The 113,299-nt window shown below is 41.1% G+C and overlaps 4 protein-coding genes across 17 annotated transcripts; 2 read left to right on the top strand and 2 right to left on the bottom strand.

Annotated features, from left to right (window-relative positions):
• Positions 1-21,982: 21,982 nt before the first annotated feature.
• RFESD (Rieske Fe-S domain containing) lies at positions 21,983-26,587 on the bottom strand. 6 transcript variants are annotated; one of them, XM_049795902.1, is made up of 5 exons: positions 26,300-26,587; positions 24,385-26,046; positions 23,381-23,561; positions 23,256-23,290; positions 21,983-23,026 (listed from the first exon to the last, which is right to left on the bottom strand). In XM_049795902.1, the coding sequence occupies exons 2-5, from the start codon at positions 24,460-24,462 to the stop codon at positions 22,733-22,735; spliced, it is 588 nt and encodes a 195-aa protein (XP_049651859.1). In that variant the 5' UTR covers positions 24,463-26,046; positions 26,300-26,587; the 3' UTR covers positions 21,983-22,732. The 6 variants fall into 6 exon arrangements, with proteins under 6 accessions (XP_049651859.1, XP_049651862.1, XP_049651860.1 ...); XM_049795905.1 differs by having other exon boundaries at positions 24,385-24,663; positions 25,766-26,587; XM_049795903.1 differs by having other exon boundaries at positions 24,385-25,618; positions 25,766-26,587.
• A 353-nt stretch (positions 26,588-26,940) lies between these two features.
• Positions 26,941-28,892, top strand: GPR150 (G protein-coupled receptor 150). Its single transcript, XM_049795411.1, is given in 3 exon segments — positions 26,941-28,015; positions 28,018-28,091; positions 28,266-28,892. Coding segments are annotated over 3 exon segments (1,314 nt in total). The 5' UTR covers positions 26,941-27,016; the 3' UTR covers positions 28,507-28,892.
• A 3,762-nt stretch (positions 28,893-32,654) lies between these two features.
• ARSK (arylsulfatase family member K) lies at positions 32,655-57,356 on the bottom strand. Of its 3 annotated transcripts, none has more exons than XM_049795566.1 (9): positions 57,093-57,199; positions 55,967-56,234; positions 51,779-51,908; positions 49,611-49,770; positions 42,872-43,154; positions 39,533-39,704; positions 37,919-38,143; positions 34,699-34,923; positions 32,655-34,613 (listed from the first exon to the last, which is right to left on the bottom strand). In XM_049795566.1, exons 3-9 carry the CDS (start codon positions 51,846-51,848, stop codon positions 34,339-34,341), a joined length of 1,410 nt encoding a protein of 469 aa, XP_049651523.1. In that variant the 5' UTR covers positions 51,849-51,908; positions 55,967-56,234; positions 57,093-57,199; the 3' UTR covers positions 32,655-34,338. The 3 variants fall into 3 exon arrangements, with proteins under 3 accessions (XP_049651523.1, XP_049651524.1, XP_049651522.1); XM_049795567.1 differs by having other exon boundaries at positions 55,967-56,178; positions 57,093-57,128; XM_049795565.1 differs by lacking the exon at positions 55,967-56,234 and having other exon boundaries at positions 57,093-57,356.
• A 155-nt stretch (positions 57,357-57,511) lies between these two features.
• On the top strand, positions 57,512-110,932 carry SKIC3 (SKI3 subunit of superkiller complex). Of its 7 annotated transcripts, none has more exons than XM_049795218.1 (42): positions 57,512-57,589; positions 57,869-57,979; positions 58,914-59,011; positions 59,518-59,661; positions 60,723-60,814; positions 61,470-61,545; positions 62,713-62,850; positions 65,983-66,081; positions 66,177-66,285; positions 68,099-68,239; positions 69,939-70,040; positions 75,271-75,404; positions 76,060-76,146; positions 76,236-76,339; positions 76,450-76,576; positions 77,770-77,949; positions 78,775-78,899; positions 79,345-79,598; positions 83,700-83,802; positions 84,597-84,773; positions 85,722-85,866; positions 86,034-86,112; positions 86,232-86,293; positions 86,416-86,472; positions 87,604-87,672; positions 88,621-88,695; positions 89,313-89,454; positions 90,633-90,726; positions 91,312-91,389; positions 92,706-92,830; positions 93,687-93,810; positions 96,035-96,253; positions 97,074-97,146; positions 97,878-97,931; positions 98,043-98,154; positions 99,447-99,575; positions 100,216-100,337; positions 102,174-102,332; positions 104,963-105,115; positions 106,862-106,992; positions 108,702-108,825; positions 110,339-110,932. In XM_049795218.1, exons 3-42 carry the CDS (start codon positions 58,922-58,924, stop codon positions 110,414-110,416), a joined length of 4,686 nt encoding a protein of 1,561 aa, XP_049651175.1. In that variant the 5' UTR covers positions 57,512-57,589; positions 57,869-57,979; positions 58,914-58,921; the 3' UTR covers positions 110,417-110,932. The 7 variants fall into 7 exon arrangements, with proteins under 7 accessions (XP_049651175.1, XP_049651174.1, XP_049651177.1 ...); XM_049795217.1 differs by having other exon boundaries at positions 57,869-57,974; XM_049795220.1 differs by having other exon boundaries at positions 57,869-57,974; positions 58,917-59,011.
• Positions 110,933-113,299: the final 2,367 nt, after the last annotated feature.

Consider the following 113,299-nt stretch of genomic DNA (forward strand, 5'->3'; position numbering starts at 1 on the left):
GCAGCAGTCGATGCAGTAGATGCAGTGGTAGCAGTAGCAGCAGTAGCAGGGGCAGCAGTAGTAGCAGCGGCAGGGGCAGCAGTCGATGCAGCGGCAGCAGTGTCAGGGGCAGCAGGGGCAGCAGCGGACGCGGCGGCAGCAGCCCAAGCACTGGCGGCCGCGTTACTCGGCGGCTGCCGGTGCACTCGAGGAGTAAGGCGAGCAGCCGCCCGCTCGGTCACAGCCATCGTCTCCTGACGTCAGCCAGCAGGAGCACAGCACACGCAATGGGCAGAGCGAGCTGACGTTGCCGCAGAGCCAACGCGGAGCAGCCAGGTCAGCAAAGGCAGAGGAAGGGCGCTGGGGCAGAGAGCAGAGCGCCACCCGCCGCGGGGGGATAAGGGCACGGCACGCCACGCCACGCCACGCCACGCCACGGCACACTGCTGCTGCTCCTGCTCCTGCTGCTGCTCCTGGTCCTGCTGCTGCTGCTGCTGCTGCTGCTGCTGCTGCTGCTGCTGCTCCTGGTCCTGCTGCTGCTGCTCCTGCTGCTGCTGCTCCTGCTGCTGCTGCTGCTGCTGCTGCTGCTGCTGCTCCTGCTGCTGCTCCTGGTCCTGCTGCTGCTGCTGCTGCTGCTGCTGCTGCTCCTGGTCCTGCTGCTCCTGCTGCTGCTGCTGCTGCTGCTGCTGCTGCTGCTCCTGCTGCTGCTCTTGCTGCTGCTGCTCCTGCTGCTGCTCCTGCTGCTCCTGCTGCTGCTGCTGCTGCTGCTCCTGCTGTTGCTCCTCCTGCTCCTGCTGCTGCTGCTGCTCCTGCTGCTCCTTCCCTTGCTCCTGCTCCTTCTCTTGCTCCTGCTGCTCCTTCCCTTGCTCCTGCTCCTTCTCTTGCTCCTGCTGCTGCTCCTGCCCTGCAGAGCACAGACCAGCCACAGCTTGTCTGCACCAGGGGAGAGACCGCGACCCCAGGGACCGTCACAGCTGAAGGCGAGAGCAGTGTGAAGACCCTCTGTTTTACAATATTTAAACCTCCCCCCCCGCCCCCCCCCCAGTGAAATAGTATCTACCTTTTCAGTATTAGGCTGATAACTTCTGAAATGCCACATAGATTTCTTACCGTTTAAAGCACAGTTTTCAAAAAGGGCAAGCTCTAATTATAATAAAATGAACAAAAATACCTGGATCCAAATCCACTCTAAAATGGCATGCTCTCCGTCAGATACCACGATACACACTAGAGTAACAAAAACAGAGTAAAAATACTTTGGACGCACTAAATGATAGATAAACCCTCTCTATTACACGAACGCATGCTGCTGTTAATCCCACAGGCAAGAACTCTTTCAACACAGGTCTTGATACAATTATCAACAGAATAATTAATAGACTGTTGCCTGCAAGAGAGAAAGGTACTATTCCACTATTGGCAAATGTGGAGATGACAACTGATGTCACTGCCAAAGTTTTATACCAATCTTGTATTGATTGGCCAGGCCAGTTTTAAAAATCAGAAGCATTAGTATCTGTTGTACGCTAATAAAGTCAAATGATGTTTATATTTTTATTATAAATTCTACAGGGCCTACTGAAGGGAAAAAAAAAAAAAGCAAAACCCAACAAAAACCCAACATAAAACAACAACAGATAATTTACCAGAACTTTTGTTTCCCCATGTTTTATCACATTCCAGCTTCTGCTTTTCAATCTAGCTTTGCTTACAAAAGACAAATGACAGGTGGAGGTTTTGTTTTTGTTCCCCCTCCCCCAAAAAAGTTTGAATCCATGATTCTTAGGTGAGTTAAAAAAAGTAGACAATCAAAGGAAGCCACTGGGTTTTCCCCAGATGATCCTCAGACTATGATGTATCATCCTCCACATCCAAATCCTCAGTCATGTCCAAACACAGGGTGCATGAAGTTTGTTTTGTGATAGCCGACATACTCAGAGCCATCACACTCTTGCAACCGTGTCTATTAGTGTATTTTTTCAAGGGCACTGAATATCCCTTGAAATCCTTAAATTTGAACTTGTAGTGGTCTAGATGTTGAAAATGAGGAAACCTTTGAGAGAAAAGTTCCTTACAACACTACTGAGCGTAACCTAGTGTAGCTAAATAAATAAATAAATATGCACACACACGTATATATGCATGCATGTGTGTATATATACATATACACACATATTTGCATACATGTATACATACATGTATATACATATACACACGCAGACATGCACAGACATAGAGAGTTGTAGCACCAAGGAAAAACTGGGCTGGTAAATAAGGCAGCCCTAGTGAGAAGTGACCCAATTAACCCAAACTCCAATTAGCATAGCTTAGTCATTGCTGCACACCTAGCCCTGCCCAAGGGTGCGAAGGGCAGGGGTACTAAGAGAGATGGAGGGTGACAAAAAACACTTGTTTTTCTCTCACTCTTTTCTTGAACCATCTGGGAAACTAATTAGGACTGCCAGAAGCATCAATTCTGGCAAATTACGCAGATGGTGGATGTGGCACTCATCTCACCTGATGAACAGCACTTAAAGCTTACAGACTAAAATACCATACTGTTTTAGTAACACTTCAGCAATCAAAAAGTTTAAAACAACATTTAAAAAGCAAGCATTAATATTGGATGAAAAATGCTGTCTGTTCTGTGAAAGTCGGTCTGTAACCCCTGTAACAACAGTTTTGTCTGCATTGCTGAGGGCCTACGCAATGCATTTCAAACAAACAAACAGAAAACAGAAAAGGAAATTAGTTCAGTTTTGCAGGGTAATTAAACCATAAATGGAGGAGCTGCTTGGTACCTCTAACTCAGATGCATTCTGCAAGTTAGATAGGCACTGCAAGGGAAAGCCATAAAAGATTGTTTAACTGAGAGAAGAGGATTATAGAGGATTGCTTGACTGTTCCCTGTCTGGCAATCTGGAAGGTAAGTATCTTATGTTCAGCAAACATTTCAGCAGCAGGCGTTTGCCACTGCTGCTGACATACAAAGAAAAAACTGCAGAAAAGGGAGTCTTTGACAGGGTTCAGGAAAAAACTAGCTTATTTGGCCTTGTGCACTTTACACTGACACATTATTATTTTGTTTCAAATTATTTTTCTTGAAGGTTGCCAGCGAGTATCTCAGATAAAGCAATGAAAACAAATACGCAGTCTTTGCTGACAAAGGGTAATGATACTTTCCACGGCAAGGGCATAACTGCAAAAAGTCAAGGAGGAAGATTTTTTCCTTGTGGAAGCTGTAGCTTCATTTGCACTGGTCCGTATATGACTAACTAATATGGCCCATATTTTCAGGGCAGTGAGGGGATTTACTGCACTTGCATTCAAAGCTGTTGCCAAGCCCACTCATTATCTGAGTCTGCATGCTGGTGATGTTCTGAGCGCTTTAGGTGCACAGGAAATTACGTTGCTCTAGGTGAGGTAAATTTCCAGGTTTGTTTTTGGGTTTTTTTTCAAAGGTACAAGATGACTCCAGGTAACAGTAATACGTTTTGCTGAATAGATCTGTTTCCTCCTAATGTTGCAAAATACAACCTGTGACAGGCTTGACTTTATTAGTGCTTGTTCACAGTGGAGATCGCTGCTGCGAGGTCTGCCAGCTGAGACCTGCAGGGACAAAGAACCAGCAAACAAAAGGAGTTTTTCTGTTGTTGTAGCCATCTGCCACATCCAAACCACTGAAAACAGCCCACGTGTGAGAAAGCAAGGAATGAGCAGTGGAACAGTGTTAAGGACCACTAATATTTTTCAGTACAACTATGCTAGAAAAATGCTGTAGGGCTGATTGGGCTTGGAAGCACAGGAGGTTTCCATCCCCCCATCAATACTGGAGCCAGTTTCAGAGGTGGCACAGCAGTTCTGGGCCAGAGGTTGCTATCCCTCCAGCCCAAGAGATTTCACTGTTGACTGCTTTCTAGATGTCCCTGGTGGAGACATCCAAAAGATCAGCACAAATCCCAAGGCTTTTGTATGAAGTTGTGGCATCACCATCCTTGGAGGCATGCAAGGTTTCACTGGAAAAGTCCTTGCACAACCCGAGGTCGATAGACGTGCTTGGAGTGGGGGCTGGGTTCGATGACCTCCAGAGGTCCCTTCCAACCTGAATTATTCCCTGACTCCACAAATCCCCTCCCTTCTGGAGAGTGACCACTAAGCCCTGTCCTTCACTTCCTCTTCTTACAGCAGCTTTCAACCCAAAAACCAACCTCTTGTCCAATCTTGTGGCAACTTAGTTTCTTTACAAAGTTTAATAAGATTTGCAAAAAGCTTCTCAAAGGCTTTTTGAAAATGCAAGAGGATTATTATGCCCACACGACCCCCTTTATCGGCATACTTACCGCCCTTCCTCCAAATGCCAGTGATGCTGGTCTTCACTGGAGCCTCTCCAACACCTTCCCAACAGACTGTGTTCACCCACGTGTCCCCTGATCTCATTCTCTATCACAGACGGTATCATCTCACCAGGAATGGCAGCCAGTCCCACTGCTTCGGCATTCCACAGGCCCTGCTAAAGCAATTTTTGAACATACTGGCAGCCTCCAACGGCACCTCCAATGATACACAGACCCCAGACCCAGTTCTGTGGTTTCTTATTGGAGTTTCTGAGGAACATCCTCATAAATGTTATCTACTCCTGGCCACTTATTAACATCTACTTTAACTATTTTTTTTCTAATATTACTGTATCAGATCAAGTAATGCAGTATCAGCCTGACACTGAATCAAAACTATGAAAGGGGTGAAAAAAAGATCCGATGGCAGGAGGAGAAAGAAAAATAACAGTTTTTTAATTTAAACCAGATCCAGTTTGTAGCAGAACAGAGCTGTGAAAGCAACTACTGAGTTGTGGAAAGCTGCTAACGCTGTGAGGGTGATTCATGGATTACCAGAAGCCAGCTCTGCTGCTGCTGCAGAAGTGCAGTGCAAGGATTGCTCTACAAGCTTGCTGCTTTCGGCGGTGGAGGGAACAAGGTCCTGTACCACGAGGAGGGGACCCAGTTGGCACTCACCTGCCCCAACCTGCTGCAGAGGTGAAGGGCTGAAAACATGCTGCAGAATAAGACACCCCACTCCCAGCGGTAAGTATCCCCAACTGCAGGTGTACGGCTGCACCGTGTAATTCTCACGTCATTGCTTAACAAGTGTTATTAATGGCATTAGATCCGCAGGATCAAAAAAAGTACTTTATTTCTGCTGGTTTAGAAACACAAGCCATCACCCCAGGGTGGATCTAGACCATCACGTCATGCAGAGGAGCACCATCCATCCCACCCCAGCCTGCCCTGGTTCTCCTTGCCAAGGCTTGTTGGCTTGGCCTTGTGCTGAGGCTAAGCTGTGGGGAGAGCTGGCCATGGAGCAAGCACCACGGGGAATGGGGAAAGGTCTCTGCTGGGGTGGCCCGGCCAGAGGTACTGACCAAACCACTCCGCAGGTCTCTGCTGCCCGGGTGTCCCCTTCCACAAGGGACTGGGAGAGATGTGGGACCACCTTGGCAGGAGATGCTGCTGTAGTTGGGGGGGCAGGGAAGGGAAGGGATGGCATATGCTCAGCAGGTTTTGAAAGTTCTGGGCTATTTTAATCCACTTTATGATCCCCTGGATAAGCGCTTAAGACCGAGTGACCCAGCGCGTGAATTCTGCAGGGAGAAGTGCCTCAAACTACTTAACGTGCTCCTGCAGAAGCTCTGCCCTTTGCCTGCCTACGGTTTTGCTCAGTAATGGATAACGTTTCTGATTTTTCTTACTGAAAACATACCACAGGAGTGCAGATATCATTCATTACATCAGGGAAATGAAAATGATCTAATAAAGTCAGCTGAACATGTGAGTTAATGTGCATTTTAAGAAGAGAAAATTAAAGAAAAAAGATCATACCTAGATATACAAAATATCTACCACATAGTATATGCATAACAAAAAAAGTTATTCATGTATCAAAGTTGCAAGTTCTCAACAAGTCACAAATCAAACCTCATTAGGAGTCAGTTTCCTGTTTAAAGTTACCTTCTAACCCATTTTATACAACTGCACTTCTCCAGAATTAAAAGGCAGAGCACATTGTCAATCAGCTTTCCTTATACAGATGTTAAACGACTTCCAAGTGGTCATTGGATGGCCATTTAATGATTAAAAAATAAAGTTGGTTTCCAAAAATCCAAAGATACAGTTCAGAGCTAGACTTCAAATCAGCGGCTTCTTTTTTATTATTTATTTATTTTCCTGATTTCTGCTTTCTTATTTTCCCTTCTGTTATGATTTCACTGCTATTTATTATAGTCCTTGTAGTTCTCAGCCTCCTCTGCTGGCCACATACCTTTAACTACAAAGGCCTGTATCGAGGCAGCAAGAGAGGATGATCTGTGTGTGGTAACTGAACAATTTTCATGGATTTGAATGTTGTCTTCACCACTTTCACTGTAACAGAAAATCACTTAATTTTAGTCTCACAGCCTCTCTCATTCTCCTGCACTCTTATACTACTTCTTCCAGAATGGCAGCCCACTCTCAAGAGGTATTTGGCTGCTCAGGAGCCTTTACTGGCTGAGAACTGTACATGTGATGTGAGAAATGGCATGTGATAATAGGACATATATGACAGTGTCTTTATAAATGGATTCTTTTTAAGAACAGAAGCCAGTGAATGACTATTTTCCTGCCTCATACCCTGGGTATATAATGTAGAGTCACAGAAGGGTTCTGGTTTGGGCTGTTGTCTTTGTTTTGTTGCCTTTTTTTTTTTTTTTCTTCTTTTTTTTTTTTTTTTGAAGTGCCCATCTGCACTAATTACCTCACCGCTGAAACCACTGAGGAGGACCTGGACAAATTTGGTAAGTTTTCACATAAAAAGTTTTCAATAAAAACCCAACATTTCTGAATGCCAGGTCTCCAAATGGAAAATGAAACCTTGATTTAATCTATAAATCAGTATTGTACTTTTATGGTTTATTTTCTCTAAGTTGAGGTAAATAAAAGTAACTACAAATTACCTTGTATTTGTTGTTGGTCTAGAGTTTGCACAGATATAAACTCACTGATCAGCACCAGATACTTTCTGTGTGATGAGATTTAGTGCCTGTTGCTTTATATAAACTCACTGCTCAGCACCAGATACTTTCTGTGTAATGAGATTTAGTGCCTATTGCTTTATTAGTAGTATTATAGTTGCAAGAAAAATGAGGCCAAAAGGCCAGACTGCTCAGCATGAAAGATGGTCTGCTCAGAAACCATCAAAATAGATTAGCGTTTAAGGGCCTAAATTTTTCATATTGCAAAAAAAGATCACTTACAGGAAAAAGCAAGAAGAGGAATTTTCCTATATTATAACAATATACTATTCTTGATACTGCAGAAAAACTAGAAGAATTGCCAAGCAGTTTGAAATTGCAGGCAATTGCAAAGACAGTCGGTTGAGCTGGATGAAAAGAACACACGTACAACTAATGTATCAGGTTCATTTTCCACTTAGTGTCTATGAAGCTCTAGCATCAGTAAATTGTCTAAACTTCCTTTTTTACTTCTTGTATTTTCTTTTTTCATGGCAGGCGTGTTGCTTTTCTGATGGTAGTATATGCATTATAAATTTCCATCTGCGTCTGTTCTATTAACCTCATAGTGAAACTTCATGCTTTGTTAATATAAAAGAATGCAGTTTTGTTTGAATTTCACAAATCTTTTCCTTTCTTAGAGTTAACATTTTCTCTACTGAATCATAAGAAAGAACAAAATTGCTATAATTTTCAAAAATCATGTTCAAAATCATGTTTCAAAAGTCACGTTAGCCTGCTAAGGATGAGATCTGACTTCTCAGTTTAAAACTGAAGACATAAACAGCATATGCCAAATAGCATCAACTTTATTATGGCAAAGGCCCTATTTCTGCCTTAGCTTCACTTCAGGGGCACTGGATAAGTCTCTGAATAATTAAGATGCTCTGACATTCTTACAGTGTAAGTATAAACAGTAAATACTACTAAAAGGTAACGTTTCAGGCACACATTTAATATGTTTTGTTTCTCCTCTGAAAACATTTACAAAAAAAATCAGGCTTTTTCTGCAAGAAAAGATTTGGCAGTTCTTCATTGTTGGGGCTTTTTTTCCTTATATTTGAATCATCAGCAACCTTCACTCAGTGTTCTACAGTGAAGAGTCTTAAATTACATCGTGCTTTTCAATTACGTATTTGGCAGCAACTTAAGCTATAGTCTTGAATGTAGATTCATATCTCCAGAAATCTTGCCAGCATTGCCTAACAATGCTTTTTCGTCTAACAAAAAATAATAAAGTAGGGGCATGATGTTTGGAAAAGACCAAGCAGAGCAGAACGTTTGGGAGCAAGGTAAAACAAAGGGGAAAACAAGTTGCAAAGAACAAAATCAATTGTGTTTTCTCTTTAATAGCAATAGGGGCTTTCTACAAGCTTCTAGGTTTATAGATTTTTGCATGGACTTTACAAGCAGTAGTTTATACAACAACATCCCTATAAGACAGTTTTATTCTCTTCTTTGGTTTACTTTTGGCAAAAATGTGTTCTGCTGGGACAAAATATTCTGGTTTTACACTTAGTTTCCCTCTCTGAAAGCCAATGCTCAGTAAAGTCTCTGTGCAATGATTTATGCAGCTTGTGCTTATTAACAAAAGTGAATTCAAAACAAAATAATATATAGCATCCAGACTAAACCAAAAATAACTTGTGCTTTAAGTCCAGGAGTGGAGTTACTTAAGGAATGGAGTTACATCATGGCTGAACTTACCTCTTATTTCCTCTCTATTACATGAAAATTTTAAAAGAAAGAACATAAATGGAACTTACTTGAAAAGCTTCAGTCTTTAAAAGTATTTTCCATTCTTTATGAGTCAAAACATTTGTACTAATTTAAAATTGAGCTGTCAGCAAAGTAATGAGTAAGTATATAGAAATATTTTATGTGACACATTTCTACAGATTGCTAAATGGGATTTAATTAATTGAGTTTGAATCTTATTTTGGTACATCAGTGGTTTAATATGTACTTCTCTGCTAGAGAACCTGTTGTTTTAAATCCAGTCCTTTTATGACTTTAATTCCTGACCAAGAGAAGCTTGAAACAATCAGTCAGTAAGGGCAACAATCTGATAATATCACCCACAAAAATTTCTGAACTGTGTAAAAAATAATTAGTTCAGGCCAGATATATACCACTGAAACCTCAGATGGAGTGCGAGTAGGCTCTTCAAAAATCTTACCTATCTTCTTGCAATCCCTGTGTTGTGGTATGGAGCATATATGGTAAATGCCTATCCATTAGATAATCTCAGAAGCTCCAGAATTTCTAAACTAAACAAAGACGAACTTCTCGCAAGTGAGTGGTCAAGACATTTGCTTGTGATGAGAAATGAATGTTTTACGGTTTTGATGTTCTGAATTCTGCTGATAGTATTCTCCATCTGTCTGAAATTGTGGCTCACGATTTATAGTATACAAGAGGCTGATCATTCACCTGAATTTGCGATTTCATACTCGACCACTGCAGACAGGAATAGCTTGGCAACAGTAAAACAATGTTTTTAAGCAGGTGCTGAAGAAAACTTAAAAGAAAATGGGTACTGCAATATTTTGCCTGTGATTGGGCAGTATTTTTTGCAAGGATGAGGATGAGCTCTTCATTATTAATTTCACGAAAACCGCTTCACTTGTTTGGGTTGGTAAACCTTCTAGCCCGATTATTGCAGGGGGTGGTCATGCACAAGTAAACTCTGAGCGCTCCTGGGGAGATGGAGCTCCAGTCCTCCAGTTTATGAACGGAGTTTACAGAGACAGTACCAGGCACCCCGTGCAAGGGGAAGGTGCCTTAGTTTAGCTCTGCGCCCATGAATCTTAGTGATTTTATCAATGTCACCCAATTCTCCCGGTGTTCAAAACCCTCCCAAGATGCAGCCAGACCTCGGACCTTCTTTCCTTCCATCCTTGCTGCTGCTGCTGCTGCTGCTGCTGCTGCTGCAGAGGAGCTGCAGAAGGTGCTTTAAAACTGGGGGTTGTGCCCTGCTGCTGCCTTATGGTCTGTACGGAAATTCTGAAACAGACTTTTATGGAGGGTGGATTTGACTGAAGGAGCATCAGAATGCCAAGCCTTATTCCCTAGCAAATATCAAAACTGTTGCTACGGATATATATAGAATGTATACATTACCACCACAAGCTAGCGACTTAAATCCAAAGACTTCTCGTTTATCTTGATCTCTAACCTGGTATCAGGCAGACTTTGAAGGCTAGTGAAGAATTCCTCTCATTCCTAATTGCCAATCTTTCGATTTTCAGTCTCATTTCAGTTGCTTTGTACATTCTGATGGTAAGACCACAATTTTTGTTATCAGTAAAAGAAATTCTCCCCACTAGCTTGCAGAATCCGGACACATTATTTAACAGTTTGAGGCACCTGGAATAACTGTTTCTGTGTGGATCACCCTTTTAGGGCCTCTTTGTACAATGTTATGTGAGGATTAGGACTGAAGTCAGTTCTGCTTGGACACATCATATGATGCTCTGTCTTCACAGCAGAGCAGCAGTGATGCACAAGCAAAAAAATCAAAGGAGTGCAGCAAAGAATGCCGAGATAGTAAGAAACTTCAAAAATATCAATTTAAAAGGTATAAACACTGGCATAAAGTATTGAGAAAGAATTAAAACGAGTTCACAAATTTATTTATTAGAATATTAACATGGGGGGAGGCAAACCAATCCATCTTTACTTCTGTGACTTTGAAAGTAATTAAATACTAGCTTTATTGTGTCAAAATAAACAACCAGATCATCACATTCATTTTTTCTGATTGCAATCAGCACAAGTTTCGCTTCTCTTGTCTTCTTTTAGGGGATGAGCTACCCATACTGTGAAATTAGCTGCAGCAGATACTGACAGGCTATTAAAGAACTGCGGTTCCTCAGAAGCTTCTCAGGTAAGTGCTGGTCTAGAATAAAGTCATGCCAAGACAGTGTTCCATTTGTAAAAACACTGTTATTTTACAAAACTGTTCTCATTAAACACCTTAGCTCCCAGAAGGAGATCCTGCAGAACAGTTTATTTGGCTCTCCTAGACAGATCCCCACATGGCAGGAAAATAAAGTCTTGGTGCATGTCTCTGTGCTTGCACCTTCTCAGAACATTAGTCGAAAAATTTGGCCTGAAAAATCAGTTTGTTTTCATTTGTGACCTTCATCTGGAGAGGAGGAGGAAAAGACTTCATGTCAGGGAATTTGCTAAAGGGAAGGATCACATATATTCATGGTCCCATTATGTAACCTGGACTTTTGGAACTGCATGTATAAATTAGGCACCTAAATAAGCGACATGTATCTGATCTTGAACAAGTACCTACCATTGATGTCAGCTAAAAGTCTTGCTGCCTGAAGTAAGGGATATAAGATCACAAATCTAAGTTACCTCATTACAAGTACTAAGGATGCTCAGAATTAATAAGGTGTTTTATTAATCTAGTATGCTGAAAGGAAATAACAAAGTGTACCAATACCATGTCTAGCTATTTTAGCCTCAGTATTTGCTTTTAACAAGCTTAACGAAAATCTCTGAACAATATTGCACCATAATTAATGAAATACAAAGTCTCAGACCTTCAAAAAGGCTCTGCGTTGTTTTTAGGTCATGGATTTGATTGCCATTTATTAGCACTGAAACATCTTGCATTGTCCAAAGATGAGTCTGTACCTGATTTCTTTCTTCACACCATCTACCAGAAAATAGATCATAATTATCATTTCACCTAGTAAGACGCTATAAAGTCCTACAGCTAATCTTGGTGGATTTGGGCCGGTAGTATCAGATGGTTTGGAATTGGAAATCATGTGTCAGACACCTGGTTAGGATGTAATGCAACCAGCTAGAGGAAGGAAAGGATTTTCCGAGATGTCTTGAATATAGCTCCAATGACCCTTTTTATGTTTTAGAAGGAGGGCTTCTTATGTAATACCATAAATAACAGCAAAACTATTTTTGAACTAATTTCTGATTATTAAGCATAATGGCAAAGACAAGCATTAAAAATACAGTAATTAAGATTATTATTGGGAAATGCAAGTGGAAAAGTTAATTATAAGAAAGGAAAACATCAGCAGAGTGATGTTAAAATGCTATCTGTGTTCTAAACAGATCTTGTGCTGTTATTTCTTGTTCGTTTGTTCTCAGTACTAACTTAGGCCTTCCGAGGTTTTTTCCAAGCTTCCTGTTCTACTAGAATCAACTAATCTACACTTGTCTATTCTTACTGTCCTTCTTTCTTTTTGTTTTTTTTTCTTTTGGCCACACTTCCCCGTACCTCCACAGCTGTATATTTTCAAGTAAGTTTTTTAAAATAAAAGCTTAATTACTTGAGCACATTAAAGGCATTTTGCTGATGGAATTAAAATTCGTTAGAGGCTATATGTGCTATTGTCATTAACTCTATGCTAATTGTTCATCATAGGCCTTGATTAAGGACTGTTGGGTTTCCAGCCAGAAGGGAGCAGGTCCGGGCTCTCTGGACAGGCTGTCTCTCCACCAAAGCCAAGCTGTGCCTGTGAGCCCCCACCATGGTCTCTCTCTCTTGCCCCCAGACCCCCAGCTGGAGTTTCATCCACACCCCAGTGGCCCTCGCACCGGGGGAGCGCAGGGATGCTGTCATGCTGAACGCGGGTCCCAAGAAACAGCGACTGCTCCCGACGGGACCTGGGAGATGCTCAGGGACCAGAAGGCACCTGGGTCACCCCTTAGTGCTGTAGGTCCCAACGGGGGTCTCCATGAATACTCACCTTCCACATTCTCCTCTTTTCCATAGCGTTTTAATTCTCTCGTTACATTCAAGATTAAGAGGAAACGAGGGTGTAGAGTCTCAGATCCATTACCAAGGTGACAGCACGGGGTTGCGATAGCAACCATGACCATCTTTTTAAAAAGAACCTCTTCTCCAATCTTTGCAGTACACCATCACTTACTGCTTGAGTGAATGAGTTCATTAAAGATGTGAAAAGTTTCTAGTTACTCTTAAAAAATTATTTCCTTGCTAGACTTCTTAAATATAGGCAAGTCACTTGAAACAAATTTTAATGGGCAATGACTAACAGTACCTTTCTCATTTTCCTGACACTTTATGCTATGATTCACTTAAGTACAGAGTGCTTACCTGAAACCAGCACTGAAGAAAGCTGTTGTTTCAAACAAAAGAGCTCTATGTTATGTACTCAGAAAAAACCCAAACAAGAGGTTTTCAGTATCTCAGTTCAGAGATAGGGGACTGGACCCAAAGTTAAGAGGCGCTATTTATGTTAAGTTTTGCCTCATTTGCCAGGAATAATGGGGATCGTTATCCTTTGATCTTGCTAGAAAATTGTGGAAAGTTTTTCAATGAAAACTTGGATATTATAGTGGTGCAGTTTGAGACATACACAGAGCAATTAAGATAAAACAAAGCTCAAGAGTCAGAGAATATTTAACACATAAGTAAAGAAGAAAACCACTGGACATTTGGTCTTTAGTCCTGCAAAACAGTGTATGTGGATGTAGACTTAATGAATTTTGCTAAACTTGCTTTTGCATCACCAAGCACTAATTAGGGAGAAGTATGAGATTCCCATATCCTGGTATATGAACTTTCTGTCAAAATGCCCCAGTCTTTTTATCACGCCAGAAGTTTTGCCCCTAACTTCAAGGCTGTCATGGTTTTGCATTTGAAAAAAGCTGGTGCGAGACATGACTCCATTACTGCATCACGCCAAGAGAAAATGAACTGTGCGTGCTAACATGGTGGGATTCTAACACAGCTCAGGTTGTGCTTCACAGTCAAATGAAGGCACTATTTCAAAAAGTACTGCTAAGTCACACCCTCATAAAAAAAGGACTGATTTTCAGTTGCTACAATACCCCTAAATTAGAAGGCTTATGTTTGTTGGAACCTGGATGATCAAACTCTGAAAAGGACGAACATCTGAATGAAGAAATGATCTTGCAGCTACCTCATTTGCCATTCACCATGTGCTACAGCCTAGCAGCTAGAGATTTATTTACAGAAAAAGCTTATGTAATATGCATATGTATGCATAACCATGTACGTTACCCTCTCTTAATCCAAATTAAAAGAAACCTGTGACTAGGTGCCATTCCCGGGTACCATGCAGCATTGTGCCAAGATCCCATCTCAGCAGAGTAAACATCGCACAAGTCCCACGTTCAGCAGGACAAGACACAGCTACAGTCAGTTCTCAGATGTGTATGCTGTCAAGTGCCACTGGGTTAAAAAAGATCTTGCAAAGAGTGAGGGCTGCTTGTTTTGGAAACTCAGTTCCTCCCTTTTGAAACAAACATCTGAAGTTTGCTCTCTGTCAGGCACCTTGCCCTCCATTGTTCCATTTCCCTGGCTGCAAGGAAACTTGGAGATGGGCGATATGTGAAAGACCTTGACAGTGATTTCGTTAGTGGTATCCATTCTTCACTAATTTTTATGTTGCTCCTGAGGCATAGAGATGGCGTTGCAAAAGCCTGTTTTATGTTAAAGCCCGGGAGTTTGTCAGAGGTCCCAAGGTGAAGTCGCGCTTTTTATTTCACCTGGAACAGCTCTGGCCAAATAAACTCATATTCTCGCTGTCGCTCTTCCCACCCGCAGCTCCTTTATAAAGGGACTCGCAGGGGGCTGAGAGGACCCCGTCCTCCTCTGTAATCGACCTGGTGACCCACTCCCACCTACCCTGCAGGAGCAGGACCGCCGCAGGAGCCCAGCCTTGCCACGCAGCCGTCAACAGCTCTTTGCAAAACAACCTGGGCAAAGACGTCCAAGGAGCAGGCACAGACCTCCCACGTGCGTTTCTAATTTTTGCCTCCAACCACCTGAACCACCGCAGCTGCAGCAGGAGCCTGCCTTTCTCCAGGAGGTAACGACTTCATCAGAAGTCAGCGACGGTCTGCAAAGGAATACGCTGTCCCCTCGGGTCCCGACCACAGCTCCGGGGTGAGCTCTGCAGAGCCGGGCACGGGGTGGGGGGGGGGGCTTCAGGAGCTTTCCGGCAAGCAGCCTCGTATGTGTAAGAAGTGGCTAAATATGTCACTGCTTAAGTAATGGAAAAGCTGGTCACCACCGTTACAGAGCAAAACTGCTGCCCTTTGCAAGGGGCAGCAACTGCGAGCTGTGTCGCTTATCTGAAATCTCAGGAAGGGGCTTTAGAACAGCTCTGGTTTTGTCGCTTTTGGACTTAAAAAGACAAGAAATGAGGTTTATTTTGTTTAGCCTTAAGGAACTTTCAGATTCCTTCTTGTTTCCATTCTGCACTGAGGAGATATGGAGAAGAGTGTTTGGGTAAATGCCAAAAACCCATTTAGTATTATTTTTGTTTCATTTTCAGTACTTACACTTTTTTTTCTAGAGGAATACTCATCTATACCCCAACTAGGGAACATTTCAAATGTTAATTTCTGCTTCAGTTTCACAGCTATGAAGTACACATAATATTATTCACCAGGGAACTGAATGATAAAATTTTAAAATGCAGGCTATATGAGGCAATAATATTGACTTACTGTATTTTACTGCTATGAATGTTCTTGGAAAGGATTCTTCCGTTCTGCGCAGCAAAGAAAAATTGTTTAAAAGCTGTCCATAAAAATGAACAGATAATTACTGTTAAACCTTGCATTGTCCACATTACAGGAGCAAAGCCCATTGGGATAAGAGATCAACACAGAAGTAGCAAACATTTTTAAATGCCAGTATGTTTTGTCTTTATAGTTAATCAATTATTTAAAAAGCAACAGAAAAAATAACCAGGAGTACAACATTACATAGGATCACAGAATCACAGAATGGTTTGGGTTGGAAGGGACCGTTACAGACCATCTAGTTCCAACCCCCCTGCCATGGGCAGGGGCACCTTCCACCAGACCAGGTTGCTCCAAGCCCCATCCAATCTGGCCCTGAACACTGCCAGGGATGGGGCAGCCACAACTACTCCAGGCAACCTCCTCGAGTGTTTCATCACCCTCACTGTAAAAAATTTTTTCCTTGTTCTAGTCTGAACCTACCCTCTTTTAGTTTAAAACCATTATGCCTTGTCCTATCACAACAAGCCCTGCTAAAAAGTTTGTCCTCATCTTTCTTATAGGCCCCCTTTGAAAAGCTGCAGTAAGATCTCTGTGGAGCCTTCTCCTCTCCAGGCTGAACAACCCTAACTCTCTCAGCCTTTCCCCACAAGAGAGCTGTTCCATCCCTCTGACCATTTTGGTGCCCCTCCTCTGGACCTGCTCCAGCAGGTCCCTGTCTCTCCTGTGCTGAGGACCCCAGAGCTGGAGGCAGAACTGCAGGTGGGTCTCACCCGAGCGGAGCAGAGGGGCAGAATCCCCTCCCTCGACCTGCTGGCCACGCTGCTTTGGATGCAGCCCAGGATACGGTCGGCTTTCTGGGCTACAAGCGCACATTGCCGGCTTACATCCAACCTTTCATCCCCCAGTACTCCCAAGTCCTTCCCTGCAAGGCTGCTCCCATTCCTTTCATCCCCCAGCCCCAGTGGGTTGCCCTGACTCAGGTGCAGGACCTTGCACATGAATTTAGTTAACATCAATCCTCCTTTCCACTTAGCACATGTAAACTGATAACAAAAATCTGTGTGAACACCTGCATCTCCAAACTGATAGTGAGCTTCACATTCTCTTCCAGTGTTGAGTGTCATGAAAAATACCATGAGCACTGCAAGCTGACACAGCCTCCTGGGAGGTGGTATTCATCCTGGACATCTATTGCTTTTCAAATTCAGATGATGGTGCTGGCTTCTTGGCTGCTGAGCCAGTCCAGTGCCAGGAACATACAATGCAAGGCCATACAATCAATACAGGGCAAAGAAACCACTGCACTGCTCTTCCGTCCCTTCCTGGGCCAAAATGCAGCTACAGAATGATGCAATTTTTTTCCTGGAGCTATCTGTGCCAAATAAGCATGAAATATTTTCAGGATGTTCAGTACACACTGTAATAAAAAAGATGATACTTTTTACTTGAATGGGGATGTATCTATGTGTCTTGGATGCTAACTGAAATCAAGGCAGGACATTTGCAAGCAGAGATAGTATCTCCTGTTAAATAAGTCACATATACACATGAAAAAAACAGAAAAGCCTTCAGGCGCCACAGCCCTACTTCAGTGTGATTAAAAGCTTTAGTTGTTTTTCCAACTACAGTGGCTGGCTTAATAAAATATATTGCCTTTATCTGTAACCTCTGTGTTGTCTGGGTCTTTAGTAAACCACAGCCTCAGCAAAAGTTCACTGTAATCTGAAGAGTTAAATTATTTGTAACTTTTTTTTTTTTTTTTTTAAATGAGATAACACACATTTTACCATAACTTTCATGTAGGATAATTATTTCTGGAGTAGTCTTTCCTTCATAAGCCTTGGACTTCTAGCTACTACGGTTTGCAAGAACAAACATCTCTTTTAGCAGACCAATCCCACTGTTCAAGTATCACAGCCAGTGCTTGTCAGGGGACTGTCTCCATCTCATGGAAGAAGAGTCATTAATGGGCTAATGAGGCTATCCGCACCAATTTCCCAGCTTGTGTACCTACAAGCAAAACTGGCACTTTCACTTTTAGCCTACATGTCAGATGTTGAAAACTGTGCTTAACTCTTCATTCAAGTAAAAAATTCCACTTAACGGAATCAGTAGGTTTGCATGAATAAATGCCACATAAAAAACAATGTTTGCTGGACAGAGTTCAAAGAACTGACCCAACCCATCACACCCCCCCTAAGCCTCCCCTACTTCTCCTGCATCCCTGCGCCCTCAGCACGGTGCCGGTTTAACCACTGGCGCAGCCGGCTGAACTTGCTGGCCAGGCAGAAAGCCACTCACCCCCGATGCCTCGGATGCAGCCGGGACAGGGAAGACCCCATCGGTGGGATCGGCTGTGGGACCAGCTGTGGTGACCGAGCCCCCCCTTCTCCTTGCGAACATTGCTGACACAAACCCACGAGCACCTTGCCACCACGGGCAAGACAGAAAGCTGCACTCTTTGATGGAAGTCCGCCTGCGGTTTGTGGTTTGCTTTCGGATCACAGCTGCAAGTAATTGCGCGGAGGCGAAGCTTCTCTCCCAGAGCTGACTGGAGGACAGAGCCAGCTGAGGATCTCACTGGCGTGGTGACGTCCCCCCGGGCAGGGACGCCTGGCTGGATGACATTGCCGGTCGCCTTCATTGTAACCGTGAGCGATATCTGTATTATCATCGCTCTTATCGCTATTCATAACGGCTTTTACCCGTCCTTATTTGAATAGAGTTAGATCTGTCAGATCTAACGTAGAAAGCATTAGCGAGTACTTAGATGCTTAATAAAGTCTACACACGTTAGTAATTCCGATGTTTGGCTGGTCTAACTCTCTCCCTGCTGGAGCTCAACGGGTATGGTTCTTTAGTCTCCCATTTGCAAACATTATCCTACGGACATTGGTCTGGTATCGTACGTGGACCCGCTTTAAAAACCAGTTGGGTGGAAGTAAGGCAGCCAGGGAGGGATCTGGGCACTGCTGTGACCCAGACCCACCCAACAGCCTCAACCTTTACCGATGCACAACCCCTCAGGGCAGTCGGGTTATGACACCGGCTCTCCCACCGCACAGCCAGCAAAGGGCTCTCTCCCCACACGCATCCCCTCTCCCCACACACAGCCAGAGGCTTAAGTACCTCTCCAGCAATATTATTTCCATTCCTTATCCCCTGCTCCCTCCCACTAACCTTCGAAAGCAGCTGCCAAGCCAAGTGGGCAGAGCGATGGGACACCTGGGAATCGGCGAGCGCTGACTCTCACAGCTCGTGATTGTACGATCTCAGGGGAACAGTGAGAGTTACTTTTCCGAACCGTATCGGAAAGCACAGGTGCAAACTTCAGACCTGACTTCATTCAAAAATTCAGCACGAAATTGGGAACTGTACATTTTGCTATTGCAAAGGGCTTCAAAAGTGAAAGGCTGGCTTTAAAATTGGTTTCCTACAGACTACACATTTTTTGCTGCCTGTTGTGATCTCCCATCCTGCAAAGACTGCTCTCACCAACATATGTGCTCCATATGGGGTACACTCATGAACTTCTGAGTCCTGCCTTTGGAACACTTTTTACACTGAAGGTGTCCTTTATTTCGTGCGCAGCACTAAATCAGGTCAAGGGGACATGGTGGAACAAGGCACTACATGCAGAAGGAAAATATACAGCATCCAGCTTTACAGCTAATATTGTCTAATTAAGGTTTATGGTGCCACTACATCAGGTCAAGGCTCAAGCTGCAGTTCAAACTACTAGCATAGTTTTCACCTGACTTTCTTGAAAAGATGGCTCCATGATAGGATAAATATAACTTGTTATTCTGTTCAAGCTGCTTGTTAAAGCAGCTTACAGAGCCAGAATGTCTTGCAGAGTCATCATGAAAATTTTCAATCCACAGCACAAAATACATTTCTCTGTTCTTCGCCTGGCTGATTAATGGTGGGAAAACAGATGGTGTTTGCTCATTTGTCAAATTAAACTAAACCCCCAAAATTATCACCAACAAAACACTCCTCCTGCATGATTTGGAGGGTTGATCTTAACATTGCTCTCATTAACACATCTCTCCAGGAAGCTCTAATTATCCAGCCAGTGACTTTTTGGTCCTTTGCCCACAACTACTCATTCCTTCTGTCTCTGCATTGTCCCTTAAATGCCATCTCAGTCTCACTCCCTTAATTAACCACTCCTCATCTCCCTCCTTTGTCCTGCTATTAGTCTCTAATTGCAAACGGCCAGGTCCCAGCCTTCCTCCATCCCCACCTGCGGTTCCCTGGACGGCTCTCGGTCCCCCACTCTGCTTCAGTCTCCTCACTCCCAAAAGTGCCTTTTGCTGCCTGTCCTGGTTTTTCCCCACTGAAGTCTCCTTCCCCCACGAGTACCAACACCTCCTCTTCTCACCCATCCTGATCCTCCTCACTTCTCACCCAGCTCCGGTGCCTGCCATCCCTGCTTTCCCATCACATCCCATATCGCCCCGTGTTTCCCCTCCATTCTTCCCTACCAACCCCCTGACTGGCTCCCTTTCAGGATAACCCTTGTGTTTTCCATGTCTTCACGTGATATATCAGTATAACTAGAAACCCAGAAAGGGCTGGCAGGACAAGAGACTCAGAAATGCCCAACTCTGGGACATTAAATGGTTACCACATTTTCAAATTAGGTGTGTATTCTAGCACTTCAAAGCTTAGACAAATAAAACGGAATACTGAGTATATTTTTTTAAAGGTAGCAACTTTAACACGCTGTAGGTTTTGTTCTTTGCTGTTAAAAAAAAAAAAAAAAGAGAATCTAACAGCCAGCCAACTCTCTCTCCTTTGTTCACAGCCACCTGAGTTAATAACTCTCTGTTCCTTCTGTGATCATCAATGAGAAAATTGTGGGGAAAGCAAACTAACTGAAAAACTGTAGATATTAAATCAATGTGATCTCTCCGAGAATAAGAACATGTTTAAAGTAAAAGAAAAAAACACCTTAAAAGCTTGAAGATAGTTATTATGCTTGGGAAGTACTGAAGAAAAGGGACTTATCTAAGCCTAGACATGCAGTTCTACTGATTTCATATGATTAACAGCAAACATACGATTAAACACTTTGCTGGACTTTACCCAGAAAACGCAGTTTTAAAAAAGCCTGACCATTCTTCCACAAATATGAACATGTTCATGAAACTTGCAAACAAAATCTCCTACTACTTACATTCTACTACATGTCATACATGTAACAGCCTATTACTCATAACTGATACTTTCTTAAACTGAACCGCATCTTTATTTATTTAAATAGTCCATTTCTATTAATGCAGTACATTAAAAAACAAAAAAAAAAGAAATAAAAATACTACCTAAACAACCGCATGAGTCAATGCAGGTATATCTGAAGATCTTATAATACTTTTTTTTTATATGATCCATGTCTTTCAATAGGACAAGACATCCATGGTTAAGTTTAGTCACAGGTGAAGGTAGTTGGGTGAGGAGGGAGGGAAGCGAAGCAATTCTCCAACCCCCCCTGCGCTGCCCAAAGGGATGTGTGTCACCTCCCCACCTGCCTCACTTTCCTGACATCTACCCTGTGGCTGCAAGAGGAGGGAGAAAGAAAAGGTTATGTATTCCTTTAAAAAACGAAGAAAACACACAAACAAAAAAAACCCCACAGAACTGGTCAGTACGTAACAGCATTTCCTAGCAGACGACAGAGACGTGATTCAGAAGGCAGGCATTTGCATCTGATCTCATCGGCACTGGCTGGCTAAGCGGTCAGCGAGAGGAAGAGGAGGAGGAGGAAGAAAGCATTTCTGTGCTGTGGTCCTTATAAAATAGAAAACTGAAACAGGTAATCTCAACGGCACTGTGAAGGTGCCACGTCTCCCTGTCAACCATGAAAACAATGTAAGGAGGCATGATCAGAGGTGGAGATCTAAATTTAAACACGGTGAAATTAATTGATTGTGTGCTTTGCTTTTTTCATTGTGATCAGCTGGGCACAGATGTTTTCCTCTGATACTTCCCTATGCCTCACTACTTTTAAATACATTTATATGAACAATGGTGTTGACACAGACCTACTTACCCTTCACATCCATTAAAAGCAAGACAACCCACCGCACGCACAAGAGAAACTTACAGATGAAGACCAGGCAACTTCAAACTGAACCTGATCATGACCAAACTTTGCAAACAGCCAACAAATCACCCAAAAATGCACCCCAAAGAGTTGCAGCCCTGCAGCTGCAGCCGTGCAAGGCAATGTCAAGCATTCACACAGTATCTTCGCAAGCCTGGACCCTATGGGCTGGGCAGGAGGACCCACCGTGTCCCAGAGCCCATCCTGCCCTCACCCAGCACAGCATGGAGGGAAACTTTCTCGGAGGGGTTATTGGGGCTGATCCGACGCTACACTGTGAACGCACAGAGAGAAACCTAACTTTTGGCTCTAAATAGAAAGCACGCTTTTTCAAATGAATGTATAAGGATGTATTTACAATAAATAAAAACAAACAAACAAGAGCCGCTACATTACGTATCAGGTTTTTATACCCAACAGCTTCTTCCTTATCCAACAGAATCAGGAGAACAAGCTATACATGACAAATGCTCATCACACTATTTGATGAACTACCAAAAGCAATTCAATGAGGAGAAGGAAAATCAGTACTTCTATGGTAGTAATATACAAATAGGCATAAAAAAGGTCACTAAAATGTGCTCAAGCTTTGTACTTCTCTTTGTGGCACTTACTAAACATGAGAGATCACTCACATATCTAAAGAGTTAAAAGTTTCCATGTCATTTATACCGAAGGCATTATAAGTATAAACTGTTTAGTATATAAACATAACCTTTACACCTGACTATATTTACCTTAAACTGTGTAATGTGTTTTATAAGCAGTAACATACTACATTCCCTCCTAAAAATTAAAACAATTCTAGCAAAATAGGATTTCTAAAATATCACATATTATGAAGCACTCTGCTGTAAACAAGTCTTTTCGAAATGGAAGTTAAAAAAATAATAATTGGCACAAGATCAGTCGCATTTCTGACAATGCAGAACTTCTTACTGAATTCTATGTGTTTCAATGCTTTCACATAACATTAAGAGTAGAATTTAATCTGTAGACAATCTTCACAGCCATAGTACATTTTTATTTCACGACAATGGTTCTCCGTTGGGGCATTCACCAGGATTCTGCTTTCTGGCTGTGACTTACTCTGCTGCTTGTGAGTTGCTTTGTTTTTCCATAGCTAAATCACCACTATTTTTGTACTTGTCAGCAAAATAATCTGAGTCAAAGCTTACAGACAAATCTGGAGGACTCACATAAACGTTTCCATTGTCTATTGTGACTTTATGAATCCTTTGTTTGACTCCTTTTGATTGCCACTGTGGTGTTGGTGATGGCTCCAAAGGGTTTATTCCTTCATATAATCCTTCTCCTGTTTCCAAAGTAATTTTATACTTATGCCAAGGACAAACAATACATGCTTGACCATTGATATCCTGCAAGAAGAAGAAGAAAAAATAGCACTGCATCAGCTTCTGATTCTTCCCCTGGAAGAGTATCTAGGACAAAAGACACGTTTGGTGATTTGGCTGCATGGCTGTCTGCTATTTTACATATATAACCACTTCTTTCGATGTCAGGTTCAGATAAAAGTATTCAGAAAGATGTGTTACGAGTTTTCACATGACTCTATGATGCTATGTTATTTTTATTTTGCTTACGTACCTCTATTTCCCCAAGACGTAAAGGGCCTCCTTCATCTGAAACACAGTAGAACACAATATTAATTTATGCAGCAGATTTTATGCTTAATTGTTGCAACATTGAGATCGTATGTGCAAATATCTTACGGTAGCAGCGAGAGTCCATAGCATGAAATTTCCCTTCATGGTAGAAAACAACAACTTCTCTGCCGTTGACTTTGGCTGTTACTCTTCGGGACTTCTTTATGTCATCTTCTTTGCCAATCAATATAAGACCATCTGGCTCCATCTCAACTGCTCCTGTGCTTGAGCTGCACAAATCCACATCCTTAAAAGACAAAAAATTTTAAAAGCCACTTATAAAGCAGTTCATGTTTGGATTTCTATGTGGAGAACGGATGTCTCGGTCCCAGAGAAAAAGCCAACCCATTTAACACATGAGATGAAAGGAACAGAAGTTCTAGTAACAGATTATCAACGAGCACACGAAGCAAAGCACAGGAGTTGGGTGATCATGTTTAGCCAACGTCTTCACTAACAGCACCGGGACTAGGAAAACCAGCTGTTGCAGAACTGATACCTGAGGCTGAGGCAAGATAAATTCTCAATCACTATTCATTTACTTTGCACTTTAATTGCCTTATCCCCTGGACAGCTATATGCAAAAAAGATACAAGGACGCTACTTGTAAAATACTATACCGTTTAGCTATGCAAAGGGAAAAGAGTAGCATTTAGATGTAAATCCAATACTCTTTAAATAACACTATGGCTAGAAATACAGACTGATGTAACTCGATAAAAAACTTCCTCTGCAGAAAGGGAAAAAAAAAAATTGTTTATGGAGAAGCTGTATTCAACCTGGCCGTTTGAGCAAAAGTGTCTGCCTTTCCCTTCCTCCTCTTACCTATTTCAAATGTCTAACAGCCTCTCCCTCTCCCAGCAGAGGACATAAGCATTCCTATTAAATTTGCTTACAATTACCTACTGTGTTCCAGTCCCCTCTGAATGCCCAGCACAACCATACCACCCTCGCTTCCTCAGAAAATCAGGCTAAAAAAGGCCTTTGTACATGCCGAGACCAAAGGGGAGCCGCGGGTGGGGGCGATCCCGCTGCAGGGGGTTGCAGAGCCACAAAGAGCCGCACTGTACCTTTCCTCCGCGCCAGATCGCAACGGAGATGAGAAAGCAGACGAAGAAATGGAGGCTGAGAATGATGAGGTCCAGCATCGCCTCTCTTCGCTGTGCCTATGGCAGCTGTCCTGCCTTGTCCACATATCTAACGTCGTGCCTCACAGCCCCTCTTTACGTGCAAACCGGAGGCAGCAGGGCTGTCCCCTATAGCACCAGGGGCAGGATGTATGGAGGCTCAGCACGGCAGGACCCATCTCTGCCAGGGCTGATAAGGAGCAGGGACGTGCTGGGGCTGGCCTGATAACAGAAGAAGAGAACTCCGGGTTCCTCCTGCCACCATCCCTGCCGTGACCCCGTGCCACCACCGCCTCCTCCAAGCGGGACGTGCTGAATCAAAATCCGGCTCAGAGCCGTGCATTACGTTACGTGTTTATTCGGGATCAGCCACTGCGTGCTTCCTAATAAACCGTTACAGGCGGGAAGACTGGTACAAGTGACGGTGTGGCATTTTCAAGGCCAGTTGTTATCTGATTTGCAGACGCTCAACCGTAAGGACTGACCCTCTGCTTTCCCGTTTACAGGAACTTCCACCCAGTCTTACCTAGAAACTGAAACGTCACTGTCAGACTCACAGGGCGATCCAGTACGACATTGACACTTATCTTCTTCAGAAAATAAGCACAGCACATAGCAAACTAACCACAAGAATGGGACTAGGAGATCCCCAGTTTTTTGCTCTTTTTACACCTTCCAGCTTACTTTGCCTATAAACTTTCCAAATTGGCCAAAATCTTAACATGCAGAAGCCTGTAGTTAGAAACACTCTTACGAAGACACCTCCAAAAAATTTTGTGTCTATATACATACACATTCAGAAACAGACACACATACACAAACACGTACCTACATACAGCAATGCGCGCGCGCGCGCGCACACACACACACGCACATACATAAGTACATCCAAACCAGTCTTAAAATAACACTTGGCAGCAAACCCCCAGCTCATTTAGTGATGACATGTGTACAGTCAGCCTGGGTTTTTTATACATAAATTATCGAGGCATCCCCGGTCTGAATCCTGGCTCAGACTGTCAGCACTTTGTAGTGGCCCACCAGCATAAACAATTAATGGCAAACAGCTTCATTTTCCAGTCAAGGTTTCCACGCTTAACCTACAAGCCCTGTAACCAGACCCTCTTCCTGCAGACCTACTGTTGGCCACTTTCTCATCCACGAAGCGGACGCGTAGCTGCAAAGTATGAACAGAACATGCGAGATTTCAACCTAGAGCAGCCCAGGAGGCGGTGAAAGCCCCAAAGGAGGCAACAGTTTCTTGCCTAGAGGAGTCCCCCGAGTTTCGGACAAGACCCAGCATAAGGGAAGGGCAACAACAGACCTCCGAGGTGTTTTTCACCCGATGTCACCTTCTCCATCCACCTCCATCTCAGCCCCTGGCTTGGTGCCACCTGGACAACACTGCCTGCGTGGCTGGAACCACACGAACGAAGACCTGCTCTCTCCTCGCTTCCTTTAAACAGTGCAGCCACGGGCGCTCAGCGTGGATCAGGAGTTAGCTGAGCTGGTGAGCATCGCCTGCCTCTCCAAAGCACATCATAAACGGCAACTTGTCTGCCTGCCCTCTCGCAGCCCCTTGGGAAACACGCTCTCCATTGCAACCTAAGGTGAAATAACAACCAGTTTAGGTTGCTCCTGGTTTTTTCCAGGCCGATGACTGTATTAAAAACGTCTGCCGAAACGAGAGATGGAGTACCACGGCCCACATAACCCCCCTGGATCCCAGGACAGAATCCTGAGCTACCAGCCGGCTACCAAGAGTGGCACCTAGCCACGGAAGTAAAACCGTTTCAATCAAAAAGAGGAAAGGTTATCATCTCCCCTCCCTGGCATCCCACCACACACACACACACACACGAGAAGTTGATTTTCTGCTAGATTTTTCCTGATGTCTTCTTCAGGGTTTGGCCGCTTTGACGTTTTCCGAGCGACCCGGCACCGCGCTGGACGGAGGCGCATCCCTGCAGCCATCTGGTGGGAACGACAAGCCGAAGGGATTCGGGAGCAGCGAAAGGATTCGTTTCCCAGCTAGAAACACCAGCTGGGTTTACGAGTCGTAGTCGTTCACGGCTGTACCCTGCTCCGACTCCTTCTCCCCCTTTGGGGAAAGGGAAAACGATATTCCCCCCCCACCCCACCCCCCTACCCCCGATATCCCCCCCTTATCCCCCCCCGGGCGGGCCGTGGGCCCGACGTGTCCCGCGGACACGGGTGTCGGGGGCGGCCATCCGTCGGGGGGGGGGGGGTCGCGCCGGCTGCCAGCACCTCCCGTGCGGAGACCAGCAGAAGGGGCGACGGGACGCCCCCCCCCCCCCCCCCCACCGCTCCCCCGCGGAGGAGAGGGATGGGTGGGCGGCAGCGGCCCCCCCCCCACCCTCCCGCCCCCGCCCCCCCCCCCCCCGGGTCCGCCGGGGGCTGCGCTGCCGGCATCGGTCGGTCGGAGGCTACCGAGCCAGCGGGCTTAGTCGCCCGCCGGTGCCGGGGGGGGGCGTGCGATCCGCCGTGCAGCGCAGCCCACCCTCCCACCACCCCCCCCCCCCCCCGGTGCCGGCTGACGGCCAGCCCCTATAAAATGCCTCCGGGCAGCTCCGCCGCCGCCGGGGGAAAAGCTCGGGGGACCCGACCGGGCACGATGGAGGAAGAGGGGGACCCCTTCCCTCCCGGCCTCAACCTCTCCGCCCCCGGCGTCCCCCGAGCCCTCCCCGTCCCGCGGGCGGCCGGGGCGGGCGCCGTCCTTCTGCTGGCGCTGGCGGGCAACGGGCTGGTGCTGCGGCGGCTGTGGGGCTGCCGGCCCCGCCGGCGAAGTGACCTGCTGGTCGGGCACCTGGCGCTGGCCGACCTGGCGGGCTGCGGGCTGGCCCTGCTGCCCCGCTTGGCGGTCGAGCTCCGCGGTCCCGCCGGCTCCCCCGGCCTCGTCGCCTGCCACCTGCTGCCGCTGCTGCAGCGTTGCGGGCCGCTGGCCTCGGCCCACGGGCTGGTGCTGCTGGCGCTGGAGCGGCGCCGGCCGGCTCTGCCCGCCCGCGGCTTGGCCACCCTGGGCTGGCTGCTGGCTCCGCTCCTCGCCCTGCCCCAGGCCTTCGCCCTCCGCCCGGCTCCGCGCCCCGGCGAGCCCCGTTGCCGCAGCGTCTTCGAGGAGCTGCCGCTTTGGCAAGGCCTGGCCTTCGCCGCCTACGAGGCGGCCACCGGCTTCCTGGCGCCCGCCGCGCTCCTCTGCTGGGCCTGCGCCCGCAGCCTGCCCGCCCTCGGGGCCGCCCGACGGCGGCGCGGAGGGCCGGCGGGGAGCGGCGGGGGTCTCCCCCGCGGGCGGGCGCGGGTGCTGCGGCTGCCGCTGGTGCTGGCGGCTCTCTTCGCTCTCTGCCGCCTGCCCCGCTACGCGATGGAGCTCGCCTTGGCCTCGGCGCCCGGCGGCGACGGCGAGGGAGGGCGGCGGGAGGCGCTGGCGGCGCTGGGCATCGTGGAGGTGGCCAACAGCGCCCTCAACCCCTACGCCTGCCTGCTCCTCCACGGCCGCCGCCGTCGCCGGGTCCCCTGCGGGACCGGGACGGCGACGACCGCCGCCGTCGCCTGCTGCTTCTGCTGCTGCCGCCCCCCCCCAGCACCCGACGGTCGGGGCCGCCGGGGGGCCGCTCTCCGCCGCCCGCTCCGCCGCCGCGCCCGCACCCCGAGTACCGCCGCCGGCACCCCGAGCGTCCCCGGCACCCCGAGCCCCGTAGGCACCCCGAGAACCGCCGGCACCCCGAGCCCCGTAGGCACACCGAGAACCGCCGGCACCCCGAGCCCCGTAGGCACACCGAGAACCGCCGGCAGCCCGAGCACCGTAGGCACCCCGAGCCCCGTAGGCACCCCGAGCACCGCCGGCACCCCGAGCACCGCCGGCACCCCGAGAACCGCCGGCACCCCGAGCACCGCCGGCACTCCGAGAACCGCCGGCACCCCGAGCACCGCCGGCACCCCGAGCACCGCCGGCAGCCCGAGAACCGCCGGCACCCCGAGCACCGCCGGCACCCGCGGCTCCCCCTGCGTCCCGTCGCCCGCGGCAGCCGCGACCGGGGCGTGCGTTAGCGCGGTGACGGTGCGGTGATGGCGAGGAGGCGGCGGAGGAGGCTCCGGTCCCCCGAGAAGGGGACGGGGACGGGGACGGGGATGGGCGCTGGGAAGCGTTCGGGCGGCCGCACGACGGTGCCCGCGATCCTTCACCTTCGCGCAGCTTCGGGGCGGGGATTGTCTTTCCTTGTTTCGTTTCTACTCTTTTCGCTGTGTTTTCGTGTCAGACACGCTTACGGAGAGGAGCGGGCAGCAGCGGCGGGATGTCTGTTGCGATGCGAGCTGCCCGAACGTTGTTCCCATTCAGAGCGCGACTGACTTGTCATCCTTAACGAAGCCTTACGAGTATTTCGGTCGTACTTTGTGGCTTTCGTGACGCCTCGCTCAGAAATAAAATCGCTCAGCCCAAGAAATTTCTCTTTTTGTCGTTGCTGTTTAAATCCAACTGGAAAAGTATGCGTGTGTCCATTTCGTTTCAGGCAGGCTGGCGTGTACTTCTTGCATTAGTTAACTAATCGGCTGTACAGACCGAGCAGGGGGCTGCAACAGGCACACTGTGACGGGATGGACGTGTATAAAGCGCATCCCTGCCTGTGGCAAAAGTCTTCTCAAATGCTGGGGGTTTTTGTCTAAAACACAGCATGTTTTAAGGCAGAGCGATGAAGACTCTCACTGCTCTGAGACGTACCCATTTAGCTCCAGTTTTATTCATAACATTTCCATTACACCCACTTCACCAGCTGAATATTCTTTGTCACGTTGACACTACAAATTAAGCCAAACCTACATTTTCCTGCAATACGAGAGCCTTAGCTCTGTAGGGCTGGGCACGAATGATGTGCAGTGTTCATAGCTGGTAGCATATACGTATCGATACCCTTAATATGTTGACGATAGCTCACATGTATGAAAACGATGATTGACAAACCACAGCAGAAAACACCGAGAGCTCTGCACATGCAGATCGGAGCTGTGTTAGATGCCGTCATCTGACCCGGGAGAGACCTCACCGGTACCTGATGGAGCCTGCACCCTCACATCTGGTCGCCACGGTAGACTGCGGTAGATTCCCAGTCCGACTGATGCCCTCGAGGAGCCCAAGACACTTTAACACAAACTGAAGTGTGTTTAAGCTGTGATCGCGTGAAGCTGTTTCTCCCCCCGAGACCCTGGCTGTACTTTTTGTGCAGGTCCTACCAGCATAGGGAACAGCGTGGCCGTCTCTGCAGGTTTCAGTGGCTGCGTAGGATTTTTAAGGGTGACATCCGTGTTTACAGAAAGCTGCCAAGTGGGGCTTTTCAGTTCTTACAGTCTGCAGCGGCGTGCATGCATTTGGGCTCTCCCTAACGCTGCTCACGCGGGGAATGAAGCTCAGATCAGGGCAAGGCTCCTACTTGTACAGTGTCTCGCTGGCTCTTCAGCAGGGCTTTTCCTTGTTTATTCAGGGTGACAGACCAGCACTGGTTCAGTGACACAGGACCTGAGTCTCGTTATATCCTTGCTCTCTATCTGGCTTTCACCAACCTATCCAATAATCTTCCAGATTTTTTTTTCTCCACTTCTCACTCTTTTCTACGGGCATCGCATCTTGTATCAAAACTGTCTCTCAGTGGGTGCTCCTATTGCACCGGAGTTACTTGTAGAGGTACCAGATGCTGTCTGACAGGTAGCTGTAGCATCTCAATCTCAACAGGCTTCCTCCAAGGAACTGAGACTTAATATGACTTTTCTTATAAGACATTGCTCCAAAAACAGTGACCTCGTGTGATGTTTTCACAGAACCTGATTACAATAATTCATGTCTACTCATAATTACTGCTGCTGATGAAGAGTTATTATAAAGGTGAGTAAAGCTGAAACTGTACTGTGTAAATGGGACTGAACTTTGTTCAGTAAGAAATAAATAGTGGTGAAGCCTACATCACCACCCAGCACGCGGAAAGGAGCTGTAAAGAGCATCCCAGGGGCATTTGGCTCCCTGGTCTACTGCAGGATCACACGCATCTTGGCCATTCTTGACAAATATTTTCAACTTATCTTTAATAAATTCCAGTGATGGAGTTGAGATAGGTTCTCTAGTCAAGCTGTTTTAATGTTTAACCATTTATTGTTCTTTTGTCTCCAAAGAGAGTATCAGAACAGCCCTGCGTGAAAAACAGACATTTCTTTTTCTGCCCTCAGCGGTGTTTGTTGTGCTCTTCTATGAGCCGTATTCATAGTTGAGGACTTGTCAAGGTTTCTCTGATGCCTGAAACAAACCTAATATGATTCACAAGTCACTTTTTATATTATTTTCCATCTATTTACATCCTTCTTAAAACATAAAAGCTACAAAGTGGAGACAATATCCTGAGGATTCAGTAGTGTTAAGAATAAAATCATTGCCTCTTGTGTCTTTCATACAACACTCCTTTCAATCACCCTTGAACATTACCTGCTTCCTTCATCACCACATCACGCTGTTGATTCACACTCTGCTTCTGGCTCTCTAAAATCTCCTCCAGGAGTGTAGGGCTTTTTGTTCTGCAAAACTGCAGCCTAGACAGTCCATTGTCTGCCATTTTAGTATTTTTCCCTCTCCCTTTTATTTCGACCTTGAACTAATCCATGTGAAACTTAACTTACCTGATTGATTTCAGAGCATTTTTCCAGCTAATGAAGACTACTTTGAATTTTAGCGTATCCTCAGAAGTGCTGATAGCTCTGCCAGGGTGCATTTTCTCATGTTTCGTAAGGAAAAAGAGCCTACTCCTCCTCCATTCAAATTACTTACTAAAAAAGTACCAAACAGTACTACATCAAATTCTTGCAGACCTTACTTGATCAGCCTTCCCACTTTTTCATTTCTGGTGTCTACTGCTGAGTTTGATTTTGTACCTAATGTACAGTAGTTTTACTAGACTCTATTTCCATAACTGGTTTGAAATAAGATCAGATAGGCCACTGCCCAAGTGCATTCAAAGTCTGGATTGCCCCACTGATTTTTTCCTTAGTGACTAGGCTAGTTATCCTGACAAAGGCAGCAGATGATTATTTTCATGTGATTTGTTGGCAAATTCGCAGTCTCTTACCTCTCCAGTGACCACAAGGACCCTGTATTTACAAAAATAATTCCCATTTTGGTTCATCAGGACAGTGGTACCTCTCCTGCCTTTGTAAGCACTTGAAGATAAGAAGGAAGGTTCAGAAGCTGATGAGGGCCAATGCCCTTGGTAGTCTCAGGTAAATCTCAAAAGGCCACATTGACCTAGCTACATCTAATAAATACCTTTGCACCTGCTGGCGTTCCAGCCTGCTGCCTTCTCCCTTTCACTCCCCAGTGTCTCTTCAGTGTTAATACTGAGTAACTTGTTTTGCATGTTTGAAAACCAGATTTTTTTCTTTGTTAGCTGCACAACCTTGCATGTTGCAAACCTCATTTGATTTGTGTTACAATAATGCAGATGCATTAGCATAACTAAGATAGAACAACTGAGTACAACCCCATTGTTAAATGTATCTGTTTTGGACTTAAATTAACTCAGTTCTGTACCAACACAGGTATATTGTTTATTGCAAACAGCGGCAGGAAGGCATTAGGCGGCTTTTGCCTTCTCTTTTTCTAACTTTAGAACAAAGGTTCACACACAAATAAGTGACCTGCAAAAGCCAAAGTTCTGCTTTTAACAAACAAGTCAGTGTTTTCTTTTTAAATAGGCATTTTAGAAAGACCACATACAAAAAGAAGTATTAGACTAGACATACTGACTTAGGATCTGATGACCATCTGCTACAGCTTGGCTCAACACGCCACAGAATCGCCTTGCAAGGGAGCATCCCTACCTCCTGACATTGTAACTCTGCTTTGCCATCGGGCACATTCCTGGGGTTTCCTGCATTATCTGGAGACCTGTCCCCATGCACTGGGCTTCTTTGGACAGCCTGTGATACAAGAAGTTGATGCAAGGAATGACAGTAAGAAGTTTGTTTTTCCAATTTGTCTTTCCATTTCACAGAGTATCACAAACTGCACTTTAGTAAGCCTAACACTTACGAAGAACTACATCTTAAAAGCTCGTGTCTTTAAAGGAAGCACTGTCCACAGAACTGACAAAATACAATCTTCCCTAGTAATTTCTTTAAACATTCAGTCATTAAAAAAAGCACACACATAAAACACATCCAGTTCACAGTAATTTTATTTTACTATATTCTGTACAATGTACTATGTTCTGTCCAGACCTCTGGGAAGTGATCAATTTATTTATTGTTTTCCCTCCTGAACAAGCGTTCGTACAGATGTATTTATTCTCTTTACTTACACACCTCGTTTACATTACACAGCTGTTTTTTGTTTAAATAGTTTCATCACTATCTGAACTCATTTTAGCAAGAATTATAATGACACGTGCCACAGTGTTTGAAGTTTTTTTTAATTATTAATTTGTTCCTTGCCTACAAAAACAAAAAAAAAAAAAAGAAAAAGAAAAAGTGCTACCACAGCAGTAAGTAGTAGAAGGTTAGCCTTCATGTTCTATGAACACAAAAATATAAAATTGCTAAAACATTCATAAGTATGTACCTAATTCTAGTGTGGTAAGTCGTTTACAAGATGCGTGTGGAGGGCTTAGCCATCAGAAAATACATGTATTTTGCATGTTTATTTTTACTAGCTTACTGCTACTGCTGAGTATTCCATTACAGATTCCAGAAAGCATTTAGGTATGAAGTATAATGTCACCCTGAATTGTTACTATAGCAGCAACAACTGTGCTCAAGAATATGCAAACGTAAGTGCTGCTACAATTACGTTTTTCCTTAGGCAGAGGAGTTAACTAGCTAAATCTTACCTTCTTCCAAAATTGCATTGTTTTTTAATAACATCCCTGGAAAAAAGTGAAATAGTATTTTTATGTTAATTTTCCCTGCAAGCTTCAACTGTATCTCCTCTGTACCTTTCATGTTCCAGTTCTCCACTCGTTGGTGTACGTTAAAACATTTACCTACAGAATCTAACTGCATAATAGAGATTTATTCAAGCAGTTTTCATCTTCTGCTGTGCAAATCACACCATCACTTTTCAGAGAACTGCTCTGCCCCCAGGTTTGGTCAGAGGGGTTTGTTTTGTTATTTTTTAATTTTTGACAGTGACCAGAGACTAGATTCCTGTTCGGTTCCACAGCTGTTCAATTAGTAGCCTATGCATGTGATGAAATTTTAAACAGCAAGGAGTAGTAAGTACCAGATCCAAAAGCAAGAGATTAGAAGGCAGCTCTTGAAAAGATGGAGAGTCAATCATGCACAAAACAGGAATGCTGACATGGTAAGTACATGAATAAACTGCATCTATGTTCAGACCAATACTAGTTGTTAACTTTTCAGATTCTATTTTAAACTCTATAGCTTCTCTAAGGTGGGTGAATGTGTATTCACTGTAGACTTAAAACCCGTCTTGATAAAAAGTTGGCTCCAGCACATTCCACTGTAATTGGTATTCTACTACAGTAAATTTTATAATCCTTGCTTTAGTCTGTCCTTAGAAATGGAAATTCCCATTGAATTCTAATGCTTAATACTCTGCATTTTTGCAACCAGCTAAATATTCCATACATGCAATTAGTACTTACATACTAACCTTCCTATGTATGCTTAGGTGTTACAGAATTATAACATGTAAAAATCTAGATTTGTTGTGCTGGCTAGTTATATAAAATGCTTCCGTCTTTCTAACACAAAGCGATAATTGTTCGGGCATCTTTGCTTTCAATAGCTTATATAAGACAATAATTCTAACACTTGAAATACAGGATAATATTGCAAATGCAGAATGTTTTCATATCCTCAGTCATATTAAATCTAGGTTGTTTTTATTTACTTACTTTGACTAAGCCACTTGTTAATTGCATTCTCGTATTTTTGGGGTTCCTTTAACCAGTCTTGATGCCACCTAAGGTTGGCAATAACATTTGAGTAATTCTGACCCAAACTTTGTTTCCAACTGATGAACTGTCTTTTGTTATACTCCTGAACAGAAGAAGAAACCTTTGGGTAGTTTACTACAGAGCGGAGTATTTTGTCCAAGGAATGTACAATTACTGGGAATTTTACTGCAACGTTTGTTAGCTCATCTGGATCGTCAGAAAGGTCTGGAACAAACAAAAAGTCAGTTAAGAGCCAATTTGCATTTAATTAAATTAATGAGTCAGTTAGGACACAGAAGTTGTAACATACCAAACAGTTGTGGAAGTACTGAATGGCCATCTGAGTATGTGATATATTTCCACTTGTCAGTTCGAAGCATGTACGTAGAAGCATTCACATTGCATCCGTGGAACTCACTCAACACCCATGAGGGTCGAGGCCCTCTGGGTGACAATTCATTTTCAGCCTTTCCATGTAGCAGCGGTATAAGAGAATATCCACTGAGGTTCTGCGGGACAGGAATTCTTGCTATATCTAGGCAAAGATATATAAAGTCAAAATGCTACTGCAGTTTCTGTTAGCATCAGTAGGCTAAAAAAAGCCTAATGTAATGCTACAGGTTATCTGAACATAAATGCTATTACAATAATAAAACTCACATTCCTAATTATTCTCCATCTAGAACACAGGAACCCCAAAATATGCAAATAATAATAAAAAAAATCCTTAAGGAACTTTCCAAGGTTAGCTGCCCACCACCTTGATCAGAAGCAGTGCCAGCTATGTATAAGTCAATCTTTAACAGATGTTAAAGCCAATTGCAACAGCCTCTAGTGATGGGTAGTGTGCTTTTCGGGTTTTTTTAATCATGGTTTTATAACCCTTCCCTTCTGCTCTGACCACCTCAGGCAAGAGGAAGAGATTGTCATAGCATGAAAGGACCCTAATTTCTTTGATCATAATGGTGCTAAGCTCCTACCTAGAATTCTTTACCACTGGATAACAAAACACTTTACAAAAGGTTGCCATTATGTTTATCACCTATAACTGGTGGGGAAACGGAGGAACAGGGCCACTTGCTTCTCTGGAGATAAAGATGGTATCAGATGTGGTATCAATACAGCGCACATATAGAAAACACTGGATGACTCTATAGGCTACTAGACGGCCCCTAGAAGATGCTGTAACTTGAATAAGCTCCTCAGTACCAACTTACATCACAAGTGTCTCTAGCTCCCAAAGATCAAGTCAATATTAAGCAGCTGCAAAGATCTCTCAGAGACATTCTGAAAAACATAGTTGAGAATCCCAAGGATGTTACCTAAACTTCAGCTTGCCCTAAAACCAGGGTATGACAGTACTAGTATTTTTAATCACCCTACTGAATGTAGCATATAGTCATTCAAAATTCAACACTTTGCATTTCACAGAGCACCTTGGTAGTATTTTATCTTGTGTTCTACACAAAGTGGTGATACTCAGTGCATGCAGATTGCCCAGAGGTGACTTTTTCCTTCATTGGCATGTATCTTGCTTTTTCTCCTCTGGTTCTACAGCATATACACCTGTCATTAATCTGTAGTTCTTCCTCTAGTAAATAAAAAGGCCAGCATTTGACTAAGCGCTAGCAAGACCTGTAACATGTAAACCCAGTAGCTTTCAGTGTGTGGACTAAAAACTTGAACAAATACATACTACATTTGAACAAAAGAAAACGGGATATAGGCCTTCCTCTTCTGTCATTCTAAACCAGTAATGCTATTAACTTATTAACTGCAGTAACTGCATTCTCCACATGCAAAGAATGCTCCAGGCTGGCACCTTCAGTAGCTCTGCTTTTCCAACAGAGATCCAAAGATACTTCCATACAGACCAACAAAGCCAGTGCTGTCGGGAGGAAAGGTTATGCTACATCCTGTTAAAAAACATGGAAGAGCTGTTGCACTCCTGGCTGAGTTATCCGTTATCACACAGATTCTTCTGGAATCAAAACATCTGTACCACGCTCACTATAGGGTGCACCTAATCTCAAAGTCAGTAAAGGAGGAAGTACTGAGCAAGGCATTTGGATGGCGTCTTAAAGAGAGATTATTGCCCTGAACAATGCAAAGCAAAGGGATTACATTTATCATGAAAAAGGAGTTGAAATCTGTTTCCTCACTAGTCAGCAGCAGCATGCAGCCTGAAGAGATAGTAGATGACAGAGATGATTCTTCATGCTTTCACATTCATCTTGATGTATGTGCCTTTTTTGACATTCAGATTACTGGAAAGGGGAACTGCCAGAACAGAAGGAAAGGACTTACAAACTCAGAGTTCTGGGAAGAAAAAAAAGGAGGAAAAGAACAAGAAGGAAGGATATTAAACCACCTGACCAATTATGTTATTTGGGGAAAAGGCACAAAGAAGAAAAAAAAAAAAAGAGAGAGATTTTTAACTCTTTACATATGATATCACAACTTATTTAAGAACCATACCTAATACAGATTACTTTATATATATAAAAGATTTGATATCAGAATTTGGAAGAGAAAGCTACTCAGATTATATCCTATTTTCAATTGGATAACTGGTTCAAAAGTTTTGAGAAGTGACAGGCAAATAAATACCTTCTGTTCCATTTTTAGAAAATCAACTTAATACAGGAAAGGATTTTTCACTGGCATTTACTGCTAGAAGTACAGTTTTATCTACTGCTCCATGTTCTTTCAGGCAACTGCAGCATACACATGACACTTCTTGAAGAGCAAGCTTTGCAGATTACCTTGAAAAGGACATTTTTCTGATCAGTAGCCTAAAAGATCCTAGATGAAGCCTCGAACAGTGGTGCAACCTAAGGTTTAGTTCCGGTGAGATTCATCTCTTGCATGATTTATCAGAGGTAACTACTCAAAAATTCACTCTTAAAAGTAATTTCCATCTGTGTGTAAGTGATTTGATGTCAGTCCTTTTTATTTGATTGTCTGCCCCATAATGAATATTTGCATTATCCAAGAAGGTAAGAAAGGACATCCTTTATCGTATCTTATTATGCTTCCCCAGATCAATTGTATATTTCCCATACAAAGTCTTTATCACATGTTTTCCATGTGACCCTTCATAAAGGACATTCCTTTGATAAGCTAATGAACCTGCTATGCTTTCAGGTTTTATCTCATCTCTCGATGGATTTACACTATAATTTCTATAGCAAGCTGTTAGGTATGAAGGCTAGCAAGAATTACTTGTATCTAAAACACATCTGATTGTTTTTTATCACCTTTTTTTTTTAATAACAAATACTCCTACATATAATCATTCACTGTAATTGTGTTGATGACGGAAACAGTAGTAAGGAACATCAACAGCTCCTTTATTTAATTTTTACATCCATTTTTCGCATTTTGTATTAAGTCCGTGTGTATGTTCCACAGATAAATAGTTGTCTCCTATTGTGTTAATACATTGCCTCACAAAGTGGAGACATAATACAAATGCATAATAATAGTAACTGGGAAAAAAAAATTTCATTTGAAGTTACTGAACTCACCAAGCATAGTAGGATATATATCCACAAGAGATACCACATTTGGTATTTGCTGCTGTTTTTTTATGCCTGGCCCCAAAACTAAAAGAGGAATATGGGAACTTCCTTCATACATGCTCATTTTATAGAACTGCCGGTGTTCCATAGCAAGTTCTCCATGATCTGCAGTGAATATAACGATTGTTTTTTTAAGAAGCCCAGTATCTCTCAGAGCTGAAATAATCTCACCTGCAACAAGAAAAAGATACTGAAAAGGCTATGTTCACAATATTCCTTCCAACTTCTGTACCTGCAAAGCAGCATGCAAACTCTCTCTGCTACAGAAGGCAGAAGCCAAAGCTTTCAGCCCAGAATAACATACAGTCGTCAACAAGTTGCAGGGGTCTGCCTCCCAAAGAAGTGTGGAGGGCACTGAACAACAACCATAAAAATTTCAAAAAGCATGGATGCACCACAGGACAAGCTGCATTTTTGCTATCGTCATTTTTATTTAATTTCTAGTATAACTAATAATAGTTATTTCAACAGCAGTAAAATAGGTCAGCAGAAGTCCTGTCATTAGATTTAGGGTGAAGGACTCTTGGCAGTACCCACCTTAAACATAATCAGTGGAAATGTCTCCTTCCTTTGCCTGTATCACCACAAAAAGCCTCTTGCACTGACATTTGTGCAGCAAAGACAGGGCCAAAATCAATGAATTTGGTAACTAAGCAAAGCACTTACACATCTTTAATGTTAAAACAGAAAGATGATTCTTGCTTAAACAGACTAGTTAAAAACTTAAAATAAGCTAACAAATCAAACCCCAGTGCAGTTACTTTGCAATACCTTCACTCCCTAAAACTGTCAGGCTCCCATTGATCTCTTTTTTGTTCACAAAATGTGGAAGAGTAATTCCGTGTCTTTTAAATTACTTTATCATTCTAACATTGCTAAAAAGATTAGCTTATTTATTCCTGAATTTCATACTAGAATGCAAGGAAATTCTTGTTCTTTTATGGTCACTTTTCAAATTAAGAAATAAAATACTGTAAATGAAGACCAATTTGCATTACAATTTTTATGTATGTAGACCTTACTGCAAACTAGGAAGAATTCTGAATGCCTAGTTATTTCTTTTTTTTTCTTGACTTTCAGTAATATGCTGCTGAGGAAGACTTCAAAGGTAACCTTATTGTTTAGTCTATGTATAATAGCTAACATCCAGTCTATGCATTTGAAATCAATCTCCAAGGAAACTGCTTATGCCCTAAAGTTTATCTCTCCTTCCAGCTCTGCTTTGCTGGTCTGTCCCCTTCACAGATGTTTCCATTATTTCAGTTAGCACTTAATCAAAGAATATTTATTTCCTCTTGTACATGGGTCAAGCAACGTTTTGCTGCAGTTACTGGGCTTTTGCACAGTCTTTTGACTGGTAGTTGTGGTTACTTTTCAGAGTGCTCTGAATTCACCTTGCAATAGTCTTAAAAGCTATCCAGTTATTTACAACATCCATGTGACTTACTCCCAGATCTGAATTGTGGTTTGTTGTTTTTTTTTCCAGAGGACCAGCCCCATCAGAATTTTCTTAAACGTATCAGAACAAGAAAACCCACTGTATAATGAAACATTACCTACCCAGCATGGCATCTGTCTCCGCACACATAGCGTAATAAAATGCTCTAATATTTCTCACTTCTTGCTTTGTAAACTCTCCTGTGCAATTCTTTGTGTAAGATGAGTAATAGTCTATTGGATGCATCTCTGAAAGAGAAGACCACTTGGGAATTTTAATAGCTTCGTAAGTTACCTAAAAGTAAGAGGAAATTAAGGTTACTTTAGCAACTGAATTAAGCCATTTTTTAAAAAACAGATTTAATTTAAAACTTTTTAGCACAAATTCACAGTTCTCCATTTGTGGTCCAGGAAACAGCAGCTGCTTATCTGTTACATGCTGCTGCTACCTTCCTCATGCTTCCCCTCTGCTTCCACAGGTATCAAGTCATTTTAAAAGAGCTATAAAAATCAGCTAGAAACTAAAGCTAGAAGCCAGAAATATGTGCTTTACCAGCTGGTGTCTTTTAAGAGAGATACCACAGAACAATCTTCTAGAACTGTATTCTAGAGCAAGTATAGAAGTATTGGCATAGTGTCTCATTAACTATAGGATAACTATAAACCGTATATATCAAAAAGATCATAGTTATGTGAGCCTACAGAACAACATGGAAATTCCCTTAGACTGGGAAGGTCTCCAGGACAGTGGATGACAAGCCTTGACATCTTGATAGAAAGAATTCACTACATTAGTCCAACTTTCTAATTCTTTTCTATTTGTTTCCACAGGTGTCACTCCATTTTGTTATAAAGTGTAAGATCAGCTTGAAACTAAAAAATAGGAGCCAATCAATTACAAATAATGCCAGGCTTGTATATTCGAACTGGCATCCTTAGAGATACTGTGTGCTGCAGGACCAGCTTTAGAACCTCAACGTTTGACATACACATTTAGCCTAGGCAGTCATTCTTGTAAGCTTCCCTTAAGTGCTGCATTTAACAGAGTTAATTACTTCTACCTTGTAGGCTTAAAGCACAAATTACCACAAAGTGGAGAAGATGTAATCTCAGTATGGAAAACTTAAGTTGATTAAATAATAAAACCACACCTGTTGCTCTCATTTACACCTGAAAATCTCTAACTGACCTGAGGCCTAGATAATGGCACAGCAACACCAGTGCCTGTGCAGCACCTTCCCAGGGCTGCAGCCACAGCTCCCCTCCTGGGGTGGCCCCAAACACAGGCAGCACTGGTTCCTGATAACCTGAGATACTTATGGTCCAAGCGGCTCCAAGCAGCACGAAAGCAATCAGACCAAAGTTGTCCCTAGAAGCATTACATCCCTGTTTATTGGTGTAGCAATTTAAGTGTCAAACCCTACTGAACCCAATTTGGTTTTGCCCTGAGGTGCGGCATAGATAACGAAGAGCTATCTGGGGAGCTACTAGTGTACAGCCTGTCTCTCGAGCACATGATATATCTTTGACCACCAGTGCTGCTATGGCCATGTGTTCCAATACCCACAAGGTTCCAGTCAATATTCTCTCTTGAGTTATCTAGCAGATGTATTAAGTCATCTAAACAGTTGGTAAGACGGCAAGAGTTCAAGTGCCCATAGGGATAAAACCTGGCTTTGTAATAGTCAAACAGGCATACCAAAAGTTTCCTTAGGCACTGTAGAAAATAGGCTGCAAGAAGAAATCTTGGAAGATAAATAATAGCAGACAACTGCTTCAGTCATCTCCCTGTTGCTGAAGGTCTTTGGCTACATAAAGTCATATTTCAGGCTCCTCAAATGGCATTTAGTAGTTGCTTAAGATATAATGGGAGCAAAAAGTGTTCCTCTCCATTCACTACTTGTCAGAAGACTGAACCCTTTTCTACAGGAGTACAACCTAGTTTTTAAGGATTCACAAAATCATAATCCCTTTGTCTGTCGTAAATCATAGCTAGGAAAGTAGCCACATGCCCTGAAAAAGTGCCAGCTTGTGCAAAATACAGGGGACCATCTCCCTAGCAACACAGGGTTTCACAAACATACCGTGTTGATACTCCGTTCTGTATTAGACCCCAGTAAACATATAATTTAATTCAAGTTCTTCAACTATGCCCTCAAAACTTCTTCATGAAATTGATCTTTGTCATTTTCAAAGACTGTTTCTTCCATGGCCAAAACACAGATACATTCCAGAAGAATCAGTCAATGGCCCATAAATGCTACTATGTGGTTCACATAACTGAGTGGGTGTATGTAGTGGTGGAAAGGACCTTAGCAAACTATAGAGTTTAAGTACTCTAACTGGACTAAGGATGACAAAAATTTGTCAGAGATGTTATAACTCTGTCTGTGACTTGGAAAATGGTACCCCCACTTCCCAAGACATGTCTAACCTAGCAATTAGCACCCACAAAGTTTTCCTTAATATCCAAGCTACATCTGGCTTTTTGCAAATGAAGGTTTTTTCCCCATGCTCTTCCTCTCCCCAGAAACTTCTCACCATTCTTAGAAGAAAAAAACCCACAACGCTCACTATTACAAAGTAATTCACATCTCTCAACCTTCATTTGTATATCCTTTTTTTCTAAGTCTTTGTATTTTTGTTGCACCTAGATAGAGATTTTGCAGTTCCCCAGTAGAAAAGGCCAAATGAGTTATAGAAATTGCATATAGGTTTTTTTGAAGTAAGCATAAAGTCTTTTCAAACCTAATTCTCAGTTCTTCAGCTGCAGAGAATCTTAATGCCTTTATACAGTGAAAGCTGTTGTAACCCATTTATACTTTTATGACAGATAATCGCACCTGGAGACCACATAAGACAGAGAAAAAATTTTTACTTCTTTGGAACTGAGTGCTATCTGTTAGCTTTCCACATATGGACATAACAGGACTTTTCCGCACTCTAAAAACATTGAAAAGCTACAGCAGCATGGAGAGAAGTTAACAGAAAAGAGAGACTTCTGCTGTGTCTTACTACTTCACGTTCTAGGTTCACATTGTAGAAAAAGTCAACCTCTCACTATAAAGCTCAGACAGAATGACTACATATAGCATCATTTGTAACAAGCACAATACAGAATGTTATAAACAATGAACTTCAGACCGTTACTGAAAAAAAATTACAGCCAAGTAGAGCAACAATTTCATTCTCTGTTTAATGTGTTTCTAGCCACTGAACTCCTAATTCCTTTATTGATTTAGTGACTACTGCTAGCAAACACTTTCCTACAACAGAGGGAAATTCTTCACTTCTATTGGATTAGCCTTCAATCAGAAAACTAACATCTCATCCAGGTACCTTCTTACTGTGTACTGAAATATCAAAACAGGGTCTGACTTGAAAAATCACATGAGGAATAAAATACTGTTCATAATAAGTAAAGTTATAAATAAATTTATATTTAAACTTTATCTCACATACCTTTTCAAGCCAATAAGGGGATGTTAAAAATGTAGAGGATCCAAAATTTTCTCCTGCATAGGGTGATGGATATGGGTGTGGTAAATTTAGTCCCAAGTAAAGAACAAATGGTTGAGTAAGGTTAATGGCTTCTTTCTTTATCCAATTTACTGCTTTATCAGTATTCCGCCAATCTGCTTCCATCACTCTGACATGCTTCCTATCACCAGTAAGATTTACCATGGGTCTCCCTTCTTGCCGGAGCAGGAAGTCAACATCCCTAGTCCAAGCTTCCACACGGTTACTGAAAACATATACACAAGATACATACTCAGTGGAAAATGTTTTCTTCACTTTTCCTCCAAGTCAAAAGAATTCCTGAAGAACTTCCGCTATACTTGTAGCTGCAATCTATTTGTAATTTTTACATAAAGGAAAACTGTTATTCAATTGATCAATAGCTATTGTGCATCTATTTTATACTCACAGGTTTAACCACTTTTTTCTGCTTCTGAATCTTCTTTCTTGTTTATTATAACTTCATATCAGAACGGCTCTTCTCACATCTACAAAATAGTATTTAGAAATAGCATGTCCATCTTATTGACCCTGCTCCCTATTCTGGCATGGATTCACATACTATTTACGTGGTAAAGAGGGCCTTAGATTTTTGGTGTTTGAAAAAGGCCCATGGGAAATAAGTTGCCTGGAGAGGCTGCCTTTAGAAGCAATGTTCTGGTTTTGGATTGTACTATTACAACATTTTAAAACACTATCACTTGGGACAAAAATCTGTAAGAGTGATTTATCTCGTAAAATTGCTTTTAATGTAGTTGATAAATGCTATCAAGGAAAGGGAATAACAGAGGAGAAGGGTATAGAGAAAGCAAGAAAGGGAAGAAAAAGGCAGCTCTTTAATGATGAAATATTTTTGGAACAGATTTTCTAATAATAAATTTTCTAATAAACATAACAATTGTTGCCTCTCTAAAACACTGAGAAATGTGACCTGCAGTTTCTTTGCCAGAGTGAATGAAACCACAGCTGCCATAAGCAAGGGTTGGGAGGAAACAGACCATTTAAGACCTTGCCTAATCTTCATTTTGTTCATGGCAATTTCAATATAACCAAAGAAATTACAAAAGAAAATATGAAACTGCTCAAGGTTCGATCACGTACTTTCATCAAAACACAGCATTATTGCTGTTTAAAGAGCATCTAACCAGTTTTGTCCCCATAGGAATTTCACCATTGCACTTTTAACCTACAAAAAAACTATTCAGAATTATCTGTAACAACAATTTTGTTTATTGTTTCAAATTCTTGTTTAGACTCACACTTTCAAGGTAAACAGGCTGAAACAAATTACTTAGAAGAAAGTAAGGTAGCATGTTTCATAAACATTGGAATGAAATGATGGTAAAGGGTGTGTGGGGGTGTATGTGTGTGTGGGGTGTTAAATTGCATCTAATGTCATAATACTGACTTATACAGAAAAAATTATTATGTATGCCATAGGCCAGTCTGACTATCCAATCAGATTGAGGTCACGATCAAGTTAAAAAACCCAAAAACCGACCCCCCAAAACTCAAACAAAAAAAACCCCCAAATCCCACTTCAGACCGTTTCCACATTCTGGAGGAACAATGGAGATGTTTTGACACATCCAGGAGGAAAACTAATCCTCAGGCAGAAGAGGAGAAACAGATATGCTGAAATAATCTTCAGAAAGCCAGGTGGAAAGTTGAAAAAGGGGGCAATACTAGATTCAAATCTGGAATTTAAAAGGAAAGAGCAAGGACTTGACAGATGTATAAAAGCTTCAGAAATTAATTCCAATTTTCAACACTTTCAATGTGAATGAAGGGGGACCCTATCTCCTTTGCCAGCAGATAGTACTCTAGCAATTGTAACAAACATGCAATGGAAAAAAAGCTGATAAATGAAGGATAGGAATACAACAATGCAACATAGAAGATAAAGCTTAATGAACTACCATCATTATTAGTCCAAGTGAAAGTAATTACACGACAGTAGCTACACCTATTTTAAATTTTAAGTGAAGACAGCCACCAACATTCAAAAGGACACATGGCAGTCTTTTCTGACAGGAAGCAGAGGCTTCATGTATTCAATAGTCCAGAGGCTGAAGATCCAGCTCTTTCTCTCTGCTAATATGTATTTCTTTGTATGCATTTCCTAGAAGTCCCCTTCTCAAATACCATTAATTCACAGCTATGAATAATTATAAGTCACATTCAAATCGATACGTTGTAGATTTCACTATGTATTTGTATTTTAAGATACATAAACTTCCGCAGTTCCAGAGATAATTTGTGTTAGCAATGCACTATTTGCAATAGGTTAGGACAAAGCAGAATCAATTTATGTCACACATCTTAAATGTTGCAGCAGCAAAGTCAACAATTCTTTTTTTATTAGGTAAATATGGGATCAGGGAACAGAGGTGGTTTTGTTGTTTAAAGAAACAACATATGTGCTTAAGAAAAGTTTATAAAGAGATAATACTGCCTGCTAAATCTTGCGTGAGCTGAACTTTTCTATATCCCTTCGCTAGTCTCCTCTTTTACAAGAAATTAAAACAGCAGGACATTTTAATTATTTCCACAATGAACACGAACCTTTGTTATAACTCTTCTACACTATAGATTACTTAATTGGCTACTTAGGGGTTTTAAATGTCTACACAGAAGCCATGCCAGGAACGAGATGTGCTTTTTTCTTTGACTGAAGAATTGTATTTGCAGTTTTCATTTTTTTGAATTAAAAACTGTGTAAACTGCCATTTTCAAATTCCTCTTGTGTAGGCATAGAAAGGCTGACTAACCATGCGTTTATTTTCATTTATCTCAACCCCTACCCACACTTACTCAAATAACAGTAAGGGCTTGATCCTGTTAGGTACAGATCTCAAACTCCCAGTGAAGGGAGAGTTAGAACAAATGTATCAAAAATTTGCAGCAGTTGGAAATGTAGGATAAAAGCCTAGGACAAAAGACAATTAAAGACTGCAACACCATAGACCTCACAGTATTTTTCTGTTATCTTTGAAGTGCCTAAGAATTCAGCCTCTTGGGACCAAGAGCTATGCAAACATGATGTGATTATATGGCTACATCATAATTTCTGTTTATGAGACTCGAACCCTGTCACTAAAGTAGATGAATCAATACATGACAGAATGAGAAAAATAAGAGTACATGACTGTAACTCTACTGATACTGGTGCTGCTAGAGTTTTGCAAAACCCTCAATTGTCTTAATTTCTTTCTCACCCGTGGAGACTTGTAACAATATTTAGAATGGTATCAATAGAACCATTCAAATGTGACAGTACCAGACAAAATAAGTATGAAAGGAAGGTTAAAGTAATGGTGTGCATTGACAGCAAGGAACATGAATGACATCAGCAGAATAGGTCAGTACCGAAGAAGGGGCTGTCAGTGTTTAGATCACCGTACAGATGACTTGTCAGCAGCATCCTGATAGCAGGATGGCAAACAGGTCCTTGTGCACTGTGTGCCATTTCTCTTCCTGTTAGTCCAACAGAAGAACAGAATACAGTAAGATAGCCATGATAAGGAAACAAAAAGGCTATTTGCCTAATGTTTCTGAAGACTAAAGTAAGCAAGATTTCAAGGCAAAGTATCACACTATAGCAACTTTTCACTCCTAAAGATTGTAAAACACCTATGCAAAATGCCATTTCATCATTGCCAGTGAACAGAAAAATAGGGAAGACCTCATCAGATAACATCCCTTGCCTTATCACATGCCAGTAAACCTGTTCAGACTACTTGAACATGAATCTTAGCGAGTATGGTTGTGGGTATGAAATTGTGAGTTGGCAGAGTTTACCAACTTAGAAAGTTAAGCAACATAAAAATTATGTTCCTCTTCTACATAGTCTCACTTTAAGGTTTTCTTTGCATTAATTCCTACACAATAACATTTATTTGAGAACTAAGGCCCACCTGTTTGTTCAGCTTTGCACTCCCCATGTGAAGGCCTTTGTACAGAAGCCAGAATTCACCTACATTCTTCAGCTCAGGCAAATGAAAGCAAGGCTTCTGTAATCCAGACATTTAAACGCAACAAACCTTTTTTTCAGTGCCACCTTTGTGTTCCAGTTAACATAGGAACAGCCAGGAACTTCTGGAATTACTTAGAGCTGGTCTTCTTTAAACCTGGAGTGACTTCAGATTAGAGATAAACAGTTTCAATGTTATAAAACATATTTTCTATCTCACTGAAGGGCAGGGTGAGTGCATATTATATACTATTTAGACAACGCCGAAATTTCTCTGCACAGAAGTGATTCAGAATAAAAGTGTAAGGGTCTGTATAATACTGCAGGTAATTTTTATTTCTCAGAGTAATTCTAATTTACTGAAAATCTATTCTAAAAATGCTTAAGAATGATGCACGCACAGAATCATTTCTGTCTTGCTTCATTACATAGAACAAAAATCTCTTCTTAAAGAATGGTCTGTTACTGGCACTTTACAGTATGCTGTTAACACTATGCTCTTTTGAAAAGTGTGAATGCCTGAGGCAGTCACAACAAACCATGTCTACACTACAATAATACAAACATCTGTAAGCATTCATCTTTATGTTCAGTTGTTTCTTGCCAGAGAGGAAATTTTCCCAACATTTATATAAGCAAGCACAAAGAATCAGAATAATACTACAGCAGATGACTTTTTAGAATGTTGTACAAGTAATTGTCTCTTACTGGGAAAAAAAAAAGTTTTAAGAATAAGGCAGAATAATGCAGCCTTCAGAAAAAAAAAAAAATTCAAAGCATAAGACCAGAGGTTGAACACTAATCTGTTCATAGTTAGAAGCTAAGTTACTGAGAAGAGCTGCAGAGAGAGACAAGAGAGAAGCATCAGTAGTACACAAATATGTACACTGTCTGGTAAAGTTAAGCAAACATGAAGTTTTTGCTGTAAGTCTGTATTTGAATAATCCTTTACTTCCAATGTAGAATTGGTATATGAAAGAATAGAAAAAAAAAAAAAAGCTTTCTTTTCTTTTTTTGACAGTCTTAAACTGGAGAGGAAATTATTGCTTTGACCAGATTCTGAAGTGGATACTATTTATAAAGTATTCCGTAGATAAAAAGCAATGGGTATGTGTCACGTAATATGAACTACTAATGTGACCTTTCAACTTGATTGTTCATGAGGGAAGTGAGGACATTTTAAGTGACTCTAACCTGTTTAATATCAAATAAAAAGCTACTCTTTTTTATTATTATTTCAACAACAGACATCATTAATCAGTGCATCTTCATAAAAACTACACAGAAGGAAGACAATGTATTTTGTCCCAACTGTCCAGATGCATTATGCTTATTATTTTTTTAACATAATGCAATTCGTCTCTAAACATTTAAGTATTTTTTATAAATTGCTGTAATTCTAGTCACATTTTTTTTTTATAAGAAAGCTTTACAGCATAGGAAGTACAGCTGTATTGGGTTTGTGTGACAAGGTTTTGGTAGCATGGGGGCAACAGGGGTGGCTTCCTTAAGAAGCTGCTAGAAGCTTCCCCCATGTTCAGCGGAACCAATGCCAGCCGGCTCCAAGATGGACCCACTGCTGGCCAAGGCCAAGCCCACCAGTGACAGTGGTAGTGCCTCTGGGATAACAGATTTAAGAAAAAAAGCTGTGCAACAGCAACTTCAGCCAGAGAGAGGGGTGAGAATATGTAAGAGAAACAGCCCTGCAGACCCCAAGGTCAGTGAAGGAGGGGAAGGAGGTGCTCCAGGCACTGGAGCAGAGATTCCCCTGCAGCCCGTGGGGAAGATCACGGTGGAGCAGATCTCCACCTGCAGCCCGGGGAGGACCCCACACGAGAGCAGGGGAAGCATGAGGAGTGCTCCCCCTGAGGAGGAAGGAGCGGCAGAGACAAGGCATGATGAACTGACCACAATCCTCATTCCCGTCCCCTTGTGCTGCTTCGGGGGAGGAGGTGGAGGAAATCAGGAGTGAAGTTGAACCCAGGAAGAGAGGGGTGGGGGGAAGGTGTTTTAAGATTTGGTTTTATTTCTCATTACCCTACTCTGATTTGATCGGTAATAAATTAAATTAATTTTCCCCAAGTAGAGCCTGTTCTGCCCGTGATGGTAATGGGTGAGTGATCTCTCCCTGTCCTTATCTTGACCCATGAGCCTTTTGTTGTATTTTCTCTCCCCTGTCCAGCTGAGGGGGAGAATGATAGAACAGCTTTAGTGGGACCCTGGCATCCCACTGGGGTCAACCCACCATAACAGCAAAAGTCTGTGAAAACATACAGCCTTCAAAAAAACCCAAACACTTAATGTTTTGTGATGGTAGATTTAATATTCAAGTATTATCAAAAATGTTTCTTTGTTCTGCCTTTCCTAAACTGCTAGTATAATGAAGCCTGAAAGTCTCAAGGCAAGGCAAAAATGGTTTATGAATTTCACTTAGGGAGGCAATACCAATGATGAAAAATAATCTTCATTCATGTCAGGCAAAATCAGTCCTGATATTCACCTTCCAGCTACAGGTAAAAGCCAAAAGTGCATATGTGTGGGATATGCTTGCTTCTGCAAAAAGTTGCAGGACAGATGCCTGCTAGGTTCCTAACACAATTTCTTTCAAATTAAAGCTACTACCATTTCAGTCAGAGACAGAAACCATTTGCCAGACCATTACATGACTTATTCACTCCTGTCCATTTCGTAGCAGGAAAATCTGATTACCTTACTGAATGATGTCCGGAAGTATAGTCCAATTTCCCATACTTTTGTGTGCGGTAGCCATGCTTCTGCATGAGATCCATCCATGTTACATAATCTGGATCTAGGCCTTTGAAATTATTCCAAGACTCTGTTAAATGAGTGAAAAGACCACTCCACATAGCTGGGGGAGGGGGAAAAAAAGAGAGAGAGAGGTACGGTTTTTGAGAAGTAAATGGTACTTCCTGTCTAAAGTTGAATATACTTGAGAAGGGATCAATCTTCTCATTATTTTAGAGGTAAAAAAATCCACATTGTGATCCGAGAGAGCAGGGAATACAAGGTACTACTCTTCCAATCTTATTTTCATCATCGATACATTTATAACACATAATAACAACACTTATTAAAATAATCCCCAAAATCGCAGGAGAAGGTCCCATCTTTCCAGGTGCTGTGCAATCATTAAATCAAGGTTTTCTGCAGATCAGGAAATGTTCTTTTTGATTGCAGAAGGAAAATGCCATGGTAATACAGATACTGATGAAGCAGTCATGTATTTACATGTGTTCCAGAGTATTACTTCCCCTTACTTCAGTTATATTTTAATGTGAATTTAAAGTGAAGTATGTTTGTGGAGGGAATTAAAGTATAACATTTTTATAAATACTATATGCCCTCAGTTTTCTCCTTTTTAGGTAATCTACTTCACTACCAGCTGTAGAAATGAAGCGATATTATTAAAGAAGAGGCCAAGAAGAAATGAAACCAAGGGAAGACTTGCAAAGGAACTATAAGGAAAGTTTTTATTAGCTAATTACTATGTTTCTTTGCAGCTTGTTGAGAATTGTTCAGTCTTCCCAATGTGATTTTAAAGTCAAAGAGTCCTAAAACGAAACTAAGGTCTTCTATAAGCAATGGAAATACCCTATAAGCACAGTGTGTCAACCCCAACCCCATACCATGGTAATACTCCCACTTTCCCCACCCCAAAGTCCTCCTTCCCACCATCTCTTCTAGTATTGTCCCTGACACCTCCACAATAGATGTACCCTCAGTTCCTTGCAGGTCTCCAAGCTACTGGCTAAACAAGAGGTGTCCCACTGGTTCAGAGCTGCACTTGTGATGACTGACCAGTGGTCATGATGATGTTGATGGACCACCTAACATGCAGCCTCTTCCTCACTGGGAGCACTATCTGCTATTTTCAGAAAAATTCTTAAAATTAAATAACCTAACACAAGGTTATCGTTCTCAGGAACAAAGACTGGCTGAAAGACTCAAAAATCAAGAAGAAAACAAGACTGATGGCATGTCCATGTAATCTCACTTAAAACATGACCTTGAGAAACAGAAAAGGGGGCTAGGTTATCAATAAATGGAATACTAAACACTAACACTAAATTTGACAGCCTGTGTCTGCTGCAGTCAGTTCAGGTTCCTTCTTCCAACATATGCTTGAAAGGAAGGGGCATCTCCCTTTCAGCTGTAGATGAAATTTCATTTACATCACCTCTGGAGGGTCTTTGCAACAATTGAAAAGGCTAGAAATGTTTTAAGATGCAACCTTTGATTCAAGACTATAGCTTCGTTCTAACTTCCCAGCAAATTCTGCATGTGTGAAATTGAACACAGGACAATGATTGCAGCAAGTAAAGAAAAATACTGCACTATTCAATTAAAGCTATTGAAGGATACATTATGTATTTAACAGAGTGTTTGGAATAAATGTCATCAGAATGCAATGCTAACAGGCACTGATTTATTCAGCTGTTATTATTTAATATTTTTTCCGGATAACAGGAAAGATATTTATTAATTTTGTATTGGGAAGGGAGAGTAGATCTGAATGCAGCTTCAGCACTGCAGCAGACAAACTGACAATTTCTCTACAAATCCTGAAGATTTTTAAAAATACTGAAGCTTCAGTGGAGTTTGCAAAAGGATTTGGGAGCTCATACACAGCTGGAAAAAGGAGAACAAAAAAAATTACAGAAGAAGCATAATCAACAGAAAAGAGAAACAGGTCAAACATGAGAATACTGTATAAATTCAGATACAAACTAAAAAAATGGGTCTTACTGAAAAACAAAACAAATTCCCCCAAATTAAATCCTTTTAAATTTCCTATCATTACTACTTATTTAAATTGACATGTGCAAGTATTTATCTGATGTTTTACTTGGTCCTACCTGCACGCGAAGGACAACAAATTGGAGAATTGGTGTAGGCATTGAGAAAGACAGTGCCATATCTTTTCATAAAATTTATGAAAGGCAAATCCACGGTCTGATTTCCTGGATAAAATGTCAAGCGTCCATCCTGCAAGCAAACAGAGAAAGCCAGTATATAAACAGCATTAACTCAAACTATTGGCTGCATTAATTCACAGATTTGTTACTTTGAACTTGTATTACTCAAATGTTGCCAATTCTATTCAGGCATGGAAAATAAGTGTTGAGAAGCTTTAATTAGTTCAATATAAAATGGATTACTTATGAAAAAGTGTAATGTTGAAGATAACTGGACTTCATAGTAAAACTACTTCCTTTCTACCCCTGTACATATTTTAATCTCCAAATTTTGCAGGAGTAGGGTCCCACCATGAGGCATTCAACAGGGGTAGGTATGGCGAATGATGAAAAGGAGCCAGTCTGAATCCCAGTGCAGATGTGTGCACTGGTACACATTTCTGTGAAACCAGAACTGATCTCTCATCCTTTTCCTCCTTTTATCAGTTCACCTACACCACATTTTTGTGAAACTTATTTTAAACTATGGACTGGAAAAGTGATCAGCAAGCTGAAGGAAGGCTATTCTCCCACTGAAATGCCATCTCCAATGGTTCCCTTTTGATACTTTATTGATCCTTCATTTTACCTATTTCTTTAGCTAGAGTTTTTAACCAGTAATTTAAGACCCCAAATTTTGAATCGGTACATTTACTGTACAAAATGATGATGATGTGAAACCAGGTTTCATGTAGACTGCCCTGTTTCAGGTCACTCTTTTTTTCTGTCAGTTTCATGCCTTTCCTTGGTTCAGTAAGATGTCTCAACTCACCCCAGCCTTACCGGTCAGCTCTTTGATGAAGACTGTTGACGTTGCATCTGCAGTTGTAACAGATCTCCCAACCAGAGACATTACTCAGATGCCTACATCTAAGTAGCCCACCTCTAGACTTGTGACCGAAGCAGAAACACCTTAAAGGATGGGTAGCTTAGAAGTTGTGTTTTGCACAGCATTAGTTTGCAAGAGCATGTAAGCAGGCAGACAAGAAGTCCAGAAGAGTGCATTAAAGTCCAGTTACAAATTCACCAGCTACTGGCTCATTTGTTCCAAAGACAATGTACTAATTACCACATCAGCCTCTGCACAATAAACACCAATGTGCAAATTCTTACCGCTAATCCATATATGGGCAATAGACCATCCTAACAAGTTACTTTATATTATTTTTATTAAGTGAGAATAGTTCCTACATGAGAAACCACAAGAGAAACCACAGCAAAACAGCTAGTATGCGATTGCTTGTAACCCTGCAGTAACTTCTTTGTGTCCACACGCAGCCTACCAGCATCAGCAGCCTACAAGAAATGCTTTCCACGCCACACATTGAGCAAGCCTCATTTGGCACAGCGGGTTCTGGGTGTCTGCTGAAGCTAACAGTCATCATTACATGACATTAAGTACAAAATGGCACTGTGGCTTTTACTGTAATTTTTTTTGTTAGGTGGGAAATCTTGAAAACAATTATTTAGTGAGATACTACCTCTTCAGCAGAAAATATTCAATGAACGACCACTTTGCCCCTGCTGAATCATAACCAGAAAACAGCAGATATGACCAATGGTGAATCACTGGAGTTCTTTTCAACTAATAAAAACTCCATGACTGCTTCAGATGGAGACCTCTGATCATCTACTTCAAAATATGAACAACATGTACAGTCTCAAGGGATGCAGGACCAAGCCCTTACCTTCTGTAAAATTTCACCTTTAATTAGTAGTACATTTGAAACGGGTACAAACACTTATCGGACATGAGTTGCAGTGAAAACTCCCAAGGATAACAGATAACGCTATTAGTTTAGAACAAAACAGGTAGATGGATGCATGAGTTCTGAGAACTGCTAGCCTCTACAGTTTTTAATTAAGAAAATCCATTTTTCTTGAAAGACTGTATTTGTTTCAAAAATAACTGTTTGAAACAAACACTTATTTAACATAATATTCTCCTGTATGAAACATTAGACGAGCATACATGGAAAGAACAATAGCTTCCTTCTGTCTTCAGCTTTTCAAGAATACAGATCAGGCAATGTAAAACTCCCTACCAATTTCCTACTATGCTGTTTCTGCACATTAGCAGATGTTTCCGAATTTTCACTTTAGTTTTACTAGCTGAATTTTCTGGAGTAATTTGTGAGATGACAAAAAAAAAACGAACATCAAAAATAAGTGAGAGCAAACCTGAAGAATTTACAGTCTGTGTTACTACTGCTTCCATTACATGATTCCCTAGGGGTAGGCACTAATCGTCCAAGTGAGAATTTACAAAGAATACTACACATAATCAGATTTTGCAGGGTTTCAGAAAGAACCCAGAAAACAGAGTTAAGCAGAGCATAATTTTGCTCCACAGCAGGAAATAATTCTTACAAATTACTGAAATATTTTAAGATTACAATTATTCTGTCATTGTTTAAAGTATTTTAAACATGAGCACTTCATTACCTCACTAAGCCACCCAGTCATTGTTCATATACTAAGTCCACAGTCAGAGACAAACGTCATTTTCTTCACTCTTTAGAGTTTAAGCCAGGGACAGCATGCAGAAGAAAATTATTACCTCCATTTGTTTTCTGGCAGAAAATACTATTGGATATACATGGCACTCTAGAAAGAATCACTTCATTTGGCACCAGTACAGCTAACTGTGGCATTCCAGCACCACACTGCAGTGGACAACTACACATTAAACCGGGCCACTGGAAGTCAGAATATGATAAAAGACTGATCCCCTAATTTTGTACTCTACTACAAATGACTAGAACAAGCATTCAGTAGAACAAACGGGAAATAAAGCTGTAATCTGCAATCTGAACTTGAAAGGAACTTTGGGCTGAAAGTGCTCTTTAGAAAGTACGTGACTGATGTGTCACCCTGTCAACAACATATTCCCAAGTTTCTCCAACCAAGATATTGTTTGTTTGAACAGCTGGAGACAAGAGTTCATTCTTTCGATACTGGACAGACAGGTGACGTGTCTATTCAGTGAAAGAAGCTGATTTAACAGGCTGAGAAGGTGAAAGCGCTATAGCTATTTCTGGAAATCCGCTCTCCAAGAACTGTGTAGGACTTGAGCGTTTTGGAGTACCTGCGGCAATACAACTATTCTGAGTAACACAAGCAAGCACATTTCATCCAGGAACTTGACCTGCATTGCAAGCATGCCCTGTGAGAAGAGCAGCAGTTAATGTGTTGCAACAGCAGAAAGCTGGCTGTTCAAGCAAGAGGTCACTGGTCGGGATGCCATACACAATCCAGCATCACTGAGAAGATTTTTGTCACACTTGACAAAACAGGTGCAAGTCTTTCATTGACAGCAACACTCACAACAAAGGAAGGCACACTTTCAGATGAAAGCCCATACCTTTCAACAGCCTGCAGGACTTAAGCTTTTTTTTCCAGAAAAACTGTTAGTTTGACAGTACCCAACTCTTCCTGTTCTCTACTAGCAATGTAACCAAAATGGTTCATCTATTTCTGCCTTCAAATCCATCTCATAAAAATCTTATGCAACACAATGATTCTTTTAATGTATTCTTCCTGTGCACTATGCAAATATGATACTTTTCAGAAACAGCATCTTGTTCTTAATTGTTTTTGTAAGAACATCACAAACATCTGGGATTTTGTCTTTCATTTTTGTAAGGGTTACCCCACTAATCCCTATAAGATAGTCCTGAGAATCTTCCTGTTTACAGGATGGCATACGGCAGCTTTACTAAGATTTGTCCAGAGCTTCTGCTCCATCTGGAGTCAAATTGGCCATTGACAAACTCCCAGAACCTAAAATACTATAAATTTGGTAATTTATTGGTAAATAATATTTTTAGTAAAAGCTGAAAATTTGGAGAAAAAGTCTCATCTACAAAAAACACTCACTGATTTGAAATGTTAAGACAGATGATATTCTCAAAATAAAATAGAGTCAGAGGAAGGGAATCAAATAAGACGCTATTGCTTTATCTTTGAAATCATAGCAAATGTGCTTTAAGAAAGGGTTTGAAGAAGGATAATATCTCTTCACCAAATACTTAGGAAAAATTCATCCCAAGAATGACAGGCAGCAGGTAAGAAGTCAAGCGCTCTTACCTGTGCTGTCAAGGATGGAATTCTGAAGGTGACTGGGAGCCTTGTGTTGATTTCTCAACAGTGAATGAGAAGTGATGAGTTGTGAAAGTCCTTGGAAGTAATACCATGGAGAATATGTTTGATTTAACAGGAAGGAGAGCTTGGATGAGGCAGAGAAACCAAGGCTTTCCCCTTTCTCAGAGTAAAACCTTCATAAAAGCATTTCCAGTATGCTGGGTGGGCAGATAGAAGCATGGTGAGAAAAGGGTGAAAAATGTGTTGTCTTTAGCTGTAAGCAAGGAAATAAACTTAGTATTTATGAATAGGGAAAAAAAAATCTTTTCTACCTCTCTGGGGGTTAAAACAAATGTTATCAATAAATCACTTCAATAAATCCACTGGAAATTTATAAAAACATACTTACTGCTTCCTTCATCCTTTTAGCTCTTGATACTCATCTAACAAGCTTATAGGTGTAATATTTGTTACACCTAATAAAAGTCTGAGTAAGTCAATATATGATGCCTAACAGCTTAACTCAGTCATTTCGCCTGTGAGTAGAGAAATTCTCCATCCTATCTGTCATGGAGACCTAATGTTCTTAGGATTTACAATAGCAAGAATAACAGAGTTCAGCGACTTTCCCTTGCTTTTTGCTCTTCAGGTCAAGAGAAAAGCATTCATTTTACACCCCAGGTCTGTTCCATTAAATGCTGCCCTGCCCTGCGGCCCCCTCTGCCGTGCCAAGCTGTACGTACCACAGCTGACCGCGGGAACCACCTACCCATAAAAGTTTAACAACTGCAACGCGCCTGATGAAAACCTGTAGCACGTTCCTGAGAAGAAAGCCGAGCTTGGTTTAGATACGAGCGGTACCTAGTACCTCAGCGAGGCGGGAGGCCTGCCCTCCCCGTCCCAAGCAAGCCCTCCACCCCGTGGAGGTGGTGGTGGAGAATAAAAACCAGACCCATTTTCGTAGGCCTGTGGCTGTAGCCTGGGCAAAGCCAGGTAAAGTCCTCGCCGCCACATCCTCGGGGGTCCCGGCCAGGGACCGCCGAGGCAGCCCCCGCCTCTCTCCCGCCCTCCCTCATCCCTGCGGCGGCCCGGCCCCGCGCCCCCGGGCTGCCACCCTGCCCCAGACACTCACCAAGGAGTCGCAGGCCACCAGCACCACGCTGGGCCGGGGCTGGTCCCCGGGGGCGGCGAGCCGGGGCCTCGCCCCCGCCCAAGGCGCGGCGGCCATAAGGAGCAACGCCAGCCCGGCCAGCCCCAGCGGCCCGCCGCCCCGCATCGCTCCGCCGCCGTCACCAGGCCCCCCCTCTCCCAGAGAGAGGCAAGCGGCAACCCCGACAGCCGATCCGGCCGCCCGGCGGAGCCCCGGCCGCACCAAGAGGACTCGCCGCCGCGGCAGCTGCCCAGCCGCCCGCTCCACCTCAGCGCCACGGACTACAGCTCCCAGCGTGCCCCGGGGAGGAGGGGGGGGGGCGGACTACGACTCCCAGCATGCCCCGGGGCGGCGGGAGGCAAGAACTACATCTCCCTCCGTGCCCGAGGAAAAATGGCGGCTAGACGCGGGGGCGTGGCGGCGTGAGGCCGGAGTGCGCATGCGCGCGAGGGTCCGTCTCCATGGCTGCTGAGGCGGTGGTAGGTGAAGGTGAAGCGGCGGGAGAGGGAGGAACGGCGGTGGCCCGGTTCGGTCCGTTCTGTCTTCTCTCCGCCGCGACGGTCGGCAGGCCGGTCTACCCCCTGCTCGGAGGGGCTGCCGGCGCCGGTCCGCTTCCCCACGCGGCCCGCGGGTACCGGGCCTCGCCGGCGGGCCCGGCCTGGTGGCCCATCTTTCCGGGACAGGGCTGTGGAGCCCACCTCTCTCCGAGGTGCCCGGTTTTGCGCTGACGTGGTGTCTCCTTTTTTTTTTTTCCGTAGGTGAAAATGGAGCTCAGGCTCAGAACTGCCGGCGAGGGGCTGTGTGTTTGGTGATCGAGGCGTCTGTGCCCTCTTAGGAACCAAACTTATCTCCAGCAGCTGTTAAGTAATGCACGTTTGACAGAGTTCTTTATATTTTTTTAGGCTCTGAGGGAATCTTTGAAATCCGCCCTCTTTCTTTGTCCGTTCATTATAAGTTTCTCTCTAGGCCCTTCATCTGCTCCTTATTTCTTGCTCTTCAGCTGCTAAAAGTTTTTTTTGTTCTGCAGCTTGTCCCTTTTTCAGTCTCTTTCAGTGCCTGCACCAGCAGTGTTGTTTCTCAGCCTCATCTCATTTAGGCAGTTTTGACTATGGCGTTTTCTAAAGTTCGTTTGAGGCAAAACATTTACCGTATGCATCAAAATAGTGCATGATTATGTCAGACTTCAAAAGCGTGAATGCATCTTTGATGTGTCCTTAAATGCTTATTCTTTTTCTCTGTCAGCTATAGTCAGAAGCAGAGTCCTCTGTAAGTGCATGCGAAGGGAGAGGGGCATTGTGGACCACACGTGAACATAAGCGACAGGGTGGCCGTGGTGCTGCCATAGGTAGCACACAAGAAAACTCTGATCCTTAGGAACCCCTTGAGCACATGTCCAGTGCAATATGCCTCTTAAGCACAGTTCACTGCTTAGTAATCCCTCTTTTTAAAAGAAACTATATGCAGGGTGTCTTCCCAAGAGTCTAACTAGGGTGACTGTTGTATCCCACCTCTCCTATTTAAATTTATCTTAAAGCTTAACAGAAATTCTCTTCTGGGATAGCTACTTTGTGTCATTTAACTGTTTGGAATATTGACTTAATCCTGCAGTGGAGCTAAGCGTAACTCACTAATTTTAACCATCTTGCTTGTTTTCAGCAGTTTTTAGTGATGTATGGATTTTGGCATATTGCACTATATTTCTGTGTTTAAAATACTCTCTGTACAATTACAGTAGGATATAAACAATGTTTTGTGTTTACCATATCTTTTTATAATGACTGATTATATGTCATTTTTACTTAGTAGCCACAATGTCAAATAAGGAGGTGAAGGCAGCATTGAAGAGTGCTAGAGATGCAATACGAAATAAAGAATATAAGGAGGCTTTAAAACATTGCAAGGTAATTCATTTTTTACTTGGAAGTTAATATCTTTTGCACATTTTGTTTTCCGTTCCCCTGCCGCTACAGCTGTATAGTAATGCAGAGGGTGGAGTACCTTACTGATGTAATAGCTAAGATTGATTTCCGGATTTAACTTCATTGATCATTCATGTTAGTTACCCACACATAAACTTCTATTCCCCTTCCTTTTGCATTTGCTTATATGTGGCGATAAGAATATTAAGTCTAGAACGATAGAGATAAAAAATCCATTTCTAATCTAGGCCTTGACAGGAGTGCTTTAATTGCTGAGCTACAGATATGGTTACTGGCAGAACACTTCAGATATGAAGCATTCTCTGGCATAAAAAGCTGAAGTTACTGATCTTAGCCTTTTCCTAAAAATTACTTATCTTCTAATATTTCCATGTAGAATAATTTACCAAACTAATGATAAAACTCAATACGTGGATCCATAAGATGCATTTCATTCATCAGTTTCTCTTAAAATTGTGTATTTCTAGGCAGTCTTGAAGCAAGAAAAAAATAATTACAATGCTTGGGTGTTTATTGGCCTGGCAGCTGCTGAGTTAGATCAGCGTGATCAGGCCAAAGGAGCATACAAGAAGGCTATTGAACTTGAACCAAACCAGTTACTGGCATGGCAGGTACGTGAAAGTCCAGACTCGCTTTTTCTTTCCCTGAAAAGTGTCAGTATGGAGTTAAATACGGGAACAAAGCACAGCTGAGACTTGAATCATGTTTTCTTGAGGACATTAGTTCTACTGAAGCTTTGGAGTAGCTGAAGTTCGTATTTGTGTGTTCAAAGCAAAGCCATGGGTAGCTGCCTATGTCTAGCAGGGTGAATTTTAGTTTCAGTATATTTAAGTGTGTATTTCATGTGTAGACTAGATAGCAGTGAAGCATGCAAGGGAGAATGCGAATTCAAGCAGAGTAAATTTGTCCATGCTTAGGAATTTCCATGCTGGTAGCTCAAGAAACATTTGACAAAGCTTCTGTCATAAGAAAGAAAATATTTTATCTCATAGCTTATTTTTCAGGCTTCCAGCATCAAGTGGATTGTTACTGAATTATTTTGTTGTTACTTAAAAACAATAGTATACATTTAAAATAGCTGTGTGTTGGATGGTGTGAGCATGACAACCCTTAACAGCATATTTTTACTACATACCATTATGTTATTTGGAGACTTGTGAAGCGTAAGGTTGTGTATTGTCTGTCTCTGATACTAACAATTTATATTTTTCTAAGGTAGTAAGGTTTTTAGTATTTTCAATATAAATACCCTTAAAAAAATATAACTATTGGTACCTGATTTCAAGGTATATTGAAATTTCCTCAGTTTTGCAATCATTCTGGCTATCTGTTACTATACAAGATGGTATGATACTTGGGCATAGATCTTTTATCATGTGACTTAGTGTGCTTTGTGTATTGTCTGTTATGCAGACAAGCTTATGTAATATATACAAGTTTCAAGTAGTTGTTGGTATTAGTTAAGGAAGTGAGGAAAGCTTTTAATTTAAAATAAGTGGATTCAGAAGTGTGTACAGAAGAATCAATGTAGATTCTGCTCAGAGATTACTACATTAACACTTGACCCCACTGAAGGCAATGGAATAATTTTTGTAGGCTGAACTTACAGTGTTCTAACACACAACTGTTGACATAAAATCTTACTTATTTTTTATCTTTTTTTTTTTTAAAGGGATTAGCAAATTTATATGAGAAATCCAACAAAACAGATGTCAAAGAAGACTTAGCAGAGGTTTACCAAAAGCTGTTGGAACTCTGTGAAAGGTAAAGGATATTGAATACCATAATTCAGTCCAAGATTTCTAGTTCTCTGAATGCCATTGCTCATATACAGGGCAAGCTTTTATTTTTAAAGCTTTGCCATTTCAGTGGGTCAGCACTTGTGACTAAGGTTTTCTGTACCTGTATAAAGTTTCTTGATCCTGTCCCTTTTGATAGGGCAAAAACTCTTGGAATAATTGTACTTGAGGTTAGTAGTTCAGAGAATTCTACGTTATCCAATGTCCTCTGACTAAACTCACTGCCTCGAAGCATTTAGCTCTGACAGTTCATTGTCTGCATTAATAAGTAGGCTTATTTTTCTCTGCTTTAAAATCACAGAATATATGTCATCTGATTCATATAGGTACAGTTCTAAAGAAGTCTAACTATCAGCTGTCACTGTAGCTGACTGGAGTGTTCAATTTGTTTCCTTAATTTGAAAATTGTTCAAAAGGAAAAGTACAATCCCTTAAAGCGATTTTTTTTTTTTACTCATTTACAACAGCAATGAGTAAAACTTTCAGGGCTATCTGTAGTATTTATTCTAAATATTTGTTTGGCAACTGAACCTACTAACAATTGTCAGAATTTGAAAAACATTATACTATTTTATGGAAAACTTGTCATGTTTGTGTGGGATTTTCTTCCTCCTTTCTAGTGGTGACAAGCAGAAATGGTGTGATGTATGTAACAAACTTGTGGAACTATATCATCAACAAAAGAAATATTTCGAGGTAGGTTGAGTACTTTACTTTCTCTCTGCTAGAAAGAAATTCCCATTTCATCAGAACTAACTGCTTTTCGTCAAGGAATCCCCAGTTTTTGGGGTCACAGACCACTTAAGATCTCCTTGTGTACTACAACCAGGAAGAACTGATTTTAACTATATTCCTTTCTTTTCCACTGTGTAAGACTTGGACACAATCCATTAAATTGACAATGTTAGTATATAGGCTGAAAGGATGGAACACCATTCTTCTGTGTTATTTCTGGAAGTCAAACATGATCCCAAATGCATATTTATGTGCAGTAAGTGTGAGCCAGGTGTCCTTTGCCTAGCTTGGCCAGTTCTAGGTATCTGGTGTGGTGATCCCTTCTTAGTCTGTCCCTGGTACGTCATGCCAGAGGGTAAGGCGGAATTTGTGCACAACCTGAACTTGACTGCCTGCGGCTTATGCACTGCATTCCACGCACAACGATAAGAGGAGCATAGGTGCTTCAGGGCAACCCAAACTTCAGCCCACCCAGCACTCCCAAAGTCTGTGTCAGCGTGACCATTGCAGAAATAGTTGTGGCTCTTGTCAGTTTACCACGAGGTGGAGCTGTTAGATGCCTGTATGGTTCAACAGCCACGTTGCCTATAGTCAGTGTAGTAATGTTACATACCTGTTTCTGCAGTTACGCAGTTCACTCTTCCTTTACTCTTTAAAGAGGTTGCTTTCTTACAAGGTGATGCATGGTCTTACTCCATGTCATCTTCTCCCCTTTCCTCCAGCAATGGAAAATGAAAAATTTTACATATCACTTAGCATCAGGCTGAAGACTATTAATTAGCCTCTTTGTATACCAGTTTCTGAAACTAAATTCAATGCTAATTGTTTAGCGCATGAAGGCAAAGGCAGACTTGCTCTGTGTGCAATGGCAAACCGCAAGTTAGGCTTCAGGGTCCTATTTTCTCTTTTTCAGTTCTGTTGATTTTTCCACACTGGAATTTCATCATGGACTGCTGCTGTTCTTCTCTTTCTGTTCATAGTGCTGTAGATCCAACATGGCATGGATGGGGCTTTGAGCAACCTGGTTTAGTGGAAGGTGTCACTGCCTATGGCAGGGGGGTTGGAACTAGATGATCTGTAAGGTCCCTTCTAAGGCAAACTATTCTGTGATTCTGTGATTTGTTCCAGGTGGCTAAAACATGGCAGAAACTCATACAAATGAAGCAGGAGGAAGGTGCAGAAAAGGCAGAGCTTCATCAGCTTTGGAAGAAGATGATCCAGTTACTGAAAGACAGTACACAGAATACGTATAAGACTGAACAGTTGGTAATGCTTCTCACTCCAACTCATCTAAATACATACATACAATGCAGCTAAACTTCAAATGAAACCTTAAAACCCTTGCAAATCTTGCAACTATTTGTCTCATTAATGTTCAATGGTACTAAACTTCTCAGGAAAGGATGGGCGATTTTACCTTCTGACAAAAACAGTGAGGGTGCAGCAGTCCAAGATAAGGCACCTAAATCCAAGGCACCTGGAACTCCTTCATTAACTGCCTCTTAAGCTCTACAGGAGTCCAAGTTTGCACGGTAGCACAGTGATGCATTGTTCTACCTCTGCATGTTATGAGAAGCATCACTCATAAGCTTTGACAGTGTGGTGGGTTGACCTTGGCTGGCCACCAGGTGCCCACCAAAGCCACTCTATCACTCCCCTCCTCAGCTGGGCAGGGGAGAGAAAATAAAACAAAAGGCTCATGGGTCGAGGTAAGGGCAGGGAGATCACACACCAGTTACCATCACAGGCAAAACAAACTCAGCTCAGGAAAATTAATTTGATTTGTTACCAATCAAAATCAGAGTAGGGTAATAAATAATAAAACCAAATCTTAAAACCCCTTTCCCCCACCCCTCCCTTCTTCCCAGGCTTAAGTCCACTCCCAATTTTCTCTACCTCCCCCCCGCCCCCCTGCAGTGCTGCGGGCTGGGGTATGGGGGTTGAGATCAGTTCATCACACCTTGTTTCTGCTACGCCTTCCACCTCAGGGGGAGGACTCCTCACACTCTTCCCCTGCTCCAGCGTGGGGTCCCTTCCACAGGCAACAGTCCTTCACAAACTTCTCCAATGTGGGTCCTTCCCACGGGTGGCAGTTCTTCACAGACTGCTCCAGTGTGGGTCCCTTGCACAGGGTGACAAGTCCTGCCAGCAAACCTGCTCTAGTGTGGGCTCCTCTCTCCAGGTGGAGATCTGCTCCACCGTGGACCTCCCTGGGCTGCATGAGGGCAGCCTGCCTCACCATGGTCTTCCCCACAGGCTGCAGGGGAACCTCTGCTCCAGCGCCTGGAGCACCTCCTCCCCTTCCTTCACTGATCTTGGTGTCTGCAGAGTTGTTTCTCTTACATATTTTCACTCCTCTCTCTGGCTGCCAGTGGTGCTGCTCACGTTTTCCCCTTCTTAAATCTGTTATACCAGAGGCACTACCTGTGTCGCTGATGGGCCTGGCCTTGGCCAGCAATGGGTCCGCCTTGGAGCTGGCTCGTTCTGGCTCTGTCAGGCAGCGGAAGCTTCTAGCAGCTTCTCACAGAAGCCACCCGTGTCACCCTCCTGCTACCAGAACCGTATCACACAAACCCAATACCATTGTTCAAAACAAGAAACTCCCTCTGCTTTTCTCTGAGGTAGAAAAGGTAGCTTTGCACTGTTTTTCTGTTTCTTCATACCGAGTGCTTATCCTAGACATCAGTGTTTTGGTTCAAATTTTCTTCTGTAGGTTTTAAGCTCTTGCTTCTTAGGAGAATGTCAAAGGTAATTGGAGCACACAGAATGATCATGGATTATACTGATTCTGTGTTCTCTATGCCCAAATTTAATTTTACCTGATTAATCTCTCTTGTAACATGAACCTACTTCAACAAGAAGGGTGTAAATTTCTCTGCACCAATCTGGTTGGTAGCAGTGCTCCAGAAAGGGAGAAAATAAAAGCTGAAATAATTTCACACAGTGGAAAATTCAATCTAGATCTCTACTTTTTGAGAAGGCAAATGCTTTAACTTAGGACCTATTAGAGAAAAGAGGTGCTGTGGGCAGCACTGCTTTCTTTTCTGGGGACAGGAAGTTTAAAAAAGAAGAAAAGTTGCATGAATACCAAGAATGAGTTTCACATGCAAATCTGCAGTTCACTTTACTGTAGTTTTGAGTAAAGCACCTGAACCTGGAAGCATGTGGCATTGAAGGCAACGTTCTATTCAGTGGAATGGGGGAGAGAATTAAGAAAAAAAAGTAAAACTCCCAGTCGAGATAAAGACAGTTTAATAGGACAGAAAAGAAGAAAATAAAACAACAATAATAATACAAGAATGGGAATATACAAAACAAGTGATGCACTATGAAATCACTCACCATTCGCCGACTGATCCCGTCAGTTCCCCAGCAGCAATCTGCCCTCTGAGCCAACTCCCCACAGCTTATATACTGAAGTCACACAATATGGAATACCCCTTTAGCCAGTTTGAGTCAGCTGCCCTGGCTGTGTCCCCTCCCAGCTTGTGCCCCTCCAGCCTTCTTGCTGGCTGGCCATGAGAAGCTGAAAAGACCTTTTACTTAGTACAAACACTACTTAGCAACAACTGAAAACGTCAGTGTATTATCAACATTCTTCTCATACTGAATCCAAAATGCAGCACTATACTAGCTACTAGGAAGAAAATTAACTACCCCAGCCAAAATCAGGACAGGTATGAAGAAGAATCTATGTTCTTACAAATTCTGCCTTCCTTATACCCACCTTACATTATGAAACTGTATATTACTGCTTCATCTTGTACTAGACAGTTAATGTGCTTTGTATCCTATCTGAGTACTACTTCACAGTAAGGGCCTTGCTTTGTGACTTTCTCTGTTCACAGTACTGGTGTAAACTTAATGAGTAGGATCCAGTTAATAACATGTAACTATCCACTTAACTATGAAATGGCTGGAAGGCATGTCCTGTGAGGAGCAGCTGAGCACTCTGGGTTTGTCTAATTTGGAGAGAAGGAGGCTGAGGGGCATCCTCATTGCTGTCTACAGTTTCCTGAGGAGGGGAAGCGGAGAGGAAGGTGCTGATCTTTTCTCCCTGGGATCCAGCAACAGGACCTCTGGGAATGGTTTAAAGCTGCATCCAGAAAGGGGAGGTTCAGGCTGGACACTGGGAAGCATTTCTTTACCAAGAGGGTAGCCCAACACTGGAACAGTCTTCCTGGAGAGGTGGTTGATGCCCCATGCCTGTCAGTGTTTAAGAGGCCTTTGGACGATGCCTTTAATAACATGCTTTAACTTTTGGTGAGCCCTGACGTGGTCAGGCAGGTGGATTAAATGATTGTTGTAGGTACCTTCCAACCGAAATAGTCTATCCTATGAAGATAACATTTTCCTAAAGTCATTGTTTGTTGCACTCCTAATTATTTCTCATTTCAGCTTTTGACTGCATTTGAACATGCGGTGAACTCTGCTGACACTGTTCCTGGTGAAGACCACCAAAACCTTTACAAGGACTTTATTCACTGCTTGTCAAAAGTAAGCTTATGTTAATCTATCTTTATCAGTGAGTAGATGTAATAGTCGACATCTGATAATTCACGCAAATAACTATTTATCTTTTTCCTTTCAAGTTTCCTCATGAAACAGCTAGGTTGGAAAAGGTCTGTAAAGATATGATGGTTTTGTATCCTACTGAGAGTTATCCGTTAGAAGTACTTTGCTTGCATTTTGTTCAGTCAGGTGAGTAGGATGGATTTAGACATTTTTGGGGCTTAAATTATTTCTTTTACACCTAGTTTTGTGACAATCTTTTTACAAGTTTTTACCCTTCATGACCCAATACAAGTGCACTGTTTCATTCTATGTTATATTTCTGCCTGTCTGAAAATGAAAAGTGTTTGGTCCTATGATCTGCTATTTCCTAGCTCCGTAATTCAGTGGTGACTGTAAATTGGCAAAAAACTTCTGCAACTTAGGTCCAACTCTGGCAATGTACACAGTTGCAAAGAAAGAATGCCTTACAAAACTTGAAAGCAGCTTCTCCAGGTAAATGAAGGTTAGCTTCTTAAGCTTAGAAGAGGGAATGGAGAATGTTAACCAGTGCTCTAAGGCTGAGGACAGGCTACACTTAGATTGTTCCTGACACAGAACACCTCTCTTGGCAAAAAGAACAAACATTTGTGGAACTGTCTTCAAAAGAATGCCTGGTGAATAGGGAAAAGACAGATCTGCTTAGATATTTGTTCTAAGTAGAAAAGGAGAATCTGAGGGAAAAAAAATACCATGGTGTGTTCAATAGTGCAGGGATCTGAAAGTATACAATTGCTATTTTCAGTAGTTCACTAAACAACACTGCAGTAGTGTTGGACACTTTCTCAGGGTTTTCAGAGATAACTACTAAATTTGGGTCTTTCATTTTATTGTTTAAGGCATCAGAAGTTGTTTTTATTTCTTTGTAAAACAACGAAAGAAAATTAGGGAAAAAACCCCTCTGGTTTATATAAAGAGAAATAACTTGCAGCTTAGGTAGAAGAATGCCTTTTCCAGTTTTGAAGGTAAGCTTCATGGAATAACACAGCAACATAAAATGAGAGGATTTTTCACTTTGGTGAGAGAGGATGAAGACAAATGAGGCCCAGACTCTCATTTCCACATAAGAATGCTTTACAGTTCAGAGAAACATGCAGAAACTAATTTCCAAAGGAGGAGGAGCATCTGGGTGGCACAGTTCTTATATACCAATGCTCTGACAACATCTCACCATCCCACAGCCATCTTCAGGTGGGAAGGATGATGCTTAGGTTTTTAGTAAGGCTGTTTGTTTATATCTGAGTCATTCCAACCATATTATGGTCCTTCATGCCCCAAACTTGTGGGCTTATAACTCAGATGCATTATTAGCCACCTTTACCAAATACAAATCAAAGGCAACCTTTATGTCAAATGAGTCCATAATTTTTTAAAGAAAATAATAGTTCAAAGTCTGTTGCTGCAAGTCACAACAGTTGCTTTCAGCAAGGACTGCCAAGTCTACTCTCACAGCTAAACACAAGCATAAAAAGTGAGTAGCATCAGTTGAAATTAAGCCAAGACATTAAGTTACATGGTTTCACAGCAAGACTGTTTCAGCAAGCTCATCACAGCAAATTTGTAGGTACACAAGGCCTCCTCTGGAAGGAAATTATTTTATTTGTGGCAGATTTTGACATGTGGCATTCAGCTAGGCTTACATAAAAAGCATATGAAGGAATTAGTTTTTGTTAATAAAGGCAGTATACCTGTAGTAATTTTAACACAAGTGGTTAAAAATTCAGATTTCAGACTGACAGTTTATTTTGTTTGGTGGTACTGGGTATTTAGATTACTGCTTGTTTTTTGGGTTTGGTTTTGGGGGTGGAGAGTGATAAGTATGTAGTACCTTTTGAAAAAAGTTTAGTTAATAAATTCATTACTTTGAGCTCAAAGGATAGGGGTCATATTTATGTAAATAAGATATACTGTTGCATTTTTTTAAATCTAAAACTCTGTAAAATATTTCTTTTTCTGAAACCAGGTACTTTGTCGGAAGAAGCCCTGCATTATTTTTCTAAGCTTTTGGAGATGGATGCAAGTAGTGGTCCAGGCATCATTGGTTTTGGTATAAAATGCCTTCAAGAAAAGAAATACAAGGCAGCTATTAAGAGTCTTACTGAAGGTAAATGTGTGAAAGGAAGTATAAGCACTCTGTAGCTTGAACACCAGCTAGTTTATGCTGGATATTTTTGGAATCTTACAATTGTGTAGTACTTTGCCAGTTCTAAGACCAGCTAGATTTAAAAAGAATACTCAACACTTTCTCAATTGGTCACTGAAATAATAAACATTTTAAGTATATCATCTCTGAAGTCTTTCATTGCTATTACAATCAGCTCTGTAGTATTTTAGTGTGATCAACTTCAAACTTTTTTTAATCCGATTGTTACTGGGGAAATACCTAGATGAAGCAGTAAATACAGCAATAGCAATTAATGAAGGAATGTGTTTATAAAGTAAAATATAATGCAGCTCCTCTAATCTAGTCATTGCATTTCTGTACCTGAACAAAGATGACTTCCCTTTAAAGTTAAATCATTTTAAGACCTCTTTAATACTTATATTGGGTAAACACTTGTATTGGGTATCTGAAGAGAAATATCAGAGGTTTGGGGGTTTTTTTCAGTCACCAGATTTTCTGACGAGTTGGCTTACTGATATGTAAATTGTCTTGCTTGTATTGAAATGGCAAAACTCTTTGAAAATGATTCATGAGTATACTAGTGGGAGAATAAGACTCTCCACTGTCACTGTGCTGGCCATGGAAAATTCAAACCAGCTTGCTGAGAAAGCTGGGTAAATAACCATTTGGGATCTAAGCAATCAGGAGTCAGTCAGGCTATGCTGACGTATGCTGCGTCCTTTCACCCAGGTTTAGAATAAGATTGTTTCTGAAACTGGATTTCAGAATATTCTACAGTATAGTACCATAGCTCACACACAGTGATATAACATGTCTTGCTTAAAATCTGAAATAAAAATTTCAGGTGCTTAAGAGGAAAAAGTCTTCCATGGAAAGCAAGTTCTTCTGGCTTAAATGGTATTGGATGTTTAGACAGAACATACAACCCGTTTTTGACAAAAGAATATATCTCCCAAATAATTTTATTTTTTTATTTTTACTTTTATATGTAATACTCCACTCATGAAGGGGAGAATGCAAAGGGCAAGGCTCTTGGTATAGTGTGTGAATGTCTAAAGCTTAGAAATAATGTCTTTCGCAGTAAGCCAAGTGTTTGCATTTTAGGCATTGAAGCTTCAAGGCATTGTTTAGTAGTAGTATACATATATGTATCTCTCTCAGAAGAACAAATTCAGTTTTATTACTAAATCTTTAATTAAAGCAAGTTTATGAAGAAGATTCAGTGAAACACTCTTGCCATCGTTGTTTTTCTGTCTTGAAGTTCTATAGGCCTTTTCTGGTTTCTAAGAAAAACTGAAAAGTGTTCTACAGGCTGCTGATGTTAATGTCTGATCAAAGTGGAGGACTTTTTTCTTTTTGAAACAGAGGTGCACCTTAAGCCAGTGTTTTATATTTCCTTACTTTTTTCCCTTTTTCTTTTTTTTATATGTAATATATGCAAAACTAAGCCTAACAGAAGCTTACGTGCTCCTTAGTCTTTGCCTTACTGTGTGGAGGCCTGTATGTCTAAAACAGTTTAAAATAAGACTCAAAGAAAAAAATTAACTGCAAGTCTTATTATCTGATTGATAATATGTTTTTGATGGCATTATATGGCAATAAAGCATCTGCCAGGTACAGTGTCTTTGCAGCCATAAGCAACTTTTTTTAGTGCCTTTTCTAAACTCTTCTTTATTAGGTTTGCAGAAGACTAGCCAGTGTCCAGCAGCATGGCATTATTTGGCAGAGGCACAGATGAAAATTCACAAACACAGGGACTCTGTCCTGTCCTGCAATCAAGGTAACTAACTGCGAGCTAATTGAAAGAGTAACTGCGGGGGTACACCACTTTATGTAGTGCAGCCAATGTGGCCTTTGCGTGGTAGATCTGAGTTAGCAGCAATCATAGTCCTTTGCTTTTTGCAGTCTCACAGCTTGTGCTGATGTCCCCTGCTTCCCTTGGTTTATGACAGCTGAAAAGCACTTTGTGCTGCTTAGTCTCAGGAAAAGAGAAGATAGGTCGCTAATCAGAACCTGAAAGCTGTCTGATTGATATTTAGAAGGTTTGGTTGTTCTGATGTGCTTCTTCAGCTGGTGGTTGACCAACTCCACCAAACAGCAGATAATTGCCTGAAACCACAAGGGTAGGTGTCACAAATTTTTAGTCTGGTAGACTTCATATTTAGACTTAAAAGATAACGTTCTATTCAAGTTAATGTAAAATACAGAAATGTTGTATAGTACAACTGCATCCTAAGAAACTTCACTGACTGTAAATCTTCATCCACACTACCTGGGAATGAGGGCAGTTATTATGATCTAGTGATGCATATCTAATCTGAATAGAGCCATTATCTGATGGTTATAAATGAAGGAGCAGCCAAAGTGGACTTTTTTCTGACAGGGACAAATGCAATGAAAAACTTCTCAGTAAAGGCTTTGTCGTGGTTTAACTCCAGCCAGCAACTAAGTACCACGCAGCCGCTCACTCACTTCCCCCATCCAGTGGGATGGGGGAGGAACTCGGGAAAAAAAAAAGGTAAAACTTCTGCGTTGAGATAAGAACGATTTAATAGAGCAGAAAAGAAGAAATTATAATGATAATGATAACACTAATACAATGACAACATTAGTAATAAAAGTATTGGAATGTACAAATGATGCACAGGGCAATAGCTCACCACCCGCCGACCGACACCCCGCCAGTCCCCGAGCAGCGATTCCCTGCCCCCCCCCCCCCCCTTCCCAGTTCCTAAACTAGATGGGACGTCACATGGTATGGAATACACCGTTGGCCAGTTTGGGTCAGGTGCCTTGGTTGTGTCCTTTGCCAACTTCTTGTGCCCTGGCTGGCCATGAGAAGCTGAAAAATCCTTGACTATAGTCTAAACAATACTGAGCAACAACTGAAAACATCAGTGTTATCAACATTCTTCGCATGCTGAACTCAAAACATAGCACTGTACCAGCTACTAGGAAGACAGTTAACTCTATCCCAGCTGAAACCAGGACAGGCTTGAAGAGGTAAAAGTATGCAGACCTGGCTAAACAGTCATGGGAAATTATTAAAAGCAAGGGAAAGTACTTGCCAGTGAGGGAGATTCAGAAGGCCTGTAAATTTGGGCAAAGGAAATGTGAAAACAGAACAAAGTAGGTAAAAAGAAGTTTATTGCAGAAAGAAGGAAAATAAGGTGATTCTTTTCCATCCATGTTCAGTGTGGAAGAGCTCAGGATGACTTCTACTCCGTGACCCATCTTTTCAGGGGATTCATCAAACAACTTGTCTGTGATTCTAGCATTAATAGCAGTTGCTATAAAACAAGACAAGAAAAATTAGCATTAAGTAACTATGAGATACTGACCTGGAAATTGACCGAGGAACATAAAGATGAAGTTGCTGAAGTACTGAGGGGTTTATATAGTTGCTTGCTTAAACTATCTTGGCATCCAAATGCTTGGAGGTAGATAATGTGACCCTAAGTTTTAAAAAGGATTCTAGGAAAGATCAGGGAAACCACCACCAAATCTGATATGTTAGTGCTTGAATTAGTTAAAACTGAAAGAACAAACAGAGTTAGGGAATTTATGGAGAAGAATTGTACTGAGGGATAGACGTCGTGGCTTTTGTAAAGTAAAGGTTTTTTTAGAACTCCTTGAAGGAGTTTACAAACACGTAGATAAGGGAGATGTGATATAGTCTTCTCTGATTTCCAGGTGGTAATTGATAAGACCTCTTACAAGACTGTTAAGGAAACTAAGCAGCCTTTGGTTAAGAAATACATTTGTAGCATTGAGTGGGTTTTGTCAGTTTTAAATAAATTAAACGCTAGAGTACAGTATAGTAATAAATGTCTGTTTTCAGGCTGGAAAGAGGTGTCCCTGACATTTTCACCAATACCTGTGTTGTTCACCTTCTTTTCTAGTCATTATGAATGTTGAGTAGTAAGGTTACAAAGTTTGCTGCTATTCAAAGCAGACTGCAAAACTCTTTTAAGAGGAGATTACCAGAGTGGGTAACTAGGTCTTAAAATAATGAATAACATTCCATAGTCTTAAATGCAAAATCATGCAGTGTGGGAACAAATGTTCCCACAAAGCTATCCTACAGTCTTGCTGAAGTAGAGAGCAGAAAGGTCCTTATTTTGTACGAAAAGTAGGATGGTTTCTTTCCCCTTCTATGCTTTACAGGCAAGTCAGATATTAGGAATTACAGGGAAGGGAATGGTTAGTGAAACAGAGCACCAACATGCTGTTGCTTTAAGAGCTTTAGCAGCATGGTGAAATCTGTGCATTTTTAGTACTCATCCACCCCTTCTCAAAAAGAAAATAGTAGTAGAAGTTAATAGACTAGTAATAAGGATGATCAGATGTATGGAAAATGCAGCATGTAAGTAAATAGTCTGTAAGTCTTTTTCCAGCCCAGAGAAGAGATGATTCTGAAATCTGTGAAGATAAAGATCAACTGTTTTGTTTCCCTGTGTGAGGTCTAGTTAGTACCAAATGAAACTAAATGCTGGCAGGGGCAGTAAAAACAAAGTAAGTTTTGTTTCTCAATGCAAGGTGTAAGTTAAGCTAAGCTATTGTGCGTTGTTAGAAGATGCTGCTGATGCAGAAAGTTTCCTTGAGTCCAGAGAACGTGGAAAGTCAGAGAGAACTCTGGGGAAGCATTGCTTTATGCTTGGCCTGTCTTACTGGCTGTGTCAAGTCAGACAAAAGTTCATCAGATTTGAAAATAAACATTGTTAATTGAGTTACTCAGAAAGTTCTTGCTTTTGAAGAATGCTGATGCTCAACAGAGATGCCCTCATTCTCTGAGGTGAGATTATACTGCGTATTGGAGAAGTAATCAATACTGCATAGAAAGGTACAAAGTTACCCTTGCACAGGCACAGAGTTAAATCCCTGGTTTCAGTAATATTTTTTCTTTAAACACTGAAGTGTAAACCAACTTGTTTATTGAAAGGCCATTGCTTCTTCAGAACATAGTTCGGAAAAATATAGCATTCCCTTTATAAGGCTGGCAACTAGAAGGCAATCAGTCTCTCCACATGTCTGAGAGGACCTTTCTAAAATCAATTTAACTTTTAAACTTCAATAGATAGAAATTTTACCGAACAATTTCTTCAACATGAGGGAGAGCAGTCAAAATGTATTGGTTTTGTGTGGCAAGGTTTTGGTAGTGGGGGGGGTTACAGGGGTGGCTTCTGTAAGAAACTGCTGGAAGCTTCCCCTGTGTTTGAGAGAGAGAGAGCCCATACCAGCTGGCTCTAAGTTGGACCCGCCGCTGGCCAAGGCCGAGCCAATCAGTGATAGTGGTAACGCCTCTGTGATAACATTTTTAAGAAGGAAAAAAAAGTTGGGACACAGAGAAACAGATGCCGGAGAGAGGAGTGAGAACATGTAAGAGAAACAAGCCTGCGGACACCAAGGTCAGTGAAGAAGGAGGGGGAGGAGGTGCTCCAGGCGCCGGAGCGAAGATTCCCCTGCAGCCCGTGGGGAAGACCCTGGTGAGGCAGGCTGTCCCCCTGCAGTCCAGGGAGGTCCACGGTGGAGCAGATCTCCACCTGTAGCCCGTGGAGGACCCCACGCTAGAGCAGGTGGGTTCCCGAAGGAGGCTGTGACCCCGTGGGAACCCCGCGCTGGAGCAGGCTCCTGGCAGGATCTGCGGATCTGTGGAGAGAGGAGCCCATGGAGCAGGTTTTCTGGCAGGACTTGTGACCCCGTGGGGGACCCACGCTGGAGCAATGCGCTCCTGAAGGACTGCACACCATGGAAGGGACCCATGCTGGAGCAGTTCGTGAAGAACTGCAGCCCGTGGGAATGGCCCACGTTGGAGAAGTTCGTGGAGGACTGTCTCCCGTGGGTGGGACTCCATGCTGGAGCAGGGGAAGAGTGTGATGAGCCCTCGCCCTGAGGAGGTGAAACGGCAGAAAATACCGTGTGATGACCGTGAACCCCATCCCTGTCCCCCTTTGCCGCTGGGGGGGCTTGGTGAAGAAATCCGGGAGTGAAGGTGTGCCCGGGAAGAAGGGAGGGGTGGAGGGAAGGTGTTCTGAGATTTTGTTTTATTTCTCATTACCTTGCTCTGGTTGATTTGTACTAAATTGAGTTAATTTTCCCAAATTGAGTGTGTTTTGCCTGTGACGGTAATTAGTGAATGATCTCTCCTGTCCTTATCTGGGCCCGCAAGCTTTTTGTTATATTTTTCTCTCCCCTGTCCAGCTGAGGATGGGGGAGTGATAGAACGGCTTTGGTGGGCACCTGGCGTTCAGCCAGGGTCAACCCATCACACAAAAAAATTGTTCTATTAAGTGGTGCTTTATTAGACTGAAAAATTGTAATTAACAAGTGTGCTGGTTTTGGCTGGGATAGAGTTAATTTTCTTCCCAGTAGTATTATGGGGCCGTGTTTTGGATTTGCACTGGAAACAGCATTATTAACACAGGGATGTGTTAGTTATTGCTGAGCAGTGCTTGCACAGAGCCAAGGCCTTTGCTGCTTCTCCCCCCACCCCACCAGCGAGCAGGCTGGAGGGGCACAAGGAGTTGGGAAGGGACACAGCTGGGACAGCTGACTCCGACAGACCCAAGGGGTATTCCAGACCATAGGGCATCATGCTCAGCATATAAAACTGGGGAAGGAAGGAAGGGGGGACATTCAGAGCTATGGTGTTTGTCTTCCCAAGTCACTGTTAGGTGTGAATGGAGCCCTGCTTTCCTGGAGATGGCTGAACACCTGCCTGCTGATGGGAAGTGCTGAATGTATTCCTTGTTTTGTTTTGCTTGCGTGTGTGGCTTTTGCTTTACCTGTTAAACTGTCTTTATCTCAACTCATGAGTTTTCTCACTTTTACTCTTCTGATTCTCTTCCCCATCCTACTGGGCGAGACTGAGCGAGTAGCTGGCTGGTGCTTAGTTGCTGGCTGGGGTTAAGCCACGACAACAAGATTTAAAAATACTGGGAACAGTGGTGCTCTTTGTAGTTAGTTCCTTTTTCTCTTTTTACTTGATGAAACTTTTCTCTTGTCAACAGCTCTTGAGGCTCTTGGAACTCCCGAGGGTCCTAGTCTTCGGTGGAAGAACCTTATCCTTCAGTTGAAAGCAGAGGCTTTGATAAAAATAGCTGATGTTGATGCTGCAGAAGAAGCCATTAAAGCAGTTGAGCAGGTATTTCCATTGACTAAAATGTATATATTTTTATTATTTTGAAAAGTGTTCTCATCTTTCTGTACTAAAAATTCAAGCTGTGTATTTCTCCCCTTGCCTCCTTTTTACATTCTGTGTGGTTTAGACAACACCTGCCAACTATGGTGTAATCCAAACACTCCTTCCTCCTCTGTTTTTTTAGGCTTTGCTATCTCTCTTTTGCATTCACAATTCTGATTTTAGAAGCTGTCACTTTTGACCTTGTCCAGTCTTGCTCAGTGCTGCTGGCTTCTTGCTACTTTTATGGCTGTTGTTCATTTTAATTTGAATTATTGTTACAATCCTAGTTGCTGTGTCCTTCATTCACTTGTCATTAGTCATGAACAATAGCATATTATTTTAAGATCAAATGCGTAAGCTTTAAGCAGAAGTTGCTTCCCCCCTTTTTTTGTCACAGTTTCATTCTTCACTGTTTAGACTTCTGTACCTTTGTCCTTGCTCTCTGCAATCTTGTACCTGCTCTCCATCAAAATTATTCTGTCTGAGGCTTCTCAAGCATGTTTTATCTAAATGTTTTCTTGTCTTTATCTTCATGCAGTCTGCCTGCTTTTGATATCTTTGATTCCTTAATCTTGGGAGAGTATAACTTGGTCATGCCTATCACTTGGTTTTCTAGATTGTGGATGCAAGCAGCAACCCGGTGGTTTTAGCTATAAGAGGTCAGGCTTATCTAAACAAGGGTTTAATTGATCAAGCTTCAAAGGTTAGTGCTGTATTGTCCTTCCTGTAACCTAAGTCAAGTTCTTGGTTTCATAGAGCATATAACTAGGGAAGAATTACATCCTTTTGCAGATTTCACAAGAGCTCCTGTTGTCCCACCCTGATCTGGCCGAGTCCCATGCTCTAGAGGGTTTCATCCATTATTCCCAAAAGAACTATGAACAGGCAGAAAGAAGGTAGATTTTTTTTTCTTTCCTCTAACAGGGAAATGTGGGAGGAGAATAGCATGTAGTGTTTTGCAGCTTTTGAGAATTTGTCTGATCTGACCTCTGTTCCTTTTATTCAGTTTTCTAAATGCTATTGAAAGAAAGGCTGAAACTGCAGAGTATCATCATTACCTGGGGCTCACATACTGGTTCATGAGTGATGAGACAAAAAAAGACAAAGGAAAAGCACTCACTCAGTTCTTGAAGGTAAAGGCTGCTTTAACTATTCATGTAGAATTAGTGTTTTCCTATATCAGAAACCAAATATGGAAAATATGCTGACTGGAGTGACAGACTTGAGTATTCTGCTTGTTACCATTTACAAGTCTCCAGAGCCTGTAAACCAAGTTCAGCTGTCAAAAAGGCACTGCAGGGAGCTGTGCAGTTACTTGGAATCTCCCTGCTTTTGTTTTCCTCTTTTCACCTAATTCTTGAGGCCTTTGATTTAGCCAAATGTAGTGGTGATTCTCTCAATCTTCTCTCCTTGAGGGCTGTAAAGTTGAGGCCTCTAGATGACCAGCGTAGATCTTTGAAGACATTTTGAAGTCAGGAGGGCAAAATTGAAATTGGAAAAAAAGTGAGGAAGGAAAAAAATGAGAACGGTGTTAGAGTTTCAGTGTCTGGCCAAGGAAGTAAGTCTGCAAAACCCCATAATTTATATACTTTTCCTGATCTTTGGGTTATTGGTGGTTATGGCTTTTTCTCTAAACATAGGTAAGAATGTGAATCCAAAAGATAGTCTGATATCTTTATTGGAAACATGGAATTATACAAAATAAGACTGTAGGCATTCTAAACTTGCCATATAACTTCATGATAGGTTTTGGCAACTCAGATCAGTGCCTACTGTTTGCACTTCAATAACAGCAGAATATACTGGAGAATGTAGTTAAAGTGAACAATACTTTTGGTTCTAAACTGTTTTATGTAAGCTGGTTTTTTTTTATTATTATTGTCAAAGCTGTTTTCTGCTGCTTGGGGTCTGTGGGTTTCTTAAGTATAAAGAAATATGCCAAGCATGTCTAAAAAGGAACTTAAACTTTAGAAAAGCCTGAAATTAATTGTGATGTAATATGGCAAGAATATGAGCATAATGGTTGAAACAGAGTAGAATATGAAAATGATGAGATGTAGTAAGGAATTTTCTCCTAGCACAACTAGCTAATTAGTAATTCATGTACAAAATGTTTTGTGTCGTGAGGTTTGTAGCAGATTCTGCAAATATTTAAAGCTCGGGTAATCTCTGAAATCTTAAAATAAAGTTTGACTACTCAGATTTGTCACAGAAGGAGCTTAAATAAGTTGATAAGCAGAGATTGAATAAGTAATTATCACTGGACCTGTCCATCAGTATAATCCTTCAGAATGCTGTCTTATATTGTGTTCATATTTCCTTATAGGCTGCAAAACTGGACAGCTACTTGGGAAGTGTCTTTTGTTATTTAGGTAACTACTACAGAGACATTGCTGGAGACAAAAGTAGAGCTCGTGGTTGCTATAAAAAGGCTTTTGAACTGGATGGAACTGATAAAGAATCTGGAACAGCAGCTGTAGACTTAAGTGTGCAACTTGGAGACATGGTATTCTATATTCAATGCTTTGGATCACTGCTATTTTGTTTTTCTGTTAATCTTGCTCTTTGAGCAATCACTTCAGGTTTCCTCTGTATTGGAGAATAAGATCTGAAAACAGATGTTCTGTCATTGCTTAGCAGCTTTCTTAGTTGGACCTCCTTCAATTTCATGTTTCAATTCCAAATTAAATCTATGTGGGGAAAAGGGTGGGTGAACCAAGCATAACATTGTAGTCATCACATACGTGATTTAGATGAAGGATTTTTTCAGTAGGGAACATGAAGAGAAAGTTAGTTTTCTTTTCATATTTAACTTGTGCCACATGTTTTCTCCACCCCCACCTCGCTGCTTTCAGGAAAAGCACACAAAGTCATCAGAACATTTAAAAAACAATTCTTACAGCATTGTACAGAAAGTTGTTAGCCTACGATATTACAGAGCAAGAAAGCCACCCATACTTTGGCAGATTCCATTTGAACATCTGGAAAGTCAGTCTAAATATCTGACTTGCTGCAAATACTTGTATCCTTCTCTAGTTTAAGAAAAAAAAAGTTAAAAAAATAATATGTACGAAACTGCAGGAAGCTACTGTCGATTTGCAAAGATGGGTACATAAGAAATAATCATGGTTTTAGATGTGATAATTTCCTTCTCTAATCTGCCGCTCAGCCTGCCAGTTTTAAAAAGCCCCTGTAACATTTCTTCATTACAGTAATTAACAGATTAGACAGTTTAATGGTTTTCTGGATTAGCAGTATTCTTCTTTAACAAGAACTTTGTTCTTTGCACATACGTATGTTTACTAACCTGGCATTTTTGGTGCTTTGTTAGGACACTGCTCTGTCAATCTTGAATGAGGCAACTGAAAAAGCGAGTCCTGGTACAGCAAAATGGGCCTGGCTTCATCGTGGACTTTACTACCTGAGAACTGGTCAGCCGTCACAAGCAGTGGCTGAGTAAGAGAACTGTTCGCTAGTTTACGTTTAAGTAATTTTCTATAAATTGCAATAAAATGGTCTTTGATCTTACAAGCTTTGGAAGTTAAGTTAGCTGATTATAGGAAGGCTTGTACTAAACAATGGGAAATGGGTCTGAGCAAGCTGTGTCTATCTTCAGTTCCAGAATTAGCACAATGTAGTCTTTTCAGCACAGCAGTGTTCTGTACTAACAAGCCTGGTGACAGGCTTGTCATAGACAGCACAGTATAGCACTGAATAATGAGCCAAGATTAGGTACCATGTCTAAGCTTGTTTAATGTGCTCTGAAGATGAAAACACTACTATGCTGTGTTTAAAAGTTCTGTATAATTTTTTGTTTCTGTCCTGAGAATATACAATGCAAGAAAATAATTTATGTTGTATCATCTTTTGTTTAAATAAATTTATATCTTGCTATCTTCAGTTTGCAGGCAGCTCTCAGGGCTGATCCAAAGGATTCCAACTGCTGGGAGTCTCTAGGGGAGGCTTACTTGAGCAGAGGTAGCTATTCAACAGCTCTAAAATCCTTCAGGAAAGCAAGTGAGCTGAACCCAGAGCTCATGTACAGCATTTACAGAGCTGCAGCAGTTGAGCAGATTCTAGGCAAATATGAAAATGCTATAGCTACCTATCAACAAATCTTAAAGAAGACAGAAGATTATGTGCCTGCACTGAAAGGTAGTATGTCTGAATTTGAAAGTATTAACTCTTTCTCCCTCTACACACTGTAGTGCTTAAGTATTGTGGAGAGGTTCTTGGTGTATTGAGGTTTGCCTGCATGGAAAGATAGGGTTGGATTTGGGGTATATAGAGTACTGTGATCCCCTGCATGAAAGCTAGTGTGTAGTAGCCTGCAAATATCTAAAGAGCTCTTAAATCATGATGCATGGGAGTGATTACTTCTCTTTCAAGTAAGTAGGAAAGGTAATTGTTCCTGTGTAGCTACCAGGCCAAGTGGGTGGAAGAACCGAAGATAGGTAGAGGAAGCCAGATAATGGTGCTGCAGTTTCACCTAAGCAGTCAAACTGGCTCAACAGGCAATGAAGTCAGGCTGCCATTTCAAAGAGGTGGGCTATACTAATTTTCTGCTGCTCCTGACCATGCCTTCCTCACTTCTTGTGTTAGCTCTGGTGATTCAGACCCCTCTGAGCTTCTTCAAGTAATGAAAAATAGCAGTAATGTATCTCGAGAGGTCTCACAAGTATTAGAGGTGGCAATAGGTAGAAGTCTTCAGTATGTAGCTGGGACCAGAGAGAAAGGGGGGAACTGGAACTCCGTTCTGGTGAGAGAACTGTGATTCTCAAGTGTGGTAGGTTGACCCTGGCTGCATGCCAGGTGCCCACAAAAGCCGTTCTATCACTCCCCGCTCCTCAGCTGGACAGGGGAGAGAAAATAAAACAAAAGGGCTTGTGGGTCAAGATAAGGGCGGAAAGATCACTCACCAATTACCATCACAGGCAAAACAGACTCCACTTGGGGAAAATTAACTCAATTTATTACCAATCAACCAGAGCAGGGTAATGAGAAATAAAACCAAATCTCAAAACACCTTCCCTTCATCCCTCCCTTCTTCCTGGGCACAACTTCACTCCTGGATTCTGTACCTATCCCCCCCAGCAGCACAGAGGGACAGGGTCAGTTCATCACACATTATCTCTGCCGCTTCATCCTCTTCAGGGGCAGGACTCATCACACTCTTCCCTTGCTCCAGTGTGGGGTCCCTCCCACAGGAGACAGTCCTCCAGAAACTTCTCCAATGTGGGTCCTTCCCATGGGCTGCAGTTCTTCACGAACTGCTCCAGCGTGGGTCCCTTTCATGGTGTGCAGTCCTTCAGGCACAGACTGCTCCAGCATGGGTCCCTCACAGGGTCACAAGTCCTGCCAGAAAACCTGCTCCATGGGCTGCTCTCTCCACAGATCCACAGGTCCTGCCAGGAGCCTGCTCCAGCACAGACTTCCCACAGGGTCACAGCCTCCTTCGGGTACATCCCCCTGCTCCAGCGTGGGGTCCTCTCTGGACTACAGGTGGAGATCTGCTCCCCCGTGGACCTCCCTGGGCTGCAGGGGGACAGCCTGCTTCACCATGGTCTTCACCACGGGCTGCAGGGGAATCTCTGCTCTGGTGCCTGGAGCATCTCCTCACCCTCCTTCTTCACTGACCTTGGTGTCTGCAGAGTTGTTTCTCTTACATGTTCTCACTCCTCTCTCTGGCTGCCTTTTCTGTGTGCCCTGCAACTTTTTTTCCTTCTTAAATACCACTGTTGCTGATGGGCTTGGCCTTGGTCGGCCCCAGGTCCGTCTTGGAGCTAGCTGGCATTGGCTCTATCAGACATAGGGGAAGCTTCCAGCACCTTCTCACAGAAACCACCCCTGTAACCCCCCCCACTACCAAAACCTTGCCACACAAACCCAATACATCAAGATATATAATATTTGGAGGATATAAACTTTTGATAGCCAATGAATAACTGTTTGGTTCACATTCTTCCTGCCACTTAGTCTTCAGTCATTCTGACCCCATACATCCATCTGAAATAGATGCTGTTTGCTGCTTGGTACTGGTATGAATTTTTAAGTTACAGGTGTTCGTTGTGTGTAAGGCCTTTTGATTTTGGGGTGAATGTAAGCTGATTCTTGTAAGACTAAGAAGTGTTGGGTTACTACTGCAACAGTAAGGTTTTCATCTGAAAGGGCTGCAGGGTGGTTGTCCATCTACCTCCTCCTGTATAATTTTGTCACTTGGAGATTGCCAGGCTGAAGTGACATGACAAAAGCTCCATGATGGAGTTGGAGAGTGTTGTGGATGAGCAGTTTTACTAGTTGTAGGGCAAGAAGCTGACTGCAGCAGCAGTTTGCAAAGGTAGTGTATAGAAGTATGCATGTGCATATGGCTTTTTTAGTGTCTGTAGGTGACAGTTGACAGCGTTACCTGGAATAAAATGCTTAGAGAGGACATAAGCACACAGTATCAAGGTTTCTCCCCTGCTATGGTTGCCTCTATACTTATTCTTTTCTTAAATCTCCTAAATTTTCTCTCGTAATCCTTCTCATCCTAATCTCTGATTTGTTAGCTCCAGATACTAGTTCAAGTCTTAAAACGGTCTTCACCTTCTTAGAGACTGTTTAATATTTTGTCTGGTACGCTATCTTTTGTGGCTGTTCTTAAAACTCTCTGAAACATACATCAGTGTTCTTTTGGTACTGTTCTGATCAGTTTAGACAGTTTCTGAATTGAGTTGTTGGAAGCATAGTCTCCTAGGAGGTGAGAGAATGACTATAGTGATGTTACTTGAATGCATCTTTTTGATGTATTTTATTTTTGTGTTACTAAGTAGTATGTTTATTCTGCCTCTGCTCCAGTATATCTTTTAATGTGTAACTTTGGGGAATAAAATCAATTTTGTTTTTAGATTACAGAGCTTCTTGACATCTGAGAAGCTCATGATCTTGGGACACAAATACCTAGTGGGGACAAGATAAAGATGCTTGCAAAACATGACTGCTGGGATTAGTAGTTTGGTAAAGGTACAGGGTATGATAGCATGAGGGAAGTAGCTTCAGAACTGTGAAAATAATGCTGAGAATGAATGGTACTCATAGCCAGTGACTTACTGCCAGACAGTCAGTGCTGGTGCCAGCAAGAGTGTAAACCAAGCAGTTATCTTGTTTCCAAAATGCTAGAAGTGGTGGCATGAGATGCAGTTCCTTTTTAACAGTTGGATTTATTTCCCTATGTGGTGGGTTGACCTTGGCTGGATGCCAAGTGCCCACCAAGCCTCTCTATCACTCCACTTCTCAGCAGGATGGGGGCAGAGGAGAAAATAAAATGGAAAAATCTTGTGGGTTAAGATAAACGCAGTTTAATAAAGCAAAAGCAAAGGCTGTGTGTGGAAGCAGAGGAAAACAAAAGATTTATTCTCTGCTTCCCATCAGCAGGCGTTGTCTAGCCACTTCCTGGGAAGTAGGGCTTCAGTATACTTAGCAGTTGCTCCAGAAGACAAATGTCCTAATAACAAATGCCCTCCCCACTCTTTTCTCTTAGCTTTTATTGCTGAGCAGACATCATATGGTATGGAATATCCCTTTGGTCAGCTTGGCTCAGCTGTCCTGGCTCTGTCCCCTCATGAGATCTTGCCCACTCCCAGCCTCCTGAATGAGGGAGGAATGTTGTAGAGAGAGCCTTGAGGCTGTGCAAACACTGCTCAGCAGCAGCCAAAACGCTGGTGTGTTATCAACACCTTTCTAGCTACCAATACAGAGTACAGCACTATGAGGGCTGCTATGGGGAAAATTAGCTACATCTCAGCCAGATCAAATACACCATGTGAAGTAAATTCTTCAAGTCTTCTTCAAAGACTTCCCTGTTTGCCCACTTTGACATTCATTCTTCTTTTTGTGTTTTGGCAAGAATTTTTCAGTCATATGACTGAAAGTTGGTGTAATTGTCAAAGACTTACCAATGCCAAGCAGATATCTCATGAGGGCTTTACTTAATATTTGAGGACAAACTCAAAGCTTAAATGCTATGGGTTTTATAATTAATCAGGTTTATTTTAATATGCAAATTATTCTGCTGTTCACACTTGACAGGGTAGGTTAAAAGCAAAGTCTCTGTTATGAGCACTGTGGGTCTTTTGATTTTGGTGTAACCTGTGCAGGGCATAAATCTTTATATCAAGCAGAACACTGAGCAGGCTTCCACCCTTCCACCCATCCTCCTTTATTAAGCATATCATAAAATCATCTCTTTTCATAGAGGATATTTTCTCTTATTTTCAGGACTTGGTGAGTGCTATCTCATGCTGGCAAGATCAGCCCTTGATAACTATCTTGATAGGAAGGCTGTGGATTTCATAGAGCAGGCTCTTGAATTTTTTACAAGGTTAGTACTAAATATTCATTTATCTAATTTCCACTGGGATTGCGGGTTGACAGGCAGAAGAATAAGTGTTTGAGCATTTTCAGTTAAACTAAATCAAATGGACCAGGCTTCTAATCTAGAAGTAAGAATGTGCTTATCGAAATGGTTTGTATAATACATTCTGGACTTACACTGCTTAAATGAATGGTAATTATGGAGTTTTGTTTTTTCTGTTTAAAGAGACAGTCATTTCATTGTAACACAAGTGTGAAATGACACACAGTTTCCTCCAGCAGTCCTCCCGTATATATGGGGCTGGGAGGAGGGTACTTCTACCAAAAATGGTGGATGAGAGCAAATTGTTACTTCCATCCCTCAATCTTTTTGTTTTGCATTTCATGCAAAATGCTTTACTGTCCTAAATTAAATCTTGGGATAGCTGCTGTTACAGGAGAAGGTCCATCAGATTTCTGCAGATGAGTCATGTCAATATAATATGATAGTGCTCTGAAATGCAAGAGTGGGTGTAGTCAGTTGACATGTTGAAAGGTAATGGCTAGTTTTCAGAACTGACTTTTAGTCCCAACAAAGTTGGGATACATGGGCATTTTGCAGTTTCTCTTTTTTTGGTTATTTTTGACCTTTAGACCTATAGCTTGAATAGGAAGAAAACTGAATTTAAAAAAATCAAACAGCATATTGATTAATTAAATTTGAAGTTTTGTGCCACTTCGAAGTAGCTAACTCTCTTTCAGAAAAGGATATTGAAGTGTCTGAATGGGTGTTGTGTGGGTTTTCTATATCATTAATTACAGGGCAACAAAGCATCGTCCTGATGTATCTTGCCTCTGGAAACTGCTCGGAGATACCTGTACTAGCGTGCATGTTATTTCACCAACCAAAGTGAATGTTCAAGTTCTAGGATCCCTTCTGGGTAAAAACGCAGGCAAACAGATGCTGAAGAAGAGTGAGCTGCTCAGACTGGGAGGAAGGTAGTAAATTTTTGTTATCAAGAGTTTCTATGCAGCTTGAGACTCGATAGAGTTTTAAGTATTCTAGACTATTTCATTTCTAGAAAATGAAGGACACGCTGATCTGTTGACACCTGCATATTGAACAAAGATAAATGATAAATAAAGTCTCATGCTTCTTCCAAATTGCACTACTCATTTCAGGGTATGTTTCCTGAATTGCCAGACTGGCTGTCAACACTTCATCTAGCACCTGCTCTTCTCCTTGTTTCTGTCTCCAGAGCATGGCTACATTGCTTGTCATTCAACAAATTGCACCTCTAAATGGAGTAGTTGCAGTGATTGCTAATTCTCCCAGGACTACTAAAGTCCAAGATAATACTTTACGCTTTCTGTCTGTACTTCTTCCTTATAAAAATGTTATCAATTCTTGCCCTAGGTGTGGGGTCTAGAGTACATTGGAAGAGGGAATTCCTTGTTTCTGGCCCTGGAAGCTCATGATGGTAGAAAATATTTGTAGTATTTCTGTAGCCTCTTTTGTGACTCCCTCTGAGCTTTGTGCAGTTGGATGTGTAAGGCAAGAAATGCAGCTGCTTAGTAAATCTCAACCACAATAGGTGAAGTCAAATACTTGCTAGGGGAGGTCTGATTAACTGTAAAAATGACTGTTTGTTTTAAGTAAAAGCATGCATATTGCAACTGACACAGCTTTGATTTAATGCACATCTGTGGCTTCACAAGTGGTGGGCACTACAGACTGCCTTTAGACCAGGACAGATTCTGTGAAGATAACTGTCTGAATGAAAATCAGTTAGTTGTTGTTTGCTTTCTATTCTTGTCTGGTTTTGTTTGTATTTATGCATGTTTGCTTTGTTTAGGTTTTTAAGCACTCTTTCGAATGTTTTTCATCTTTCTGCTCTTCATGTAGAGAGGCTTGGAATAATGCTTCTGTGATTCATGTTTCTGTAGGTGTTACAGCAGAGCTTTACAATTGATGCCTTTGCCTAGCATATGGTGTGATCTTGGAATAAATTATTATCGACAAGCAGAGCACCTCACAGCGGTGGGCACTGACATGAATGAAATCAATGAACTGCTAGAGAAGTCTTTACAGGTATTGCCTGGTTTTCCTGTTACATTCTTCAAAATTTAAATTGGTGTTGGTGCTTGTCTGCATACTCTTTCTTTCCTCAATAAAATCTACATCTCTGAATAAGTAAGTGCATAAAGTCTTAATTTTTGCTCTTCTAGTGATATAATCCACATTTGATTTTCTTCCAGTGTCTCAAAAAAGCTGTGAGGCTTGACAGCAAAAATCATCTTTATTGGAATGCACTTGGTGTAGTTGCTTCCTGTAGTGGTAAGTCTTCAGTGAAACCCCTAGCTCCATAATATCTTAAATTAGAAGGCAACTTGACTAATGGTGTTTATGAAATTCAGTTAGATCTAGCTCTCATTTTTTTGTTTTCCCCCCGCCAGCTATTGGGAATTATGCTCTTGCTCAACATTCGTTCATCAAATCTGTTCAAGCTGAGCAAATCGTAAGTGCTGTAGGCAGCTGCCATCTGTTTCAAGTGGGCATTTAAAACTTTTTTCCCCTGATGCAGTGTTATTTTTGAACATAGTAATAATACATTGGTTTTAACTTTTTTTTTCTGTTTAGAATGTTGTTGCCTGGTCCAACTTGGGGGTTTTGTATCTGGCAACTGGAAACATTGAGGTAACATTCTTTCCCATCCTCAGATACTGTTTCCCTTTCCATTTCTTTTTGTTTTTAAGGGAATGTATGGGGACAGGAGTGTGGGCAAACAGTGAAGAATGGCCCTCTCAGATTCAAGAAATGTAGTTCCTTTGAATGAACTAAAATTGGCACTTGTGCCTTACTTGAGGCACACCAATGAATTAAATATTTGTTCTGGAGAAGATAAGTGAAATTCTTCTGGATTGGTGAGGTTGCTTTCCAACTAACTGGAGAGAATGAAAAGTATTTGGAAGGACTGAGAAGTAGTTAATCAAACCAATGCACACAAGGTTTGACCAAGAAGTATTTTAATTGTAAGTCACCAACTAAGCTTTGAGTTTGAGTTTCCCATAAGTAGCTACTTTCTGCTCATCAGCATATCGTATGATTTATTGTAATTCTGTGTAACCTTCAGAGTTTCTCTGGAGAAAAATTAGAGTACATCTTAAGTGAAGTCCAGAGTTCTCATGCAAGTAAAACTAAATCCTATCCTATTTTCTGGTCAGAATTACAGAAATTTTATTTAATTGGAAATGTGATTGTCAGAATTATTTTTAATAAAAATAACTTGGGTACTGCAGACTGCTTACTGCTAAGACTACTAATGCTAAGACTTTGTTCACCTTACGCCACTTTGGGGAGGAACTGTAAACATAAGCAATACATCAGGAAAAGATAATGTGTGGGTGATGATCAGTTTTACCATTTTGAAAATGTGGGTTTTTAACTTTTTTGGCATGAAGGAAAAACAGATTTCCAAAACTGGATCATCCAAGAGTCAGATTTTAAAGTAATAGTTGTTCTAAGGGGTAATCTAGCTGCTGAACTGTTTCAAGAAGGAAATATATTTGGAAGGGATGGGAACTTTGATCTTGTAAAGATTTTTTTTTTTTTTTTTTTTTTTTTTTTTTTTTTTAAATAAGACTAAACTGGTTTATTTCTCTGGGCAATGGATTGTTCTCCATGGCACAGGAGGTGTTTTTAGTAGTGACCTGATTTTGTCCATGAAATCTCTTCCAATACTACTGCATCTCAATACCTGTGTATATTCAAAAGTGCTCTGTTACCATGCCAGACAGTACAATAGCACTTCTGTCTTTGATTCTACAGCAAGCTCATGAAGTCTTCAAGGTAGCCCAGTCTCTGGAGCCTTCTTACTTACTGTGTTGGATTGGGCAGGTAAGATGACAAAAAATCGTAATACTGTGCACCAAAACCAGTTGTTAGTCAAAGAGAGGACTTGGACTCCATCCTAATAATTGGCACTTAAGCATGTTCCTGAAAATTAAATTTTTTAAGTAAAGGGAGCTTCTACTTGCCCTGAGGATGGATGGGACCCTTCATTTCCATAGTGGTAATACAATGGAAGCTACATTCATCAAATACCTTTGTATGTTTTTCTGGATGATATTATGAGTTCTGTAAGAAACTAGTTATTAAAAAGACAATCAGTGTTTGTGCTCTGAAGCTTTTTATTGAGGATTGTCAACAAAGCACCATCTTCATAAGGTGCTAGTTATTTCAGCTTCAGCTGTACCTTTAGCTCATTATATGGCACTGCTTAACTCTCTTCTCAGTCCCCGCTTCTAACACCACTGTTAGAAAGAGTTAAGTCTCTAAGGTACCTGCAACAAAAGCAGTTCTTAATTCCTGGGAAGTCCCTTCCTCCCCTTGCCACTGAGGGTTGGATATGCTCCCGCTGGTATTTAGGCCATCCGTGAATAGTAGGAATACTTCTATGATCACCGTAGGTACACATCGTAATTCCATGCTGCTGACCTGCTAATAGTATCTAATTGAAACTGGATTCTAGGGAATAACATCACATGTAGACATTCAGCTCCTATCAGATGATGTTATAAGTTGTGCTAATACCCACAAAGTCTTTGTTGTAAGAATGTCAAGTAGCAGCAGCAGACCTTAAGTACTGATACAGAGTAAACTGCTTGCGCTCCTTTTTATTGTGTTCATTTTATTCTTAAAACCAATGTTTCTGAGAGAGTATGAAGAAAAGTAAGTGTCTTCATGTTAAATGCCTAAGATGTACCTGAAGTAACATGTGCTGAGTTTATGTCAATGTTATAATTTTTAAAGTACCTGACCACAGCAACCCTTGCTTCTCTGTAGGCTCTTATTGCAGAGGCAGTAGGCAGCTATGATACTATGGATCTCTTCAGGCACACAACTGAACTCAGTATGCATGTAAGTATACCAGTTGTATCATCATGAAGTTTCTGCATATCTCATGTCTCTACTTAAGTGATGTAATTTTTTAAAATATAGGTATGTCTTGAATGATGAAATAGTTACGGTCATGTTTCAGATGAGATTGTCTGACTTCCATGTTGTTGTTCCTAGCCTGTGCTGGCACTGCATAGCAGGTAGCTATTTTATTAAATGCTTTAGTCCCAGTGGTCCAAGAAATCAGCTCTGTAAGTCATGAATGTCTTGATGTTCCACAGAATTGGACAGAGATCAAAGGCATAAATTATAACTATTCCAGGAGACAGCAAGGACATTGTCAGTACCCTGAGTTCTAAGAAAGTGGAGGACTTTACACTCTTTTATAGCTTTTTCATCTCTCATCCCTTCAGTGCAGGAAGTGATATGCTACTGTAAGAATTCTGTTTGCCCAAAGGACAAGCTAAAACTGTGTGGACTAATTCAGTTTGGTGTTTTCTTCTCCTGCTTAACACTGATGCAGATTTTTAGCCATGACTCTGCCTTAAAACACAGAATTGTTACTATAATCTGTATTTCACTGTTGCTTGAGCAGGTTTAATGACTCCTGTTTTGGGGTTTTTTGTTTGTTTCTTGAGACTGAGGGAGCAAAAGGCTATGCCCACTGGGTATGTTCAACGCTGCAGGATAAAAGCAACAGAAACACTGAACTATATCTGTACAACATTGTTCAAATGAATGCTATTCCAGCAGCCCAGGTGGTCTTGAACAAATATACAGGTAGGTAATTTAAATGCCTCACTAACCTGTCAAGCCTAATAGATGCATTCAGAGTGAACGGTTACACATGTACTAGTTCTGGCAGAGTGATCTGTCCAGGTTGGGAAGAGGCTTTTGAACTGTAAGGTAAGTAACCAAAACAGGGTAGGTGGGCCACTGATTTTTGTTATCACACAAAGATGAAATAGGTGCGAGTTCTGCCTGCCTACTCATTCCAGCAGATTTTGTTTCAAAGACTGATCAAAATAAGGAGCAGAGCTTTGTCATGCTTGTCATCAGGTGTTAGCTATCAGACTTCCTTTGGGTGAGTCTGTATGCATAGGTGCAGATAGATGCTAGTTACTCTGCCCCTGTGCTGTGATGTTTGGCAGAAGCCTGCTGCTGGATGCTGTGTAACTCCATCACCTCAGGCATATGATTGTGTTAACCTTCAGTAGGAGACGGACTGTGTTCTTGGGCATGGCTCTGAGCTAGTGTGGCCTCCCTGTTGGGGTAGTCTTGTGTATGTCTAGCTGGGAAGGTAGATAGAACAAATGTGGATTTTCTTTAATCTGCATCTATTACTGTAAATAAATGCTTTGGTAAGTAATCTGTTGCTGATTTTTGAGAGCTACAAAATAAGGTGCAAGCATTTAAAATGAGGTACATGTGAGGCTGTGTTTGTGCAATCCCTGTTCTTTAATGGACTGCAGGAGGGGCCTACATGGTCCTTCCTAGTCTGGGAGAAAAGGTTAGAAGTCTGAGATGAGATAACAGCTGACAAATCTGTGCCTTAGCTACCAATAAGCATTGCAAAGTTGTAGTATTAAAAATAAACTGTAAGATTCTACTAGTATTTTACTAGAGTCAATACAAGCTGAATAGTTTCCTATTTCATTATAGAAAAACCAAACCACTGTGGGCTGAAAAACTTGAAATACATTGAGTGCATTAGTGCTGTGTCATAAGATTGTAAACATTTTTGAGCTAACCTGATGTCATGTTGTGGGGCTTCATATCTTTTCTGTATTTGCCTGCTGCCTGTCAAAATGATTCCAGTGAGCAACTGACAGAAGCATTTGGCAATTTGTTTTGTATATATGCATACACTGTAGCATCAATGTACCAATGTTTTTGTAATGCTTTTTCACAGCTCTTCCTGATGATGTTCTCCTATATTGTCAATTCTGATTTTCTAGAAAGAAATCCAGACGATGCATCAGCTTTCACAATGCTTGGTTATTTGAATGAGTATCTGCATCTAAAAAGGCAGGCAGCAGATGCCTATGAGAGGTAAACTTAAACCCTCGGAAAGTTTCCTGATAGAAGCTCCTTGACCTCTTTTTCCATCCACCAGATGAAAAACTTAAGGGTTTTTCATTTCCTTTAGTAAACCTTACTTTCTGAATTCAACAGTACATTTCAAGTAAGTGTACAGTAAGGAGAGGTGTGGGTATGTTCTTATATCAAAATTAGAAATGCAGAACACAGAACTGGAGAAGTAAAGGTATTCCAAGGCTTGCGTATCTTACCAGGACATTTAGCTAATTCACTGTACTGGATTTAAATGAAATTTGGGGAGCTGGTAAACTTGGGTTTGGTTTTGGTCTTTACCTTGTTCTAATTAATGGAAGTGTTTGGGCTTTGGTTTTGTTCTTTATTTCTCTTTTTTTTTCAAATGGTAGGGGGAGGTGGCGAAGGAAACCATGTTTGGTGAACATGTTTGCTGATGCATTAAAACAGTGAAATAGGTTCTGTGCTTAATTAGCATAGAAAAGCTTCTGCATAAAACATTTGTACATTCCGCCCTGAGAACTATTGTAAAAATATGCATACTGTAGTGAGATGGTAATTCTTCTTAATTGTGGTTATTTTCAGGGCAGCTTCATTGCTGAAAAACTCTGAGGATACCGAAAAATACAATATAGCAATGCAAAACTATGGCAGGTCACTATGGTAAGTGTTTGTTGACATACTTTCCCAGCCCTTAACTTCAGCTTTGGATATAGTGAATGTGGTGGTGCAAAACAAGGGTGAGGCTGAAAGGTGAAAGGTGGTTGCTAAAAATAATCCATTAAACATCATTCTTAACTGTAGGCAAGCTTGACTGAACTTTTTATGTGCTCCAGAAATGGGTAGTGTATTTAAAAAAAAAAAAATCAAATTGCAAGGAATTGCCATATGTCTTCACAGTTTATAACATGCCAGTGATTCTCTTATCCTTAGCTTGATACTTAAGTGCCTTAACATAGTCTACACAATGTAGCTGGTTTATGGTCTCCAGAATAAATTGGGTTTTTTACAGTCTCCACACTTGAGATATGTAGTAGTCTGAATGTAGTATGTAGTCTGAATAAAATGGCTGCTTCAGGGTTTATTCAAAATCCCTTCTACCTGCCCTTTGAATTTGTATTGACTTGTACAACCTGAAGCATGTGGGGTTGGGGTGTTGTGTACATGTATGTGGTCATTCTGCTGATGACCCTCTCTGCTGCAGTCCTACTCAAAATTAAAAGTGCCTTTCACAGTTCCCTTCTGGTTCTGAGGGAATGCAGGACATAAGTCTTAACAAATGAAGACTTTCAGACTTCTCTTTGATATGAGGTAGCTCGTGCTCTGCTAATTAGATATTTGTCAGCTCTCTAGGGAAACTTTGTATATTCTTAAGTTTCTGTACATGACACTGGAACCCGTAGGCTGTGATAATGTGACAATTCATTCTTTAACTTCAGGGAAGATTTTAGAAGCAACTCCAGTTTCCTCTAGTCTCACATACAAGCTGTATGCATGGTGATTCCTGTGTGCAACTTACACACGAGCGAAGCTCCAGTAACAAATAACTAGTTCTAATAAACATAGTCCTATATAATTTCTTCCATAGTGGTCTTAGAACAAGACTGCTGTAGCTCTGTCAGTATGTGCACTTGCCTGTCTGCATGCGTGCATACTTCGATTTGCTTTTTTCACATTTCTCCTTTGCTATTTTCTCCTACTCCATTGTGTTAACCATTAAGTGACATCCTTACATATAGCTGTCATGCAGATGGAGAGGACTTTTTCATTTCAATTATTCTTCATGCAACAGGTAGAGAGAGTAACTGCTCTAATGGAGGGTGCGGAATGCTGCACATTCTTGTCCTAATCTCACTCTTTCCAGTTGTCTGCTTACAACTGCTGTAGAAAAGAGGATACTGGTCTGCAGAGACAGCTTGTCGGAATCATAGCAGCTGTTGCTACATCTTTCATACCAGTGACTTATTTTGTTTTTACAGTGCCCTTGGTCAGTGTGATAAGGCCATTGAGGTTTATGCATCAATACCCCTAACTGAGTTTGATGGCATTGTAGGGATAGCATTAGCCTACTTCAAGAAAGGACTCTTACAAGAAAGTATCAAAGGTAAGCATGTGCCTAATGCAAAGCATTATCGGACACTTCTCCTAAGATGAATCTTACCAAAATTTGTCTGACCAACGTAGCTGTAGTTCAGTTTATTTCACTCTTTCAGTCCTAATGCATAAGTACAAATTCCACAACTATTTTAATCATTAGGCTGTTCAGCAGGGTGCTAGAACTATTAAAATGTACGAAGGGAAGCTACATTTCTTCAAGTGTTTAATTCTTGTCCATTAAGCTGTTGTGCTTTTAGCTTCCTGTGTTTTCAAATGAAATGGTTTTCCTGGAAATATGAATTCTGGGTAGGAGACTAATGTGTTGTTGAAAGCACTTTAGCTTTAGTGCTAAATGTAAGTGCTGTATTGTTGTGTTCTGTACTGCTAAGATGTGAGACTTCACAAAAAAGTATACTGAATTGTCAGTGTAGAAGTATAAGCACTCGTGAAGGAGCAGCCAGCTCAGCATTTTAAATAACTCTCAGTTTTTAATTGGAGTGATATGTGCTCATCTGAAATACTATTTTATATATAAACTGTCTTGGGAGTATTTAAACTGTGTTCTTTAAGGCATTTTCTGGATATCCCAATATTGCTTTTCAGTTCTGTTTCCACTTGCTACATATTAAACAATTCCCAGGCTCTAAACAGCCCTGTAAATCTGGTGTTTCCTAACATACAGCTACTTCTAGAGTCTTAGTCAACTTTTTTGTCTTCTGCCTATGATTTGAAGTGTGAAAATACAGTAAACCTGAAACCAAAGTGCCCCTGTGTGTGTGTTCTAATATCATGCCTTTCTAGAGGCTTTATAAACATTGTATTTTTTTCTCCTACTTCAATCCTGTGTCTTCAATTTTTACCAGCATATGAAAAAGCCTTGTCTGTTGCTGAGTCTGAACAAGATAAAGCACATATCCTGACTGCCTTGGCAATAATAGAGTATAAACAGAACAGAGTGCAGACTGCAGAGACACTGCTGTTTAAATGGTGAGTGGAGGGAATAATAATCAATATGTGCTGTTTTATGGTACTGCTGAATCCTCAAATTTACTTTTGGGGGGATCTGAGGTGGATGCAGTGTTCTTTTAAGTTTATTCATGTGATATACCTGTTTTGTTTTATGGCCTATGTCTTCTTCCATATTCTTAAAGCAGTGTGGAGTGGAAGAGTTAGTGGGGCTGGGCAGTTTGGATGTCTAATATCCTTGAATGATAATTTTAATAGGTTTATCTTTTAAGATAATATTAATCTGTAGTTGTCCTAAGCACTAGGCAATATTTTTGCTCTTTAGCTGTAAGACATCTAGATGACTAATGAAAACAATTTGAGTTTAAATAGTCAGAAATCTCCAGAACAATTGTGTTCCAACCATCATAGGCAAGGACAATCTTGTACCTTCCCCATGGAAAAAACAGATCTGTATCAGTTGTTCATGAATGTCTTTTTTTTTCAGAGCTGTGGAGGCTAAAAGCCCATGCATCATTGTTAGTCTCCTGGCAGCTATGGATTAAGAGCTAACATCTCAGCCTCTCAGGATCAACTCTCTGTCAACAGAGAACTCCAGTAGTGGCTGTACAGTCTCCATCTTGCCAGCAGACTCCTGAAGTTACTGAAATAGTGAAGGTCCATGACCTAGTACACTCTGAATCCTGAGTAACTGATGATTAACTAGCTAGGAACCTGATATTTCCTACATCCTGTTAATCACTGCAGACTTCTATTTTTGTCATAAACACCAACAATGAGAGTTTTCTAGATGACGTTAGTTGTTTGTGTTTAAAGAAAAAAAAAGTAGTAAGTGGTTTAGGAAAGTAACACTATAGTGAATATATCTAGATCTGAATTGAAGCACAGTGCTGTGAATGTATATGGTGGATTTTATAATAAGAACAAAAATGGTTCATTCTAGTCCAATACGCAGATATCTTTATTGACTGAAATTCATGCTAGATGACTTAAAGGGCCTGAGTAGGACCTTGAACAAGAAGGTGCCTTTCTTCTTTTCCCATGGCCAGCTTGGCCCAGAGATTTTTAGCAGTGAGTATGTCTTTATAGCTAATATGATAGAATCACACTTCTTAACTTGTTGAAGGGCAGCGTCTTTGCATCAGATGACATAGTGCTGGCTATTCAAGTTTATGTTTAACAGTAACTAGGGAATTTTCTTGCTAGGGACTGAAAACAAAACATAGAATAGGAAGTTTACATTCTTGTCTTTTTTTGAAAGCAAAAATAATCATTAGAAGCTTGATTAGAGCTTACAGTCACCTGGTAAGTGAAAATAAGCAGCACTTCATTCTGTAGTTACGTTTAGCATATTACAGTGAAGTACCTCCAAATTACTGTTGCATGCACTGTTTTGTTTTTTGCCTCCATTCGGTGTGTATTGCAAATTACTGAATTGCCTTTATTGTAAGAACAACTTCAACTAGTACATCAGTTAAGGTCCTTGATTTTGGTTGTTTGTACTAAGCTCATGGTTTTCACGAGAGTTGAAGATCAGGGGATTAACTTAAGTTCGCCACCTATACTAGAAAAATTTACTGAAAAAAAATCAGTAACTGTATCTAGTAGGTCTCCAGTAAAGCTTGGAATACTATTGATATGAGGTTAAACTGAATGAAGTGAATGGAACAGTGCAACTGATAGTGGTACTAAAACTAATAGATGGTGGAAAGCACACTCGAAATACCTTACATTGGAACAAATCTTCATGTAAACAGGGTGTAATTTCTCAGAACATCCCTGTTCTCAGAAAGAGCAGTTGCATGCAGCAGGCTTATTTCTGGCTTTTTCCTTCCTGGATTTCTGTTGCAAAGCTGTAAATAGGCACACTACAACTCAGGTTTGATACTAGTTAGGAGTATAAACATCTTCAAGAAAAGAAAATAGTTATCAGTGTTAACACATTTTCTCTTGCCATTCGTTTTATGGCTGTTGCTGAAGGGCAATTAATATGTCAGAGTCTTGCCAAGTAGTTATATATTGTAAACTTGAGTGCTGAAATAGCTACTGCTGTTTTCCATATCCTGAGACCTCAAGGATACTGATCTAGCTTGATCCACAATCCCAAAGTGAGAAACTATTAATTCTGTATACCATACGTGATACACAGAAGCAAGAGGACTCAAGTAACAAGTACTCTAATGTTAATAGTAAATTTAATTTATGCTCCAAAATAGTGTCTCCTTCCCTCCCTCTGATTCAACAGCTCATTAAAGGAACCTAGTATGGAAAGTCTGAAGGCTTTGTGCACACTAGCACTGGTGAAGCAGGATGCTACACTTGCAACAGCAGCCCTAAAAGAATTACTGAAGTATGAAAAAGGGGATAATAGGATTTATGAGAGGTGCCTTATTGCATCTGCTGTTTATGCATTGCAAGGTAGAAATGTGGCGGTCCAGAGAGAAGTCTCCAAAGCAGTACATAGGTATGTATTTTGTCTTTCTTTAGATTGACTCATAAATATGTTGCTTTGATTACATTGAATAGTATACAAATGTCTGTTCACTTGCAGCATTCTTCTAACAAAAAAAGAAGAAAATTGTTTTTCAAACATGAAGTCCTCACTTAAGGTTGTAGCATCAGCTGACAGAAGCTTGCTTTCTGATTTATGGGATCAAATGGCAGAACTGTCATGTCTTGTTTGGGGTTTTCTGGTTTGTTTTGGTGGCTTCTTTGGTAGCTAGATCAGTTCACTGTTCTATGAAAACATTTTTCATCATATGTAGCAGAACCCTGAACCTAGAAAAGTCTCTAGGGCTTTTATTTAACAGCCTCTGAAGCTGTTCGTTCCATTAGCTAAATGTCTGTGTTTAAATGTGTTTTGATTAACCTTAGCATTCTAGAAAGGGGGAACTTTAATCAATGCCTTTAAGCAAGACACATATCATAGTCTCTCCCAAGTGTTTTCGGAAATGATTCTTTATGGAAATTGTTTTTCTCCAACTGCAATTAAAATTCCTTGTTCTTCACACTACGAGGACAAGACCTGTAGTCCTAAAGTTTATTTGTTTTCCTCCCATGAATATTGATATCCATACTGTACATTTTATTTCTTTAGCCAGCGTTATAACTTCAGCATTGTGTTGTTTGTTTTAAATTACTACCCATGTCTATTTTCAACCACACTGGGTTGTTTTCCTAATAGAAAAAGATCCATTTGGGATTTATAGCGACTGCCTACTGAGTCTTGGAAGACTAGGTCCATATCTAAACCAGAAAGTCTAATATCTTTGCTCTTTTCCCAGGAACCCTGATAATCCTGCCCTCTGGTCTCTTCTGTCTCGACTAGTTCCACTGTATGCATCACAAAAGGCAAAAGTAAGTGCACTGCTGTAATACATGTGTGCTGTTTACATCCTGAGTAGTCTGTGGTGTTCTAACTAAAAAAACCCCCACCCTTCAGTACATGGACATTCACTAGTTAACGTGAAAGCTTACATGTACAACCACATGCAGAGCAATACACAGGTACATACTGAAGTTATATATCCAATTATTTGCATCTTTCATGGCATAGCAGTTCTTTATCTTCTTGAAATAAACTTACAGAAAAAATCTGCTAGATTTTTTCCAACAAGAAAAGGCTGTAGTAGGTATAATTTTTTTATTTAGTTTTGTACATATGTATGTGTATATATAAATATATATTAGGATTTACATATGTTGAATTTGATTAATCTAGTCATTTTCACTTTTCGCATTATCCACTATTTCCTTGCTGCTTTTATGCTTATTATTAGCTCTTTTCCAAATAAATACTCTTTGTCTTAATTTATGACAATTATGTAAACAGATTAGCACCTGAAAACAAACCCCTTCCTATATGGGGTAAAATTAGAAACACAATATATGGATAAGCTCTAATCCTGAATGTCTCTTCCTAATTCTTTATAAAGAGATCTTGCTGTAGGCAAGGAAAAGATCTCATTGTGCAAACTTTGTATTTCTAATTAACAAAGAAAAAAAGATCTCAGCATTGAATTTTGTATAAAATCTCTTAATTAATCAGTCATATAACCAACTCAGTTAATTTTTTTTCAATCTTGCAGGGGGGAGCTGTGGCAGGAAACATTGCACAAGTACTTGATGTAAACCATGGAAAGGTTTGACTTTCTTAAAATGCAGACTTTATAATTCCATAAACAATACTAAAATTAATTTCATCTGATCACTTATGTTACAGTGTTAAGTCACTTTTATGTTCTGTTTTACAGGAAGTCCTGCTGAATATTGCAGTTAATCAGTTGGCAGCAGGATGTCACATGTTAGAAGATGAGAAAAACAATCCTCTGAAAAATATTCAGAAGGCAATCCGCCTCTGTCCAGGTTACTCTTGCTCTCAAACACACTAGTGATTTTTTTTACCCATCAGAAGCAAAATTACTATGCTAACAAAAAAATCTACTTTTCTTGGGTTGTTTTGTTGTTTTGGGTTATCTGTGTATGTTTTGGGGAGAATGGTTAGAGTTGAAATTTTAACTGTCATTCCAAGTTTAGACATGGGGAATTAAACCGAACAAGAAGAAAAAAATCACTGAGTTTCAAGGCTTGTTCTGAAAACACAGGCAATTTGTTAATCCCTCAGCAGGAGAAGAGATAAGTATTATTTCGTATATTGGACAAAAAAGAAAAACAAATGTTCCCTCAGAATCAGTATGCTACACCAAGCAAATTCCTCTAGCTTGAGAATTTGGGCTGCAAATGCTCTGTTACAATATGCTGGTTATGAACTATAGGCAACTGTTCTCCTGTTACTAAATGGTGATCTTCATTAAATATATGAAGTGCAAATCTAGTGGGGTTTTCAAGTGCTAATTTGCATTTGGTAGTGAAATACCAAAACATTGTTTATTCTGCAGTAATTTTGCTCTGATACATTAGTGTGGCTGCAAGTTAAAAATTTCAATTACTTCCCTACAGGTACATGCAAGACTATGACTGCTGTTGAAAAGCAGTATACTTTACATTTTACTTTGTTAGATCTTCAAGCTTTGTTTCATTTTCCTGGCAAAATTCATTATCTTTCAGATGAAAATTTACATGGGTGAAATCTTTTACTGAGCTCTGTCCAGTTCAGGACAAGAGACCACTCTTCCAACTCGTAGTTGCTCTTCATGGGTCTAGGTCAAGGTAAAGCTGACACTGGAATTTGCTGACACTAGAAGTAGGCACCTATCACCCTAACTTTCATGCTAGTGGTCAGACAAGACTGAGTCTGTATGACTGAAAGCTGTGGATGGCATGTTGGGATTTTTGCTGCCACTGTTGTACAGCACTAAGTAATAGGTTTAATCTGTGGAGTCAGAAGTAACTAGCAGATTCGGCTGGCACCCCAGTGGCTATGTGACAAATGTATTAGCGGGCTTTAGAAACAGCATCTTTGTCTTATAATTTGAAGAATCTTACTAGTTAAGAGTCAAATAGTTATCAGCTGCCTTGGGCTGGGCTGATGTAAGGGTCTGATTGAATTACTTGCCTTGTTCTTGCTATCTCTTATTTACAGTGTGTGGTTCCATTGATGACTATGTTTTTATGCTTAATCTGGTAAAGACCATTCTAAATGAATTACCAGCATATTTAGGAATGGACATGAGTTGCCTTTATCCATTCTTTTCTAGATAATCCTTCTGCCTGGGCAGTGCTAATGGCAGCATGTCATGCTGAAAACACCGTTGTCTGTCTAAACAACACTCAGCCAAAGCTAACAGATCTAGAGATGATACTTGTAGCTACAGTTTCAGCCAAAAGTAAGCTAGACAAGTTTTCTAATTTTAAAAAATAAAATAAAACTGAAATGCTTTAAGCTTGCAATAGTCTTCTGAATTTTAGAAACTTGCAAATAAGCTGAGAATTGCTCAGTAGTGGTTTGAGCTATAACTGTATTTTATCACATAAAAATGCTGAATCCTAATGCATGGCTAGCATTAATTACTTAATCACAGCTTGCTTTCCCCTGCAAAGCCTCAAATGCTTTTTTATAATAGTTTTATAATAGTACTTCTGAACTCTGATGCCTAAATGGATGGATGAATGTATTACAGCACAGGAACACTGCTTACCAGGAAAGGCTAAAGTATTCTTGAGTTCTGTAACTTTTCCAGTAGAGTGATAACCTCAGTCTCAGCTTTGTTCAACGTCTGTAGTGTTCTGAAAACTGGAATTAAAGTTCCATGTTTGATTGAATGTTCTCAAACCATTAACTCACATGGTGTTTTCTTTTTCCCCCTCTTCCTGCTTTTAATTTTACTCTTAATGTTCCTACTAATGAAGGAAGCCATGTCAGGTTAATACTACTAAAAGTTCTCCATTACTCTCTAGAGCATGTGACATGGTATGGCACTACAGCATATACAGTAATCCGGTTAAGTGTTTTATCTGTTTTTGCAGCTGGAGAAAATAATCTTCCACATAATTATATCCAGACTGTTGAAGACTGGTGTCTATGTCAAGCTATTACCAGTCTAGAGGAGACTGGTAAACTCTCAGAAGCTGAAGCTCTTTGTACCAAGGTATATGGTATCATACTGGCAGATTGTGGTAGAATTGTATAGAAATCATGATTTGTGTGCATTTTAAAAAATGGTAATCTTTGAATTAGCAACTGTCTGTGCCATCAGAGCTACAAGTTGCGATAGTTGTTGGCATTTTCTCTCCTCCCCAAGATATTTACTCTGTTTGCCACACCAAAACTGTGTTAATAGTTGAAACAAGCAGTGTATGACATGACAAAGCTAAGCCTGACCTTCTTGCCTTTATTCATTAACCTAGTATTAAGCAAAACATTACTGAAATTCAAGGCAAGAAGTCCAGGTAGGAGACTTGCAGGGGACTTAGATATCTTCTGCTCTGTTGTGTTGGTACTCCATTTCAGAGCCACAAGTGGATGCTACAAGTTTAATTGTTAAAAGGAAAAGTCTTTAGGCAGCACAGCTGGGGAGGGGGACTGGGGTGCTAACAAGCCTCAAGTGTGTGTTTCATGTGTTCATGAACAGACTAGGCAAAAGATAAGCAAAAAAACAATTGGACTCAGCAGCACACATCCCTGATTTTAATTAAGGAAAATTACTATTCCCATGCAAATGTGCTCCTTTCTTATGGCATTTCCATATTAATGGAGAAGGGAGTTTAAAAAAAAAAAATCAAAACCTAAACAAAACAGATTAAGTGAACATGCTGGTTTTCTAGGGGGAAGTACTTTCTTGTCTCTCTGTTTACTTAGTGAGGAGGTGTTTTCCTTTTCTGGCCAGGATGTCCACTGACCTGTCATACATTAGCAAGGATCAGAGATTTCTAGCCATACAAGGTGGTATCTGGGCATGGGGGAGGTTATGGTGGGTCTTGACTGTTAGTTAAATAGCTTGGAGAGAGGACAGTCAGTGCCTGCAATTTGTGAAGAAACAGGAGTAACACTCTGGTACCACAAGCTCTCATTGACAGTTTTGGACCCCAGGATTCTCAGAAAGCGGTATAACTGGGGGTTACGAGTCAGGCACTGCATTTGTTCCATTTGAGACAGGTAATGTTATGCCACATGGGGAAAATTGCAGCAAATGCTAGCAGCTTCTGTTGGGTTTCAGAAAATCTCTGCATGTACATGTATTCTTTGCAAAGCAGCAGCTTGTTAAGGACTCACAGGCAACATATTTTGTTTTTTAAAAAAACGGGTGTAAAGTACAAATGTTGTTTCTGAGAACAGATCCAGTGTGAGTTATAACTCTTGGAAGTAGTGTGATTTGAACAGGTAAAATAACATGTAATATGACTTGCAGAAGCTTCATGTGTTTCACATCAGAAGGATAAAGCCACATATAGCTAGTTTTCTGTCTTTGTTTTTTTGCATGAGTTTGTTCTGAAAAATAGTCTATAGGTATCTGCTGTTACTGAACAGGAAATGTTTAGTAAAGTGCTTCTGTTTCAGTGAGAATAAAACACCTTAGATGGGAGAACTGAAATTGCTTGGAACGTTCTGAAGGTCACTTTTAACCACAGGATGGGGTTTTTTGCCTGAATCAGCCCCAAACTTGTAATGATTTTGAAACCAAAGGAGTACTAGAGGTCTGCCATTTACCTGTCTGTCTTTCAGAAACCTCTAAGGGTAGGACATGTACAAAATTTAGGATAGACTTCAAATGTATTTTGAGGACAGAAAAAACCTTATCTATTTTCATGTGTCAATTCCTGGAACACTCCTTTGTGCAGAGTAGGAGGAAAATGCTGTGTTGCAAGCATCCTGAGAATGCTTTCAGTGCTGTTTTCTGTAAAGACCAAAGTGCAAAGATCAAAGTATCTTCTGATATTTGGAAATTATAATTCTGATATCATGTTGAGCCTTGTTTTCATTTTAGGGTTTAAAAAGCCGCCCTGAGCACCCAGCTCTGTTTTTGCTTTTGAGACAAGTTCAGTGTAAGCAGCTGTTGCAGTCTCACAAAGAACTTCCAGACAACGTCCTGGAGGAGCTTCGCAAGACAGTCATGGCCAGTTCAACTTCAGTTGCAGCCTGGCAGGTAAGTGTGGATCCTCTTGCTGACTTTGTGCCACTCTCAGCAGAGTATGCACTGTGAATGGGTGAGAGTTCGTTTCACTCTTTTGCTTTTATTTGTCCGCTGACAGCCAGTGACAGAACAAACACCTTATATTCAGTTCATTATAAAGTTGTAACATTATGTTAATTTTCTTTAATAGTTGAAATAATAAGGACTGCAAGGGATATGGAGGCAGGAGAATTAAAAACTTGAGATAAACCCCTGGCACCTGTGTCTTTAGGGACTTGTGACTTGACATGAATTCCAAAACAAGTATTTCATAACCCATAAGAATAGATGGAAGTAAATGGTTTCCTAATATAGTAATATACAATTCCTTATTCAGGGTCTGAAAACCTGAATAAGTCTCTTTCTCCATAATCTCCTGATGTCAGGTGTCACTATTCTTTTCAGCAAGTTGAGTCAGCAGGGAAGAGAAATCAGTCCCAGTAACAAGTGCTATAACTCACTTCATATGCTGCTTCTGTGAGACAATCTGAGAAGTCTGTCTCACACATGCCAAGAGATCTTTGTGGTGATGCAGCATATTTATTTATTTATTTCCTAACCATTGCTGTTGCAGTTACTATCTTCCTTTACCAATGTTTAGCAGCACATTGTTTAGAAAAATTCCATGAACTTTTAGAGTCCTCTACATAGCTGCAGGATTTATGGTGCTTCCTCTGCCTCTTGAACAAATAAACCCCTGTTTGTGGTAAGTTTCTCTAAAGTAGATTTCAGTCTTAGAACATCAGTGCAAGGCTGCTGTAGAGATCATTATCTTACTTGGTATAAGGCTGCAGATTCTCTTCCCTTCTGGAACATATGAGTATCATTTGTGGAAAGATGCTTTTTTTGAGATATTTACTTTGGCTTGTGAGACTTCAGCTTTCAGAACTGCAGAACTTATTCAGATTGGATTTGCAAAATATGGGGGCATGCAAGACATGATTTTATCCTCTATTTTAGTAATATACTTTGAAAATTGAATTAGGGCTTATATACATTCTTCAAGCATCCCTTGCATAGCCAAGTATCATCTTGCTTACAAGCAGGAAGAAGTGAAGTGAAAGTCTATGTAGTTTTGCAGCGGGAAAGGGTTCTTTTGGTTTGTTTTTTAAATCCAGGCTACAGATAAGATATCTCTGAGGAAGATCTTTTCAGAAGAAAGATATTTCAGAAGAAAGATATTTCTTAGGGCTTGGATGGCATTCTGAAAAGGCCTGGCTGCTACATCTGTTCCAAATGGCTAGATCTATGCTTTTATGTTTTCTGTCTCTAGATTTCCTAAGAGTTTGATAGATGTTTTGTCTTACTCAGAAGTATCCATCGTGATGCCTTACAGTTTTACTAAGTTAGAAGGGCCATTAACTTTGCTTTTTGCTTAAGTTTTTTGCTTTTGTCTAAATGGTTGTTTTGCAAGATTTAGGAGCGCTGCTGAACTACTGATCTGATGGTTGCTCTACTTTTTGTTCTGTGGCTTACCAGGAAAATAGAAAAAAGCTGATCTAGCAGAGCTGCCATTGTCCTCACATCTTGAGTGCTAGGTATCTTCAGCTGCAAAGAGCTGAGGCCAAGGAAAGCTCTTTTTTACTGCACAGGAATGTATGTTCTACTTTACAAAGCAGTCCTGCAGCTTGATGTCAAGGAGGCACAATCTCATTAGTGCTAATAAATACTTTCTAGTGTGTCTCTTCTTAATGATAAATAACTTTGATGCATCTGAAGGGATTAGGAATTTTTCCCCTTCTAACACCAGGCAGTCTTTAGCTAGCAAAGGTCTAAGGACCTTTGCTTAAAAGTAAGGGAAAGAAGTGTTTTATTCACTTGGTGATCCAGCAAAGAATATTTCTAAATGTGGCTTATGCATCTTGATGCATATCATGTACATGTGAGGGATTTACAAACTTGTGGCTGCGTCTGCTTCAAAAAATGTGACATGACTACAGATTTAAAGAGGGAGGAGTTAGAATTCTTTTCCTTCTTCTTGTGAGCAAATCCAGGACATCTTGTGCTGGCAGAGCAGGCAGCAGGAGCATGAAACTCTGTACAGATCCTGGTGTCTACTTCCTACCCTGTCTGGCTCCTCCAGCATGACCCTGCTGTGTCAGAAACTGTGTAGCCCAACCCTTCATCTGAGTTCAGTCTTACATTGTAATGTCTTTCATATTCCTGGTGTTACTCAGATGGGCTGGAAAAACCTTTGTTCCACAGGAAAAATAACCTTTTCATCTCTACAGAACTTTTAGAGACAAATGAGGCACTACACAATGTTCTTCTAGTCTGAAGGATGACTTTCACAAAGACAGACATGTTATTTGTTCACCTGTGAGCAATCTCCGTATTAAAACAACTGTCAAACAGTTGTCCGTGGGTGGTCAAGGGAACTCCGAAATAAGTTACTGTAGTGAGGTGTACTGCCAGCTCTGCAGCAGACTATATTTTCCTGCAGGGCAGTACGCAGTATTTTGTTGGAATGAGGGCTGGGTGGGTGATGGTGTTTTAGCTAATAGTGTGCTGTGGTACTCTCATAAATTGAACTAAATGATATTACCTAATGGATGTGTGTTTTGGTGGCTCCATAACTGATTTTGTTTTATGTTTATTTTCAGTGGCTGGCAAAAGTGTATCAGTCTCAAAGAATGATGGTTGGAGCAGAGATGTGTTACAGAAAGAGCCTGCAATTGGCATCACAGCAGGGCAGCTGGAATGGGAAGTTATCCAGTCTGGTCAGGCTAGCTATGCTCGCACTGGAAATCTGCATGGTAGGATCATCAAAATTACATAACTGCATGATTTAACAGGAGTTCATGGGATGTAGGGCTTCTGCAGTCTTTAAATGAACCCTCTGTTTAAATGACTGCATTTAAAACAACTAGAGAATAAAATGAGACTACAAGGGGCAGGGGACTGTTTTTAGAATGTCTCTGTAAGAGAGGTTGCTGTGAAATAATCACATAGAACCACTATGTACATACAGAGACTAACTTGTTCAATAAGGCTTATTTCTCTAATAACAGATTCATTTTGATAATCCAAATTGACGTACCCTTCAAGTCTCTGTCCTCTTGTTCAGACAACTGCCTTAATAAACATTTTTACTGCACTGGTGCCTGGAGACTTCAGTCAAGTTTCAAGTAACTTTATGCTGTATGGCCATTTCTAGATATGGTGCCTTGCCTTGAAGTATAAAGACAATCTAAGGCAAGTGTACCTTGTGGTATAAAGAAAATTATTCTACTCCTTGCACCAAGGGTGCAAGTGTCTATTCTCTTTAAGCATTGTCACTGTAGAAACTTGAAGTGCACAACCAGACTTCTTTAAAGCCTGGTGTAAATGGTAGATACTGCTCCGATCTTGGTTAATGCTTTTTCATGTATTTTAACAGATGATCAAGCTAACAGCCATAATCAAAATCAGTCAAAGGAACCCATATATCCTGAGTGCTTATATAAGAAAAGGCAATCAGTTTTACCAAGGATAAAGCTGCAAAGCTGTTGCTCCTGGTGGGAAAAGAGAATCCGCCTCAGTGTAGTCAAGTTTCTTTCTCACAAGCCATATGTTTCAAAAGGCAGAAATTGTCAAGTGACAGGATTTTTCCTCCCATGATTCTTCTGTCCATTTTCTAGTGGTCTGCTCCCTGTTTCCTATAGCTCCTAAATATCTCCACAGGTTTCAAGGTACCCTCTACCTTAATTAATACTACTTCTTCAAATGCTGGCCTGAATTGCCTGAGAATATACAAGACTTTGTTTAAAAAATGTAATTAGTATGAATTTGATTATCTCATCTCTACTTTTTGCATAAGCAGAGAAGCTGATCAGTGGATTTTTGTCCAGCCTCTCTAATCTGCACTGGCTTAATGAAATGTGCAAAAGCCTGGTGAAAACCTTGCTCAGATCCAAGAAAGCTCTGCGTTTGAAAATTGCTTGTCTCCCAATTATCTGTCCAAATGAAAATTTGGGCAGCCCTTCAAGTACAGTAATTTTGGAGACAGTGGGGATAATAAGACTTTCCTTAAGCCAAAAGATACAAGGATTTGTTCAGTAGTTGCTCTATTAGGTAATTACCATCATGGAGTTGGTTTTTATTTCTGGGGATAAATTCTGTGTTCTAGAATAGTCTTGTACATGGGATGAAAAAGAGCAAACTAAGGTTTGTGATGAAAACATTACTAAAACATGTATGGAAAAAGTAAAAAGATTCTTTGCATAAATGAGCAAGTGGAATGCTGGCAAGGCTGGTCCTAGAATATTTAATGTGACTTTTCCAGGCTCTTCTAACCACTGTTTGTTTTTTTCCTAAAGAAGTCTCTTTCTAACCTGCCAAATACTTTGTGTAACTCAGAACAGCCTGAATTGAACCTGCTCTCTAGAGAGCTGCAAACAAAAACTGATTTACACTACACACTACAATAAAGACCTTTCTTTTTTCTCTTTGTTATTTCTTTGTTCTTTCTTCTTTTATTACTTTTTTTCTGTTGGTTTTTTTTTTTCTCCCTTTTATCATAGGCTAAAGTCTCAAATGAGCACTGGCCATCCTTGGTTCAGGAGGCAACAACTGAAGCTTTGAAACTTTCTTCTTGCCCACTGGCAGCTCTCCTACAAGCACTGCTACAGTATAATCGCAAAATGGGAGCAAGGTATGCATGTTCTGTTAAGTTTAAATGGAACACACTGTCCAAAAGTTCAAGTGGTCATTATCCCCAGATCTAGCTGCAGTAACTAAAAGAAAATTGATAACAGGAATTAATTCCTGAAGTAGTACAGCAGTTATAAGGGGCAGGGGAGAATGGTTAGTGGTGTGGGGAGCAGGAAGCAGCAGAATCTTCCTCCTTTTCTTAAAAAAAACTATATGACCTTCATACCAAGAGAAAAACAGCAGTAAGACAACTTTTATTTTAACAGCATTTTACCTAAATAAATTAATCAGGAGGACTATACATTCTCAAATCTCTTGTTAAATAGCAATTAATGTTAAATAGTGGAAGCAGATATCTCTACCCTATCTACTGCTGGGATTCATTTTGATCCTAAAGTGGGCTCACAGTTAAAGTTCATGTTCATTCCTGAACAACCAGGTGCTCGTTGTGACTTTTTGAGTAAGGGAAAGATTCGCGGGAGAGGGGCTTAGAAGCCTCCTAGTTTGTGAGTTTCATTAAGTCCAGTTTGTCTTTTACAATATTTTTGCTTAAGCTATGGAAATTTGGAATATTATTGATGTTTTTTTCAATAATTTTACCTGGTTTTATAGATAATTCTAACAAACTGTCTTACTTGCTCTGTGGGCTTTTAAGAAGGTGACAGGCAGCCTAATGTGATTGTGATGGTTGTCGATTATAACAAAGTTGGGCTGAAAACTTATTTAATCAATTAAAATTGGTCTTACTACAATTTCAGATATTAACTTACATGAACAGCAAGGTATATCACAAGATCTAATTGATCTGCCTAGGTGTTTCAAAATCCTAAAACAATAAATTAATCTTAATTACAAATAGCAAACAAAAACCAGATGGCACATCTCAACAGCCTGTTAAATCACCATGTACTAGAAAAGCACATTGGTTATAAAGGACAGAATTCTTGAAACAAGAGCCAAAGCTGATGGAGCACCAGTGAATGAATATGATATCCCTAAACTTGATTGCCAGTTTTTACCAGATTTCTAATGACACGGTGAATTTGAAAATGTCTTGGTTAGGTACAAACTGGCAGTGTTGGAAGGCAGTATCGGCCAAATAGAATTTTAGACTTTGTGTAGTACTCTGTTCCAATTTCCTTCTCTTCTGCAATTTCACATCTTGCCTCTGTGTTTACAGGAACTGCAGTACCTTTTGTGAGTGCCTGGATTAGACATATTTGTGTATAATATTAAATTCTATTGGGATTATTAAGATTTACTGTAGCACCTGCTTCTCTGAGGTGCACTGTCTTCCAGAAGATTTATTTCATGGCTCTTAAACAGGAGAATACCTGCTGTACTTGTTCAGCAGATCACATACTGAAATCAGAGATCATGATGTTTATCATGTTATTGTAACAGTCATAAGATCTGCTAATTTGGGTTAACAGTCAATCTAATTTGGGTTACTTGCTAGTTAAAGCACTAACTCAAGTGTAGTATATTAAGCATAACAATGGTGGCAGTGTTCCTTAGCATTTTAGATGCAACTACACAGGAAACAAAGGAATGTACAACTCTGCTCTGTCAGTTCCTTCGGTGGTATGGAAATAAGGAGCTTCCCTTATATTACTTCTTGTCATTGTTGCTTGCTCTGGGATACTGGTATGTGACATGCAGCCTAGTCAGTTGCACTTGATTTGGATTACGTTTTGGTTATGCTTCTAGGGAGACTCGTCGAATGTTGGAAAGAGTGGTTTATCAACCAGGGAATCCAGAAACCATAGTTTCAGTGGCACGCTGGTACCTCCTGCAACATCTGTATGCCAAAGATGATTATGAATTAATAGATGTAAGTCAGTCCACTTTATACAGAAATTCAATCTATTTATGTTGAATATTGTGCTTGCAACTTGGAAGTGGGATAGAGGCAGGCTAGGGAGGTGCTGGCTTGCCTGCTCTAAAGGTTGCAATGTTTAAGGATTCTATACTGACAAAACACACCTCAATTTTCAAAATTGCATCCAGTTTGTTTCAAAGTCTTCCATTCCTCCATGTAATACTAATGAAAAGCAAACAGTAAAATCTCTCTCTAATCCAAACTGGCAAGAATTCTACTGGTGACTCTTGAGTAGACACAAAGACCATCTTATCAGAATTTTATCAGAATATATTCATGGACTGAAAATGTTAATTCCCTCTAGCCTGGCTGGAACAGTGTGGTGTCCTGAACCCAAAAGATCTGAACAGTAGAGTGCTGTACTTTTCTGTACTTAAGATTTTTATTATATCTGTAATGGTACATTATTTTCAGTACATAGTAAATGTTACATTAGTTTCTGTTGACGGTACTTCACAAATGGATTTGGTCAAACTCTCAAATCCACACAGCTTTTTCATGTGATGCAAAGTGGGGTGGTTCATTTTGGCTTGTAATTGGAATCACTTTGCTACTCAGACTCTGAATACACTCTCCTAATAATTCCTCACTGCTGCCACTGGCACGATGATTACCCAGATTAACAGCTGTTCCCTGGTGAAACTTTGAATCCATAACAAAGTACATTTGGAGGTACAACACATCAGGTAGGCTCAGTGTTGACGAAAATCCATACATGGACACACAGGTTCATAAAAAAAGGTAGAATTAATGAGTTCAGATGATCCTGATATGATCTCATTGCACTTGCTTCTGCAAAGTCATCCGTACTCCCTACCAATGAGTACAATAACAATGATGGCTAAAGTAAAGATTTGCTTGATTCTACTTAATAGTTTTCCTTTTTAATATGTATAATGTGATTGGATTACAAGAGAAGTGCCAGGAGCTTATGAACATCTGTGAACATCAGGCTGTCATGGGAGCTTTTTTAACTAGTAGAAAAGCTGCAAATAGGAGGTGTGGAAAATAAATCAAGGAAGGGTGAATTTAAATGGGGGAGGCAAGAAGATACCTTGGCAGTTTTGCTTAAGTAGCTGCAGAGAATGCTCCTGTTTGGCAAATTTAGATTTATACAAATGTACTAGCAGGAGGTGAGTGTGTGTCGGCAGGAAGATAGGTCTCATCTAGCTCTGCTTGTTTCATTGCCAGCAGGTAACTTAATTGTCAAACATGGTCTCAGCCTCAAGTAACAAATGATGCTGTTGTAGTGCATTGCAAGTGACTACAAGTTTAGCAAGTCACGACAGGGTGGGAATTTTAAGTGCTGATGTGTAATGTTGAATATTTCCTATCTGGGCTTATGAGTTACTTCATCTTTTTGGGAAACTGCATAGCAGAAAGTAAAATGCGTCCAAGATTGCCAATAAAATACGAACATTTATATTATTAAAATCTTTTTTTCATTGTTTGTTTTTCTCTGCAGGTACTTAAAGAAAATGCCAAAGCTAATGGAGATGCTAGAGCTCTGGAACTAAATGAGAAATTGTCATCAAGTGCCTAGCATGGACTATCTCAAGTGAAAAATCTTGCATTCATGCAACTTAATCAGTCCATCTTCCAGGAGCATATGTGGTTTGGGCTTCTCTGTTTGTGTCTGGTTTTGGTTTTTTATTGCATCAGCTTTGTTTTTAGTTTTAATTTTTCTTGAGCAAAAGTAGGTTATTTTCTTGGTGACATGAGTTCCACCATAAAAATACACTTGATTTTAAAGAAACCCCCTAAATTTTCCTTTTATTTTCTTCCTCACTCACTTCAGCGCTATTCACAATGGGGAGTACTTGTCTGTATTTCCCCCTTGGCTACACACAGAAGTACAATATTAACTGCATTGGCAGTGATGCAAGCTTGGAAAGGCTTCTACTTTTTCTCTTTTTCTTGGCACAGAATCTTACTAGCTAAGTAGCAGCAAACTTTTCTTCTCTCCCAGATCTTTTAAAACATTCAGAGTTTTAAAATGCCTGTATTCCTCTGACATACTTTGTTTTGAAGTTGAGACCCAAATACACGTGGGACTTCATGCATGGTGTCAGTTTATGTTTTTAAAAATATTTCTGGTTTCAGCTAATCTTAATTACAGCAGTGTATCCTCTTGACTGCAGGCTTCAGTAAACATTCCCATCAAGAAAAGCTTGTGATCATCAGGGACAGGGTCATATTTATAAGCGTGTGTAACAGGCTCTGTTTATGTCTTTGACTGCTTGATTGGATGAATCATAACAGTGTTCTTAAGACATGATGTTATTTTACCTTTATGTACATGAAAATTAAAAAAAAAAAAAAGAAGCAATGGTTCTAGTCTGTTACTGTTACCATTAGGATTTTCAAGCTGTTGACAAGAGTCACGATAGCTGTCTGTTTCCTGGTTTAAAGTTTTTTAAAATTACTGTCTGTCCACGAAAGTCTTGGCACGGCTCATACGATGCCATATGACAGAGGAGAAAGGGCACTTCCAAGGCGTGCAGTGAACATAGACCTGGGTTTGGAACAAACTGTCTCAGGCTTAAAGAAAGCAGGATGCTGAGCTGGGATGTGGGGGGGGTTCTATTGCACCAGCCATGTGCAGTGATCTCTGGAAAGGAGGCGAGAGCTGTGAGCGTACCCCTGTCATTTTAAAGAGGAAAACCAAGCTCAGTAGGCTGGGGTTTCTACTCTGTGGAGGTGAGTAGAAACCTCTCTGAATGGCAAGAATCCCTCCTTGTCTCCCACACTTTAGTTCTCCCACCCATCTCAATGCAAAGTACCATCCTTAAAAAGATTTTTTTCGGTAAATTTAGATCAACTGTGGTTCCCTTCACAGCCTGCTGTCACATAGTCTTGAACTATCAGTAACTGCAGATATTAAAAGGGAATGTTGCAAAAGCCAGACTCGTGACTCTCAAGACTAGCAGTAACTTTTTTTAGCTTGCTGCTATTAAAAGACTGGAAAAGTTCTTACAGCCTATAGTTCGTATCCTTGGCGTGCCATCTTGATATTTGTGCCTCCTACTCGAGTGGTGGGAGAGCCGTCACTGACAGCCCGGCGACAGCACAGTAAGGGGCTGCCTGCCCTTGCTAATCTGTGAGGCAGAAATGCTTGTACATGAGCGTTACCCTAGACTTTGCTCAGCACTAAACCTTAAACACTTCCTAACACCTAGGAGAACACACAAGTAACAACAGGCCAGAGAAACCAGCTAAATAACCATCAACTGTGAATATTCTGTATTAGAAAAAAAAAAAAAAGTATCTTTTTTCTCTTCAGAAGACCATGAAGTTACTTTCTCTGTGATCACTGGTGAACGCCTTGAACAAGATTATTATATAGCCCGAAGTTGTATTACATACCCTGTAGGAAAAAAAACAACATATATCTGTACCACCCACTCACTGAAAAGTGCTCAGGGAATATGAGTTTAAATTTAAGCTTCTGTAAAATTCAACAATATGAGGTAAAAATCTTGTTCTCCTCATTTTTTTAACAATGTGTATAGCCTCTACAAAATCAGCATTTGTAGAAGGTCTGCTGTAACACTGAAAAAATTTGTAAATTCATGCAGGTTGAGATCGCCCTATATTTTATACAATTGTAGAGCTCAGCTTTAGAATGTGAAGTACTGTACAAAGGCACATAAGCATCACTGAGTTGGGGAATGGAGAGTTGTTTATGGATTTCACTGCCTGGGAAGTCATACATTCAGTTGCAATTACAGTAAAGGGGAAAAAAAATAAACATTCCCCAGCTGTAACTTGTTTTATTATGGTGCTTTATGCTGAAGGCAGAATGGAATGAGATCTAATGAATTTCAAGGTAGAACTTTTCTCTGCTTCAGATACGAAGGATTTTACATGCTTCTTATATTTCCTTTTATACAAACATGACACAATGGCTTGCTTCTGAGAATTTCATTTATTTGTTTGGGTCATGCATGTTCATCTCATTCTCAGTATTTCCCCAGAATCGCTGGATTGGATTTCTACTCATCTTTTGAGCATCTCTCAGAATGGTATCACAAAGTACAGTGGGCAATTGCATTTATTGAGATAGTCTTCCTAACCTCAGAGTTTAACAACAAATACGTAATACTTTTGTTTTATACGTTTGATATTACAAAAAATTAATAATTTTAAATTTGTAGATATAAAACCCTTAAGAAATGTTTTAATGCTGCACAAATGCAGCATGTACCATTTTGCAAGAAAAAGTACATCCCTAATCCTGCAGCCCAGCTGAATATCATCCTGGATATCTAGAATTTAGCTTTCCCTCTCTCCAAGTTAATTTGCTTTCTACTGATTTAGCTGAACAGCTGACAGTTAAATAACTTTTAAATTTAGTGCTCTTAGCGGAGAGAGGGATCATTTTGAGTTTGGTTGCAGTGTGGAGTGATAAATACTGAGATATCTC

The sequence above is a fragment of the Accipiter gentilis genome, chromosome Z (assembly GCF_929443795.1).
Source record: "Accipiter gentilis chromosome Z, bAccGen1.1, whole genome shotgun sequence".
NCBI classification, from domain to species: Eukaryota; Metazoa; Chordata; class Aves; order Accipitriformes; family Accipitridae; genus Astur; species Astur gentilis.

Excerpts from the sequence above, each read along its gene's own strand:
- RFESD (XM_049795902.1), bottom strand. The coding sequence starts at position 24,462 with ATGCTGGACCTCATCATTCTCAGCCTCCATTTCTTCGTCTGCTTTCTC. Across the intron at positions 23,562-24,384 it reads CGATCTGGCGCGGAGGAAAG|GATGTGGATTTGTGCAGCTC; the intron begins GTACAGTGCGGC and ends TTGTCTTTTAAG. Across the intron at positions 23,291-23,380 it reads TATGGACTCTCGCTGCTACC|ATGAAGGAGGCCCTTTACGT; the intron begins GTAAGATATTTG and ends ACTGTGTTTCAG.
- ARSK (XM_049795565.1), bottom strand. The coding sequence starts at position 57,236 with ATGCGGGGCGGCGGGCCGCTGGGGCTGGCCGGGCTGGCGTTGCTCCTT. Across the intron at positions 43,155-49,610 it reads TCCGGACATCATTCAGTAAG|TAACCGTGTGGAAGCTTGGA; the intron begins GTAATCAGATTT and ends ATATGTTTTCAG. Across the intron at positions 34,924-37,918 it reads TATATATCCTACTATGCTTG|ATATAGCAAGAATTCCTGTC; the intron begins GTGAGTTCAGTA and ends ATCTTTGCCTAG.
- SKIC3 (XM_049795218.1), top strand. The coding sequence starts at position 58,922 with ATGTCAAATAAGGAGGTGAAGGCAGCATTGAAGAGTGCTAGAGATGCA. Across the intron at positions 76,147-76,235 it reads TAATTGATCAAGCTTCAAAG|ATTTCACAAGAGCTCCTGTT; the intron begins GTTAGTGCTGTA and ends ATCCTTTTGCAG. Across the intron at positions 84,774-85,721 it reads CTGCTCAGACTGGGAGGAAG|GTGTTACAGCAGAGCTTTAC; the intron begins GTAGTAAATTTT and ends ATGTTTCTGTAG.